The sequence below is a fragment of the Amia ocellicauda genome, chromosome 12 (assembly GCF_036373705.1).
Source record: "Amia ocellicauda isolate fAmiCal2 chromosome 12, fAmiCal2.hap1, whole genome shotgun sequence".
Taxonomy (NCBI): domain Eukaryota; kingdom Metazoa; phylum Chordata; class Actinopteri; order Amiiformes; family Amiidae; genus Amia; species Amia ocellicauda.
Window position 1 is genome coordinate 23780090 of NC_089861.1, and position 116771 is coordinate 23896860.

At 45.9% G+C, this 116771-nt stretch overlaps 6 protein-coding genes and 1 long non-coding RNA gene across 11 annotated transcripts; 6 read left to right on the plus strand and 1 right to left on the minus strand.

The window, feature by feature from the left end:
- Window positions 1–20338: 20338 nt before the first annotated feature.
- Window positions 20339–25460, plus strand: zdhhc24 (zDHHC palmitoyltransferase 24). The gene is made up of 3 exons (XM_066718819.1): window positions 20339–21632; window positions 22144–22421; window positions 23222–25460. The coding sequence occupies exons 1-3, from the start codon at window positions 21343–21345 to the stop codon at window positions 23524–23526; spliced, it is 873 nt and encodes a 290-aa protein (XP_066574916.1). The 5' UTR covers window positions 20339–21342; the 3' UTR covers window positions 23527–25460.
- Window positions 25461–35024: 9564 nt separating this feature from the next.
- On the minus strand, window positions 35025–44748 carry LOC136764616 (calpain-1 catalytic subunit-like). Its single transcript, XM_066718820.1, has 21 exons — window positions 44453–44748; window positions 44211–44280; window positions 41563–41681; window positions 40393–40526; window positions 40014–40182; window positions 39840–39923; window positions 39623–39708; window positions 39356–39430; window positions 39082–39242; window positions 38828–38988; window positions 38537–38548; window positions 38087–38298; window positions 37837–37876; window positions 37680–37745; window positions 37526–37583; window positions 37340–37404; window positions 37086–37154; window positions 36882–36960; window positions 36604–36720; window positions 36312–36370; window positions 35025–35878 (listed from the first exon to the last, which is right to left on the minus strand). Exons 1-21 carry the CDS (start codon window positions 44702–44704, stop codon window positions 35852–35854), a joined length of 2115 nt encoding a protein of 704 aa, XP_066574917.1. The 5' UTR covers window positions 44705–44748; the 3' UTR covers window positions 35025–35851.
- An 11689-nt stretch (window positions 44749–56437) lies between these two features.
- LOC136764114 (uncharacterized) lies at window positions 56438–58000 on the plus strand. 2 transcript variants are annotated; one of them, XR_010821140.1, is made up of 3 exons: window positions 56438–56569; window positions 57238–57332; window positions 57411–58000. It is a non-coding gene; the product is annotated as an uncharacterized LOC136764114 (long non-coding RNA). The 2 variants fall into 2 exon arrangements; XR_010821139.1 differs by lacking the exon at window positions 57238–57332.
- A 10249-nt stretch (window positions 58001–68249) lies between these two features.
- LOC136764617 (zona pellucida sperm-binding protein 4-like) lies at window positions 68250–70498 on the plus strand. Of its 2 annotated transcripts, XM_066718823.1 has the most exons (9): window positions 68259–68546; window positions 68625–68812; window positions 68923–69020; window positions 69221–69348; window positions 69439–69628; window positions 69715–69862; window positions 69950–70028; window positions 70134–70253; window positions 70341–70498. In XM_066718823.1, exons 1-9 carry the CDS (start codon window positions 68336–68338, stop codon window positions 70460–70462), a joined length of 1284 nt encoding a protein of 427 aa, XP_066574920.1. In that variant the 5' UTR covers window positions 68259–68335; the 3' UTR covers window positions 70463–70498. The 2 variants fall into 2 exon arrangements, with proteins under 2 accessions (XP_066574918.1, XP_066574920.1); XM_066718821.1 differs by having other exon boundaries at window positions 68250–68546; window positions 69221–69628.
- Window positions 70499–77353: 6855 nt separating this feature from the next.
- On the plus strand, window positions 77354–79603 carry LOC136764618 (zona pellucida sperm-binding protein 4-like). Of its 2 annotated transcripts, XM_066718825.1 has the most exons (9): window positions 77363–77651; window positions 77730–77917; window positions 78028–78125; window positions 78326–78453; window positions 78544–78733; window positions 78820–78967; window positions 79055–79133; window positions 79239–79358; window positions 79446–79603. In XM_066718825.1, exons 1-9 carry the CDS (start codon window positions 77441–77443, stop codon window positions 79565–79567), a joined length of 1284 nt encoding a protein of 427 aa, XP_066574922.1. In that variant the 5' UTR covers window positions 77363–77440; the 3' UTR covers window positions 79568–79603. The 2 variants fall into 2 exon arrangements, with proteins under 2 accessions (XP_066574921.1, XP_066574922.1); XM_066718824.1 differs by having other exon boundaries at window positions 77354–77651; window positions 78326–78733.
- A 6840-nt stretch (window positions 79604–86443) lies between these two features.
- LOC136764619 (zona pellucida sperm-binding protein 4) lies at window positions 86444–88692 on the plus strand. Of its 2 annotated transcripts, XM_066718827.1 has the most exons (9): window positions 86453–86740; window positions 86819–87006; window positions 87117–87214; window positions 87415–87542; window positions 87633–87822; window positions 87909–88056; window positions 88144–88222; window positions 88328–88447; window positions 88535–88692. In XM_066718827.1, exons 1-9 carry the CDS (start codon window positions 86530–86532, stop codon window positions 88654–88656), a joined length of 1284 nt encoding a protein of 427 aa, XP_066574924.1. In that variant the 5' UTR covers window positions 86453–86529; the 3' UTR covers window positions 88657–88692. The 2 variants fall into 2 exon arrangements, with proteins under 2 accessions (XP_066574923.1, XP_066574924.1); XM_066718826.1 differs by having other exon boundaries at window positions 86444–86740; window positions 87415–87822.
- A 5959-nt stretch (window positions 88693–94651) lies between these two features.
- Window positions 94652–107246, plus strand: taf6l (TAF6-like RNA polymerase II, p300/CBP-associated factor (PCAF)-associated factor). The gene is made up of 12 exons (XM_066718828.1): window positions 94652–94799; window positions 95711–95909; window positions 97307–97393; window positions 97547–97697; window positions 99846–99896; window positions 100234–100328; window positions 100476–100550; window positions 101970–102190; window positions 102709–102841; window positions 103009–103137; window positions 105078–105577; window positions 105887–107246. Exons 2-12 carry the CDS (start codon window positions 95763–95765, stop codon window positions 106248–106250), a joined length of 1953 nt encoding a protein of 650 aa, XP_066574925.1. The 5' UTR covers window positions 94652–94799; window positions 95711–95762; the 3' UTR covers window positions 106251–107246.
- Window positions 107247–116771: the final 9525 nt, after the last annotated feature.

The following is a 116771-nucleotide window of genomic DNA, read 5'->3' on the forward strand; positions in this document are numbered from 1 at the left end:
CAACATGCACACCTGCAAACATATGTGTGTGTGTTTTTATGTAAACACCCTATGTCCAGCTGATGCTAGGTTTATTGTGTTTATTGTGTTTTGGAAGAAAGGCATCATCCCATACCATACATCATGCCATACAGTTCTGGGGAGGTGAGTAAGGGTGATAGGGCTGAGGGAGTGAAGGGGGGCAGGGAAAGGTTGATGTGTAATGCTTGGGTGTGTAGGGGGGGGTGCAGGTGTGCAATGGTGTCGTCATGGGGTTTGTTGGAGGAGGGAGTGAGGGAAGGGGGACATTGTGAAGAGATGAAAGAAGAGACAATGTGACTTTATTTGCCAGTGGCTTATCTCGCTGTCCTGCAAGAACCACAGACGGGGCTGTCACTGAGCAAACACAGGTGAGCAAAGAGTTTATGGAGGGGAGAGAGAGGAGGAGGAGGATAAGGCAGGAATGGAGAGAGGGAGAGAGAGAGGGAGAGGGAAAGGGAGAGAGAGGGAGAGGGAGAGAGAATCCTTATGTTCTTAAAAAGGCAGCGAAGAGAGACTGAAAAAGGACCGGACACAGATTTTTACAAATGTGTGTGATCAGTCCCCTAAACACAGGGAGTGAATGTTCAGCACTAGGTGATGTACAAGGCCAGTTTATTAGTGCTGGCTTTGTTCTGTTCTGTTTTATGCTTGGTGTTGTCACATACATACCTCTTTGTACAGAGTACTTGTTTTAACATGGCAGGACTTGGTAACAATAAAAACATAATAAAACTAGAATGTTTTATGCAGATGGATCAGACTCCAAGGGAAATCCAAGTCTGCCATACTCTAAACAGTGTCTGCTTCCACAGAGATTATATCAAAGAACATGGAATTTAAACCTGGTGGTACGAATATATACTATGTGAATGTGTTTCCTTTTCTGTCTGTGTGTATATGTGTTTATGTGTGTGTTTAGCACTGCTTTGTTTTACAGAGTTTGGTCATGACCAAGTGCAGTCTGAGACCAACCCACATGACAATGGCAGAGGGATAACAATGCAGTCCCAATCCAACGTGCCCATCTTGACCAAAATCGTTAGGACTGTAATACCACTCTTGTAATTCAGTCTAAGCTGTTTAAATCGGTCACTTAAAGCACAATATTAAGCACAACTGAAACAGAGAGTGGGGCAGGCACCCCACAAAGGGCTAGCCCTGCTGTTTGGGCAGTGGACAGGTGAGTATGTGTGGATGGTGATCCAATTTGATGTAAATATGAAGCGGGAACCCAGCAAACCAACAGATACTGTGGCAATATTGTAATAAAAGTATGATCAACATGATCTCGTGGCAACACACATTTATAGATAACCAGGGATGTTGTCAAAAGATTTTATTGTATAAACCTAAACATATTGGCACATCCCAAATTATGGAGCATGAAAGTTGTATTTAAAGGCAATGAGAAATTACTAAAAAAATTATGCCTTATTTATGCATGCAAAAAAATAGAATTCTAGTTCCAGAGATGGGTCTAATGTTCAGACAACTTTACTGGGTGACACTTGGGGAACACTCACGACATCAGCTTTGTGGTTGGGGTTATAATCTGCAGTTTTTTCTGACGTTTGTATTTGTCGAGCCTGCAATGCAACCAAATTATAGCCCCCCACACAAGCCGCATAGAGTGAAATTAGTTGATGCGCTCCCCTACTCCAGAGTGTAATAGCAGATGTGATTTCTTCAAACTGTCAGGGTCATTGATAGAGTGTGCTTCAGTCTTACTGATGAGTGCCCCCACCCGAATGGAAAAACAGCCTGATTTGGGTTGAAACAAAGCAGCCCAAAGTCGGTACGGTATGAGAGGGGAGGTAACTATGAACTGTTGAAGCAGGATAGACACGAGTATTTGTTGCCTTATGAAAATGTAACGCCAAATTTGTTTTTTGAATCCAGCCTCCATTTTGCAGTCAGCCTGTGTTACTGTACGTCATTCTCATTGGATGGTTTCACAAGGCAGCCAGGAAAATGAACGGGAAGAGCATTGTAAAGATGAGGCGGGGGTGGGGTGGGGGGGAGTTTAGAGTCTGGGCCTGAGTGATGAGTGTTTGAACAGGTTGTTTGCTCTGGAGCGGCTTTGCACAGCCACCGCCACAGACAGGGCCTAATAAACAGCTCCCTGTGTCAACATGGCCTGCCCACCTGCTGCCATGGCAACCCCCCTCTCCCCCTCCGACTGACGGGTGTGGTGGGCATCTTGGGCCTTCAGTCAGAGCTCTTGCTCGGCGGTGGCCAGAGAGAGCGTCAACAAAGATGGCCTGAGACGGTGGATCCCACCCCGAGATTCAGGGTGCTTATGCAAAGTGCTGGACTTGTGTTTCTCAGCCCTGAATAGTTCATCAGAGCATTTCTGTGGCGCAGTGACCACACTGGACTGCCACCCTGCCGATACGACACCTATCTCTTTAATATGTGGTAGAAGGTTGTGATCCTTATGTTTTGCCACATGGCACAATGTATTGAATATTTATATGATATATGCAGCTCTGGAAAAAATTAAGAGACCACTGCAAAATTATCAGTTTCTCTGGTTTTACTATTTATAGGTATGTGTTTGGGTAAAATGAACATTTTTGTTTTATTCTATAAACTACTGACAACATTTCTCCCAAATTCCGAATACAAATATGAATGCAATGGAATGGCTGCCATACATGTAGACATGTTGATTTAAGAACAATTTGCAGTGGTCTCTTAATTTTTTCCAGAGCTGTAAGTGTTTAAAATATAATCCATATCTTTATTTTACCTTTTGAAGAGAGTAACCTCATTATATATTTCCACCCTATACAATACAAATCTTTATTACAAACAAGAATATATCTCAAATGGGGCGACACGGTAGCACAGTAGCACAGTGGTTAGCGCTGCTGCCTCACAGCTCCAGGGGTCCTGGGTTTGAATCTCGGCTCAGGGTGTCTCTCTGTGTGGAGTTTGCATATTCTCCCCGTGTCCGTGTGGGTTTCCTCCCACTGTCCAAAGACATGCATGTTAGGTTAATTGGCTATGCTAAATTACCCTGTGTGTATGTGCCCAGCAATGGACTGGTGTCCCATCCTGGGTGTATTCCTGCCTTGTGCCCTATGCCTGCCAGGCTTGGCTACAGAGTCCCCTGTGACCCACATGGATAAGTGGTTTTGAAGATGGATGGATATATCTCAAATAGATCACATTTATTTTAAAAAGGGGTCAATTTTGGCATAGGGAAAATATAAGGATCCCATATTTCTATCAGATATTGAAAATATATATTTATTCCGTATGGGTTATGGTTTTTATCTCCTGTACCTCCTGTATACATTGTCTGTATGAAGCACTTTGTGGCAATTCCTTTGCGAAGGGTCCTCTACTGAATAAACATTGATTGATTGACAGCCCAGGATTCAAAAAGTCATCTTGCAAGCCTCATTGATCAATTGAGTCTCCAAGCTGGAGGTGGGAGTGGTGGGCCAAAAATAAGGCTGTCACCCCCGACATATTTGCAGTTGTGACATTCATTGGCTGTACTTGCACTTTGTGTTATTCTATTTCTTCTTTTTTTTGGGGAGCCGAAGTTTTCAATCACTTCACCGCCTTGGACGTTATCTGTCTGATGTGTCCTGTTATTACGACACAGCGCTCCAAAAGACATGGTCTGTGTGGCAGTAGGGGGTGGGGTAGACAGACGAGACGGGCTGGGATACTATCAAATAGACAGGCGGGCAGAACAATCAGACGAGCAGACGTCAAAACGGGTGGACACACACATGTGGGGAGGCCGTGACTGACAGACGGACAGAGCGCGCAGACTACAAGACAAAGATAAGACACACACGCATGCAGAGACAGCAGCTCTCTCCCGTCCGCACTATGGACGCTCCGTGTGTCAGCCAGCCATCTCTCAGTCTGTCTCTGGGATTGAGGAATGTGTCATCATTGTTCTCATTCAGAAGGCCACAAAGACCCAGGGCCACACCACCGCGCTTCTTCAACAGCCCCCCACCCCACTCACAGCCACAGCTGGCTGATTGATGCTGCTGGCCAAGGATTCCTGCTTCCCTGCTGGCCGCTCCCTGGGATGCCACACACACACACACACACACACACAGTTTGTTTCACCCAGCAACACATTTCAGCCTCTGTCTATTGTAGGCTTTTGGGGACCTCTGCCTGCTCTGATTGGCTCTTCAGTGTAGTAAAAGCATGCATGCCACAAGCTAAGGCCCATAGGAATCGAGACCCTTTCAGAGACCCCTCAGTTTACAGGTCTCTCCTTATGAAATGTCTTCAGCAGCGAGGCTCAGTGGGATTAAATCTGGTCGGAATCGAGGTATTAATCCCTTTCTTTCTCCACACCAGGAAGAGGATGTGGGATTCTCAGCCTCTCTCCATGTTCTTTTACAAAGATGGAACCAGTTGCTGATAATTAGAAGAGACAAAGCCAGTCATGGCTGCATCCTTTTCTCCCCACACCTGCATCTCTTTGCGTAAAGCGGGGGTTTCCAGTTTTCAGTCCTGAGTCCACTTCACCTCTGTTCACATGTGTTTGTCTTATCCTATCCTGGTTTAGGGTATTTAGTTTTTGTTTTCATGTATATTTAAATACCCCCATTCTGGAGCTGCAACTCAGTTCCTCACTGCAACCCTCATGCTACCATGAAGACAACATACTTGTGCTTTAAAACAATATTTCACAACACTCACTGCAAGCCCACCACACAATGTGATAGAAGGGGTACTGTCATATGTTAGGTAAGGTGGCTATGGCTGGTTACAGTTTTAAACCCAGTGTTAATTAGTTTTAAATACAAAGGAACCTACACGTACATCGTACACATACACACACATACAGCCACATATATATATATATATATATATATATATATAAATACATACATAGACAAACAAGCAAGTCAAAATTCAATTCAATATTGAATCCAGGCAGAAGACAAACAAGGGCATAAATGGAGAAGTTACAAGGCTGTGGTTACAGCGGTGACAGGACCCACATGGGGGGGGCAGAAAGCCACATCTCAGCCCAAGATTCCCTTTATCTGCCCAAGCCAAATTGAGCTCCCTGTGTGATGTGTCAGGCCGCTGGGCCATTTCCTGAGATCCTGATAACAAAACAATATCTATAATTCTCAGCCCAGGGATCTAAATTGCTTCTTTCCACCCCTCCATGTCCCATTATAGAGCAGAGAGGTTTTTGCGGGGGCTAGGAGTAACCCCCGTCAAACCTCTTAAAGCAAACCAAGCAGTATTTATTATTTAATCAGTTATGCTTTTATGTATGTATTTATTTATATTGTATTATTATATTTCTTAGCAGACACTCTTATTCAGGGCAACTTACAATTGTTACACTATATCACATTATTTTTTACATACAATTACCATTTATACTGTGTTTTAACTGGAGCAATCTAGGTACAGTACCTTGCTCAAATGTGCAAAAGCAGTGTCCCCCACCTGGGATTGAACACACAACTCTCAACTCCAGAGTTTAGAGCCCTAACCTCTATTATGCCCTGCTGTATTTATTATTATGATCATTATTATTCTTCCTGTTCCCAAATTATATTCTCCCCTGAACTGGCAATCTGGCTGCCCATGCTTCACACAACGCACACTGCAATATCAAGGCAAAGACACCCTGCTCTACAACAGTCTAAGGCTGTCCTTGTCTCAGATAGTCCCAGAGGACACAGGCAGACTAGTGTCAGAGTCCTATGAGACAGAATATGGATGAAATGGGTATAAGAGCCTCCACTGGGAGAGATGGAAGAGCCCTGTAGCCCAAAGATAACTCCTGAAAACCTGCCCATATGGAAATTACATCTTCATAATGCAGGTTTATTATAAAAAGAAATACACAATTGCAGAAACACATTGTGATCAAACCACATATTTCGGATAAACAAATAATAACATCAGTGGGAGTGGTCATTAGTTTATAGATGAAGACAATATGAGCTTGGTGGGTCACCTGGGCAATTTGTGTGTATCAGAAATATGATTTGATCACAGAACATGTGTGACAGAACAAGCTTAGCTGCCTTATCACTCCCCTGGGCCCTCCCCCTCTTCTCCTCAGTCATAAAAATCATCAAAGTCGTCCTGATTCTTCGGATTGAGGGTGGTCTGTCCAGTGGGAGGCTCTGGTCCAGAATCACTGTCTGCAGAGTCCTTCCAGAGAGCTGCCACCAACACAGACAGGGAGATAACGTCAACCTCCATCACAACACAGGTCTCACATGACAGGCTGTGGAACTCCTTCAGTTGTAATTTGAAGAAAGTAAATAAATACATGCATACATAAAAAAGCTGAGCAGGACTTACCTTTGGTTTTGATGAGAACACCTTTCAGCTTTTCCTCCCTGAAAGAACAATACAAAAGTGGGTAATAGTAATAATAATAATGATGATAATGATGATCATAATAATAATAAAAAAACTATTTTGAGCCAGTTGTATATAGAAGCATCCACATCAATATCAAGTTCAGACCTGCAGAAAGTGATTGACATTCTCTATAGTTGCACAAGTTTTGGGTTTGAGAACAAGATACACTCCTGTGCAGTAGGGGTCCGATTGCAGTTAAGTAAAGAATAAGAGGGGAAACAATCTGGACATTTTGACGTGAAATAAGAAAAACATCCAAGATACTGTGCATTGGAATTTTGTTGATGTGAACTTCTTGAGGGAGTCATGTGGCAACCTTGAAGTCATTTCCTGATGAGAAAACAATTGGGTGTGGAAACCAAGCTGGACAGTTATTGTTTTATTACACTGTTTCAACAACTTACCATGCTTTAAACCATACAAACCCAGCATTGGGAAACTGAGATGAGGTGGGAGGTGAGGAGATATAGGAAGAAGTGTGTGTGTGGGGTGGGGGGCATGTTGTTTACATATCAGTGCTTTGAATTTCAGCCCCTTCTTCAGCTGAATGTTATTTTTCTCTCTGTCTCATCATAACTTGCCTTTTTGTTTTTGACGAATTGAGTCTGTCAGTTCTGCACTCTTGCGGCTGTCAAAGCACTGCCCTACTGTGCACTGCAACATCTCAGCCTCGGAAAAATCACAACAAGAGTTTGTCTTATTTATTCCCGTCTCCAACAGGTAAATTCCAGTAGCTCGGACAACCCCCTATAGAATCAGTAGTGAGGAAGTAGTGGAGGTTATTTGGCCTGATCTGGCCACTTTGCTGACAGAATGATTGCCTGGCCAATAGGACAAAGCCATCGGAACCCCGCCACCATGGTGGGTGGAGCCAAGGAGCTGCTGCCAGGGCAGAGACTGGGGAGGGGGAGGGATGTTGCTCTTAATGTTTGAAGCGAGAAGGACCGTGGTTGTGGTGCTGTGTGAAGCAAGCTACTGATGCAGAAGAAAGGAAGCTGGTTATATGGGATTTATAACTGTGTACATTCCTGAGTTTTGATTGGTTGGGCTTTGGGGCAAGGGGGTGCAAGACTGGGGGTTGTCCTCCTCCCAAACTTTACTATAAAATTCCATATGTCTTTAACTCTACACAAACAAATTTGGTGTTTCTAATTCTATGTGAGTTTATGAATGGCAGGTTAAAACTGCTGGGAGCTACAGGATTGCCCCAGTGTTAAACTCTGAGCAGCACAGACCTGCAGATGTGCATCATGCATTTCAATAAGCTGCTTGCAATTTTTGCATTGCTCTGAATAGTCTCCTCTGCTTTGTATTGTCATCTTCTAACACCTGTGCTAATGTTTGGGGTCTTCTCCTGTGGACACCTGTGGGACCATTGTGCCAAATGAGACACTGAACCTTCTCTAGCTCTGAAATGTTTTTTCTCTCATTCTTTGGAAGTGTCTTTAGGAGGCCATGCAAAGGTTAGCAGAATGGACAGTTTCCTTACTGTGTCCATGTGCTGTCAGTTTAAACTGGGAAGGAAAGAAGGGTTTTGTTTCCTCTATCAAGCTGCACGTGACAAATCGCACAAATATGGGGGATGGGGCAGGGCAAGGTGAGGTATGGGTGGTGGATGTATGCCAGCTCCTATGGCATTCACCCTACCCATACCTGCAGGTTTCTGGTACCTGAGTGTGCATCCCTCTGCAGTATCTGTGTGGGGCTCCTCCTCATCCAGGACACACGCAAGGACACCACGATTTTTGTCCTCATCTGCAGAAATGTCCTCAGCAGGGACGCCAGCAGACCTGCAAACACACGGTGCTGTACAATGACCTAGACTCAACTCCTCAGTGATGGAAGACCACCCATCTAACCCAATAACATTGCAGCCACATTACAGTAAAGTAAATTGGACAGGAAATGATGTGGTAGCAACAGGATTTTGCCACAATTTGCCAAAACCCTTCCTCTGAAGTGCTGTCAAAACATTGACCAGTAATGTTATGAAACTGTATTTATGAAGAAAAATAATAAAACACAATATTCGCAAAAAATTAAAACATGAATTGAAGTTAAGGAAAATTATTAGACAAAATATATTGCCTTTATGTATGCAAAATATAATTGTTCTTGATATGGATTGCCATGCCTAAGACAAGTCTATGAAATGTGCAGACACCATTGCTGTGCAGCAATCAGAGGACATGACCAACACTTATTGTCAGAGGTAATATTGTAACATTTATGATGTTTAAAAACACTAATACTAATAACAATGTATGGTTTAACAGAGCGAAATTATAAATGGAGAACCAGCGTGGTATGTTAAGAAGAGATGTTTCAGAGGGGAATGTTTTTAGGGTAGCACAGTTCCACCCCCAGTGGTGTAGTGCCTGTTGAGTGATCGTTTTGAGTCAGTGTTGATCAAGATCTATAGTGTTGGACCCTGAAATTAACTTGATCCTGTAAGGACATTTCTGAAGTGGACTTGTTTACATTGAACCCAGAGGAAGCTTACAATATGTTCCCGCACCATTTTTCTCATGCACTAGTACAACCATACACAAGGCTGTCAGAACGAGGTGATCTCAAACGTTCAAGAGGGAACTCATGTGTAAGTGACTGTCCAGCAAAATAGGCAAATCTTCTACGTAAGTTATGCTTGAGTTTTGCCTTACTCAGAGCAATACAGCAAGCCCAAATGAACAAATATGGAAATGTGTCTGTGTTTTAATTCAGCTTAGCCGATTTAATTTTTTTAGTATTTAGTTTTCCTATTTGTAACTTTCCTCTCCTGGGACCTGTCTGTCTGCTCTAAAACATGTACTCTGTAGCCACCGCTCTTCAACATGAAGGTAGGTAATAGGCTGGGAGGGTGAATGCATATGTTGAGCTCATTGCTGCTTTGTGAACAGAGCATACATTTGAATGCTCGCCTAGGGAAGCAGTTGTGGGAAGCCCCTTGCACTCTCATTTTCAAGGGAATGACAATTTTCTCCTTGAAAATTGAAAGCCCAGGATCAGCGCCTATAGTGTTTAAACAAAAAAAATCAAATGTTTTTGTTAATGTGGTCGGCAAGGCCAAAGACATTTGTGAGCCTTGATAACCCTGAATGGGTATACGTCTGTGTCTGTGTTTCGGAATGGTGTTGACATGATATCACCCAGCATAGATTTTCGTTTAGGTAGGTGTTTTAGATAAGAGCTTGGCTGGATTAGGGCCCCTTCAATGTAAATACATCACACACACGGGAATGATTTTCTCTACCCATCAGATGTCAATGGAATATTGCCATTAAGAGGTGTTTGGATCAACTCACTTCTGTCCTTCAGGGTTTCCTTGAGGTGCCAAAAGGGCTTCGATATCATCACTTTCTTCTTCTTTGTCATTATCCTCGTCTTCGTCCTCCTTATTGCTTTGTGCTTTGTCGTCGATGACTTGCTCATCCTCTTCCTCCTCCTCCTCCTCCTCCTCATCCTCCTCCTCCTCTTCTTTAATGCTCTTCATCTGGTACAGTGCTTCATTTGATTCAACCCCAAATCCTGGGAAAAAAGAAAAACAACTCAGTCCACCACAACACAGATATATTCTTCTCGCACCCGAGACAAGCTGAGTCAAGTTGGGGTTCGGCTCGTTTTACTCGGTTTACAGAACTAAGCCTTGAGACATTGGCCTCCCCAGCTGTTTGGTACTGGCTCGGTGCCGAAGGAGTTTGGGGGTGTGGCTAGGGCATAAATAAGGAAAAAACTAAAAAGTAAAGAACTGTGACCTCTGCCTCCATTCTGAAAGCCGAAGTTGCTGTTTTGGTCCTAAGCGTCAGGTGCAGCTTCTGTTTGAACCACAGTGTGAAAGGAACCGACATGCCCCGGGACCTCGTGAGGTTCTGGCTTGGCTTAGCTTGGCTCAGGTGTATCAGTGTGAGAAGACCATTGCTCTCAGGCTCTTTCCTCCTTATAGGTGAGGTACAATACTGGAGGTTACACTAACATTATAGATTTACAAACAAGCTTGTAACAGACCTCCAGCACTTCCGGTCTTCATAACTTTACTGCTCTTCTGGCCTGAACAGTGTGCTGCATTTCCCCTGTAACACAAGCAAACAACCCAATACACCGACAAACACACAAGTCCACAAGTTAGTACATTACTTTTTGCAGTATTTTTTTCTGATAACAAAAATCAATCTGACACAAGGTCTCACAATAAACAACAGATTTTCAGAATTTCAATACTACGTAATGTCATTTGGCCAAGGAAATTTCTGCACATCATCTATGAAATCTTTAGCTGACAGCTGTTTGCATCTGTTTCCCTGCAGTTTTGACTTTAGTGTTTATGGTTTCTAAGATGTTTTTCCTGTCAGCTTAAGCAACTGATGCCTACATTTCTCAGTATGTTTACCTGTCCAGGTGCGAACTGATGATTTCATCCTCAGAGTCTGTCCCCTCACTCCCCAGTGCTGGAGTTGTGTCTCCTCCCTTTGTCTCTTCCTCCTCCCCATCATTCTCAGAGTCACATCCCTCCTTCCCTTCTTTCCCTTCATTCACTTCATCAACTTCATCTCCTTCTCCTTCCCCTTCCCCTTCCCCTTCCTCTTCCTCTTCACTGTCCTCCTGCCCTCCTTCTATTACCCTCTCTTCCCTGTGCTCTCCCTCCGCCTGCACAGCCGCCCCCTCCCCTCTCCCGCCTCCTACTCCAGTCGGCTCATCTCCCACCTCCTGCCCTCCCTCTCTTTTTGTCTTGGCCTCTCCTCTTTTGCCCCTTGGTTCGTCCCCTTGGTCAGATTCCTGCTCCTCTAGAGACTGGGCAGATTGCTCTGTAGAGTCTCCCAGCTCCTCGTTCCCCACTGAATTCTGGGAGCCCTGGCTACTCTTGACCTTTGACTCTCCTTCACTCTCTCCTGAGCAAACAGTCTCGCCTTCCTTGTCTCGCTCCTCTTCTGATCTCACTGCTTCTCCCTGTCCCTCCCCCGCTCCCTGTCCTCCTCCCTCACCCACTCCCTCTTTTCCTCCCTCTCCTGCTCCTTCTGCTCCTCCCTCTTCCACTCCCTCTCCCTCTCCCGCTCTCTCCCCCTTTCCCACTCCCTCTCCCTCTCCCTCTTCCTCTCCCACTCCCTCTGCTCCTCCCTCTCCCACTCCCTCTTCCTCTCCGTCTCCCGCTCCCTCCTCCTCTCCCCCTTCCTCTGAAGTGCTATCCTTATCTGTTCCAGGCCAACTGCCAAGACCCTTCCTCTCGGTGCCTCCTCCCTCTGAAGACACTTCCACTGCCAGCTGGGTGTGTCTTTCTGTGCCGATCCCCGGCAGTTCCTCCGTTCCTGTAGGTGGCGCTGATCTGATCTTGCTCATAGAAGATGCTACGCTGCTCTCACTCTTGGCTGATCCAGCCCTGACAGGTGTCTCTCTCTGTTGGGGGCTCCTACGAGTCTGGTCCTCCTCTACACTGCATTCAGTCACCTGGGCTTCTCTGGATCTTACCATTGTGAGCATAAAAAGAAACAACAAACAAGTTTATAACAAAAATGTTTCAAGACGGCTTCAAAATTCCTAATATCAAAAGGGAGAGTATCCAAGAGGCAAAGACCCTAACAGGAGAAGACCTTATGACCCACAGCGCGTGGACTAGATTGGGGGACACACAGTAATCCAGCATCAAAAGACCTTGAGCAGCGAGTAGGGTGTAAGCAGTAAAGAGATATAGGGTGCAAGATGGAAACAGAGAATTATGTGTTTTAAATATCAGAAGCAAGATCTAAAAATCCACAAGTGTTTCTTAAAAACCCACCAAGCGTGGCATGACAATATCAAGTCTGAATATGGAGAGGTGTGGAGCGCACAGGGCATAACCAAGTGAAGACAAATAGAAGAAAAATAGCAATAGTGATGTCCTCACACAGTGAACCATGAACATGTCACTCTTAAGATGTCAGGTTGCGTTCATACAGGAAAGCCTAACTAACCAAATGCACTGTGCACAGCTTGTAATAAAAAATTACCACAGAAGCGTATAGCTTTGCCATAACACAAATTTGTCGGCTCTGGGGGGATACAGTCAAAACTTCTCTCATGAGTACACTCCAAGTATACTAAATAATACATCCTACTTCACTGTACTTCTTTTTCATAAGAGATTGTTCAATGCCAGGTTGGAGGTCAATTTAAAAAGTGGAATTGACCCCCAACCTGGCATTGTACAATCTCTTGAGTCAGTGTTGACTCAATCTAACCCTGGTACAATGAAAACAGAAAATACCTCATTTATAACGTCTGACCCTGTATTGAGCAGTCATTATTTGTCTGTACCCTTGTTCTTAGATAATAGTTAGGGGTTAGAGACTTACTCCTTAGTCTCTGGCTGCCATGCTTCCTCTCTCCTGCTCTTCCCTCTCTCCTTAGTCTTCCTTCTCCTCCTGCTCTGGACATGTTCACATCCCGTGTCGCTGAAGACTGAGCTGCTCTCGCTGACGTCCTCTCTCTCAGATGCCAGCCTGACTGCACACAAACACAGTGGTCCCCCTTCGGTTATTGTTCACTTTCCCTGCGTTTGGAGTGTATACATGTGTGGCCTAATCCTACCTGAGACATTGTCTTCGAGCCCAAGACAAGAGGTCCCTTCTCATCCTCTTTGGGCTGCATTTATTGGCCTGGGAGAGCTGCTATTGAGCCAACAACAGCCAATGAGGTTGAAAGGGTGGAGTTCCTATGCAAATGAACTGCCTTAACTGAAGTACTTTGGGCTGAATACAAAGGCAAATTTTTCAGGTGAGTTTCAGTTTTTGTTCTTCAGTTTAAAATGTTGATTTTAGTGGCCAATTAAAATGGACAAGGCTGAATTATAGCATACAGAAAAGCACTGGCCCTTTTTGTCCAGCAGAGGGGAAGTCTGACATCCTTAGATCAGTGCCTGCTTCTGCAATACTTATGTGTGAATACATGAAACATAAACATAATGATATTAATCTTTTTTCTTATTGTTTTTTTTTTTTTTTTTTTCTCTGTGTGTTTAGTGTGGCTTGGTTGTACATTGCTCAGTCATGCCTTTCGACATGGGCAACTTGAAGTGCATTGCAAGAGCAGCTCTGGCTCTTGAACCAGAGATGTTGGATAGCCACACCATTCCCTTAAAAATACAGCCTGTATGGATACAAAACTCAAAATACTGTGTGACAGCGTTGTTTTATGTCCACCTTACCTATTTAAATTGGTTGCTTAAAACTTGATATTTAGCACGACTGAAACTCACATAAAAACTCAGCCAATGAGGAGCACAATGGAACTTTGAATGAGTAGATTGAGTCACGTTATAGAAGCAGGGAGTTCAACAACTGACCTATCACTTACCTGGTTGGATGTCAAGCTCATAGGGATCACTGCCCCTCTTGCCCCTCTCCTGCCTCCCTGTTGAGTTGTGTGCTTTCTGCCGGGGGCGTCCCTGACTGCTGCTCGTGGCTTCGGAGGACTCTCTACTCCCTCTGCCAATTGTGGTGCCCACTGGCATCGCTGGTTCCTGCCCTGGCATTCCCCTGCTCCTGCTGCTCTTCCACATTTCCTCAGTGGGAGGATCTGTGCTGGTGACTGTGTTGGGGACTTGGGAGGGAGGAATGTGTTCCCTGGGCAGCCACCCGCTAAAAAAGTCTGGCCAAGCCTGGGAGTACTGCAGCAGAAGGTCTCTCGGAACTCGTGGCTGATGGAAAGACTGGGGTTCCCTTAAAGTGCTGTGGTGAGGGTGCGCAATCTCATGGAGGTCCTGGATGCCCACCCCCGCTGTGCCCAAAGCCCAAGGGGGGTTGTGCAGATGGCCAGGGTGGTAACTCCTGTCATAGAAAGGACTTGTTCCAGACAGGAAGTCTCTCTGCCATGGGGCATCAGGGGGATTCTGGGCTCCTGTGGCTCTGCTGTTTCTCACAACTGCTGGAATAGAGAGATCATAGTGACCCTTTTTTCAATCCTGCATGGTTGGTAACTCTACAAGAATGACACAATTTGGAAAAGGAGAAAGGGAGTCTGAATGGGCATCCTGTGATTAAACATGGATATTGGTCATCAAAGCATGGTGCTCTGCAATGAGAAGACATGGCCTGCAATTCTAGCCTGGCTTTGCTGCAGTTTGACTATGGTTATATAATGTTTTCGTATTGGTTCTACATGCCTTCATGGTGCTTTGCTATTCTAATACTATGATACACCATGATAAACATTGTTAAAACAAGATTAATGTGGTAGTCCATGTGAGTTTGGTTATGCACAGAAAAATACATATGAACCAGGTTTAAAAACAAGCTAAATCCAATGGTACATTTTACCAGGGTAAACTTGCAAAAGGTTAATCATATTCCCAATAATTCTCTAACTTGACAAAAGCGCAACCTTTTACCAAAAAGGCGATGAAGATACTCACTGGCTTCATCAGCTGGGTCAGTGTAGAACTGGGAGAGGGAGAATGGGCTGGCTGGGAATTGTGGGGGCACTACTCTGCTCCTGGGCATTTTGGGGGTTTCTCTCCATTTTCCTCTGGTGTCATCCTCAGGCTGTGACAGATACTGCCTCGAGTCCACCTCCTGCGGCTTTACAAGGGGGGCAAAACTGAACAGTTCTGAACTCAGCAACACCCTGTAATGGATGGTTATTGAAAATAGATGGATGTATGGATGGATGGATGGAGGATTCACTTGTATATCACATATGGGTTTGGAGTTATTGGATCTACTAGGTAGTCAGAACCAGATCAGCATATTACAGCCAATGGCCTCAGAGGTGCCCATCATTGGCTGGGATCAGTGACTCTCCTGTACTATGATAATACTCTTATAATACCTAAGGGAAGCTTACATCAACACTCATACTGTAATCAGGCACTTCACCACATCACCCCCTGTAAATAAGCTGCACACAGTGGTATATACAATTCATACTATGCAAACAAACTAAAATAAAAGACAATCACCAGCCAATTTTTGGTCACTTTACCAAAGCGGGTGGGAACCTCAGGTTAATTGAGTTAAATGCCTTATCTGTGATTAGGAGGAATCACCTGGATTAATAAGGGTGGGTGAACATAAGCTTCACAGTATTTTGAAGAGCAGGACAGATGCATGGGAGTCCAAGTCTGGCTTCACGGCAGAGTTCATACCTGCTTCCTGGGCCTCTGTTGCTTCTCTTTCAGCCTCTGCTGCCAGTGAGGGAAGAGCTGTTCCAGCTGCCTCTCGTACTCAACCTGCGAACGAGGAAGGGGGCTGGTCACCTGACAGGACTTGGTTGCCCTTAGGCTTCAAATATAGGGTTGTTGCCTCTTCCTGTGAGGTCATCCCTCTCTGGGTTTGGAAGAGCATTAAAATCCCCCACAACAGGGCCCAACAGGGTGACATCATCCCTTTCTGGGTTTGGTAGAGTGTTGAACCCCCTGCTCTTGTGTCAGGGGTCAGGAGTAGGTTTGCCACTCTGCTGGTGAGGTTGCGTGGATCACACAGGCGCTTGGAGGTTCATCCGAGAGGGTGGTCTGAATCTGAGGGCCAGGAGGGAGGGGGGATGACCGCTCACACAATGCCCAGAACCCTGACTTCCCCACTTCTGAAATAAGACCAAAGAGCTAGTGTATTTGTTTGCCCATTTTGTCACAGAATGTTTTTTTCCTGACAAAATGGCATTTGTAATACTCTATGGAACTTCTGTGGAACTTCAATCAATTTCTAGCACAACAGCATGCATATTTACAGTATATATTATCCATATTGTTCATTGAACATAACATTTTACTTTTCCCTCTGTATTTTGTTACCAGTGTATAGCGCTTGTCTTCAAGACATTTTTCTAAATTGAATTGTATAATGCTGTTTGGCAATGTTTCGACAGCATCACCCAGAGTCTACCTGTTTGTTTTGTTGATACAATGTCCTTATTGTTCTGTGTTCACTTTATTACAATGTTACCACAAAGTTATTTGGTTAGCTAGGGAGACCTTATAACACCCTCAATCAAAGTGCATTGCAATGCAGTGTTTTCCGAATTGCATTTGACCTCCTATTCATTAAGGTGAGCCCTTCTCATTGCTCTGCTGTCAGAATGCAGACACATCTTGAAAGTATGATAACTAACAAATCCACTTCATTACAATAATGCCACATTGGTATTTGGTTTGCTGTGTCACCACTTCCCCACCCTACGTCTTTGTTTTTCACATTGCACCTGTCTGTACACTGCCAGCTTGGTTGGGCCAGAGAATAAGAGCTCACAGATGTTAATCCAGGACTGCAGCTCCCCGAAAAATCGCCCGCCCCTGGAATGTTACCCGAATGGTTGCCATGGCAATGGTGCGTGCAGACAAGTCCCGCACGGTGTCCTCGGCTCTCTGGAAATCCCATAAAAGCTGCTGGTTGCGGAGTCGCGCTCTCCTCTCCCTCTCTGTCACCTCCCTGAGCTGCACCTGGAGCTCTGCCACCCGCTGCCTAGAGAGAGAGAGAGAGAGAGAGAGAGAGGAGAGAGACAAAGGAGAGAGAGAGACAGAGGGAGAGATCAATGACAGAGGACAGAGAAAGCTTTTGACCTCTCTATTTCAGTTCCCCTGAATTCCCCGCCTCTAATTCCGCTCAGAGTCTCAGAGTCACCTTTGACCCTGCTCTGTCCTTCTCCCAGCGCATCCCCACTCTGACACACACTTATAGATTCTTCCTGAGCAACATGCACAGAATCTGACCCTTCCTCACCAGCTGCCCGTCCAGAACCTGGGCCCCACCAGCCTGGATTTCGACACTCCTTCCTGCCTGGCCTGCATGCATCTCCTATGCGTCCACTCTGCTCTTCCAGCTCTCATAATATAGCTCTATGAGGTTTTCACTGGGATGTGTGCTGACTGTATTTTGCCCTGATTATATCTACTGCACTTTGTAATGCTTTGACAGTATTTCCTGTGAAAACTGTAAGTCACCCTGGGTAATGGCATCTACTGACAATTTAATAATAATAATAATAATAATAATAATAATAATAATAATAATAATAATAATAATAATACATAACGATCACAAACATTAACCCCACACTGACATACATATTGACCATACACTGACCACTCACAGGCGCTGTTCCCTCTGCAGCCTGCGGAGGGCACTGTGCAGATCCAGGCTCCTGCGCTGGCTGTGAGAGGGGAGGGCCGTGCTGAGGAAAACCAAGAGAAATGTCCATCACATCCTTGCAAATCCGCCACAGTCATTATTGAGAGTCAGTATCAGAGTCGAGAGAAACTCGACAATCTCCCCCACATCTCTTTTTCCCGATTGTTTTGGACTCTTCATGGCCCCTCCAGAGCCATAATCCAGCCAACAATTTAAATTCAGTTTCCTGTCTGGGCTGAATTAGTGTAAGCGATACACAAGTACAGTGGAATGCACAATATTTAATAGAAATACCCTCCAACATTAGTTTGACATCAAGGGTGTGAATACTTTAAACTAAAACAGTGTATCTCTATATATTTCTATTTTTCACATCTATATATTATATTTTGATAGATCTGCCCCTTTACATGTTACACGTCGGGGGAAAATACAGCTTTCAAAATGTTGTCTATTCCCAGATCTCAGAGGATTAAATGTGCATTTGAAGGGTATGCCCAGCACAACACTGCCATCGTGTGGATGGATAGTCTATCACGGGCCATTCTCATGTCGTACACTTGCCGGTTGCAGTGGGAAGATTGCTTTAGCATGGCCTAAGGACCGGATGCAGGGAAGCGGTTTATCGAGCACACATAATGTACAAACTCTTATCTCTGATTTCAGATGGAGCGCTAAGGACCAAGTGGGAAACATTTGTGAACCCACTTCAAAGTGAAAACAAGTCATATTAATTTGCACAACGTCTTCAATTCTTCAGTTGTACATGATTGTAGGTATGCAGAAAAAAGGTCACAATGAATTAGTGCAAAGAAACATGCAATTCAAAGAGTCCTGTTGGGAAAAAAGCAATACATTTATAATAATAATAATAATAATAATAATAATAATAATAATAATAATAATAATAATATATACATTTCAGACTTTTAATTAACTCGATAGACTTGCAGATTATCCAACTGAAAAGACATCAGGATATTAAGCGAGGCTTTTAGGACCAAAATCCAGCACTTCAAAGCACATTCTATCTTGCACGGCTTGCAGTGATCTACTTCCCAGCTTGGAGCTTCCTTCAATTACTCCTTAATTTTATTGACATATTTAGTCATATTTATCACTTCTTTTAATTACCTAACTGGAACTGCTTCTCTACGATTGGTCACTATGCATTCTCTAACCCCACTGCACACAGCACGAATGTAACTATTAATACACTTTCACATGAATTTGAATTAACCCCTCCACAGTACTGCATCACCTTCTGAAACCCCTGGGCTTCCCCCAGGTAGGAGAACAAGCAGGATTCAATGGATTCAGTGGATTAATGATACATGATAGACCATATTCAACTTGTCCAAAGAGTAAAGATGCAGAGAATATGAGCTTCCTCTGTGCCTGGGCTTTGTTGACTACGAGAAAGCACTTGATTCAATCCGTACATGTTCAGTCAGGAGGGCTCTATGACATCAAAACATTGTTGGAAACTGAGATGAATCTCATGACACGCGGCATCATACTTCTCTGAGACACAGACAAAAATTGAAATATGTAGATGAGTCTACAGGAGACACAGAAGTCTGGCAAGGCGTGATCTGGAAGAGAGACCCTGTGGATCAAGACCAAGTGGAAACATCTTGGGGAGGTCTTCAGCCAGCAGTGGATCAACAAATCAGATAATGATGATAAGGATGATGATGATAAAAACATAAACTTGGCTTTCCTTATCTATCCTAAAATCAACCTTGATCACTCGGTTCTGCTAGCCAGCCCAGCTCCTATCTGTTACGGCACTGTGCAGAACCAGTGCCAAGCGAGTCGTGGTGTCAGATGTGGGGTTGCAGAGTGGGAGGACTGACCTGTGCTCCAGTCCCCCGAACCCTCTGCCTCTGGGGGGCACAGGGATCTCCGCCTCACTCAGCCCGTCGAACCAAGCTGCCATTCTCCTCCTGCTGGAGTCTGCGATCGCACTGCCTTTCAGAGCAGAGACTCCCCCCTCAGATTACACAGGATTAGCCTGGATTACAGAGAGTGCCAGGGAGGGAGAGCTCAAAAAGCCCTAGAGGTCATATTCGCGAAAGCGTGTTCTACACTGTGTCAAAATGGGCAACAAATGTCCTTTCTCATATGACTGAATCAAACAATGCAAAAAGTGTTCACAGGAACTCTTCAGCTATATGATATCACAGGAGTATAATCTATGACAGAAGTGAGAAATGAACTGCCTCTAATAGAACCTGTGTTCAGAGGTGCCCGGCTGAATGTGCACAAATTATAGTTAGTTAAACATTATATGGCGTGTAAAAATGAAAACACCTTTATTTCTGGGGCATTGCGCATGTGCTTTCCCCGAGAATTGGTCTGAGTTGTGTACTTGGTTCAGAGACCAGCACCCTGGAAGCTGAGTAATACAATGAATACAATCTGTGACAGTTGAAATATTTTGGATTATGTAGATAGTGGGTGAGGGGAAGGGATCCCATCTCTGTAAAATTCATAGTACTGGATTCTTCTCAAGAGTGTCATTATACATTTATACACGTATACACTTCACATAAATTCATCACTTCTTTTTTTGTCAATGTAAATTGCTTCATGCTATTACCCTGTGTATATCTGTTTACCTGAACATCTATCTACCTTCCCATTATTTGTATTATTTGCTTGTCAAGACAAGTTTTCACTCATCCATATACTGCAGAACGTTTTATTGCCTTCCATCTGCTGTCGCACAATGACACTCTAGACCGGACGTAGCCACAGTTGTGTCATTTAGAGCCAAAATGGCGTCTCCCTCGCAGAGCGGACGTGACTCTTGCCTCGCCAACTTTGCCCCCCGCCCCTTATCACGTAGTGACGCCGGATTGCATTCAAACCACAGAAGTAAAGACAACACCAGACAACAGTATTTATTAAAACAGCGTTTATGATTGGAAAGTGTAGCTCTTTTATGTGCATGGCAATGCTCGATTGTGACTCGGAACTGCTACACCCATAGCTGCTGCCCTGCAACTCCAGCATTACTAGAATAACAGGAACCGCAGGTCCCGTGAGCCACTGCGTGTCACAAGGAAGATTTTGAAAGCATGCAGCGGGGTGTCGTTTTGCATCATATGATGCTTCGTAACAATTGCAAGCCGTGCTTTTCGTCGGCGGGCGGATTATTCCCGTAGACGCCGCTGCGGCTGCCGCTGGTTAGTGGAGACGTTGGCGCAGGTGTCGCCAGTGACGCGGAACCCGTGTGCGTTGGCTCGCTTTCCCGGGACGGGGGGCAGTGTTTACGGCGACACCTTGATTTTATTCATTCGTTACACACCGAGGGGATGCATCTATTATAAAAATTATTATTATTATTATTATTATTATTTGACATTAGCACAGTAACAGAAGCGTAGAGTGCGGGTGGGTGGGTGTGTAGTTTCATTCACCGATCGGAGTCCACTTTTACGGAACACGCAGGGTTTCCTATTACGCCTTCCGCCTTCGTTCATTCATTTTTGGGGTTAACCTATTTGACGAATTGTATTTTGAAATATTCTGTATTGACTATTCATTTGTACAGGAAAGTTATAGCTAGGTCTCTGTGGCCGAGTCTGTTGCGTTGACGTCACACACCCTTCGAATTCATAATTCCAAATATGAATTCATACTTTGAAATACATAGATTCAATTGAGTGTGAATTAAATTAGCATAGGCTACACTGTGATGACAGACCATTGTGTGTGACGACAAGCGTTGCTGAAGAGGGAAACACACTTTGCGCTTCAGTCCAGTAGTTCGTTTTCCCGGCGCGTATTGACTGCGGGCAGACCGCGCACACACCGGGACGGCCGCAGCAGCACGATGGGCTTCCTCGGCCGGGCAGAGAGGGTGTGTCGCTTCATGCCCATCGTGGTCAACACGGTGCTCGTCCTGTCCATCACGGCGGAGGTGAGCTACCTGGTGGTGGTGGAGGCGCCGCGGGAGCCGGGGCAGCAGCGGGGCGAGTGGAGCGCCGTGTGGAAGGCGGCGCACCTGGGCGCGCAGTACTTCATGCTGGGCAACATCGTGTGGAACGCGTCGCTCTTCCTCCGCACTAGCCCCAGCATCCGAGGGGTGTTCCTGGGCAGCGATGGGGTGGGGCAAGGCTGGAGGTAAGGCAAGACCCTCTGCCTCTGGCCCAGTCTACACCTTCTGCTCTTCTATCAAAGACTTGGGTCAGGGCAAAAGTATGCTTTATCCAGGGTGGCGCACACCATAAGAGCCTTACAAAAGTGCAATAATACAGTACACATCAAAACAATACAATTCAAAGTTCATAGGAAAATATACAGTTAATACAAAATAAAATCTCTAAGATGTTTCTGTGAAAAAGGTGTAGTTTGTGACAACTGTAAGTAGCAGTAGTCATAATAAAATACTCTGAAATTAGACTTTGTGTAAACACAGTAAAAACAGAATTACAACCCTTTCATATTGAGACCTTGTTTTGATTTGGTGGACAAATATTTTTCATTCAAAGAAACTCCAACGCCAACATAGCTTTTCTTACAATTGACTCTAACCCCCCCATGTAGTCGCCAAGTGGTGGCCTTGTCAGTCACAGTGGGATTACCTGCCACAGTGTGTGTAAATGTGTCTGTCTGCCTCCCCCCCCCCGGACAGGTACTGCTACAGCTGTGAGAGCCACACCCCCCCGCGCTGCTCGCACTGCTACGACTGCAAGGTGTGCGTCCTGCGGCGCGACCACCACTGCGTCTTCTTTGGCCAGTGCGTGGGCTTCCGCAATTACCGCTACTTCCTGAGCTGCCTGCTGTTCATGTGGGCGGGGCTGCTGTATGCCGTGGTGCTCAATGCCGAGGTCTTCTTGGTCATCCTGAAGGAGGGGGTCACTCTGCACAGCTTCATGCTGCTGCTCGTCCCCTGGATCATGCTAGTTTCTGGTCAGTATCCTAACCCCCCATTATTCCCATAAATCTGTCTGTAGTAATGGAGTTTTGTAACTAAAAGTCTGGAGGAGGACAACTCCATTCTCCCTCTTTGCACAGGTAGCAGGTAACAAACACCCTCTTCCTAGCATCCATGGCTTCTTAGTGTTTAATTATTGCCGCGTGTTCCTGTTGGGGTTATTCAAACTCCTGAATGTTCGCAGCGCTATATTTACTTCTTACTGATGCTGGACGTTTTTCAATCAGTACATTTTTATTCAGTATAGAGCCCTTTACAGAGTAGCCACAAAGCGCTTTATAGATTGAATTAAGTTTGTTTTGGTTGTTACCTGCAAATAAAATGATTGTTTCCTATTTATAGCTCAGGGCACATGATATTAACATTGTTGAATTCTTCTGGTTGGTTTGTTTTAACCTATTATTTTACTTAATTTTATTTAATTTTACCCCTCTCTCTCATTTCACCTTTTGATCGTTTGCTTCGTCTCCCCGTCCACTTTCTCTCTCCTTCCCCCTTGTCTCGTTTTCTCCCTCATTTCCTGCTCTGCTTTCTCTCTCTGCTCTTCCTCTCACACACTGCTGTTCTGTTCTCTGTCTCCTTCCCCCTCTATTTCTTGTAATTTGTAATTGTAAGAACTTGTAATTGTACTATGTTTGCACTTTTATAATGCTCTTATGTTTTGTAAGTCGCCCTTGATAAGGGTGCCTGCTAATAATTAATTTTTTTTTAATAATCTCTGCCCCCCCTCCTCCCTCTCTCTGCGCCACTCCCTCCCTCCCTCTCTGCCTCTCAGGCCAGGTGACAGCGAGGGCGTTTGCGTTCGCCTTCATCGCGGACACCTGCGTGGTGGGCTTCCTGCTAGTCGCGGCCTTCCTGTTCTTCCACGTGGTGCTGATGCTGCGTGGCCAGACCACCCGTGAATGGTACTCCACCCGCCGGCCCTACAGCCTGGGCTGGCGCCGCAACATCAGCGAATGCCTGGGCCAGCGCTGGTACCTGGCCTGGCTTTGCCCCCTCATCCCCTCTCCGCTGCCCGGGGACGGTATCCACTTCCAGGTCACCGGTCCCCTCGATCAGGCCAACCCAGCCGTCCGGTAAAAACACCCCAAGCCCCGCCCCCCCCCTAATTCAAAGATTTGATTTGTTCTGGGCTTCTGTCTGAACTTGAGCTGGGCAGGGGGGCGCTGTGGATGCCATCCCAGCTCTCTTTTCGGCCACCTGCCAGATGCGAGAGAAAACAGATGGAATGATTTGCGCTCACCTTGTTAAAAACAACAACAAAACAATCTTTGTGTTTGCATGCCTGTTGTCATGGTTTTTATTGGGACAGATTTTTTTTTTACCTCGTTTGAATCACTTTATTAACCTACCTACTGAATCAGAATGATTTCCTCTAAGACGTGCCTACCTCAATCCCAGTTTCAATGGTCAGACTATCACTGCATTATACCCTCTGCCAGACTTGCCGCCACCCTGTGTTTACCTTAATTGGCTGATGCAGTCCAGTCGTGCAGTCTTGGAGTAAACTGTGACTCTAGTTGGTATTGTGCCCACGTGTGGTCCAGTTGTGCCCATGTTGTGCTTTTACTGACAAACTGAAATGGGTAATGCTTAATTACAATCCTGGTGTTGCACAGATGAGACCTGAGCCCTTTTGTGCTTGCCATACTTGCTGCTGCTGGCAGCCACTCGAATCCAGCTTGTTCGTATGTAAGAGATGTCCTGAATTTCTGTATTGCAGCTCTTCTCTGTGAAGGGAATGTTTAAGGTCTGTTCTGAGACCCCAAGCCAGCCTTTGAGTAATTGAGCCACTAAACTGTTGTTCTCCAATTTAAGAGATCTGCTCATTCAACAAACTTGAGCATTGTTGCATTACACCCACAATAGCAGGAGTTTTTCCCAGACTCCTTTTCAACACGCTTCCAGTTTTTCCCCCCTCTCTCCTTTCTCCCCCCGACAGTTAGACTTTGCTGAGCTGATGCTAAACCAATTGCCTTTGACAACTGCAATGCCGGCCTGTTTGAATTGAATTTGAATTGATTGAAACCTGTTGTTTAAACCAGTCTGCACGACTTCCACAGATCTCCAGCACATTTCCTTCTTTTAAAACCGCCTTACCTGCAGCTCCTATGCAGACAAGTAGGCCTGTTTTGCTTTGCCTGTTTTCTGTTTCAACAGCTCTCATCTGAAGTGGGGGAGAACTATTTTTCATTGCTGCTGATGGGTTGCGTTGCTCTCCATTCGAAACCGAAATGTCTCTCAAGTGCAGCAGCTTGTGTTCGAACCGCCGCGTGCTTTATTGAGTGTGTGCCTGTGTGCCAGCCCTGGCCTCTGTTCTTCACCCTTGCCTTGACAGTCCTTTTCCTTGACCTAGCGAGGGAAAAACCTGCAGATACTTCCATTATCCCTACAGCTGGAGGAATGGGTATAAGAGGGCTGGAGGGGGACAGGGGGACAAGCAAACAAACTGAAAATCACACTAATTCCAGCTGGTAACAGAATGATCTAGACTGGACAGGGAATTTTCTTGTCCAATTAAATGTTGAAGCCAGTGGCATCACCATGTGAGTGACAAGCATCTGTATTGGCTGAACTGAGGATCATTTTGCAAAATGCGTGTTTTGTTTTGTTTTTCATTTCTTTTCAAGGGTGCAACTGGGGGGTGTTTGAGGATTTTTTATTTAAATAGGTTTAAGATCACATAATCTTGTGTATATGGTATAATAAGGATATTTCAGGTTTCTAGTGGGAATATGTGCTTGTCTTAAGAACTGAAACAATAAAATTTTAATTTCTGTGTCATTTCACTGAAGTCTTGGGCAGCAGTTTGACTCTTCATTATGGATCACTTTCTACTTTTCTGATATAATGCAGAATTAAAAAAAACTAAATGAAGAGCTTGTACCAGTTTCCACTTTGTGATTAAACACAGACAAGAATATGAATTGTACCAGCTTTATATCTGTTTGTAATGTTTGTTTGGCTGTTGATTTGTTAAAGTGATATTTAATAAAGGTTATTTGGTTTTTTAATCATGTTGTCTGGAGACTCACTGCTGAAGTCTGAGCCCGATGTACCCTTAGACCCCATTCACACTTACTAGGCCGGCACTGGGCCACCTCAAATGTAGTCCTGCATTTTTTCTGACCCCGTTCATATTTGAGGTTTTAGGAGGCCTAAGTGCATTCACATATGCAGCTGAAAAGAAGGCCTAACGGAAATGCATGCCGGGAATGAAACAAATCTGCTAAAACAACCAGTTACGTATGACATTAGGCAACAGGCCACTGCCAGTTAATCTCTGGAGGGTAACTGTAAGTAACAACATCACGGGCTATGTTTACATGCCAGTGTCAGTGGCTCCCAAACCCAGGGTCATGGGAAGGACTCTGGGGAAAAAATATCCGCTCCATCCACCACTGAGGTGTAGCACCCCACATTTTGGGGCCTGGAGCTTGGCAGAGGAGGTGGAGAAGTAAGGAGGGTAATGGGCTAATTGACCTGCAGGGGAATTTCTGTGAAGTAGGCTGGGTTGAGAGCCTGTTTGGGCTCTTGGGTCATGCGAGTGTTAATCAGACTTACTTCCTTCTGCATTGATCTTCACTGTCGTGCAGCTTCGTGTTACAATATATCCCATCATTTTTTACATTTGTATTGCGATATACCATGCTCTTGTCATGAGTGACAGAGAGAATGAAGTTAAGAATTAGGTTATACAACAAGGTATTCAAATTGCTGCTGCTTTCATTTTGTATTGGTGGGCAGAAAGAAACTGAATGTAATATCACTTATATGGGGGAAACAGTTTCCTCAACCCTTCTTAAAAGCCCATAGACACCAGGCTTTGTTTGTGAGAGGGATTTTTTCACCATACTGTGTATTTTATGCAAGAACAGTCTTCTTGGCCTGTCTTGAAAATTTTGTGTGTAAATAAACATAATTGTTAATTCTTACCCGTTCGTGTGGTGGTGTGTTGGGGGTCCTATCAAGCCTGTGGGGGTGGAGAGAGGGAGTGCAACGAGGTCCTCTCTCGTTACAAAAAGAGGTGGCATGGTTGTTTAGCATGTCGCACTAAAACCCAATAGGTGGTGATACTTACTTGGTCCGTGGACGTTTCACATTCAAGACACAATTGATAAAACTATAATGGAATTGTATATGTAGGTGCTAATAAAAAGGAGCACTATTGACTTTCTTGGACTATGGATGATTTAAAGATGCATGTATTATTATATATAGTTGTATAGTATTACATCAGTTTTTGTATAGTAGTATAGTTGTATAGTATTGTATAAGTATAAATATTGTACAGTATTAGAAGTCAATTTTTTTAGTATTGACTGACATAATATGTTTAACACAACTGAGAATCCACTCTGCTCTTCTGTTCCACTCCATAGAGATGTCCCTCGCAAGAAGAAGACGGCCTTGGACCAGATGTTCAGGGATTTCCTCACTGCGAGAGCACCGATGAAGACCATAAGCGAGAGAGCTAGGGAAGAAATGTTAAAGTACAGAGAGAGGGATTCTTTAGGTCTGAGTGGTGATGTGTTGCAGTGTTGGAAAAAACAAGTGGACCTTCCACTGCTTTCAGCCTTGGCAAAGAACTACCTGTCAATCCCTGCAACAAGTGTACCCTCTGAAAGAGTGTTTAGCACAGCTTACTTACAGCACAGCACAGTTTGCTTCATCCTGATCATGTGGATCAACTAATATTCCTGAAGAAAAACCTTAAAGTAGGACATATGAGTTAAATTTAGTGTGTGAGGTGTTATGACAGTGTTTACAGCAGCTTGTGATTGCCAATAATAGATTATCTTTTTTTACATTCAGAGAACACATACAACAGGAAAGAAGGACGGGTTTAAGGCAAGGTTCTGGGCTGGTTTTATTTTATTTTTTGTCAGAGACTTCATTTAATATGTGTATATCTCGCTGAATCGCATTGTGTCGAATCGCACTGCATCTCAATAGGGGTGAATCGTATCACATTAGTAGTTGCTTTTATGTATCTTTAATGTATCGCATGTATGGCAGTGCATTGAGATCTGTATCGCATTGTCCTCAATGATGGAGATGCACATCCCTAGACCAGACAGAAACAGCTCCTCTTGTGTGTGAGCCCCCTCGACCGGCTGCGGGTGTATTTCTACAGGTTGCATAATAATCGTGGTTAATCTCTATGGGCTGGTTACACTGTTACTGAGGGTTACTGGAGCCGGGCAAAATGAGCAAAGGGTTATAGAAAGTCTTTCTGAGACAAGAGCTGATGGAGGAAGGAAAGGAGCAAGTGACAGATGGATGGAAGGAGAAAGGCAGTGGGGGCTATAGAAATGGAGGGAGGGTGAAAGAGTGAGAGGATGAAGATAGTGCAGGTTATGATTAGAGATGTGAGACAAGGAGAGAGAGAGGGAGGGAGGGAGGGAAAGAGGCAGTGGGGACTTGTGATTAAAACTGTATGACTGGGAGAGAGAGATGTTCTGTGTGACAGTGTAATCCAACCCATTGTGTGATATAGAAGTGAGATATGGGATCCAGTCAGTCAACAGCATTACACCAAATTGCAAAGCCCACAGCAGAAGTTTTGAAAAAAAAAAAAATAATAATAATATATATATATATATATATATATATATATTCAACAATTAAAACTCAAAACACTAAACAATGGGTGTGGGGTTGATTTCAGATGTCACCCACTTCTATTGAACTCCCCAAAATAACTTTTAAAATTATTTTCCCATCTAAAACAACGGCCCAGCATCACTCCACCACAAGGCCCTGTGGACCCAAGAGCTCAGACTAGACAAAAGCCCCCTGGCCCAACTGGCGCTGAAACAGCCTTCAATGTCCCCCAGCGCACCCTGTCCTGCTCCAGACCAGCCAATCACTCAGAGCCAATCAGAAATGAGCACACTATGACTTCACAGAGAAAACTGTTGTTGGAGTGTTAATCAGTCCCGTCAGCCCAGCCAATCAGAGCTGACCACACTATGACCTCACAGAGAAAACTGTTGCTGCAGTGTTAATGAGTCCAGCCCAGCCTAGCCAATCAGAGCTGATCACACTATGACCTCACAGAGAAAACTCTGTTGCTACAGTCTTGCCCAGCTCCACATTGCAATGTTACAGACTGCAGATGCCGGAAGACACTGGGTGCAGAGGACTCAGAATTTCTGCATTGGAATAAGTTCTGAGCAGAATTTCTCCCAGACATTCTTACAGATGTGTTTCAGTTGTGCTCTTCTACACACACATGCCGAACACTGTGATAAAGCACCTCCTTTTGGGTGACAGCACCACAGGCAGTACCAAGCATACAGAACGGCATCTGTATGTTATCGTGTGTGTGTGTGTGTATGTGTATCGAGGGGGATAAGGAGTAAGAAGTGTTGTTAAGCCAGTGCAAAGTTCATAGACAGCAAACAGACTACTCCTCTCAAATCCAGAGTCATACCAATAGAGGTCTTCCAAATACCAGAAAACTATCTTCGCTCTCACCAATTCTACTTTTATTATTAAAATTAAATTCAAAGACATAGACTCCCAACCAAGCTCTATCCTTGCGCCTTCTTTCCAAGAAACTCACAATGGCAGAATGCAACTATGACATTGGCAACAGGGAACTTTTGGCAGTCAAATTGGCATTTGAGGAGTGGAGACATTGGCTAGAGGGAGCTAAACACCTGTTCATGGTTCTCATGGACCACAGAAACCTTGAATACATAAAATCAACTTAAAGACTCAATCCACGCCAGGCTCGATGGGCTCTCTTTTTCACCCGCTTCAAATTCATTATGACGTACCACCCCGGAAACCAAGAACATGAAGGCAGACACATTGTCACGAATGTTTGATGCCCACACCACACCGCTCTCTACGGCACCCATTCTACCACCCACCTGTGTCGTGGCACCCATCCGATGTGATGTCATGGAGCACATCCAGCAAGCCAGTACCACTGATTCAGCCCCTCCAGAGTGCCCTACATCACGTACTTATGTTCCCTTTTCGGTGTGTCCACAACTTATTCACTGGCTGCACATGTCCCCTGCTTCAGGGCACCCTGGGGTTTACCGTACGGTGTCACTCATTCGGCAAAAGTTTTGGTGGCCTTCCCTAGTCCCTGATGTCACCCATTTCGTCCAGGCATGTACCTCATGTGCCCAGTCCAAATCATCATGTCAACGTCCAGCTGGTCTCCTGGAACCACTCCCTATCCTACACCTGCCTTGGTCACCTATTGCAGTTGATTTTGTCACTGATCTGCCTAAGTATCAGGGATACACCACAGTGCTCATGGTGATTGATCACTTTTCCAAGGCGTGCCGTCTCATTCCTTTGAAATGCCTGCCCACTGCATTGGAAACAGCAGAGGCCCTATTTACATATGTGTTTAGGGTGTATAGGCTACCTGAGGATGTGGTTTCTGACGGGTCCACAATTCACCTCCCATGTCTGGTCGGCCTTCTTCAAACTCCTCAACATAAAATCCTCAGGCAGATCAACCTGGTTACCTATCGCCTTCAATTGCCTCCGCAGCACCATATATCTCGCTCCTTCCACATCTCCCTCCAGAAATTGCTGTTCTGACCTCTGATTCGCTGCCGCTTCCTCCTCCCCTGGACCTGCCGGTGGTCTGGCATACGCCGTTCGGTCCCTCCTCAGTTCCCACCACAGGGGTGGTCGACTGCAATACCTGATGGACTGGGAGGGTTATGGGCCGGACGAACGCTTTTAGTTACCAATTCAGATGCGTTGGATCCTTCCCTTTCTACGGACTTTCACAGGGATCATACGGTGGACCCGGCCCCCCGGCCACGTGGGAGGCCTCACTGCCATGGTGCTCTGGCTTCGGGAGCATGACGTGGGAGGGGGGGTACTGTCATGTATTCACCAATTTGCCACCAGAGGTCATCATCACCTGAGTACTAAACCCTGTCTCTCATGAAGAATCTCCTTTTTAATTGCTTTCAGAAATCAGACTGTAGAGTAGATTGAATCAAACAGAGTCTTTATTCAAGCTGCTTGGAGAAAAGTAATACACACAGACACGCAGGTCTCTGTCCTTACTTCCCTAAAATCATAGAGCTTACATGATGTTATATACATACTGCGATATCCTGGACAGGGTGAGTTTGAACCAATAAGGGGGAGACAACTCCCTATCTTATGATATCCTTTCTATCTTCCTGATTAAGCTTAAACACAATGTTTTCGATTTTATGCCCAAATATGGAGACGTATGTGACCATTTCGTTATTTATATTCTACGCGTATCTAACGCATGTCTAGTAAGGCAAAGAGGGTTGTGTGCCCGCTTCCCCATCTTCTTGTGGTTTTACTAGAACGTACGTTCTGTACTAAATTTGTATTGTGTGTCTGCAGAGAGATGCATCTGGTACAAACCGGTAGAAGCTGGTCTTATTATGTGCTCTTTGGTAACCTCATGTACGGGTGAGGAACTTGGGGCCTCTTCACTCACATTCCCCAGCACCATGATCAATCATCCTATTAACATTCCTCAACACCCATGTGCACTTGTTCCATTCTCCTCCTCTCATTGGTCTAGCACTCACAGCCTCTGTTACCTGCTTCCCCCTGCCCAGCATATATATATACACTCACCTAAAGGATTATTAGGAACACCTGTTCAATTTCTCATTAATGCAATTATCTAACCAACCAATCACATGGCAGTTGCTTCAATGCATTTAGGGGTGTGGTCCTGGTCAAGACAATCTCCTGAACTCCAAACTGAATGTCTGAATGGGAAAGAAAGGTGATTTAAGCAATTTTGAGCGTGGCATGGTTGTTGGTGCCAGACGGGCCGGTCTGAGTATTTCACAATCTGCTCAGTTACTGGGATTTTCACGCACAACCATTTCTAGGGTTTACAAAGAATGGTGTGAAAAGGGAAAAACAACCAGTATGCGGCAGTCCTGTGGGCGAAAATGCCTTGTTGATGCTAGAGGTCAGAGGAGAATGGGCCGACTGATACAAGCTGATAGAAGAGCAACTTTGACTGAAATAACCACTCGTTACAACCGAGGTATGCAGCAAAGCATTTGTGAAGCCACAACACGTACAACCTTGAGGCGGATGGGCTACAACAGCAGAAGACCCCACCGGGTACCACTCATCTCCACTACAAATAGGAAAAAGAGGCTACAGTTTGCACAAGCTCACCAAAATTGGACAGTTGAAGACTGGAAAAATGTTGCCTGGTCTGATGAGTCTCGATTTCTGTTGAGACATTCAGATGGTAGAGTCAGAATTTGGCGTAAACAGAATGAGAACATGGATCCATCATGCCTTGTTACCACTGTGCAGGCTGGTGGTGGTGGTGTAATGGTGTGAGAGATGTTTTCTTGGCACACTTTAGGCCCCTTAGTGCCAATTGGCCATCATTTAAATGCCACGGCCTACCTGAGTATTGTTTCTGACCATGTCCATCCCTTTATGACCACCATGTACCCATCCTCTGATGGCTACTTCCAGCAGGATAATGCACCATGTCACAAAGGTCGAATCATTTCAAATTGGTTTCTTGAACATGACAATGAGTTCACTGTACTAAACTGGCCCCCACAGTCACCAGATCTCAACCCAATAGAGCATCTTTGGGATGTGGTGGAACGGGAGCTTCGTGCCCTGGATGTGCATCCCACAAATCTCCATCAACTGCAAGATGCTATCCTATCAATATGGGCCAACATTTCTAAAGAATGCTTTCAGCACCTTGTTGAATCAATGCCACGTAGAATTAAGGCAGTTCTGAAGGCGAAAGGGGGTCAAACACAGTATTAGTATGGTGTTCCTAATAATCCTTTAGGTGAGTGTATATATATATATATATATATATATATATATATACCCCTTTGTTCCTCATACACTCTGTGAAGTCTTGTATTCTCTTTGAGCTGCATTACTTCGCGTTTCTATCCTGTTCCAGTGTATTCGTGTCTTGACCCTTGCCTCCCTGTTTGATCTGTCGTTTGGATTTCATGCCCTACTGTTTGTGTCCGTTAACTGACCTTTTGCTTGTGACCTTGACTACGTTTCCTGGATCCCCTTCTTGACTCTGTTTGCCGGCTCTTGACCCCTTGCCTGTCCCGACCACGCCTTCGTCCCTCTGTGCAGCCACACTTGGGTTCACTCCTCTAGTCCACGGTCAGGTGTTTTAAAACAGTGTGTTTTATTTATATGGGCCTATAATATTATCCATTTTGTGAAAGATAATTATTTTGAGTGGTGATTTTGACCTTTCAATAATTATTTTATTGTTTGAAATGTTTTTAGTTGCTCTTCAACGGGTGGATACACATATTACTGATAACATGAAACGACTATGAAAATATTAGCATGTTTTTCTGACAATCAATCTTACAATCAAAGTTTCACATTCAATTTAGTGTGAATAACAAAATAAAACCTTAAACATGTTTTATAATATTTCAAAACATATTTTAAAATCCAATCAGCTATATAAAAGTACATTTAAAAAACAAACACTAAAGTCAATCAAGCGTGTATGTGTGTAATCTATTTGTCATCTCCACTCCGCAATTCCACTGTTTGCCACCAGAGGTCGTCACCCCCCGAATTCTAACCCATCTTTCTCCTTCACCAGCATCAATTATCCACTTGTGATCAGCACCATGTGCACTTGCAACACTCAACCTCTCCCCTCATTGCACCTCAGCACCTCACATCCCTGTTCCCTGTTTCACTCTGCTTTCCATTTATGCCCCTTTTGTCCCTGCATTCAATGCTAAGTCTTGCTCTTCTGTGTGTTGACATTTCTAAGCATTCTTCCCAGTATTTTCCTCTGCCTCATCTACAACCTTTGCTTTCCTGCCCTGACTACCGCCTCTTGGATCCCCTCTACTGTTTTGTTTTTACCATTGCCCGACCTCCTGCCTGCCTCTTGACGACTCTTCGGCCTGTTCCCTCGGATCCTGTTTGCCTGCTCTTGACCCTCACCCGTTTCGACTCTTCTCTGCCTTTCCGCACCTGGGTTCTCTCATTCGGTGCCTAGTCCTCTGTAACACTATTCTTGACCTCGGAGGTTTTTGACGGCAAATGTAAGCTTCAGCTGTTTGTCTCATGCTACTGCACAACCTCTGGACAATGCTCTCTCCAAGGTTCTTCTTAACCTCTTCTCCTGGCTGTCTGCCTGAGTACACTATGCCATCAATGCATCTGCCCCAGAATGGCACAACCTGCTGTGACACAGGTGATGAACCTCCCTCTACAGTTTGCAAGGTCCTTGTGGAGGGATGATCACTCCAGTAAAACCCTTGATCACACCTTCACTCTCCTTAGAGTCCTCCCTCTCTGAAGGCTCATCCAGCAGAGCTGGGACATACTCTGTGTCATCAGCATTGAATACCTCAGATTTTGAGTCAGAGGCACCTTCTTCATCCAACATCTGTAATAGCATTTCAGACTTGTATATCTGGCAACATTCTCACAAGCGATTGACAAGAAAGCAAGACAATATTTTTATATGCACATCATTCAATTGAAAAGTTACTAAGACTTATTAAACATATTGTGGTCTTCCCTATGACTCCATTTAGATTAGCATTAACAGTACCTAAGTTCCAACCACCCCCCCAACACACACACACTCCGAGTTGTCCCCTGACCAGTCCCTGTCCAGATGATGAGCAAATTGGCATCCAAGTGTTGTGAAACGGTTTACTCCAGATGTGTCGTCTAGTGTTCCTAGACCAGTATCAAAAGGTTCCTACCAAATTCCATGGGAAATGTTTTTGACGAGGCATATGCAAAGTGATTATTGAACATTAAAAACAAGATATTTAATAAATACTTAATTGTTTTAGCAAAAAGAAAGGTCAGTTCCACCAGTGCATTGCATTCAATTCCATAGTGAATACATACAGGTCATTTGTGACCCTACCTATGACAACTTGAGGTAGTAATGCAAAATCTATTTTTCCTATAAAAATAAGAAATTAACAATAAAACTATGATTTTGGAACATCAAAAACACAATATTTAAGGAATTCCTGAAATATTAGATAATAGATAATGAAAAAGGTTTGATCAATACAAGAAAAAAAACAAAAAAAAAAAACATTCCGCCAGGTCATATGCATGTGCATAATGCTGCGTTCAGATTTGGTGGTTATGAATAATAAAATAAAACTATCCAAAACAAAGTGGCATTTGTGAGAGTGTCAGTCGGGGTGAAAGTGGTTATATAATTTTTTTAAAATAATTTTACAATCGTTTTGTTTTTGTGTTGTCAAATATTTAGGGAAAACACTTTTTTCTTTCTCTCGGTTTGGCGTCATTTGATTCTGCCTCACCCGCACCATTTACTTTCTGGGAGTGTACCCACTGTTTTGTTTTGGGAAAAAAAAAAGCTTAAGGTCTATAAAACAAAAAAAAAAAAAAAGCATTTTAATCTTCTCCCTGTGGAAAAGGCACTGGCCAACTGAAAAAACATTGCCCTGACAGACAGGAGTAACATGAGTAACAGTCAGGAGACCCGATGTAGTGCAGAGCTTAAATAAACAAATGATCCTGAGTAACACAACACACAATAAACCCACTCACATCGGTTCTGTTTAAAAATCACTTTATGTATTTTTTCCCTCCCCAGGTACAAATCATGATCATAAAAAAGGCAAAGAAAAAAACAATAACAAGAACTAAACCAAGAAGTGCAATAAAACCCTGCAGTATTGCTGTGTTCAGAGTTTGGCAGAAAAGCAGTTTGTATTTGGCATTGCATTTCCATGGGCACAGTGTGGCACTGGTCAACACAGTGAGGCAGGCTGTCCTACTGACCCGTCGTCTTCCCCGGCCAATCAGCAGTCAGTGCCAGCTGTCAATCAGAATGGAGTTGAACGCTCCATTTTTAAAAAAACAGGTCAGTAGCCATACGATCATAACCTGAAGATCTCATGCATAAGGATACACAAGGCGAGAGCACGTACAGAGCACTGTGGACAGGCACCGTGCCGGGCTGCGTTTGGCACAATGATTCAGAGGCAAAAGGAGACTCCCATGGTACAGCATTCAAAGCCGCTTTGCAGACCGGATTGGGAGCTGAAGATCCTGGCGTGGCCCGTGTCAGGTGACCACTCTCCAGCGCTCCCTCTAGCTGTCCCCACCGCGCTGCCGACTGGGCTGCTGCATCATTAGGCCTGCGCACATTTCTCAGTTTACATCCCCAGAAATCTAAAGAGGAAAACGCCCAAGAAAGGTGTGGGATGGGGGAATGGGGGTATACATGTGTGTGTGTGGGGGGGGCGGGGTGTAAGATTTATTAGGCACCCATCTGTCACCAAGAACACAAGAGGCACTTTTTTTTTTTTTAAACAGGTCAAAGGTGACAAAGTCACATGGTCAGGGGTCATGCAGTCCCATCCATCTGTCTGTCCATCTAAGCAAACATGGTGAGAGAGATCCACTGCAGGGAGAGAAAATGGTAGTTATTTATGCATCTCTTGTAATAGAGCATCTCACCCCAACCGAATAAAGTGGTTCTCAACCCTGTAGGACCCCCTCCCCTGCTGGTTTTTGTTCCAACCAAACTCAATTGGACCTTTATTTAATGAATTTCCTAATTCAGAGCCCTTAAATAATTTTAAACAGTAGGGGTTCTAAGTTGTGTTAATAAAGAATCAACTTTGTATCAGTTACAAAATGTAAAGTCAAATGTAACTAATTACTTCAATTAAGGGTTTAATTAAGTAATCAAGAGCTCCACTGTAATACAGCAGGGTAGGGGCCCTCCAGCACCAGGGTTGAGCAGCACTGCAATAAAGGGCACGGGAGTACAGAGAGCTAGCCAGCCAACAGCTGGGAATATAATCCTCATCATCAGAATACATATTGTGTACCTGGAAGAAGTTGAAGGAGACAATCCCATCAGCATCTGTGTCCAGATGTTTAAACGTCTCTGTGGAAGGACACACGCACAGACAGACCATTCAGTTAGACCCACTGACAACTGACCTCCTCTCTCCTCTCGTGGCCCCTCTTCTTCCCTCTTTCTCTCCCCACACCCCCCCTCCCCTCCAACTGAACTGTTTCTGCAGTAGTACAAAATCAGTGAAAATTACAAAAGTGCAGTAGTAAAAAACAAAATGACAATAAGTATACATCCCTCTACTTCCCCCCACCAGGACTCACTGTACATGGTCTCCAGTCGGATCAGACAGGTGACGAAGTTGTCGAAATCCACGGCCATGTCTGCCTCACTGTAGCGCAGGATGATCAGCTGGAAGAGGCTGTTGGTCAGCTTGAACCCTGAGAGGGGGATGGGGGGAGAGAGGGAGCAGGCGGGCCAGAGAGTGAGGGGAGGGGGGAGCAGAGAGGGGGAGACTTGTTAGTTTCAACCCTACAAAAAGAGAGGGAAAGGGTTGCAGAGAGAAGGGAGAACTATGGGGAGAGCGAGAGAGGGACGTTACCTGCAGACTCTAGGGCCATGCGCATCTCATAGGAGCTCATGGTGCCGGACTTGTCCAGATCAAACTTCCTAAAGACAGTCTGAGACAGTGAGGAAGGGATGGAGAGAAAGAAAAAAGGTCAGGGAGGCTCCTAGCAGACTGGCCCCGTCTTCCCCCCACACCGCAGCACAGACCCTGCTCTCCACCCCCTCAGCCCTCTCTCACCAGGTAGGTCTTGATCTTCTCCCACAGGACGTGGAACTCCGTCAGGCCCAGCTTCCCGTTGCCATCTTTCTGGGGACAGACGGTCAAGGAGGGACAGACCGAGCAAGATAGAGGGGAGAGAGGGAGAGGGGCACAGAGAGAGAGAGAGTGTGTATGCGTGTGTGAGAGAGAGAGAGAGAGAGAGAGAGACACTAACGGGTGAAGAGACAGAGATAGAATCAGATACAGACAGACACACAGATAGTGAGGGATACATCCATGAGGTTGATCATGCAGCGACAGGACTCCTTTTCAAATCCACTGGACTTCAAGTCCTTATCTAGAGAGAGAGAATTTGAGATTCAGAGCCAAATGAGAGAATTCACACTCAGATAAAGACAAGTCGTCCCCGTCCCCCCCCGTCCTTCCTCCCACTCTCCCTTCCTCCTCTTCAGACTCACGTTTTCCCATGATCCGATTGAGGATGGTCTGCAGCTCTGTAACACTAATCTCCAAGTCCTGACAGAGACAGACAGCAGTCAGAGGCAAATATTTCACTCCTTTCCAGCTACTCTTGATCCCTCCCCCTCTCCCCCTCCCTCCACAGGTTCTTACCGGTCCTGCAAGTTGTCTGAACAGATTCTTGAAGCCGGCATCAATCTGACTCTCATCCAAAGTCTCCTATACAGACACAGACAGACAGACTGAGATTGCTCCATACAGGAAGTCCATTCCTGATTTCAAGTGTGTCAGGCAGCCAGTCAAGTCTCACCTCCTCTGGCAGGTCAGCTGAAATCTCGTCATCCAGCTCCCTGTGGAGACAATCACAGTTACCATCTCTCCCTCTCTCAGTGTGACCTTCTCCTCCTATAGTCCTCCTCACACCCACAATCTCCCTCCCTCTCCTGTCCCCCTCCTTTCCCTTGCTCCCCACCCTCCTGACTCACCCCCTCCCTTCTCCTCCCCTCCCTCTCTCAAGGAGTTGACTTAATGGTCTCTGTCCCTCTCCCTCCCCCTCTTACTCGTGGTCGGCGGGCTTCTCCGAGAACACCCTCAGGACAAAGTCCCCATCGCAGTTGGGCTCGAAGGTGGATGGCACGATGATGTACTCGCCGGGCGGGAGGCTGAAGCGGGAACTGACCTCGCGCAGGTTGATGAACTGTTCGGAGCGTGCCTTCGAGCCGTGGGTCAGGAAGAACTCTCGCTTCAGGTGCACACCCGACTGGCCCAGAAACTGAGGGGAGATGAGAAGATGGAAGCAAGAGGGAGTGAGAGAAAAAGTTGCTAGTTTACTGAAGGAGGAGGTAAGTGCCTAGTCAGTACAGTCACTGTCCACCCCGCTCAACCTCTCACTCTCACAGTACCATCACACTACAAACAGAGCAGCACAACAGTCACACACACTGAGTCTGGAGTCGGTCCCAGAGTGCTCTGGCCTGAACACACTGAATATCAGGGGGTACAGCACACACCTCATTAGGAACCTGTGAGAGAGAGAGAGAGAAAACAGAGGGAAAGAAATGAGAAGTCGGAATTCTACATTAACCATTATCCATTCATTAACCTTCCTACATTAACCATTGTCGATAGCCAATCAGAATGACTAATAGCCTGTCCCACCTCTGCATCTCCCACACCCTACATCCCTCAACGTCAGTTGGCCACGCCTCCCCCCTCCCTCAGTCTAGCCCAGCCTCCTCCCCAAGCCACACCTCTCCCACATGTATAAACCCCTCCCATTCATGGTTAGCCCCGCCCCTCACATCATAGATCGCAAATCCGATCGTCTCCATGTCCTTCCCCTCCTTTCGTTGCTTGCGGCGGTCCTTCTGCATGAGAGCCACCAGGAAGCTGCAACCTGGGTCTTCATCAGAGTCGGAGTGCTTCAGGGCCACCTTGAACTGGGGGTTAATCCAAAATGTTGCTGGGGAAGTGACAAACCCACACCAAGGTTAATGTACAGATACCCACACACAGCTCACAGTATAGACACTGCTATTAGAGTACACACACACACCTGGGAAGTTCCTGCAGCCCCCGGCCGTGCTGCCCCGCCGCCACTCCCCTGTGTACAGCGCCGTGTTCCACTTCCTGATGTTGGGACACTTGAGCGTGTCAGGGGTCAGGTTGCAGATCTCCAGCCTTGTGAACTCCTGCAGGAAATCACTGAAGGACATCCTGGGGGGGAGGGGAGGGAAGAGGTTGAAAGAGCAGACAAAAAGAGGTAGAGATATAGAGACAGAGACAAACACAGAGACAAAGGACAGACAAAGACAGACAGATGGACCCACCAGAATTCCCCGTCATCGCTGCGCTTCAGCAGCTTGTCCCTGTCGGCGGCGTCTACACGGTTCCACTCCGACGAGCTACACAGACAGACACAGGGGGCGATTACACCTCCAATCACATGACCCACCAGGAACCGAAGCCCCTCCCACTTACAGCCGACACCTGTGTATTCCTGAAACGGGCTTATAGTGTGACAACAGCGGTCTCGATTATAACAATGACAACAACCACTCCCTTCAACGATGAGACACTTCCACCCTCTTTCTCACTTGTCACTCCAGGCTCCAGTCCATTCCACCTCTCCCCAGGGGTTCCTGATCCGAACCAGCTTCGTGGGCAAACCCCTATAAGCCACCTGAGACAGAGAGGATTCACACATATTGAGGCAGAGAGACCAAAGTGATGAACTAGCTCTGCTTAGTTTAGAATAGACCTAGCTGCCAATCAATCAAAGCAGAAGCCGAAAGGCGATTGGCCAAGACTCACCTCGTGCACCCCTGTCAAAGAGTAGGCGTGACCTTTCACCAGCTTCTTAAAGGTCACAGCCTCCATGTCCAGATTACTGCTGATCTGAAGGACAGACAGACAGACAGCTTCAGAATGCGTCCGAGTATCTCCGAGTTTGTCATCGTGTCCGAGTGTGTGTCAGAGGGTACTAACATCTATGGAGCAGCCCAGCAGGGACCCCCGCTCCACTGCCTTGCTGATGACGTTGTACAGGTCCGAGGGCGGCTTCCTCAGCTCGTACATTTCCGTCACCCCCCCTGTGAAATCCTCAAAGCCTTCCGACGTGCTCCCCCCTGACAGGGCCTCGTAGCACCCGTTCACCCTGAGAGGGGGGGGGAGAGAGAGAGAGATGGAGGAGAGGATTAATTTCACATTAAGGAGGACAGGAATGTATTCAGAGAGGCAGAAAGTGAAATACACACTATAAACGGTCACAGAGAGAGACACTAAGGTAGCACGCAGAGACACATGGACGCACACAGCTACCCAGACACACACATGGACATACGAACACACACCCCCACCCCCTCACTTGGCGTAGGCCTTCTCCAGCAGGGCGCTCCAGAACTCCCCGCCCTCGGCCGAGTGTACGAAGAGGAGCTTCCCATCCTTGACAGGCAGCCGGTCGTCCACCACCACATCCACCCACTCCCCGAACTGCCAGAACTACGGCAAGAGCACAGGGACACACAGCACTGCAGAGCCACCCGGGGACTACAAACATGGGTCCTACTGTCAATGGGGAGGGTGCAGAGACGCCACAAAAAACCCTGACACAGAGATATGAAGGCCTCGAGACTCCGGGGGGGTCAAATCAGCCAACACTGTCTGTCTGTCTGTCTGTAGCAGGACTGTTAGATTCAAATAATGGGTACCTGCAGGCCAGTAGTGGGATAAGCAAGATTAGGAGCCCCTAAATAACAGAGCAGGGAACCAATCTAGCACTCAGATTCTGGGATTACCGCAGTGACACAATGTGGCCACCAGAAGGATAAAAACATCAACAAAACTCCAATCCTAACACTCACACCACACTGTATATGCACTGTGGGGACTATAGTATAGTATAGGGGCCCAGACTGGAGCCAGCGCTGTGGGGACTATAGTATAGTATAGGGGCCAGACTGGAGCCAGTACTGTGGGGACTATAGTATAGTATAGGGTCCAGACTGGAGCCAGCGCTGTGGGGACTATAGTATAGTATAGGGGCCAGACTGGAGCCAGCGCTGTGGGGACTATAGTATAGTATAGGGGCCAGACTGGAGCCAGTACTGTGGGGACTATAGTATAGTATAGGGTCCAGACTGGAGCCAGCGCTGTGGGGACTATAGTATAGTATAGGGGCCAGACTGGAGCCAGTACTGTGGGGACTATAGTATAGTATAGTATAGGGGCCAGACTGGAGCCAGCGCTGTGGGGACTATAGTATAGTATAGGGTCCAGACTGGAGCCAGCGCTGTGGGGACTATAGTATAGCACAGTATAGTATAGTTGTTTCAGCACATTATACAGCTCTGTGTAGAAGTGATTGAAAGTGTCTGTGTTTGTAAATGTCTGAAAGTCTGTATTAATACTGAGGGTATATATAGCAGGTCGCATGCGAGGCGCTGGGGTCACTGTACAGTTAGAAGCTGAGGCAGCCACACCTTTGGAGCTGGGGGGGGGCCGGGGGGGTGAAGGGGTCAAGTGTCAGGGGTTTTACCTGGAAGTGGAAGATGCCAGCGTACTGGCTGTGAAAGCTCTGGCCATGTGGCACCACGCGATGCAGCACCGCGTCGTTCAGAGTGAGAGACGCGATCGCCGCCAGCAGCCAGCAGTCACCTAGAAGACAAACAGGGCCACAGGGTCAGGGGGATCAAGTAGGGGTGAGGCAGGGCTGCAATCTGAGCCCCACCCTGTTCAACATATACATCAACCAGCTGGCCACAGAGCTGCAGCAAGGCCCCGGCCCTGGCCTGACGCTGGACGACACCCAGATCAAATGCCTTCTGTATACAGACGACCTGGTGCTGCTGTCACCCACAGAGCAATGGCTCCAGCAGCAGCTGGACACACTGCAGCGCTACTGCAGAGCCTGGGCCCTGGAGGTCAACATGGACAAAACTAAAATCATGATCTTCCAGAAGAAAGCCAGGATCCAAAGCAGAAAATACAATTTCACTCTCAACAGCACCACAATAGAGCACACAGCCAGCTACACCTACCTGGGCCTACTAATAAACTCCTCAGGCAACTTCACCCTCGCTGTCAAGACCCTCGCTGACAAAGCACGCAGGGCGTACTACACCATCAGGAAGAAGATCAGCTCCCTGAACCCCTCGGTGCAGCTGTGGACAAAGCTCTTTGACAGCGTGATCCTGCCCATCCTGCTGTATGGCAGTGAGGTCTGGGGCCCGATTATCAACACCGACTTCAACAAATGGGAGAAGAGCCCCACAGAAGCCCTGCACGCAGAGTTCTGCAGGTACATATTGAAGCTCCACAGGAGTAGCCCCAACGATGGCTGCCGAGCCAAACTGGGGGGCCTGCCTCGGGGGTGTCCAGTGCAGAAGAGAGCCCTGAAATACTGGCTACACTTGAAACACAGCAGCCCAGAGACCCACCAGCACAGCGCCCTGAGGCAGCAGGAACGAACCCCCAACACAGACACCCTCGGCCAGCTGGCCCTGAGGCTCTGTGCCCAGAGCCACACCGACAGCACAGAGCTGCTGAGCAGCCGAGGCAGGAGACAGCCCCCCCAGCTCCAGCACATCACTGCGGCGCTGCACTGCAGCTACATCGAGCACTGGGCTGAACAAACCAAACAGTAGAACAAGCTGGAGTGCTACAGGGCCCTGGGCAGAGGATACAGCCCGGCAGAATACCCGACACTGGTCACAGACCCCCAGCAGAGATGGACTCTGACCAGGTACAGACTGAGCGACCACAGCCTGGAGGTGGAGACCGGACGACACAGGCAGACCTGGACCCCCAGAGACAGATGTCTGTGCAGACAGTGTGGGTCTGGGGAGGTAGAGACAGAGGCGCACTTCGCCCTGACCTTCTCCAGATACACACAGGTCAGAGACGCCTTCTTCCCCAGATTCGCCAGCAGAGTCCCTGACTTCCCCCAGCTCAGCACAGAGGCACGGCTCAGAGTGGTGCTGGGGGCACAGAGACTGCGCTGTGATCACAGCAGAGTACATCACAGCCTGCCACACAGCCAGAGAACCACAACCATGTCTCCAAACCAACAACACAGCACATTAACCATGTAAAACATATGTAAATAATTTTATTTTATATTTGTAAAGTTCTTAATGTTATTGTATATAATTTCAATGTACCCAATTGCTTTGGCAATATTTGTGTGAAAGCATATCATGCCAATAAAGCTTGTTTTGAATTTGAATTTGAGAGAGAGAGAGAGGGGAGAGGTGGAGAGAGAGGGCTGTTTGTGACTGGCTCTGACCACTGGGCTGCAGTACCACATTGCAACAACAGGTGGTGCACTGGGCTGGACCTCACTGGAAACGGGGCTGTGCTACTAACACCCCTCTCTCAACTGCTGTTGTAAAGCTCCACAGGATCGCAATATTGCCCCCCTTCCCCCTCTCTGTCTCAGTGCAGCATTGAAGTACTAAGTGTCCCGTCAGCATTTTCTGTATTACACCACCTCTCACTCACTGTGTGTGTGTGTTTAATACACCACTCAATGGCTCTTATCTCTCCCCAGTGACACAGCAGACCTGGGCAGCTGCACTGCCTCAGTTACAGACCAGCTATACAGTATAGAGTAATATACTGTACATTACTGCACTACACTGTACTATATAGTGATATACTGTACTGTACTGCAGTATAGTGTAATATACCATACTGCACCACACTATACTATACTGCACTAGAGTAATATACTGTACTATAGTGATATACTGTATTATACTGCATCACACTGCAGTATAGTTATACTCTACTATACTGCACCACACTGTACTATACTGCACTATAGAGTAATATACCTTACTACACTGCACCACACTATACTGCACTAGAGTAATATACTGTACTATACTGCACCACACTGCAGTATACTGTGCCACTATTTTACTGTACTATATTATACCATATTGAATATTAATATTGAACTGCAGTATATTATTAATGTATTTATTTCTTGGCAGATGCCCTCATCCAGGGCAACTTACAGGATATAAGAGCAAAACAAAAGTGTAGAAATACAATAAGATCACAAATCAGGCATAATACACTATGATAATGCCAAACTGTACTATGCTGTAGAATAGAAATCTGTACTACAGTATCCTCTGTGTGTTGTGCTGCATTGGCAGGCATGCCCAGGCCTCTTACCCAGTGCTCCCTGGCAGATGTCCGTGCGCGTGGCTCCATGCATTATGAACTCTGGGTTAGAGCAAATCTCCTGCAAACACAGAGACAGCAGCTTCAGTGCAGGGAACGCATTCACTCTCTCAAATTCAAATTTGCTTTACTGGCATGACATGGGATGCGTTGCCAAAGCCAATACATATATATTAATAACAATAATAGGAAATTAAAACAGAACCAGCATCACTACTCGCTCTCCCTCTCACCGTGGGCCGCTTCCAGTATACGCCCTGCGTCTTGGCGGTGCGCGGCCCCAGCTCCTTGAAGCCCAGAGAGGAGGGCAGGGCGGGGAAGGCGTCGTCACTGAAGAGGACTCCATTCTGCAGGCACTGGTTACGCAAGGCTTCATAGTCCTGGCCCAGGTACTTGATGGCTTTGTGGTTCTGGCCCAGTCCGTCATCCCTATTGCGCTGGTTCTGCAGCCTGGCGGCCACCCCTGATACAAACACCCGCTCCATTTTGCGCACCTGGGACCGATCAAGACGTGACACGGGGCAACAGGCAGCCAATCAGAGAGCAGGCGAGTTAAAACGAAGGAAAGGAAAACGAGAAGAAAGGGGCCCAGTCAATCCGAGACCTCTCAGAGTCGGAGGGAACCAATCAAGAGAGGAGAGGGTTTGTCGCAATGGAGATGGTGGCCGAGGTGAGGAGGGAGCCACTCAGACACCAGCCGTGGTCACAGCGAAGCAATCAGAGCAGACAAGGTTTGCAGAGAGCGAAAGGGAGACGGCGAGCACCAATCAGAGGCTGACACAGGCCCAGCGGGAGACCAATCCCAGCACGGCACCAGCAGGACCAAATCAAAAGTGGCACAGGTGCGGACGAAGGCCAGTCAGGGCAGGGCACCACGACGGCAGAGTCCAATCACAGCAGTTGGGGGGCGGGGGCTGGGATCAGTCAGGACAGCATCACCTGTGGCTGGAGAGAGAGGGGAACAGGGGTGCAAGGTCAGAGATCAGGCCGAGGAAACCAGACTGACCCTTTGCTGGACTGAGAATAGATAAAGCAGCAAATAAACCATGAATCATCATGCCATTGACACATGACACCTTTACTGTTGGAGTAGAGCAAGACCGAACACAACAGAGCCGGTCCTAATTAAACTCCAGGGAAGCGCGGACGAGAGCTGCAGAACAGGAAGATCCACAATTTTCACAGCTTGCGGGGAACGAGCTTCTGTAATTATTGTGTCAGACAGCTAGCCTTCATTAGAGAATCCCAGTGCGATCTGGAACATAGCAAACTCCTGCCCCGCCAGGGCCTTCCCGCCCTGCACCCACAGAGCAGAGTAACTCTTGCACTGCCGAGCCGAGCTCTGACACACACTCACACTCACTATGTTTCTGTCCACTCATTGAACACGCTTTGTGCAAAAATTCTTAAGATCGGATAAAAGGTATAGGCGCATTTTACAAACCAAGGTGCTTTTCCATGCTACCGACTTGTAGCAAACAAAATATGTAAAAATATTTAAATTGACATCTTTTCATGCAAAAGCACTTTGTTGTAGAACACATGACCACAAGCTTATTTGACACAGCAATAGTAATCAGTAAAACCCCTTTCCACTGGCATTTGATCAATGTATGACAAAGCCACCTCTGTCAAACGTAAAAACTTTTGGTTGATGTTTCCAAAATTCAATAGACGTGTGGTTTCCATCAAGTCTGTCATAAGTTTTTTTTATTTGACAGGACTTTTAATCGCAAGAAAAAAAACAGGCTTGATGGAAATCGGACTACTGTATGTACACACCAATAATAATGATACTAATAACGGTGAAAGTCTAGACACTCCCTCTCCCTCTCTCTCTCAGGGCTGGTGAAATGGCCCATCGTGACTCACACGGTGCACAGGGCTGTCCTGTTGACTTTATCGAGGTGTGCAGTGCAGTCTGGTGGCAGTTGCTTTGCCCCTTTGAAAGCAAATAGGGTAAATATTTAGAACAGTCAAAAGCTTTGTTTATTTATCGCTTCTCTTTCTCTCTCAATTTGGTTCCTTGTTCTTGCTCTCTCTCCCTCCCGAAGCCACTAATGTTCCCCAACCTCCCCCCCCCCCCCCCGACCCGACACAAAATTATTCAGTTATTCATTAATTCCTTCATTCACAGGGCAAATTAAAGCAGTTGTCACCAGAGACATTTTTCAGTTTTTACAGCAGCTAAAACAAGTAGCAAGCAGTAGAAAAAAAAAAAATCGCTTTCAATTGATGGATGAATAAGGCAGCTATCTAATCACATGGTGTAAGTGAGCAGATATATTTCAAAGACATTCTTCATACAGAACAAGGACAGAGGTATAAAGTGTCCAGCTGATCCCACACTCTTCCCTGGGAGACCGACCACGCGCAGCCAGGCTTGGATGGGGAGGCGAAGGGCGTCCTATTGAGCATGTTCGGCTCCTGCCCGTACCCCTCTCCCACACGTGCATTTAAAGAAGGGGGTCGGGAGTGAGGGAACGGATTAGGTCATAGCTCTCTCTCAATGACAATACCAATAATAATGATACTAATAATGGTGAAAGTTTAGACAAGAACTAGACACACACACATACACACACCTCTCTCTCTCACTGGCAGCACCTAGGCATAATTGCAGACCAAAGCACGAGAGAGAAAGAGTATTTATTGATTTCTATATTTCCTAATTACTTAAATAAAATAAAGTTAAAACAATGTTCCATTCTCCATTCTCAGGGTTGTAGCTGTACACTGTTGTTGTTGTTTTAACATCTTTGGCAAAATTGGAGCATTCCTGTCATGCAAATCAAGGAAATTTAGAATTTGAATTCACATTTGAATGGGGGGGTAGAGGTAAACAGAGGGAGAAAGAAATACACAAAGAGAGCGACAGGGAGAGGCAGGTAGATTGTGAGGAGAAAGTTATTTTTACTGTGCCAATCCCAGCAGGACATTTTTACTTCAAAGCTTCGAGAACACAGACTCCCCAGAGGGAACCTATCACCCCCTCTGAAATTACATCACCAACTGTATTGATCAAAGCTGGGCTACTGCAGCTGCACTGTCAAGCCATAAAACATCAACTCAGAGCTCCAGTCTGGGGCCTATACTATACTATACTATACTATAGTCCCCACAGCACTATACTATACTATACTATAGTCCTCACAGCGCTGGCTCCAGTCTGGCCCCTATACTATACTATAGTCCCCACAGCACTGGCTCCAGTCTGGCCCCTATACTATACTATAGTCCCCACAGCGCTGGCTCCAGTCTGGCCCCTATACTATACTATAGTCCCCACAGCGCTGGCTCCAGTCTGGCCCCTATACTATACTATAGTCCCCACAGCGCTGGCTCCAGTCTGGACCCTATACTATACTATAGTCCCCACAGCACTGGCTCCAGTCTGGGCCCCTATACTATACTATAGTCCCCACAGCGCTGGCTCCAGTCTGGCCCCTATACTATACTATAGTCCTCACAGCGCTGGCTCCAGTCTGGCCCCTATACTATACTATAGTCCCCACAGCGCTGGCTCCAGTCTGGCCCCTATACTATACTATAGTCCTCACAGCGCTGGCCCCAGTCTGGGCTCTATATACAGTACAGTACAACAGTGTAATCCTTACTTGTGTGATTTATAGTAAGTGAATGTCGTGTGAAGGGGGTCTCTTATTGCATAAGGGACGTCAGCCAGAAGTACTCAGCTTCACTTCCCAGTCCTCTCGCTCAAACTGCACGAGTTGACATCTTCTATACAATAAGAGACACCCTTCCCCCGGCCTCTTCATTTAATGACCTTTCGTACATCTTGATGTGGATTCAAGTGCAGTTCAGTTCGTATCTATATACGTGAAAGAAACCGCCACGCTGCACATTAAACCAAACGAACGAAGACCACTCGAAAGTGAACTCAGTAAATTAGCGACATTGCTCCCCCAATTTATTATTTAATTATCTTTGTAACGTGAAAGCAAACGCATTCGGGTTCCCATGGAATCGAACCAGGACACGCAGTGAACACTGTGGAAACTAGGCCTACTAGCCTACCCAACAATGCAGTACATGCCGTTTCTTCTGCGGTTATATAATAAAAACTCCAAATAAAGAAAGGGTTCAGTAAAACCGCACGCAAAATACTCTAAATGTATTATTACAGTATTAATACGAGCAGTAGTACAATTGTTAATAATAAAAGTATTATTGATATTAACAAAGTAATTCAAGTTCGATTACATTTTCCTGGTGTGAAACAAACCGCATCCAAACCAAACTGGAGTAGGTGTGGGAGGCCCTTACATGAGTGCAGTGCTGTTGTACCCCTGGTTCTTCACTTAGATTGCTCCAGTAAAATGACCAGCTGTATAAATGGGTATAAAGTTGCCCCGGATAAGAGCGTCAGCTAAATGACAAAAATAATAATAATAATAAAAGAAAGATGGCCCACTCCAGATTACCGAGTCAGAGCCTGTGCTCAAGCTCAATTAAGGGATTACTCCGGGTGAGGTAGTGGTGTCCGAAAGGTGTGGTGTGTCTTAAGCTACGAGGCATGTCTGTTAGAGGGATGAGTCACCAGCGCTGGAGACCCTGCTGTACCGGACTGTCTCTCCTGCTTTAGAGAGTGACATTATGATGGGTATTGGAATAGTTGTGCGTTTATTTTTGCTGCATGGGATGGGACAGGAAAGAAACTCACGGGAACTAATGAGACCTGGAATTTATATTAAAAACTAAAATCTCAGGAACAGTGGGAGCAGGATTTAAATTTACGGGAGCGGGCAGAAATGGTTACAATTTCCATTTTGGAATGTGAACCAATCATAAAAGACTATATAACATTAAACCAATGAAATGCAGTGTCATTATTTTTGTTTTTTACCAAGACAGACACTATATTTATCATGTCAATGACATGCATATTTAAATTGACACACTCTACCCCAATTGCTGATGTTTTGGCCCTCCCACAACTATAGCCGTCTCATTTTATTTGACAGTTTTGGTAGTTATGGCAGTTTTGGTAGTTATTGCACTGAGATTGTTATGTATAATGCAGTATAATTCAAAACTAAAACGGTCAAGAAATGGAAGGACTGAAAGATACCATTCAGAAGCTTATTATCCTTAAAGTGAAAGGGTCACATATAATACTATAAATGACAAAAGCACTGTATGGAACAGTGCAATGTTCTGCTAAAATTAAAGTCCACTACAGGAACAAGTGGACTTAAAAGACACACGTGCCAGTTTCTAGAATCATCACAGCAACAAATGCAAATTACATAATTCGCAAAAGTGGGGAAATGCGCTCTTCCAAAAACGGTCAAGTCTGATGTAGCAGACCTGATTTAAAAAATGTGAGCGAAAGATCTGAGACCATTTAACGTTGCAGATGGACATGGTCTCTTATGTCTGGTGCAGAATTTCATTGAACTTGGGGAAGTATGGAAAAGTGTCCACAGAAGACGTGATGCCATGCTCCAGGACAATTTCACAACATGCCAGCAAGGTTTATGAAGTTGTGAAAAACACTGTTAAAGACAAACTGCCACATGTCATTTGGATTGTGCTTGTGTCTTAATAACAAAACTTTCTTGTACAGCACACAATCTCAATCTAGTATTGAAAAATGCGTTTGAAACATTGGATGACAAAGATGTACTAAAGGATGTGAAAACATTGATCAAAGAAGCAAAGGATCTTGTGACACACTTCAAGAGAGCTTGCTAAAAACGACACAAACTATAACTAAACAAGTACAACTAATGATAAAACTAGCAATTATAATATAAAACAGTATGTGTATATACTTGTAAAAGGTGAATGGATTGCTGCAATAGACTGAAGACTTCTGGACAGGTACAAGGAGGCTCTAAACAACATGCGATTGGATAAAAACATAGCATGATCGTCGTCCCGGCTTTCAATTCCCATTCTAAAAGGATCAACACTGGCTTTGGGAATGACATGAAACGACATGGTACTGAGGGTTTTCATTTGACATGTGTGTACATCATGGTATTGAAGTGGTTAAATGCTCAGTCCTGTGTCCTCCATAGCGCCCAGAGAAGTCTACATCCCAAATTCTACACAGAATTTGACACGCCTGAAACATGCACTTAATCCATGTGTCCCCCATCGCGGTACACGTATGCGCAATATCCCTTAAACATGACTTTACACGTAAACCCGAGTCTAATTTTGGATATAGACTTTTGCATAGACTGGCATGAGAGAAAAGCTTTAATTTCATAATTAACACCACAGTTGCCCTATTATAGCAAACGTTGCAAAAACTTACCATGCGTTTCGTTTCAGCTATTTCTGATTTACACCGTCCACAAAGCGGTTATATCAATCTCTCTCATAAATACTCCCCCAGTTTCGATGCTTTCGCAGGAGCTTTGTTTCGCGCAGTAGGCTGGCTGCATACAGGTGGATGACACACCAAGTGATGCATTACTGCCACCTACTGCTGTTTGCAATGAATACATGCCGAAGATATTAGGCGAAAGTGCTCAGATCAAGGATATTAATAAGATAAGATAGAGGCAACGTGGCTAAAAGACTATTCCACGGCTGAAACACAAGTCGACGTATTTATTAAGTCGACTAATCGCTGCAGCCCTATAAGAGACGCAAGTCCCTGCAGCGATAAGGAGCAACAGCACTGCAATGTAATTCACCCACGACGGTCTAATAGTAATGATGATAATAATAATTATTATTATGTGCAATAGCTTTTTGGGACTCTGAATGTGAAGTACACATCTCGACATTGTTACATTACAGCTTTTGGGTGGATCCTGCTCTTGCACTTTAATGATCTCTCTCTCAGACACAAACCTCTCTGTTGATTTCCGTCTCTCTCTCTCTCTCTCTCTCTCTCTCTCTCTCTCTCATCACCCCATCTCCTCCACTCAAATATCCGTGTCCCGCCCCGCCCGGGCACACCTTCCCCCGGGGAGCTGCCACCCAACACGGAAGTCCCGCTTTCGACTTCACAAAAATGCAAAACTGCGCAAATAAACCCATCAGCGCAACAGAAACAGACACTCCGCGCCTCCACATGAGGATCCTTCACTGGATCCGGATCTCGGCCGAGTCCACTGCTGCTGTACTGAACTTCGCACAATCACTGTAACTTATGAATCCTAATGCTGTTATGAACACGATGCCTTGTTTTATTGCGGAAGCCGGACCGGCTCGCACGCAGCTCTGCACGGCGCACAATAATCCCGCTGCTGCAGCTCCACTGCGCAGACGCGTCTGTCAGCGCCAGCGTGCGGGGCTGAGCTGTAAAAGCGCCGCTATTAGGAGCTTTTAGGGTCTGTGGGGCCGGGCCGGGCCGGGCACCTGGGGGTCGCTCGCCTGCTCACCCTGTCTGAAGCTCACAGTGCAACACAAAGCGCTGCGGGCTTTTTCCCTTGTTGCGTTTCTGCTGCACACATATTGCACAAGCCGCTGAAAGCAGGACAGTAGTGGGGCTTTTTTATTTTAACTCCCATCTTCACGAGCACGGGAGGGGTGTTTTACGAAGCCTATCTGACAGCAAAAAAGTACATTAAAATGATACTTACTTGCAAGTTGCGGGCTGGTTGCGGACGCGGCTGTGCGCTGCGGGCTGCAGCTGTGCTGGTGCGCTTCGAGCCGCCGCCTGCGCAGATCTTCTCCATTAACTGTGAGCGGAGCCGCAGCCACGCCCTCTGCCCAGCGCAGTGCGCATGCGCGGAACCAGCGCGACTGCTTTGAGAAGCAAGAAAACTCTACAAACACAAACACGCCGAACAACTTTTGACTTGTATATACAACATATGCCTTAACTCACACCATATCACCATGCATTTACATCTATAGTAATAATACTCGTTATAATATTGCACTTTAGCGACTCTATTTCACAGTAAACCCATGCGAGCGAAGGGGAATAGTTTCGAGATTGTGTAAAACTCACACCGCAACCTGTGCTGGGATACTGGGATTTATGTCGTGTACGTGCATTTTCCGTGCAATGTGCTGCTGTGTATATAACTCGGTGTCGAGTGTCGCTCTGGGGAGTGTAGGTGTGGGCGAGCTGCTTAAGTTTGGGAGATTGGAGTGAATCCCAAAGCCACCACCCCCTTAAAAATGCATCACGTATCATTGCATGTGAGCCGTTGGAACAAATCTGCAAATATGGGCGCAAATCAAATCATTGTCTTATGGTTGTCGTTCAAACACAATGAAAATAAACACCAGCGGGCGCTGGGATGCTCTGCACTATAAGGGTCTAAATGAACATTTGCCTGAATGGCGAGGAAGTGTGGTTTTCATTCATGTGGGGGTCTACTGCTATACCTGCATCATCACTCCATATGCAGAGGCCAGTCTGAAGGGAAAGGCACTATATAGTGATTAAGCAGCAAGAACGCCCCGCCGGCGCTGCCTCCAGACAGACCGGTTCACACAGTGCTGTGCGGCCCTCTCGCTAATTTGCATTGTTTAACTTCGCCTCCCTGTGCTCCAGTGTAGGCTACGCATGTACTGTTAGCACTTATGTTGTGTTACTGCAATGGCTGCTATGCCTTCCCCTCCCTTGAGCACATACCAGCGACTAAACGGCATTGTCTGCCTGTATTAGCTCATTGAACTAGGATGTGTGCTCATTGTATTCTGTAATGATTGTGTAACTACACTCCTGTAGCCGTAAAATACTTCTCCTGTAGACTTTGGTTCGCCCTGGATACAGGCGCCCTCTAATAGATACATATTAATAACAATAACTGTGAAAAAATAGCACGACACTTATAATGCTCTTTCAGGGCTAATTTGTGCTGTAATTGCAATTGTAATTTAACGACTGGGGCGTGCTTGTGTGTTGCTTTGATTATTTAGGCCAGGGGTCTCCAACATGTCTTAGAGGCTCTCGCCGAACGAATTTGAAAATACACGCAAACATTTTTTGTTTTTTTTGTTTAACAAATTTAACTTTTTTTTCTTCTTCTGGTTTTAAAAAGAATTAAGCATTTTCCCCCACATGTATTACAATTACGATGTTTATATATAGTTTAAATGAATGCTAAATAATTTGAAAAATAAATGCTTGCTGTTTAGATCTGGGTATATACATATTTAGCCAATAAATAGATATGTAAATTAAATCTTACATCTGGAACTCACAAAATCAATATTTGGCTTTGGAATAATTATTGCAGTTATTTCTTAAATTTCAGACTCGCAAATTAAATTTAGCCTATAGCTTTGAATACATATTTAGCTTAGGAGCTAAATGCTGCGCAGTCTTCAAGTAAACAATCATCATCATCATATTATTATTATTATTATTTTTATTATTATTATTATCAATAATAACAATAATCATAATATATACAAATGAATGATAAAAGCTTAATTCACTGAAAGACCTGAGATCTTGTCAGAAATTTAAATACAATAAAAGAAATATCAGGTCTTCCTAAGTATTCGAATAAATATGTTTATATGTATATGTTTATTTGAATGGAATATGTAAATGATTGTGTTGTATAGGTCTGTCTGTCTGTCTCTCCCCAGCACACCCACTTTTCTGGTTCCAGGTGTAAAACACGTTGAACCACTCTCTCCTCTGCAGCCCTTTGCGCATCCCGGCCCCTCTGCCCAGCCCTCCTGTCACTGACGTCACTGACATTTGAACGTCCCAGCAAGCGGGAGACTCCAGGTTCAGCAGCAGCACAATCCCCCACGCAAAAGGCATGAAAACGAACCAAAACTAAAGAAAATATAATTATCAGAAAATATAGACAAACGAGACAGTGACTGGATATAATATAACGCAATGACAATGATCAGAAAATACAGACAAACCAGGGAGTGACTGGATATAATACATCTAATATAATCCTCTCTGTACAGTATTTTACATTTTGTCGCCCACAGTCAGTTCAAAAGCCAACGTCTGCTAGCTAATGTCGTTAGACAACTCAGCTCTTTACAATAAGCACATGGTAAAATAACAAATGTATTGAGTCTGGTTGGTTTCAATGTAAATATGCGTTATTGTATTACTGTAATTATTATTAAGCTATACTATTTATCTAGTCGTGTGTCTGTCAAAATCAAATCTGTACAGATCAGTTTTGACATCAGTTGTAATGAAATCTGTGTTCAGGCCAGTTTTCACATCTCTGTCTGACTTGGTGTGAAATCAGTTTAACCCTACTCCGGTACCATGAAAAAGTTACATTGACAGTACAATTATTATTCTTGTCATTTAGCTGACACTTTTATCCAGAGTGACTTACATTTGTATCCATTTATACAGTGGGACATTTTACTGGAGCAATCTTGCTCAAGGGTACAACAGTACTGCCCCACCCAGGATTTGAACCCACAACCTTCCAGTTATGAGTCCAGAGCCCTAACCAATACTTCACAGTGCTGCCTTTTTATTTTTATCAATTGGGGTGGGGTCACAGAGACCCCATGGTACCACAGCAGGGTTAAATCTGTTTGTATCACAACCTGAATTCAGTCCACTTTTTACACCACCTCATTTTATTAGGTCATGTTTTTGTAGTGGAATGTGGGTGATATTGTGATCAGTATGCCTACAGTGTCACGTTAGCAATCTAGTAATGTTTACAGATAATAAATCAATGTGCAACAGTATTGCATTTCAAAACTTTCAACTTAGACCAATTTAGTTAACCGGTATTTCTATCAACCTTGACTATTCTCGTTACTAATGAATAAAACATATTTTTCTTTCCACAGTATGTAGCAAAACTGCCGTAACAACATGGACATGGATTTCCTATAGGTTACATTATATTAAGCATAGAGACAACCCATGTGTTAGAGCAAGCACTGCAGGCATTTGCTGACAGGAATCCTTCATTCCATCCAAGGTGCATTTTTCACCAAAATAAGCATAATATTACTGCAGTTGCTGATTGTCCCTTTTAAATGTTTTAAATCGAGAGATCGATCAATATATTATTTCAGAGTATGATGCTTATGAAACCCCAGTGACTGCTTTCCAAGTTACTAATTATTGTAAAGAAGTAAAATAAGCAGAATAATGTATCATAATGTATCAATTCTTTCAGGGCCTTCATGTTGGATAAGGACCAGAAACTAATAAAATCAGTAAAATAAGTCTTCTTATTTTCAGAATCAAGCATTCTGCTCTGCTGGTTCCATGTAACACAGGTAATGCATAGTGTGACAAGTTTTGAGAGTTTGTTTGGAAAAGCACATCTCGTTTAAAACATCACATTTAAGGATAAGAGTGCCTGCATTGTGCCCAACATGTCTGGTGTTAAGGGGTTTGTTGTTCAGGCTGCCTGAAAACAGTTTTGAAATTCAAATGCTCTGAAGTTTTTTCAACTACAAGTAATGACATGCACTGTCCGTTTGTATCATAACTGTTTAGACAGTTCAGAGAAGAATAGAAGAAAGATTCAGAGATAAGTGGGCCGTGTTTGAAGGAGGAGCTGGATAAAGTAATGGCCGTATCAGTATCAGTTGAAGCACTGCACAACAGTAAGTTTGTACATGCTTTTGAACCAATATTTTTTACCAGCAGTAGACTACCACTAATTACATCCTAAAGTTGACATCCAACAATAATATGTTGTGTGAATGTTTATCCTAAAAGGTAATTGAATGAATGTGACAGGTGTTCAGTGATTTCCATTTTCCCTGCAGCAGTCACAGTTTCAGGAGGTTTTTTCCATCTCACTACAAGAATGTCCACCCTAAATCAGCCAATTACATGAAAGAAAATTGGATCGCATGTGGTCAGATGTGGTCATGTCACAGACGGTGACTCGGTGGAACCTAACACACTATTATTATTTTATTTCTTATTTGTTTGCACTTTTCTTTCACGTGTTTTTCTTTCACATTATTATTGTGTTCTTATTGTTATCTTTAATTTTGTAAAATATTATCACTTATGTTTGTAGTGGTGGCATTTAATTGTGTGGAGGATTATTGGGTTGTGCTGTTTGAGACACAAACCTGTCACTGATTGCCCCAGAATTGCTTCCCAGATTGCGCTCACCTGTTGCCTATTCTCTGTGGCAATATAAGCCGGGCCTTGTTCGTTGGAACAGGACAACAGGCAGAAAGGAGCAGAGGTAGAAAGGATCTTGTAGAGAGGAGAGGAGAGGAGAGGAGAGGAGAGGAGAGGAGAGGAGAGGAGAGGAGAGGAGAGGAGAGGAGAGGAGAGGAGAGGAGAGGAGAGGAGAGGAGAGGAGAGGAGAGGAGAGGAGAGGAGAGGAGACTTCCTTGGCGCAGCAGGACGCTGTTTGAGCCGAGCCTGCAGATGGGATTGATCGGAACTGAAGGGAGCCGCGGTGGTGTAGGGGTACCCTACGGTAAAGGGGCTGCAGGGATCGAGACTGTGACTAGATAAGTGAACTGCGTTTTGCTCTTTCTAGGATAAAGAGTTTTTGACTGTCGCCCTCCCCTGCTCTCACAATTTTTGCTGACCTACCCATTTGTCATTGTATAATTCGCACTCTGGAACCACTAATTTGTTCAGGAACACGTGCGAGATTGATAGCCCCAGATCTTGGTTTAAAAATACTATATTTTTTTAATTATATTGGGTTTTAGTTTGGTTCCACATTTTTATAAAGGCGGTTTTAGTTTGTGTTAATGACATTTATTACCTCGGACTTCTTGCCCTGAGGATAGTGTTATTTGCCTGTATCAAATTTTGTCCTGTCTGTATTGTAAAAATAAATGGAACCATACTTACCTGGTTGTCCTGTGTTGGTGTGCCAAGAACCGAGGGCTCTGTGCGGGGAGGGTGTGGCGAGTTCCTTGACTCTAACAAGGTGGCGTAGTCTCGTGTCACGGTTAATTCACCCTATAGCTTGTGACAGTCAAGGCGGTTCTTCCATGAGGACAGTGATTCAAATTTAGCTGAATGGTAAATGGTGAGAGCACTGCTGTCAGGACTTTTGGTTTGACATTTAATATTGCTAGTTGATTTGCAGCCTTACCTGATGGCTAGATGAATGTATACTTACTATTTCAGATTTTCTCATTGTGAAATCAGTTTCTGAATGGGTATGCCAACTGCCGACTGGATGATCTACTATTACTGTGCATACCTGTTATGGAGTATTACAGGTATGTTTAATGTGCAGTAAGATTAAGGCTAGTATATATAGAAATTTTCAAACAAGTGTTTTGTGTTGTGTATTGTAGATACCATGATGGGCTACAAGAGGCTGGACGTTTGGCCAACCCAAGGGCAGAGAAGGAGTACACCAGTCTGAGGCCAGCTGAGGAACTTGTACAAAAGGGCTGGATAGAACAATGTCACTGGGTGGATGACTACAGATGCCTTGTACTGTCAACCAGCAGAGAACTGTTGGTACACAGTGTGTTGCAGCTTCTAATGGATTTATTTATTTTTATCTGCATAGTATTGAAATGCATTAGGCTTATGAAATGTCCATGTGAATACAGCCTTGCATATTTATATATACAGTATGTATAATTTTATTCATTTTCATGTTGTACAAAAATGTAATTGTATTGTTTCTAGGTCTTTGCAAACCCCTCCACATTGCATTGGAAGCTGCAAAACAAAAGGGTCTTGATGTGGACTCTCTGCAGAAGAGACTTGTCCAGGAGCTGCTTCAGTGGGGAAAGACTTCCCAGTGTAAAGACCTTGGTTTAAATTTTTTCAAATGTGTTTAGCTGCATTGATTTTAAGAACAAGAAATGTTCCTGCATTGCAGCTAGCGATGGGAGATTGTGCCTCTGAATTAAAGTTTTTAATAGAATCTTAACGGATACTGATGTGGGGTCTGCTCTTCCAGGTCCTGTACATGACCTTGTAGAACTGGCCAGACCAGTGCCACACAGAAAATTATTGAAAGACTTTACTTATGGTCCAAAGGTACAGACTTTCATGAAACCAAACTAAAACAAACCTTGGTAAAAGCACAGCAAATTGCTTTTGGAAGTTGAGTCCAAATAGTCAAAAGGATCCATGCATTGCACCCATGCAAAACAAGTAAAATAGATTTGTAGTGAAATACCACAATTGTGTCCAAAAATACCACCAAAATTGACAACTCGGAACACTGACAGGAATTTTACCGTTAGCAGTCAAAAGGGGAAAAGGCAGACCTTAAATGTCTGTCAAAAAGCTATGTACTGAGGAGGAAAATATGACGTCTCCATATAGACATGAGGATTTGCGTGCTCTCCTTGTTTTGCACTTGTGTTGACTCATTCTCCCCAGCAGGCGGACACAGATGTAACGACCGAGCTCTGCCAAGTACTGGTTTACGTTGTTTACTTTATTTAAATGTATTTTTACTGCACCTATATTCGTAAGGGCAGCTACTGTTTGTTAGTTACTGTCTTAGCGCAGTTTGAACTATATATTGATGCAATTTCTGCATAAACTATTGTAGAGAGACTGTACAGTGTTGTGCGCTTAGCTTTGCCTTTTCTGCAATCAGAACGGGCAGTTACATAGAGTTTAACATTCCAAGCACTTAAGCTGATGCTGTACTAGGGTGTGACTTTGCTGGATCTGGACAGAGCAGTTTAATCCAATGCAAATTCAGGTGTGCTCTCCACTAATTAGTTATAGGTTGGCTATTTAACAGCCTCAGTGCCCCCCTTCCGAAGGGCTATGCTTACAAAGGGCAGGGACTCCAGCGAGGAGAAGACTGAGGAGATGCCGATTTGACCATCTCTCCAATTCTAGTCCTGCTCTTGCCTTCCTCTCCGCGTGCACCTGCACACCATTGCTTCCCTAATCCCAAAAACCATCTCCGTGCCTCCTCTCCTCTATTCCCCTCTCTGGAGGCCTGTGGAACTCCCACTCCGCTTGCAACAAGGCTGACTTCATCTCTGCTTTTGCCTCCCACCATTCTCTGGATTTCCTCGCTCTCACTGAGACTTGGATATCCCCAGAGAACTCAACCACCCCCGCTATCCTATCCTATGTCTTTGTCCTGTCCCACTCCCCTCGTCTTACCGGGCGGAGAGGAGGAACAGGGCTCCTGCTCTGCTCTTCTCTCCTCTTCTTTGTCATCCCCCCCCCTTCTCTCCTCTATCACGACTAACCGCTTTGAACTCACCTCTCCCTCTCATCTCTTCCTTCTAGTTCTCTACCGTCCTCCCGGTCTACTCTCCTCCTTCCTGGAGGAACTTGACTTTCTTCCTCACCTACCATCCACCTGGGAGACTTCAACATCCACCTCTCCAACTCTTCCCACTCTACCGGATTTCTTCCTCGCTCTCCTTTAACTTCTCTTTCTCTCTCTCTCTCCACGTCTCCCCCCCACTCACAGGGCAAGCTGCCAGCTATACCATCTTCTCTAGAGGGTGCTCCCCTTCAAAACTCTCTGTGACACCCATGAACATCTCGGACCACCACTTAATCTCCTTCTCCCTTTCTCTCCACTCCCTCTGTCAACTTCTGCCATAATCTCGGCTCCGTCTCCGTCTCCACCCTTGCTTCCACTGCTCTCACTCTTGCCTTCCATTGACTGTTCTTCCCATCTGTCTGTCAACTGTGCTACCTCCTCTTTGTTAATCTCCCTCACCTACTCCCTTGACTCTCTGTCCTCTTGCGTCTCGTCCTGTCTGTCCCTCCCCTCCTCAGCCTTGGATCTCTTCCGTTCTCCGCTCAACTCGATCCAGTCTGCATGCTGCTGAATAGAAGTGGAAGAGATCCATACTCCCAGCTGCCCTCGAGCTCTACCGCTCTCTACTGTCCACAATCTCCTCCTCACTCACCTCAGCCAAGAAGTCTTGCTTCCAATTCCTCTTTGAATCCACTGTCAACCCCCGCAAACTCTACTCCCCCTCCTCCTCCCTCGTCTCTCTCTGCAGATGATGTTGCTTCCTACTTATCCTCCAAGATGAGGCTGCTGTCATCCCACTCCTCAAGAAACCAACCCTTGACCCCACCTCCCCTCAGAACTACTGCCCTTTCTCCGTACTCCTCTTCCTCTCAAAGACTCTCAAGCGGGCGGTCCACCGTCAGCTCTCTGCATTTCTTTCCCATCACTCACTTGATCCTCTGCAATCCGGCTTCCACACAGCTCACTCCACTGAGACTGCTCCCCTAGCAGTCACTGATTCCTTCAGCTGTGCTTGGGTGGCCTCCCTCTACTCAATCCTCATCCTCCTTGATCTCTCCGCAGCATTTAACACTGTCGATCACTCCATCCTCCTCTCCTGCCTCGCTGACCTTGGAATCTCTGGGACTGCTTTCACCTGGTTCTCCTCCTACCTCAATGACCAGACCTATCAAGTGACATGGCGAGGTTTCTTATCCACCCCCCAGCCTCTCCTCACAGGTGTACCCCAAGGCTCTGTCCTAGGCCCCATCCTGTTCTCTCTCTCTACACTTGCTCCCTGGGCCCCTTCATCACATCCCATGGTTTCTCCTTACCACTTCTATGCAAATGATGGCCAGATCTTCCAGTCTTCCCTCTTCTGATACTCTCAACCCCCTCTCACATATCTTCCTGCTTGTCTGCTCTATCTACCTGGGTGCACTCGCACCACCTCAAGCTCAACCTCTCCAAATCGGATCTTCCTGAGCAACATACGCTGAATCTGTCCCTACCTCGCCAACTACTCGACTCGGCTGCTCGTCCAGTCACTGGTCCTCTCCCACTTGGACTACTGCAACTCCCTCCTGGCCGGCCTGCCTGCAACTACTACCCGCCTGCTCCAGCTCATCCAGAACTCTGTGGCTCGTCTGGTATTCTCTCTTCCCCGATTCATACACACTGCTCCAGTGGCTCCCGATACTGGCACGCATTCTGTTCAAGACATTGACCTTTACCTACCGCTGTCTTGACCACACTGCACCAAGCTACCTTCAGTCCCTCGTCTCCCCATACATCCCCCTACAGACCTCTGCGGTCTTCCGGTGCCAGAAGACTAACTCTACCACCTCTCCCCTTCCTCCAGAGCCGCTCCTTCTCATCCCTGGCCCCTAAGTGGTGGAACAACCTTCCCACTGAAGTCAAAACAGCAGAGTCCTTGACTGCCTTCCGGCACTTACTCAATAAACACCTTTTTAGTCCGTACTTGTAATTTAGTAATTTACTCTCCTGTAGGATAGCACTTTACAATGTTTTATCATACTACTTGCCTTGTATTACTAGTACTTGTATTGTTATTTTGATTTCCCCTTTGCTCCCTTTCCCTTGGCCCTTGCCTGTGTCCCAACACCTTGTCTGCAATCTGCTTTTACAATCCAGGATATAAGACCTCATATATTGTATATACTTGTTTAAATTGGAATTTGTAAAATGTATTATGTAAATTGGAAGCTTTAGTGTTTTTTTTTTTTTTTTTTGCCTTGAACTGCACTGTATTTTTTCCACTTTGTATTGCACATCTACTTTGTAAGTCGCCCTGGATAAGGGTGTCTACCAAGAAATAATTAATAAAGTGAGAAATCATTTTGAAGTGCCTGAAATATCTGAGAGTGACGTCAATTTGCTCCTATTCTTAAGACTAAAAGCCATTCAAAAAGATTCTTTAGAATTAAAAGCACTCCTACCTTGACCAATACTTAGAAGTATATGTCAATTATGTTGGGTTATACACTCACCTAAAGGATTATTAGGAACACCATACTAATACTGTGTTTGACCCCCTTTCGCCTTCAGAACTGCCTTAATTCTACGTGGCATTGATTCAACAAGGTGCTGAAAGCATTCTTTAGAAATGTTGGCCCATATTGATAGGATAGCATCTTGTAGTTGATGGAGATTTGTGGGATGCACATCCAGGGCATGAAGCTCCCGTTCCACCACATCCCAAAGATGCTCTATTGGGTTGAGATCTGGTGACTGTGGGGGCCAGTTTAGTACAGTGAACTCATTGTCATGTTCAAGAACCCAATTTGAAATGATTCGACCTTTGTGACATGGTGCATTATCCTGCTGGAAGTAGCCATCAGAGGATGGGTACATGGTGGTCATAAAGGGATGGACATGGTCAGAAACAATGCTCAGGTAGGCCGTGGCATTTAAACGATACCCAATTGGCACTAAGGGGCCTAAAGTGTGCCAAGAAAACATCCCCCACACCATTACACCACCACCACCAGCCTGCACAGTGGTAACAAGGCATGATGGATCCATGTTCTCATTCTGTTTACGCCAAATTCTGACTCTACCATCTGAATGTCTCAACAGAAATCGAGACTCATCAGACCAGGCAACATTTTTCCAGTCTTCAACTGTCCAATTTTGGTGAGCTTGTGCAAATTGTAGCCTCTTTTTCCTATTTGTAGTGGAGATGAGTGGTACCCGGTGGGGTCTTCTGCTGTTGTAGCCCATCCGCCTCAAGGTTGTACATGTTGTGGCTTCACAAATGCTTTGCTGCATACCTCGGTTGTAACGAGTGGTTATTTCAGTCAAAGTTGCTCTTCTATCAGCTTGAATCAGTCGGCCCATTCTCCTCTGACCTCTAGCATCAACAAGGCATTTTTGCCCACAGGACTGCCGCATACTGGATGTTTTTCCCTTTTCACACCATACTACTTGCCTTGTATTACTAGTACTTGTATTGTTATTTTGATTTCCCCTTTGCTCCCTTTCCCTTGGCCCTTGCCTGTGTCCCAACACCTTGTCTGCACTCTGCTTTTACAATCCAGGATATAAGACCTCATATATTGTATATACTTGTTTAAATTGGAATTTGTAAAATGTATTATGTAAATTGGAAGCTGTAGTGTTTTTTTTTTTTTTTGCCTTGAACTGCACTGTATTTTTTCCACTTTGTATTGCACATCTACTTTGTAAGTCGCCCTGGATAAGGGTGTCTACCAAGAAATAATTAATAAAGTGAGAAATCATTTTGAAGTGCCTGAAATATCTGAGAGTGACGTCAATTTGCTCCTATTCTTAAGACTAAAAGCCATTCAAAAAGATTCTTTAGAATTAAAAGCACTCCTACCTTGACCAATACTTAGAAGTATATGTAAATTATGTTGGGTTATACACTCACCTAAAGGATTATTAGGAACACCATACTAATACTGTGTTTGACCCCCTTTCGCCTTCAGAACTGCCTTAATTCTACGTGGCATTGATTCAACAAGGTGCTGAAAGCATTCTTTAGAAATGTTGGCCCATATTGATAGGATAGCATCTTGCAGTTGATGGAGATTTGTGGGATGCACATCCAGGGCACGAAGCTCCCGTTCCACCACATCCCAAAGATGCTCTATTGGGTTGAGATCTGGTGACTGTGGGGGCCAGTTTAGTACAGTGAACTCATTGTCATGTTCAAGAACCCAATTTGAAATGATTCGACCTTTGTGACATGGTGCATTATCCTGCTGGAAGTAGCCATCAGAGGATGGGTACATGGTGGTCATAAAGGGATGGACATGGTCAGAAACAATGCTCAGGTAGGCCGTGGCATTTAAACGATACCGAATTGGCACTAAGGGGCCTAAAGTGTGCCAAGAAAACATCCCCCACACCATTACACCACCACCACCAGCCTGCACAGTGGTAACAAGGCATGATGGATCCATGTTCTCATTCTGTTTACGCCAAATTCTGACTCTACCATCTGAATGTCTCAACAGAAATCGAGACTCATCAGACCAGGCAACATTTTTCCAGTCTTCAACTGTCCAATTTTGGTGAGCTTGTGCAAATTGTAGCCTCTTTTTCCTATTTGTAGTGGAGATGAGTGGTACCCGGTGGGGTCTTCTGCTGTTGTAGCCCATCCGCCTCAAGGTTGTACGTGTTGTGGCTTCACAAATGCTTTGCTGCATACTTCGGTTGTAACGAGTGGTTATTTCAGTCAAAGTTGCTCTTCTATCAGCTTGAATCAGTCTGACCATTCTCCTCTGACCTCTAGCATCAACAAGGCATTTTTGCCCACAGGACTGCCGCATACTGGATGTTTTTCCCTTTTCACACCATTCTTTGTAAACCCTAGAAATGGTTGTGCGTGAAAATCCCAGTAACTGAGCAGATTGTGAAATACTCAGACCGGCCCGTCTGGCACCAACAACCATTCTAAAGAATGCTTTCAGCACCTTGTTGAATCAATGCCACGTAGAATTAAGGCAGTTCTGAAGGCGAAAGGGGGTCAAACACAGTATTATTATGGTGTTACTAATAATCCTTTAGGTGAGTGTATATACACACTACTCAAGAAAATGAAGGGAACACTTAAATCACACCTCGGATCTCGATGAACGAAATATATTAAAGATCAAAATCGTTACATTGTGTAATTCGTTGAGAACAAAATGACGTAACGATGGTCAATGGAAACCAAAATCACCAATCGATTGAGGGCTGGATTCAAACTCACACCGAAAATCAAAGAAAACACTTGAAATCACAGGCTGTTCCAACTTGTGTGAATTTCATCACGGCAACTCATAATGTGACTCAGTAGTGTGTATGGCCCCCACGTGCCTGTATGCACTCCCGACAACGTCTGATGAGATGGCGGATGGTGTCCTGGGAGATCTCCTCCCAGACCTGGATCAGGGCATCAATGAGCTTCTGGGCAGTCTGTGGTGCTACTTGGCGGCGTCAGATGCACCGATACATAACGTCCCAAAGGTTCTCAATTGGATTCAGGTCTGGGGAACTCGAGGGCCAGTCAATGGCATCAATGCCTTCATTATCCAGGAACTGCCTACATACTCTGGCCACATAAGGCCGGGCATAGTCCTGCACCTGGAGGAACCCAGGGCCCACTGCACCAGCGTAAGGTCTGACGATGGGTCTGAGGATTTCATCCCGGTACCTAACAGCAGTCAGGGTACCGTTGGCTAGTACGTGGAGGTCTGTGCAACCCTCCAAGGATATGCCTCCCCAGACCATCACTGACCCACCGCCAAACTGGTCATGCTGGATGATGTTGCAGGCAGCATAACGTTCACCACGGCATCTCCAGACTCTTTCATGTCTGTCACATGTGCTCAGTGTGAACCTGCTCTCATCTGTGAAGAGAACGGGGCGCCAATGGCAGACCTGCCAATTCTGGTGTTCTCTGGCGAATGCCAATCGAGCTGCACGGTGCTGGGCTGTGAGCACAGGCCCCACTAGACGATGTCGGGACCTCATGCCACCCTCATGGAGTCTGTTTCTGACAGTTTGGTCAGAAACATGCACACCAGCAGCCCGCTGGAGGTCATTGTGTAGGGCTCTGGCAGTGCTCCTCCTGTTCCTCCTCAAAGGAGCAGATACTGGTCCTGCTTCTGTGTTGATGCCCTTCTATGACCCTGTCCAGCTCTCCTCGTGTAATGGCCAGTCTCTTGGTATCTCCTCCATGCTCTTGAGACTGTACTGGGAGACACAGCAAACCTTCTTGCGACGGCATGTATGGATGTGCCATCCTGGAGGAGCTGGACTACTTGTGCAATCTGAATGGGCTGCAGGTACCGCCTCATGCTACCAGTAGTGACAAAGACACTAGCAAAATGCAAAACTAGAGAAGAATCAGTCAGGAAGGATAAGGAGAGAGCAATTGTCTGTGGCCACCACCTGCAAAACCATTCCCTTTTTGGGGGTTGTCTTGCTGTTGCCTCTCCAGTGCACCTGTTGTCACTTTCATTTGCACCAAAACAGGTGTCATAGATTCACAATCGCTTAGGATTCCTAAGTGGACAGATTGATGTCCCTGAAGTTGAATTGACTTGGTGTTATACTGTGATGATTACGTGTTCCCTTAATTTTTTTGAGCAGTGTATGTATATCTATATCATTTAAACTTATTTGTGCGCAAACATATACTGCTAAAGCTAAATTGCATTTCCCATTGCATTTCATTTCCCCAAACGAAACCCAAACATTATCTACGTTAGAAACATTTCATACGTTAGTCTGAATTACTATCAAGAAAATAACGGGTATAATGCACAGGCGGAGGTTGGTACCCGACACCTCCAACACCGCAGTCCAATACCGCCCTGCTGTACAGAGCTGCGCTCCCGAGCTGGAGCTCTCAGCGCTGAACCAAAGCTTCGGATGACCGACTTCTGTGAGACTTAATCAGGTGATCTGATGTGCGTGCCAAGGAAGAAGATGGATATTGATTAGATTAACTGGTGTCAAGTTATCATGCGTCCGATTTACATTGAACGAAGTGTCGATAGGCGTGACTCCTGGAAGTAACGGAGTTGCGTGACAGGGTGAGAATTCATGGGAATGAGGCAAGTTGGTTTGAAATAATATCCTGATGGGTCCATTTTATTTGTTTAAAGGCAAAATGGGTCCTAGCAAGAATGTAGGAGTGGAGGAATAGAGGAGGACAAAGTGGCGAAAGGGCTGCCGAGGAAAACACGGAGACAGCGTGGCGGCGGCGCACAGCCTGGGGACACCGGTTGGAGGAAAGGTTTAGATGGGTCTGAAGAAAACGCACTGCTGGCTACGAAGAGGTCCCACACGACAGGGTTGCCTAGAAGATCACAGGAGACCGGTAGGCAGCAACGCACGGCAGAGGAACACCTGTTGGAGGAAAGGGTTAGATGGGTCTGCAGGAACGCACTGCCGGTTGCTCAGAGGCCCTGCAAGGGAAGCTGTAGAGATCGACATCTCAGAGGACGGGCAAGGAGGAGAAGGAGGGCAGCATGAAAACAAGTCTCATGTCACGCGATCACATGGGTCGAGACGACCAGAGCGGACATTATGCTGCTCAAGCACCTGCGAGGAGGGGGCTGTGGGGGTCGTTGGGGAACTGAAGAACTGAACAACGGTGCTGCCAGCGAGGAGAAGTGAGAGAGGGCCGCATGGGGGCCAACGGCAGTGTGGGTCATGGCTATGAGGGCCACGGGCAGGGAGGACCCTGAGGGCTGCTGCAGAAAAGGGGCCGCATGAGGGCTGAAGGCTACGACGGCCCCTGGCAATTAGTGCCGTTGGTGATGGGGCCGCACAAGGGCCCCTGGCAATAAGTGCTGCTGGCGATGGGGGGCCGCACGAAGGCTGCAGGCGATTGAGGGCCACATGAGGGCCGTGGCTGATGGCAGGTCCATGGAGGGCTGCAGGAGGGGAGGGAGACAGAGGATGCTATACGGGGCAGCAGGCGAGGGGAAGAAAGAGAGGGCCACATGGGGGCTAATGGCACAGTGGGTCATGGCTATGAGGGCCACGGCAGGGTGGGCCACGAGGGCCGCTGGTGATAAACGGCCGCACAAGGTGCTGAAGGCGACAATGGGCCCTGGCTATTAGTGCCGTTGCTGATGATACAAAATGGAAAGTACAATTTCATGCATTCTCTAAATCTCAAATAATAGGGCTGCAAGCGAGGCTATATCTAGCTGAATCATGTTGTTTAGATTTATTTATCATTGTTCCAGAGTAATTTGTGTTCATACATACACTGAGTTGTAGCCTAAATCACATTTACAGTGAATGTTCAAATTAATTACATGAATCCTACATACACCCAGCTGGTTGTGCCGCTCCTTATTTTGCTCTTGCTCCCCCCCCCCCCCCATCCTGTATGAATTCCTGGACATTCCGCTGTAACGATTTCCATGCCAATGTATTATTCAAATGGTGCTTGACACGATACATCATTATCATAAATGCAATTGATCAGGTAAAATGAGCACATTTTAAATATATGTTAAGATGAAAAACAACAAGCAGAAATATAAATTAAAATAATATAAAAGCTGCTAATAATCCCATTCTCCTGTAATGAGGGAAACAAGGGTGCAGGTGAAAACAATCAAGATTCAAGTCCAGGTAAGTCCATGTGGGAATGTTGATTGGTGGTGTGCAACAGACAAAGAAACAATAACCCAATCACCCAATTAAATAAAATATAATAATAAAAAAACACACACACACACACACACACACAACAAGCATAAGGGAAAGAACGTTTCTCTATAAATAAACAACCAGTGAGTCACAAGTGCACAAAATATAAAAGAAGACTAATGAAGTGAAGAAACAGCGAAATTAGATAATTAACTAATAAGTGCAAGTGTAACGCTAGTCTAACTTAAAGCGCTAACGTCACCAATGGTTGGAATGGTTGGAATCCACTGTTCCATCCCAGCCCTCAGCCAATCAGTCGTTGAGTAGTTTAGGTATTTAAGAAGCTGAGCGCAGCTTCTTACTAGTTTGTAGTGAAGTGCTGCAATAGACATGTCTGTGGTCAGTGTGTGGGGCTGGGTTCGTGTGTGTTTGCGTCTGGTGGTGATAGTGGTCGTCTCTTTAGCCCAGGATCAGAAATGCGTGGTTAGTGACAACGAGAAGATTGCGTGTGGTGACACGGCTATTAATAGCACAGCTTGTGCAGCGAATAACTGCTGCTTTGCTCAGGGGGGAAGACTGCCTTGTTATTACAGCAATGAGGGTGAGTGGTAAGTGCAGTATATGGTACAAACCGCTCCTGCGTGCATTGCTTTGCTAACGTTCTCCCCTCTTCCTCCAGTGACTGTGCAGTGCACTGAGGATGGTCAGTTTGTGGTTGTGGTACCCAGGAACGTCACCACGCCTCCACTGAGCCTTGGTACAGTCACCCTGCTGGAGGGTCAGAGCGCCCCCTGCAGCCCTGTTGGCACCACTGCTAGCTTTGCCTTGTTCCAGTTCCCAGTCAGTGCCTGTGGCAGCACTTTCAAGGTGAGAGGAGACTTCCCAGCTTTGCCGTCCGCATTGCAGCACTGCATGTGTAAATGGCTAACGTGATCATTGTCTTGGTTGTTAATGTGGGTGTCGGATTCCAATTGCAGACTGAGGGTGGAGATCTGGTGTATGAGAACCTGTTGTCCTCTGCATTTGAGGTTCAGAAGGCGCCTGATGGCTCCATCACCAGGGACAGCTACTATGAGTAAGTAGGGCTGCATCTGCTCCCCAGTGCCCTTTCTCCTTGTGACAGTTCCTGACCGCAGCAGGGCTGAGGAGGGCAGGATACCAAGAGGGCACTTCTTGAATCTGAGGGAAAAGGGCAGGGGCTCAAGCACCCCCAACTGCGGTCTGTCTGTGCATGTGCCTGGACTGCAGCCAATGACTACCTGCTTCTCCCTCCAGGCTGTCCTTCCAGTGCAAATATTCAGCCAGTGAGCTTGTTCCTGTGGGAATTATAGTTGAGCCTGTGGCCCAGTCTGCTTCAATCGTGGCCCTGGGACCTCTCAGTGTGGAGCTCAGGATTGCAACCGGTACTGTGACAAGCCTCTTGCATGGCAATGTAAAACAAATGGCTTCCAATGCATGCGGTCTTCCTAAAGCTACCCTCTGTTCCTCTGTAGAAGCTGTGTATGACTCCTACTACCTGGATGCGGACTACCCTGTGACCAAGGTCCTGCAGGATCCTGTGTACGTTGAGGTTCGCATCCTGAATCGGACAGACCCGAACATTGTCCTGACACTGGAAGACTGCTGGGCGACGTCCACACCCAGCCCTCTCAGCCAGCCCCAGTGGAGCCTGTTGGTTGATGGGTAACTGGAGCCCTTGATCTCCTCTTGGCCGGCTTGTATTGCTGTTTTAGGCAGAGCTCTTAACTGGAGTGTGCGTCTCCTTCCAGGTGTCCGTACAGAGATGACGACTACCAGACCACCTTGATTCCTGTGGGCAGCTCCTCAGGGCTGCCATACCCAACGCACTACAAGCGCTTTGTGATGCAGATGTTCACTTTTGTAGATGCTGGCTCCCAGCTCCCCCTGAACGAGACGGTAAGGGTCTGTTGGCAAAGGAGCTTGAGGGTCTTTACTGTCGACTCCAGTGTGGGTTTGTATTCCACTGCATCTCTTGCTCCCCAGGTGTTCATCCACTGTAGTGCAGCAGTGTGCCGACCTAATGTGACGGACAGCTGTGTTGCTCAGTGCAACCGTAGAATGAGTGAGTGGCTTGGTTTTGGTGTGCAATGGAATGGCATCTTTCCGTCAGGCTCTTCCAGTTGGTGGGTGGGAGGGTACTTCTGTGATGCTGCTCTTGTCCCTTCAGGGAGAGCTGTTGCCCCAGTGCCTAGGGCCTCCAGGGAGAGTGTAGTGGTGTCCAGTGGGGAAGTGGTCCTGACTGCCCCAGAGCGCTCTGCTGTGGACAGGAGGGTTTCCTCCAGTGAAGGTGAGAAAAGGAAGAGGGGTGCTCTACTCTCTGCTGGTGCTCAGTCCTGTGCCTTTGACCTGCCTGTTTCCCCTCTGCTCTCCACAGTGCCCCAGGCTTTCAGCTATGGTGTGCTGGGACTGACTGCCTCCAGTGTGCTTGTGCTCTGTGCTCTGGTGCTGGCAGCTGTGTGGAGAGCTAGGCCCCAGACACTGGAAACCCAGCTGTAAATGGAGCATGGTTTTGAATAAAATTTGCATGTGAAATCTCTGGTTTGTTCTGCTGTTCCTTATCGCCTTGCAAGGACCCTTGAGTGCAAACCCCACCTTGAATCCATTAGTTCCCCGAGTAACCCTTCCATTCAAGCAGCACATTCTGTAACGGTTCTACTTCATGCCGCTCTTTGAGATTTCATTGCACGCTTGATCTGTCACGTATTAGGATGCAGACCCAGGACTGAGTGGGTACTTCTGTGTTGTACTGGGAGATGTAGGATCCAAGTCTATAGGTTACTGATGAGGTAGAACAATGGCAGTGTTAGGCCAGGGGTGTGTACGGGTTCGGGTCCACATTTTAAATGGTCAGCCGGGTCCGGCTCGAGTCCCATTCTTGTACTTCGGGTCTGTTTAAGATTGTGTGTAATACCCGAGTGACACGATGACTTTACCAATTGACGATTGGCTCTTTTTTATTTTTATTTTAGAAGACGGGACTTATTCCGCCATATTGATGTTTGACAGAGGATGTAAACCAAAGTGTATTATTGGCATCCGCGCGATTTGAGATATTGTGGTAGGAGTGCGTTTGCTTTGTATATCTATAATCTATGGCAGACATGTCTTGCAGAGCACAGATAACCACAAATTAGTCACGCTATGGCACTGAACAAGCAATCGTTCTTATAGTTCAAAAGTTCAAACTGTGCAAGTTATATTATGTGAGATACAAGAAACTGCAAAGTTGCGTTTGTCATCTGCCACCGTGACCGCAAGTGGGCTTGTGAACTGAAGTAATGAGTGGATTATACACGCGCTTTCAATCGACAAGAGAGGGACAACATGGATGTTATTTTACCAACTTTCCTGCCTAGGAGGATGCATTGTATGCATAATGGTCAGGTATAGGAGAGAAGGCTACTAACATTAGGTGAGACACAAAGTTTTATTTTCACAACTTGTAAATTAACTTGTTAATAGCGATTAGCTGTGGGATCTGTGCTGATCAGGTTCAATCGGGTCTGTGTGTCACAGCCAGGTCTGGGTCCAGATTTCAAATAATAGACAGGTCCGAGTAGGTTCCAGGTAGTACATTTAAGGCATTTCTCGGTGCTGCATGGGTCCGTGTCCAAACTTTCAAGTAATAGACAGGTCTGGGTCGGTTCCGGATAGCACATTTCCGGGTCTCTTCGGGTTCGGGCACACATTTTTGAACCCGTGAAGACCGCTAGTCTGTGGTACTGTGACTGTAATAAGGGCTAAAACTCTGCAACACCAACAGAACTGAACTTTGCCTTCAATAATAATAATAATAATCGAAAAAAAGAGTTTAAACAGAACAAACTAATCACAATATAAGACCATAAAATATAACCATATGAAACCAAATACAAAGGAACAACGAACCAAATAGTGCAAACTAAAAAACAAAAACAATAATAGAAACAACCCAATAGTGAAAACAGTGATTGATGCTCCCTAGAATAAAAACACATGCAATTATTAGCAATTGAATACATTCAGATCTCAAATGCAACTGCTTAACACCACTATAAGAGAATAAAAACATTTACCTCGGCCAACCACAGCCAGGATGCGAAATGTGCCACCAAATCTTGCCCTATAAATAGACAACATTAGATACTAGTATATAGATGTGATTTAACAGAATATAATACAATACTTAGACGATGCAGCCAGGCTTACCAACAGCAGAAAGCAACACTGTAAGAATGGCCCCGTGTCTGTGAAATAGCGTCTCTAAATCACGGCTAAACTCTCCTTATAAACGGGGCATGCAGGTTTTAAACTCTGCTCCACAAACAGATATTCCCACTCACACCTTTCTTGAAACATTCTATCTTCCTTGTCGATTATTCTTTTCTTGGACATTTTGAGTTTAGTTTATTGCAGATGACTGAAAGAACAGGAGCGTGGACAGTAACTCACCCTACCTTGTGCCAATGACACTTGCAATGGCTGATGGGAATTGTAGTTCTCACATGCAATTTCCTCATTTACAAGCTGTCGCGGGCCTAATTACTTAATGATACACCACCTTTGGAAGCTGAGCAGTGCAACGGTACAGCAAATTATTAACCAAGCATTGCAACAACCAGGGGACAGAGGGGGTGGTAACATTTGAAAAATGCCAACACATTCCACAGAAAACATGAGCAAACATTAAGAAAATGCTTGGTGGAAACCACAGGGTCCTGTGGCAGAAAGAGATGCTCCAAGGTGCTTGGGTTGAATTCCATGCATGTGTTACACATTTAATGCCACAATGTCTATTTCATTTTGTGGTTGAAATGATGAAGGAGGGGTTTCATTTTGTGCACAAAAGTATGTACAGCCACGAGTATGCTGCATGTCCACAAAATGATGTAAGGTATGGTTCCTTACATCATTTTGTGGACATGCAGCATACTCGGCTGTTCATTCCTTCCACTGATGGCAAATCCAGCTAAAACAAAATGTTATAACATCGTTGCAGGAAGGCTGTAGGTTATTTGGGTCCAATGCAAAGTGCCACCATTGTGAAAAGGTCAGAACTATGAATTGGTCCTAATGAAATGGGGCAATGCTGTTAAAACAATTATTTTAAATGTAGTAGACACAATGGGTCAATTGCAACAAACTTGCAGAGTTATTATGGTGCTCTGTCTTAAGGTGCGTACGAGCTAGTACGGTACTTTCTTGGGATCATCCCCAGCTTTGTACTAAAGTTTACCTACTGCAATGAAAAAAGAGGCGGAGCAAAGTTTGAGACTAGCTGATCCCCAGCTTTAGTCTGGTACTAAGGATTAAATTTGTTGTTATGCTACCAAACAGGAAGTGAAGTCAGTGAAGAAGCCGGGCCTCGCCTCAACTAGCAAATCTGAGCAGAACGCCGGTGGTGACATATGCTAATGCTGCTACGCATTGGCAATGCTCATCACGTTAAAATTTGTTTTCGTAGCATAATTGATAATACAATTTCTTCAGAAATATTTGTTTGTGAATTTATATATATATACACACTACTCAAGAAAATGAAGGGATCACTTAAATCACACCTCGGATCTCGATGACCGAAATATATTAAAGATCAAAATCGTTACATTGTGTAATTCGTTGAGAACAAAATGATGTAACGATGGTCAATGGAAACCAAAATCACCAATCGATTGAGGGCTGGATTCAAACTCACACCGAAAATCAAAGAAAACACTTGAAATCACAGGCTGTTCCAACTTGTGTGAATTTCATCACGGCAACTCATAATGTGACTCAGTAGTGTGTATGGCCCCCACGTGCCTGTATGCACTCCCGACAACGTCTGATGAGATGGCGGATGGTGTCCTGGGAGATCTCCTCCCAGACCTGGATCAGGGCATCAATGAGCTCCTGGGCAGTCTGTGGTGCTACTTGGCGGCGTCAGATGTACCGATACATAACGTCCCAAAGGTTCTCAATTGGATTCAGGTCTGGGGAACTTGAGGGCCAGTCAATGGCATCAATGCCTTCATCATCCAGGAACTGCCTACATACTCTGGCCACATAAGGCCGGGCATAGTCCTGCACCTGGAGGAACCCAGGGCCCACTGCACCAGCGTAAGGTCTGACGATGGGTCTGAGGATTTCATCCCGGTACCTAACAGCAGTCAGGGTACCGTTGGCTAGTACGTGGAGGTCTGTGCGACCCTCCAAGGATATGCCTCCCCAGACCATCACTGACCCACCGCCAAACTGGTCATGCTGGATGATGTTGCAGGCAGCATAACGTTCACCACGGCATCTCCAGACTCTTTCATGTCTGTCACATGTGCTCAGTGTGAACCTGCTCTCATCTGTGAAGAGAACGGGGCGCCAATGGCAGACCTGCCAATTCTGGTGTTCTCTGGCGAATGCCAATCGAGCTGCACGGTGCTGGGCTGTGAGCACAGGCCCCACTAGACGATGTCGGGACCTCATGCCACCCTCATGGAGTCTGTTTCTGACAGTTTGGTCAGAAACATGCACACCAGCAGCCCGCTGGAGGTCATTGTGTAGGGCTCTGGCAGTGCTCCTCCTGTTCCTCCTCAAAGGAGCAGATACTGGTCCTGCTGCTGTGTTGATGCCCTTCTATGACCCTGTCCAGCTCTCCTCATGTAATGGCCCGTCTCTTGGTATCTCCTCCATGCTCTTGAGACTGTACTGGGAGACACAGCAAACCTTCTTGCGACGGCATGTATGGATGTGCCATCCTGGAGGAGCTGGACTACTTGTGCAATCTGAATGGGCTGCAGGTACCGCCTCATGCTACCAGTAGTGACAAAGACACTAGCAAAATGCAAAACTAGAGAAGAATCAGTCAGGAAGGATAAGGAGAGAGCAATTGTCTGTGGCCACCACCTGCAAAACCATTCCCTTTTTGGGGGTTGTCTTGCTGTTGCCTCTCCAGTGCACCTGTTGTCACTTTCATTTGCACCAAAACAGGTGTCATAGATTCACAATCGCTTAGGATTCCTAAGTGGACAGATTGATGTCCCTGAAGTTGAATTGACTTGGTGTTATACTGTGATGATTACGTGTTCCCTTAATTTTTTTGAGCAGTGTATGTATATCTATATCATTTAAACTTATTTGTGCGCAAACATATACTGCTAAAGCTAAATTGCATTTCCCATTGCATTTCATTTCCCCAAACGAAACCCAAACATTATCTACGTTAGAAACATTTCATACGTTAGTCTGAATTACTATCAAGAAAATAACGGGTATAATGCACAGGCGGAGGTTGGTACCCGACACCTCCAACACCGCAGTCCAATACCGCCCTGCTGTACAGAGCTGCGCTCCCGAGCTGGAGCTCTCAGCGCTGAACCAAAGCTTCGGATGACCGACTTCTGTGAGACTTAATCAGGTGATCTGATGTGCGTGCCAAGGAAGAAGATGGATATTGATTAGATTAACTGGTGTCAAGTTATCATGCGTCCGATTTACATTGAACGAAGTGTCGATAGGCGTGACTCCTGGAAGTAACGGAGTTGCGTGGCAGGGTGAGAATTCATGGGAATGAGGCAAGTTGGTTTGAAATAATATCCTGATGGGTCCATTTTATTTGTTTAAAGGCAAAATGGGTCCTAGCAAGAATGTAGGAGTGGAGGAATAGAGGAGGACAAAGTGGCGAAAGGGCTGCCGAGGAAAACACGGAGACAGCGTGGCGGCGGCGCACAGCCTGGGGACACCGGTTGGAGGAAAGGTTTAGATGGGTCTGAAGAAAACGCACTGCTGGCTACGAAGAGGTCCCACACGACAGGGTTGCCTAGAAGATCACAGGAGACCGGTAGGCAGCAACGCACGGCAGAGGAACACCTGTTGGAGGAAAGGGTTAGATGGGTCTGCAGGAACGCACTGCCGGTTGCTCAGAGGCCCTGCAAGGGAAGCTGTAGAGATCGACATCTCAGAGGACGGGCAAGGAGGAGAAGGAGGGCAGCATGAAAACAAGTCTCATGTCACGCGATCACATGGGTCGAGACGACCAGAGCGGACATTATGCTGCTCAAGCACCTGCGAGGAGGGGGCTGTGGGGGTCGTTGGGGAACTGAAGAACTGAACAACGGTGCTGCCAGCGAGGAGAAGTGAGAGAGGGCCGCATGGGGGCCAACGGCAGTGTGGGTCATGGCTATGAGGGCCACGGGCAGGGAGGACCCTGAGGGCTGCTGCAGAAAAGGGGCCGCATGAGGGCTGAAGGCTACGACGGCCCCTGGCAATTAGTGCCGTTGGTGATGGGGCCGCACAAGGGCCCCTGGCAATAAGTGCTGCTGGCGATGGGGGGCCGCACGAAGGCTGCAGGCGATTGAGGGCCACATGAGGGCCGTGGCTGATGGCAGGTCCATGGAGGGCTGCAGGAGGGGAGGGAGACAGAGGATGCTATACGGGGCAGCAGGCGAGGGGAAGAAAGAGAGGGCCACATGGGGGCCAATGGCACAGTGGGTCATGGCTATGAGGGCCACGGCAGGGTGGGCCACGAGGGCCGCTGGTGATAAACGGCCGCACAAGGTGCTGAAGGCGACAATGGGCCCTGGCTATTAGTGCCGTTGCTGATGATACAAAATGGAAAGTACAATTTCATGCATTCTCTAAATCTCAAATAATAGGGCTGCAAGCGAGGCTATATCTAGCTGAATCATGTTGTTTAGATTTATTTATCATTGTTCCAGAGTAATTTGTGTTCATACATACACTGAGTTGTAGCCTAAATCACATTTACAGTGAATGTTCAAATTAATTACATGAATCCTACATACACCCAGCTGGTTGTGCCGCTCCTTATTTTGCTCTTGCTCCCCCCCCCCCCCCATCCTGTATGAATTCCTGGACATTCCGCTGTAACGATTTCCATGCCAATGTATTATTCAAATGGTGCTTGACACGATACATCATTATCATAAATGCAATTGATCAGGTAAAATGAGCACATTTTAAATATATGTTAAGATGAAAAACAACAAGCAGAAATATAAATTAAAATAATATAAAAGCTGCTAATAATCCCATTCTCCTGTAATGAGGGAAACAAGGGTGCAGGTGAAAACAATCAAGATTCAAGTCCAGGTAAGTCCATGTGGGAATGTTGATTGGTGGTGTGCAACAGACAAAGAAACAATAACCCAATCACCCAATTAAATAAAATATAATAATAAAAAACACACACACACACACACACACACACACAACAAGCATAAGGGAAAGAACGTTTCTCTATAAATAAACAACCAGTGAGTCACAAGTGCACAAAATATAAAAGAAGACTAATGAAGTGAAGAAACAGCGAAATTAGATAATTAACTAATAAGTGCAAGTGTAACGCTAGTCTAACTTAAAGCGCTAACGTCACCAATGGTTGGAATGGTTGGAATCCACTGTTCCATCCCAGCCCTCAGCCAATCAGTCGTTGAGTAGTTTAGGTATTTAAGAAGCTGAGCGCAGCTTCTTACTAGTTTGTAGTGAAGTGCTGCAATAGACATGTCTGTGGTCAGTGTGTGGGGCTGGGTTCGTGTGTGTTTGCGTCTGGTGGTGATAGTGGTCGTCTCTTTAGCCCAGGATCAGAAATGCGTGGTTAGTGACAACGAGAAGATTGCGTGTGGTGACACGGCTATTAATAGCACAGCTTGTGCAGCGAATAACTGCTGCTTTGCTCAGGGGGGAAGACTGCCTTGTTATTACAGCAATGAGGGTGAGTGGTAAGTGCAGTATATGGTACAAACAGCTCCTGCGTGCATTGCTTTGCTAACGTTCTCCCCTCTTCCTCCAGTGACTGTGCAGTGCACTGAGGATGGTCAGTTTGTGGTTGTGGTACCCAGGAACGTCACCACGCCTCCACTGAGCCTTGGTACAGTCACCCTGCTGGAGGGTCAGAGCGCCCCCTGCAGCCCTGTTGGCACCACTGCTAGCTTTGCCTTGTTCCAGTTCCCAGTCAGTGCCTGTGGCAGCACTTTCAAGGTGAGAGGAGACTTCCCAGCTTTGCCGTCCGCATTGCAGCACTGCATGTGTAAATGGCTAACGTGATCATTGTCTTGGTTGTTAATGTGGGTGTCGGATTCCAATTGCAGACTGAGGGTGGAGATCTGGTGTATGAGAACCTGTTGTCCTCTGCATTTGAGGTTCAGAAGGCGCCTGATGGCTCCATCACCAGGGACAGCTACTATGAGTAAGTAGGGCTGCATCTGCTCCCCAGTGCCCTTTCTCCTTGTGACAGTTCCTGACCGCAGCAGGGCTGAGGAGGGCAGGATACCAAGAGGGCACTTCTTGAATCTGAGGGAAAAGGGCAGGGGCTCAAGCACCCCCAACTGCGGTCTGTCTGTGCATGTGCCTGGACTGCAGCCAATGACTACCTGCTTCTCCCTCCAGGCTGTCCTTCCAGTGCAAATATTCAGCCAGTGAGCTTGTTCCTGTGGGAATTATAGTTGAGCCTGTGGCCCAGTCTGCTTCAATCGTGGCCCTGGGACCTCTCATTGTGGAGCTCAGGATTGCAACCGGTACTGTGACAAGCCTCTTGCATGGCAATGTAAAACAAATGGCTTCCAATGCATGCGGTCTTCCTAAAGCTACCCTCTGTTCCTCTGTAGAAGCTGTGTATGACTCCTACTACCTGGATGCGGACTACCCTGTGACCAAGGTCCTGCAGGATCCTGTGTACGTTGAGGTTCGCATCCTGAATCGGACAGACCCGAACATTGTCCTGACACTGGAAGACTGCTGGGCGACGTCCACACCCAGCCCTCTCAGCCAGCCCCAGTGGAGCCTGTTGGTTGATGGGTAACTGGAGCCCTTGATCTCCTCTTGGCCGGCTTGTATTGCTGTTTTAGGCAGAGCTCTTAACTGGAGTGTGCGTCTCCTTCCAGGTGTCCGTACAGAGATGACGACTACCAGACCACCTTGATTCCTGTGGGCAGCTCCTCAGGGCTGCCATACCCAACGCACTACAAGCGCTTTGTGATGCAGATGTTCACTTTTGTAGATGCTGGCTCCCAGCTCCCCCTGAACGAGACGGTAAGGGTCTGTTGGCAAAGGAGCTTGAGGGTCTTTACTGTCGACTCCAGTGTGGGTTTGTATTCCACTGCATCTCTTGCTCCCCAGGTGTTCATCCACTGTAGTGCAGCAGTGTGCCGACCTAATGTGACGGACAGCTGTGTTGCTCAGTGCAACCGTAGAATGAGTGAGTGGCTTGGTTTTGGTGTGCAATGGAATGGCATCTTTCCATCAGGCTCTTCCAGTTGGTGGGTGGGAGGGTACTTCTGTGATGCTGCTCTTGTCCCTTCAGGGAGAGCTGTTGCCCCAGTGCCTAGGGCCTCCAGGGAGAGTGTAGTGGTGTCCAGTGGGGAAGTGGTCCTGACTGCCCCAGAGCGCTCTGCTGTGGACAGGAGGGTTTCCTCCAGTGAAGGTGAGAAAAGGAAGAGGGGTGCTCTACTCTCTGCTGGTGCTCAGTCCTGTGCCTTTGACCTGCCTGTTTCCCCTCTGCTCTCCACAGTGCCCCAGGCTTTCAGCTATGGTGTGCTGGGACTGACTGCCTCCAGTGTGCTTGTGCTCTGTGCTCTGGTGCTGGCAGCTGTGTGGAGAGCTAGGCCCCAGACACTGGAAACCCAGCTGTAAATGGAGCATGGTTTTGAATAAAATTTGCATGTGAAATCTCTGGTTTGTTCTGCTGTTCCTTATCGCCTTGCAAGGACCCTTGAGTGCAAACCCCACCTTGAATCCATTAGTTCCCCGAGTAACCCTTCCATTCAAGCAGCACATTCTGTAACGGTTCTACTTCATGCCGCTCTTTGAGATTTCATTGCACGCTTGATCTGTCACGTATTAGGATGCAGACCCAGGACTGAGTGGGTACTTCTGTGTTGTACTGGGAGATGTAGGATCCAAGTCTATAGGTTACTGATGAGGTAGAACAATGGCAGTGTTAGGCCAGGGGTGTGTACGGGTTCGGGTCCACATTTTAAATGGTCAGCCGGGTCCGGCTCGAGTCCCATTCTTGTACTTCGGGTCTGTTTAAGATTGTGTGTAATACCCGAGTGACACGATGACTTTACCAATTGACGATTGGCTCTTTTTTATTTTTATTTTAGAAGACGGGACTTATTCCGCCATATTGATGTTTGACAGAGGACGTAAACCAAAGTGTATTATTGGCATCCGCGCGATTTGAGATATTGTGGTAGGAGTGCGTTTGCTTTGTATATCTATAATCTATGGCAGACATGTCTTGCAGAGCACAGATAACCACAAATTAGTCACGCTATGGCACTGAACAAGCAATCGTTCTTATAGTTCAAAAGTTCAAACTGTGCAAGTTATATTATGTGAGATACAAGAAACTGCAAAGTTGCGTTTGTCATCTGCCACCGTGACCGCAAGTGGGCTTGTGAACTGAAGTAATGAGTGGATTATACACGCGCTTTCAATCGACAAGAGAGGGACAACATGGATGTTATTTTACCAACTTTCCTGCCTAGGAGGATGCATTGTATGCATAATGGTCAGGTATAGGAGAGAAGGCTACTAACATTAGGTGAGACACAAAGTTTTATTTTCACAACTTGTAAATTAACTTGTTAATAGCGATTAGCTGTGGGATCTGTGCTGATCAGGTTCAATCGGGTCTGTGTGTCCCAGCCAGGTCTGGGTCCAGATTTCAAATAATAGACAGGTCCGAGTAGGTTCCAGGTAGTACATTTAAGGCATTTCTCGGTGCTGCATGGGTCCGGGTCCAAACTTTCAAGTAATAGACAGGTCTGGGTCGGTTCCGGATAGCACATTTCCGGGTCTCTTCGGGTTCGGGCACACATTTTTGAACCCGTGAAGACCGCTAGTCTGTGGTACTGTGACTGTAATAAGGGCTAAAACTCTGCAACACCAACAGAACTGAACTTTGCCTTCAATAATAATAATAATAATCGAAAAAAAGAGTTTAAACAGAACAAACTAATCACAATATAAGACCATAAAATATAACCATATGAAACCAAATACAAAGGAACAACGAACCAAATAGTGCAAACTAAAAAACAAAAACAATAATAGAAACAACCCAATAGTGAAAACAGTGATTGATGCTCCCTAGAATAAAAACACATGCAATTATTAGCAATTGAATACATTCAGATCTCAAATGCAACTGCTTAACACCACTATAAGAGAATAAAAACATTTACCTCGGCCAACCACAGCCAGGATGCGAAATGTGCCACCAAATCTTGCCCTATAAATAGACAACATTAGATACTAGTATATAGATGTGATTTAACAGAATATAATACAATACTTAGACGATGCAGCCAGGCTTACCAACAGCAGAAAGCAACACTGTAAGAATGGCCCCGTGTCTGTGAAATAGCGTCTCTAAATCACGGCTAAACTCTCCTTATAAACGGGGCATGCAGGTTTTAAACTCTGCTCCACAAACAGATATTCCCACTCACACCTTTCTTGAAACATTCTATCTTCCTTGTCGATTATTCTTTTCTTGGACATTTTGAGTTTAGTTTATTGCAGATGACTGAAAGAACAGGAGCGTGGACAGTAACTCACCCTACCTTGTGCCAATGACACTTGCAATGGCTGATGGGAATTGTAGTTCTCACATGCAATTTCCTCATTTACAAGCTGTCGCGGGCCTAATTACTTAATGATACACCACCTTTGGAAGCTGAGCAGTGCAACGGTACAGCAAATTATTAACCAAGCATTGCAACAACCAGGGGACAGAGGGGGTGGTAACATTTGAAAAATGCCAACACATTCCACAGAAAACATGAGCAAACATTAAGAAAATGCTTGGTGGAAACCACAGGGTCCTGTGGCAGAAAGAGATGCTCCAAGGTGCTTGGGTTGAATTCCATGCATGTGTTACACATTTAATGCCACAATGTCTATTTCATTTTGTGGTTGAAATGATGAAGGAGGGGTTTCATTTTGTGCACAAAAGTATGTACAGCCACGAGTATGCTGCATGTCCACAAAATGATGTAAGGTATGGTTCCTTACATCATTTTGTGGACATGCAGCATACTCGGCTGTTCATTCCTTCCACTGATGGCAAATCCAGCTAAAACAAAATGTTATAACATCGTTGCAGGAAGGCTGTAGGTTATTTGGGTCCAATGCAAAGTGCCACCATTGTGAAAAGGTCAGAACTATGAATTGGTCCTAATGAAATGGGGCAATGCTGTTAAAACAATTATTTTAAATGTAGTAGACACAATGGGTCAATTGCAACAAACTTGCAGAGTTATTATGGTGCTCTGTCTTAAGGTGCGTACGAGCTAGTACGGTACTTTCTTGGGATCATCCCCAGCTTTGTACTAAAGTTTACCTACTGCAATGAAAAAAGAGGCGGAGCAAAGTTTGAGACTAGCTGATCCCCAGCTTTAGTCTGGTACTAAGGATTAAATTTGTTGTTATGCTACCAAACAGGAAGTGAAGTCAGTGAAGAAGCCGGGCCTCGCCTCAACTAGCAAATCTGAGCAGAACGCCGGTGGTGACATATGCTAATGCTGCTACGCATTGGCAATGCTCATCACGTTAAAATTTGTTTTCGTAGCATAATTGATAATACAATTTCTTCAGAAATATTTGTTTGTGAATTTATATATATATACACACTACTCAAGAAAATGAAGGGATCACTTAAATCACACCTCGGATCTCGATGACCGAAATATATTAAAGATCAAAATCGTTACATTGTGTAATTCGTTGAGAACAAAATGACGTAACGATGGTCAATGGAAACCAAAATCACCAATCGATTGAGGGCTGGATTCAAACTCACACCGAAAATCAAAGAAAACACTTGAAATCACAGGCTGTTCCAACTTGTGTGAATTTCATCACGGCAACTCATAATGTGACTCAGTAGTGTGTATGGCCCCCACGTGCCTGTATGCACTCCCGACAACGTCTGATGAGATGGCGGATGGTGTCCTGGGAGATCTCCTCCCAGACCTGGATCAGGGCATCAATGAGCACCTGGGCAGTCTGTGGTGCTACTTGGCGGCGTCAGATGCACCGATACATAACGTCCCAAAGGTTCTCAATTGGATTCAGGTCTAGGGAACTTGAGGGCCAGTCAATGGCATCAATGCCTTCATCATCCAGGAACTGCCTACATACTCTGGCCACATAAGGCCGGGCATAGTCCTGCACCTGGAGGAACCCAGGGCCCACTGCACCAGCGTAAGGTCTGACGATGGGTCTGAGGATTTCATCCCGGTACCTAACAGCAGTCAGGGTACCGTTGGCTAGTACGTGGAGGTCTGTGCGACCCTCCAAGGATATGCCTCCCCAGACCATCACTGACCCACCGCCAAACTGGTCATGCTGGATGATGTTGCAGGCAGCATAACGTTCACCACGGCATCTCCAGACTCTTTCATGTCTGTCACATGTGCTCAGTGTGAACCTGCTCTCATCTGTGAAGAGAACGGGGCGCCAATGGCAGACCTGCCAATTCTGGTGTTCTCTGGCGAATGCCAATCGAGCTGCACGGTGCTGGGCTGTGAGCACAGGCCCCACTAGACGATGTCGGGACCTCATGCCACCCTCATGGAATCTGTTTCTGACAGTTTGGTCAGAAACATGCACACCAGCAGCCCGCTGGAGGTCATTGTGTAGGGCTCTGGCAGTGCTCCTCCTGTTCCTCCTCAAAGGAGCAGATACTGGTCCTGCTGCTGTGTTGATGCCCTTCTATGACCCTGTCCAGCTCTCCTCGTGTAATGGCCCGTCTCTTGGTATCTCCTCCATGCTCTTGAGACTGTACTGGGAGACACAGCAAACCTTCTTGCGACGGCATGTATGGATGTGCCATCCTGGAGGAGCTGGACTACTTGTGCAATCTGAATGGGCTGCAGGTACCGCCTCATGCTACCAGTAGTGACAAAGACACTAGCAAAATGCAAAACTAGAGAAGAATCAGTCAGGAAGGATAAGGAGAGAGCAATTGTCTGTGGCCACCACCTGCAAAACCATTCCCTTTTTGGGGGTTGTCTTGCTGTTGCCTCTCCAGTGCACCTGTTGTCACTTTCATTTGCACCAAAACAGGTGTCATAGATTCACAATCGCTTAGGCTTCCTAAGTGGACAGATTGATGTCCCTGAAGTTGAATTGACTTGGTGTTATACTGTGATGATTACGTGTTCCCTTAATTTTTTTGAGCAGTGTATGTATATCTATATCATTTAAACTTATTTGTGCGCAAACATATACTGCTAAAGCTAAATTGCATTTCCCATTGCATTTCATTTCCCCAAACGAAACCCAAACATTATCTACGTTAGAAACATTTCATACGTTAGTCTGAATTACTATCAAGAAAATAACAGGTATAATGCACAGGCGGAGGTTGGTACCCGACACCTCCAACACCGCAGTCCAATACCGCCCTGCTGTACAGAGCTGCGCTCCCGAGCTGGAGCTCTCAGCGCTGAACCAAAGCTTCGGATGACCGACTTCTGTGAGACTTAATCAGGTGATCTGATGTGCGTGCCAAGGAAGAAGATGGATATTGATTAGATTAACTGGTGTCAAGTTATCATGCGTCCGATTTACATTGAACGAAGTGTCGATAGGCGTGACTCCTGGAAGTAACGGAGTTGTGTGACAGGGTGAGAATTCATGGGAATGAGGCAAGTTGGTTTGAAATAATATCCTGATGGGTCCATTTTATTTGTTTAAAGGCAAAATGGGTCCTAGCAAGAATGTAGGAGTGGAGGAATAGAGGAGGACAAAGTGGCGAAAGGGCTGCCGAGGAAAACACGGAGACAGCGTGGCGGCGGCGCACAGCCTGGGGACACCGGTTGGAGGAAAGGTTTAGATGGGTCTGAAGAAAACGCACTGCTGGCTACGAAGAGGTCCCACACGACAGGGTTGCCTAGAAGATCACAGGAGACCGGTAGGCAGCAACGCATGGCAGAGGAACACCTGTTGGAGGAAAGGGTTAGATGGGTCTGCAGGAACGCACTGCCGGTTGCTCAGAGGCCCTGCAAGGGAAGCTGTAGAGATCGACATCTCAGAGGACGGGCAAGGAGGAGAAGGAGGGCAGCATGAAAACAAGTCTCATGTCACGCGATCACATGGGTCGAGACGACCAGAGCGGACATTATGCTGCTCAAGCACCTGCGAGGAGGGGGCTGTGGGGGTCGTTGGGGAACTGAAGAACTGAACAACGGTGCTGCCAGCGAGGAGAAGTGAGAGAGGGCCGCATGGGGGCCAACGGCAGTGTGGGTCATGGCTATGAGGGCCACGGGCAGGGAGGACCCTGAGGGCTGCTGCAGAAAAGGGGCCGCATGAGGGCTGAAGGCTACGACGGCCCCTGGTAATTAGTGCCGTTGGTGATGGGGCCGCACAAGGGCCCCTGGCAATAAGTGCTGCTGGCGATGGGGGGCCGCACGAAGGCTGCAGGCGATTGAGGGCCACATGAGGGCCGTGGCTGATGGCAGGTCCATGGAGGGCTGCAGGAGGGGAGGGAGACAGAGGATGCTATACGGGGCAGCAGGCGAGGGGAAGAAAGAGAGGGCCACATGGGGGCCAATGGCACAGTGGGTCATGGCTATGAGGGCCACGGCAGGGTGGGCCACGAGGGCCGCTGGTGATAAACGGCCGCACAAGGTGCTGAAGGCGACAATGGGCCCTGGCTATTAGTGCCGTTGCTGATGATACAAAATGGAAAGTACAATTTCATGCATTCTCTAAATCTCAAATAATAGGGCTGCAAGCGAGGCTATATCTAGCTGAATCATGTTGTTTAGATTTATTTATCATTGTTCCAGAGTAATTTGTGTTCATACATACACTGAGTTGTAGCCTAAATCACATTTACAGTGAATGTTCAAATTAATTACATGAATCCTACATACACCCAGCTGGTTGTGCCGCTCCTTATTTTGCTCTTGCTCCCCCCCCCCCCCCATCCTGTATGAATTCCTGGACATTCCGCTGTAACGATTTCCATGCCAATGTATTATTCAAATGGTGCTTGACACGATACATCATTATCATAAATGCAATTGATCAGGTAAAATGAGCACATTTTAAATATATGTTAAGATGAAAAACAACAAGCAGAAATATAAATTAAAATAATATAAAAGCTGCTAATAATCCCATTCTCCTGTAATGAGGGAAACAAGGGTGCAGGTGAAAACAATCAAGATTCAAGTCCAGGTAAGTCCATGTGGGAATGTTGATTGGTGGTGTGCAACAGACAAAGAAACAATAACCCAATCACCCAATTAAATAAAATATAATAATAAAAAAAACACACACACAACAAGCATAAGGGAAAGAACGTTTCTCTATAAATAAACAACCAGTGAGTCACAAGTGCACAAAATATAAAAGAAGACTAATGAAGTGAAGAAACAGCGAAATTAGATAATTAACTAATAAGTGCAAGTGTAACGCTAGTCTAACTTAAAGCGCTAACGTCACCAATGGTTGGAATGGTTGGAATCCACTGTTCCATCCCAGCCCTCAGCCAATCAGTCGTTGAGTAGTTTAGGTATTTAAGAAGCTGAGCGCAGCTTCTTACTAGTTTGTAGTGAAGTGCTGCAATAGACATGTCTGTGGTCAGTGTGTGGGGCTGGGTTCGTGTGTGTTTGCGTCTGGTGGTGATAGTGGTCGTCTCTTTAGCCCAGGATCAGAAATGCGTGGTTAGTGACAACGAGAAGATTGCGTGTGGTGACACGGCTATTAATAGCACAGCTTGTGCAGCGAATAACTGCTGCTTTGCTCAGGGGGGAAGACTGCCTTGTTATTACAGCAATGAGGGTGAGTGGTAAGTGCAGTATATGGTACAAACCGCTCCTGCGTGCATTGCTTTGCTAACGTTCTCCCCTCTTCCTCCAGTGACTGTGCAGTGCACTGAGGATGGTCAGTTTGTGGTTGTGGTACCCAGGAACGTCACCACGCCTCCACTGAGCCTTGGTACAGTCACCCTGCTGGAGGGTCAGAGCGCCCCCTGCAGCCCTGTTGGCACCACTGCTAGCTTTGCCTTGTTCCAGTTCCCAGTCAGTGCCTGTGGCAGCACTTTCAAGGTGAGAGGAGACTTCCCAGCTTTGCCGTCCGCATTGCAGCACTGCATGTGTAAATGGCTAACGTGATCATTGTCTTGGTTGTTAATGTGGGTGTCGGATTCCAATTGCAGACTGAGGGTGGAGATCTGGTGTATGAGAACCTGTTGTCCTCTGCATTTGAGGTTCAGAAGGCGCCTGATGGCTCCATCACCAGGGACAGCTACTATGAGTAAGTAGGGCTGCATCTGCTCCCCAGTGCCCTTTCTCCTTGTGACAGTTCCTGACCGCAGCAGGGCTGAGGAGGGCAGGATACCAAGAGGGCACTTCTTGAATCTGAGGGAAAAGGGCAGGGGCTCAAGCACCCCCAACTGCGGTCTGTCTGTGCATGTGCCTGGACTGCAGCCAATGACTACCTGCTTCTCCCTCCAGGCTGTCCTTCCAGTGCAAATATTCAGCCAGTGAGCTTGTTCCTGTGGGAATTATAGTTGAGCCTGTGGCCCAGTCTGCTTCAATCGTGGCCCTGGGACCTCTCAGTGTGGAGCTCAGGATTGCAACCGGTACTGTGACAAGCCTCTTGCATGGCAATGTAAAACAAATGGCTTCCAATGCATGCGGTCTTCCTAAAGCTACCCTCTGTTCCTCTGTAGAAGCTGTGTATGACTCCTACTACCTGGATGCGGACTACCCTGTGACCAAGGTCCTGCAGGATCCTGTGTACGTTGAGGTTCGCATCCTGAATCGGACAGACCCGAACATTGTCCTGACACTGGAAGACTGCTGGGCGACGTCCACACCCAGCCCTCTCAGCCAGCCCCAGTGGAGCCTGTTGGTTGATGGGTAACTGGAGCCCTTGATCTCCTCTTGGCCGGCTTGTATTGCTGTTTTAGGCAGAGCTCTTAACTGGAGTGTGCGTCTCCTTCCAGGTGTCCGTACAGAGATGACGACTACCAGACCACCTTGATTCCTGTGGGCAGCTCCTCAGGGCTGCCATACCCAACGCACTACAAGCGCTTTGTGATGCAGATGTTCACTTTTGTAGATGCTGGCTCCCAGCTCCCCCTGAACGAGACGGTAAGGGTCTGTTGGCAAAGGAGCTTGAGGGTCTTTACTGTCGACTCCAGTGTGGGTTTGTATTCCACTGCATCTCTTGCTCCCCAGGTGTTCATCCACTGTAGTGCAGCAGTGTGCCGACCTAATGTGACGGACAGCTGTGTTGCTCAGTGCAACCGTAGAATGAGTGAGTGGCTTGGTTTTGGTGTGCAATGGAATGGCATCTTTCCGTCAGGCTCTTCCAGTTGGTGGGTGGGAGGGTACTTCTGTGATGCTGCTCTTGTCCCTTCAGGGAGAGCTGTTGCCCCAGTGCCTAGGGCCTCCAGGGAGAGTGTAGTGGTGTCCAGTGGGGAAGTGGTCCTGACTGCCCCAGAGCGCTCTGCTGTGGACAGGAGGGTTTCCTCCAGTGAAGGTGAGAAAAGGAAGAGGGGTGCTCTACTCTCTGCTGGTGCTCAGTCCTGTGCCTTTGACCTGCCTGTTTCCCCTCTGCTCTCCACAGTGCCCCAGGCTTTCAGCTATGGTGTGCTGGGACTGACTGCCTCCAGTGTGCTTGTGCTCTGTGCTCTGGTGCTGGCAGCTGTGTGGAGAGCTAGGCCCCAGACACTGGAAACCCAGCTGTAAATGGAGCATGGTTTTGAATAAAATTTGCATGTGAAATCTCTGGTTTGTTCTGCTGTTCCTTATCGCCTTGCAAGGACCCTTGAGTGCAAACCCCACCTTGAATCCATTAGTTCCCCGAGTAACCCTTCCATTCAAGCAGCACATTCTGTAACGGTTCTACTTCATGCCGCTCTTTGAGATTTCATTGCACGCTTGATCTGTCACGTATTAGGATGCAGACCCAGGACTGAGTGGGTACTTCTGTGTTGTACTGGGAGATGTAGGATCCAAGTCTATAGGTTACTGATGAGGTAGAACAATGGCAGTGTTAGGCCAGGGGTGTGTACGGGTTCGGGTCCACATTTTAAATGGTCAGCCGGGTCCGGCTCGAGTCCCATTCTTGTACTTCGGGTCTGTTTAAGATTGTGTGTAATACCCGAGTGACACGATGACTTTACCAATTGACGATTGGCTCTTTTTTATTTTTATTTTAGAAGACGGGACTTATTCCGCCATATTGATGTTTGACAGAGGACGTAAACCAAAGTGTATTATTGGCATCCGCGCGATTTGAGATATTGTGGTAGGAGTGCGTTTGCTTTGTATATCTATAATCTATGGCAGACATGTCTTGCAGAGCACAGATAACCACAAATTAGTCACGCTATGGCACTGAACAAGCAATCGTTCTTATAGTTCAAAAGTTCAAACTGTGCAAGTTATATTATGTGAGATACAAGAAACTGCAAAGTTGCGTTTGTCATCTGCCACCGTGACCGCAAGTGGGCTTGTGAACTGAAGTAATGAGTGGATTATACACGCGCTTTCAATCGACAAGAGAGGGACAACATGGATGTTATTTTACCAACTTTCCTGCCTAGGAGGATGCATTGTATGCATAATGGTCAGGTATAGGAGAGAAGGCTACTAACATTAGGTGAGACACAAAGTTTTATTTTCACAACTTGTAAATTAACTTGTTAATAGCGATTAGCTGTGGGATCTGTGCTGATCAGGTTCAATCGGGTCTGTGTGTCCCAGCCAGGTCTGGGTCCAGATTTCAAATAATAGACAGGTCCGAGTAGGTTCCAGGTAGTACATTTAAGGCATTTCTCGGTGCTGCATGGGTCCGGGTCCAAACTTTCAAGTAATAGACAGGTCTGGGTCGGTTCCGGATAGCACATTTCCGGGTCTCTTCGGGTTCGGGCACACATTTTTGAACCCGTGAAGACCGCTAGTCTGTGGTACTGTGACTGTAATAAGGGCTAAAACTCTGCAACACCAACAGAACTGAACTTTGCCTTCAATAATAATAATAATAATCGAAAAAAAGAGTTTAAACAGAACAAACTAATCACAATATAAGACCATAAAATATAACCATATGAAACCAAATACAAAGGAACAACGAACCAAATAGTGCAAACTAAAAAACAAAAACAATAATAGAAACAACCCAATAGTGAAAACAGTGATTGATGCTCCCTAGAATAAAAACACATGCAATTATTAGCAATTGAATACATTCAGATCTCAAATGCAACTGCTTAACACCACTATAAGAGAATAAAAACATTTACCTCGGCCAACCACAGCCAGGATGCGAAATGTGCCACCAAATCTTGCCCTATAAATAGACAACATTAGATACTAGTATATAGATGTGATTTAACAGAATATAATACAATACTTAGACGATGCAGCCAGGCTTACCAACAGCAGAAAGCAACACTGTAAGAATGGCCCCGTGACTGTGAAATAGCGCAATAACCGCAATAACTTGACAATTAGTCAGTTAGGACACAGGTTGCAATTAGGGAACAATGCATCAAACTGGTTAAGTAGAGTTTTACATCTGGACAATTGACTAAGTCGACTGAATACGAAAGTGTCAGTCATTTAAATAGCCATTTGAGTCTTAAGAAACTTGACCCTTGGAACAAACAGGGCCCTGCTTTCCTCAAAGACTTTGTCTTCAAGTAACTACGGTGGAAACCCTGCTTACAAAGAAGATTTTGTGCACAACCTTGGAGCCTTCAAACCAGTTGAAAATCTGTTTGGAAAAGACTCTGTTTTGCGAAACCCCAACTTCCAGGTGCATCGACTGAGTGGAAGTTCTTGAAATTGTGGTAACACGTAACGATAGGATCTTTCTTGGCACCTAAAGGTAAATGAGACTGATATATATATAACGAGAAGTTACCTGACATAAATACTAACCTGCGTAGTTATTTGATGTCCGACTAACAATACTAATGAGAGACTCACCTTCATCTTACTAACCGGTATTGTAGTCAATGTGTTTATAACTTTTTTTGTTTAACGATTTGTGTGTTATCATATGCGATCCCATGGTCTTTGATTTGGTCGTGGAAGTGATTTGTCTTTGATTTGTTGATCTAGAGTTGAAATTTAATTAGTTTTTCCCTTTTGTATAATTAGTGTAGTGCTACATTTAGTCTTTGTTTTTAATACATTTGACAATTTATATCTTTGGAATTGGTGTCTGCGTCCAATTATTACGGAAATTGAGTTCTACAAGATTCCAGGATTCGTGATAAGGTGATACTATAAATTCACTTCTTTAATTGAAATTTATAAGTGTACCTTACGCTACAACTTAAATTATATTTTCCATCAGAGTTACAAAATGACAAAATCATGTCAAAAAATTTCTGCCAAGGGGGCATCTTGAACAAGGGCCCACAATGTGGAAAGTCGAATGGGCCACCAGGTGTTCAGGCACAGGGGTCCCTGTGGACTCATAGGCCATGAGTAATAGTATCCACGATCCAATGCGTGAGGCGCTGTTTCAAAAGTGTCTGGCCCTGTGTACGCGCTCCATAAGACACAAACAGTTGGTTCGAGTGCCGAATGTCCTTAGTGCATTCCAAATAGCACCTGAGGGCCTGCACAGGGCAGAGCAGGTGAAGCTGTCTCTCCTGCTCCGAAGAGAAGGGAGGAGGATGGAAAGTCATAAACTCAATAGGCCTGTTAACATGGAATGTGGCCAGCACTTTTGGGAGGAACGAAAGGTTAGGCCATAGCATGACCCTGGAGCCATCTCCTGCAAAATGGACACACGATGGGTGTACAGACTAGAGGTCTTCACGGGTCCAAAAATGTGTGCCCGAACCCGAAGAGGCCCATAAAATGTGTTACCCGGAACTGACCCAAACCCGTCTATTATTTGAAAGTTTGGACCCGGACCCGTGCAGAACCGAGAATTGCCATAAATGTACTACCCGGAACCGACTCGGACCTCGACTCGTCTATTATTTGAAATCTGACTGGCCGGGACACACAGACCCGATTGAACCTGATCGGCACAGATCCCACAGTTAATCGCTATTAACAAGTTAATTTACAAGTTGTGAAAATAAAACTTTGTGTCTCACCTAATGTAACACTAGTAGCTTCTCTCCTGTACCTGACCATGATGCATACAGTCCATCCTCCTTGCCAGGAAAGTTGGTAAAATAACATCCATGTTGTTCCTCTCTTGCTGATTGAAAGCGCATGTATAATCCACTCATTATTTCAGTTCAAAAGCCCACTTGTTGTCACGGTGCAGTTTTTTTGTATCTCGCACAGGACTGAGTTCACCATCGGGTCCTGGCATAGACCTCTCCTGTCCATGCTAGGGCTGGGGCCATTACTGGATGGTCCGAAGTTGTTGGGAGTTCGTCCAGGAGGTCTGGAAGCAGAGGAAGAGTTCTTGAGGGACGCTGCGACCGCGGTGGGGCGGGATCAGAAGCCCAGGGGAGCAGGAGAGACTCCAAGGCCCTCTGAGTCACGGCCCAAAACTCCCGGTCCTGTCCTGTGGGAGCAGGGGAGTGTCCTTGCTCAATGGAGGGGGAGGGGTGATCGAGACCAGCTCCTCCTCCATGAGCTCCGCCTCCAGCTCTGAGCTCACGTGCAGGCTGAGAGACAGGCAGTCCTCCTCCATCCAGGCATGGAGCAGACGGACTCCCCTCCAACTCCAGCACAGCGGTGTGGGTCGGCGGTGGCGCGTCATAGTGTGGCGAGGGCGGGACTTGTTGTGCTGCTGCTACCTGTGCAGCCAGGAGAGCGCAGATTTGGTACATCCTGCTGTTCAAAGCAAGGATGGCCTTATTGCACTGCCTGTCCACAGAGCCGGACCTCCGACGCTGTGGCGGGGAGGGGGGCAGTGATGACACAGAGGGAGGGGAGGGGGGCCCGTGGGCGCCGCTCTCTCATTTGCCCTTGTCGGTCATGTGCACCCCCACGCATGCACAGGAACGATAAGGGCGAAAGAGAAAGTGGCACCCACGGGCCCCCCTCCCCTCCCTCAGTGTCATCACTGCCCCCCTCCCCACCGCAGCATCGGCGGGCCTGGAGGAGGAAACAGAGGGGCTCCGGAGCCCCTGCTGTCACTCACCGGAGTGGGGGTTTGCCAGATGCTGGACACGGTCCTCCGGGCACTCCATAGCATCATAGTGCCCAGACAGACAGGGCATAGGACCTTACCACTCCAGAGGGCAAGGTGCATTGGCTGCAAGCGGCACAGTGGCGGGGGCAGGAGGAGGAGGGGGTGTCTCTCCAACCTGCCAAGCGCACACGCACGTGAACCAACAAGCGTGCAGTGGTGGCACCAGTCAGTGTTTGCACCAGGTGGCACACAACAACTGGGACGCTGCCGCAACAAGTGGAGCACCTAGCAGTACTGGCCGCTGTAAGGGCGTCCCCACCCGGCAACGCTAGTGGACACGGGGGTACTGCATGTTGTTGCCGGACAAACACTGGGGTTTCCGGGGACACCGGGTGAAGCGGGGTCCGGAGTCCGAGGGTAGTAGGCCACCAGCAGAAGTGGGGCCTAAAACTGAGGCCTGCATACATGGACGAGGAGCGAAGCAGAGCTCAATCCCAGCAAGCTGAGAGAGCGAGATCTCCTACAGCCACAGTTGCGGTCTGTAGTGTGGGCGCAAGCTGGCAGAGGAGCCTCTCACATGGGTGAGATCTCTTACAACACACCGAGGCTTAGGCCAGGCAGTCAGGCCTCAGATTTTACTGCTGCTGCTAGCCCTCCTGCTGTGAAGGAAAAACCAACACAGCAAGAAGTTGGAATATATAAGGCACTATATAGACATGACTATTTATTTTTAAAAGCTCTATTTGTTTTCGAAACTGAAACCAAATGCATAGCCAGAGCCCTGGTATGTGAATGGAACAGAATTGGATAGCTATCAAATAACTAACACAAAACAAATAGACACAGTGATGAAGACGGTGGTGAACAACACAGTCGTGAACCCAGCCAACCGAATACAGAAAAGACAGGTAAGGTCTTATGCACAAACAAGATCCAGAGAGCTCGCGTTCTCAGGTCCACCGAAATGGTAAAAGAGGACGAACCTGCACAGACGTCATGTTTTATAGAACAGGAAGTGGGAAGGGTGCCATTCTGAGTGACGTGCGCAGGTGCCAATGGCAGAGAAGTTGAGTTTGTGCACCTTTGTACTATAATATTTACTATAGAACTACAACAAATACTGTGATATACTATATTCTATATTATATTGTAGTACCTTGCAATGTACTATAGTACATACTACGGTACTACAGCAAATACTGTAGTACCCATATACAACTCAGTACTCAAAAATACTTTCACATTCAGACAAAGTTTCTCCAGAAATTTTAGCATTCTAGTTTTTTACTGTTTTATTTCACTTTTGTATGGTGCTTATATGCTGTAAGTCGCCCTGGATAAGGGCGTCTGCTAATTAATAAATAAATACATACATAACTACATAATAATAATAATAATAATAATAATAATAATAATAATAATAATATTAATAATAATTAAGAACAATAATTATAATCGAATTATATATCATAATAAAAAGGATATTAACATCACAGTTATAATGTACCTCTTATTATTATTATTATTATTAAGAGCCAATTTTTCACTCTGACAAATGCATTATTTTTAAATATACGTCACTGCTTGAGTGAGAGATCGCTTGACCAATCCCGTGGCGGAGGGGGCGGGTGCTGTGAGCGTCCCGGAAGTTGTGTGTGCAGGAGAGTGGGTGTCGCTGAGGAAGACAGAGAGGGAAATGAACAGAAGAAAAGCAGGAAAGAATTGAGGAATCAAGTAGCCGGGCAAAACAACGGAGTCCTAACAACCGACGGTAGGGGCCTCGACATACGCAGTCCGGTTACCAGTGTAGAGAAGCAGGGGCTCGCAGGATTAAAGTAATATCTGTATCTATTGAATAGTGAACCAAGCGACCAGAGTACGCTTATAATGATACACTGCAGATATGAGTTGCATTCATTCAATTTGCATCGTTATGTTAAAGTCCTGGAAACCCACATTTTACATGCATGTAAAGATACGGCACGAAACAACGCAGCGCATATGGTGGTCGGACGGAGGCCGCTGTACAGATGGGGCTATGGCGCTTTTAATTCCTGCACAGTTAGTGCAAGAGGGTCATTTCGTGGGTCGGGGTCGGATATGGATTTGTAGAAAGTTATGCTCAGTGCTGCTGGGCTGTGTGTCTGCAGGCTGTCCGCATCCGTGGGAACAGGCAGCCTTGAGTTCGTGTCAAACCCTGTGGGCTCAAAGCAGGGCACTGTAATCTTGGTGCCGGAGAGTCCTAGTGTCTTCAGTCGGGGACTATAAGATCAGAGGCATAAATTCAGTTATGTTAGTAAAATGACAATGAAATGAGAACAGGGAGGTACTGGACTACGTCTTTCCAGAACCAGGGCTGGAGACCCTGCTGTACTGTACTGTAGTGTCCTGTACTGTAGTCCTCCTTAATCTCATTGTCTTGGAATGACTGAAAAGTTAGTATGTACTTCTTAACAAAATCTTGTCTTGTCTTTTGTACTTGCTTTTAGATGACTTTTAATTAGGACATTTGATTTTGTTGTTTTATTTATGTTATATGTCTAATATTTTGAGACTGTATATTTTGTGATGGCTTTCAGTCACCCTGGTCAAGGCAGTCTGTTGGAAAAATACATTTGAAGAATGATTATAGTAATAGCAGATATACACGTGTTGATTTCCATCTGGTCCTCTCCCTCCCAGCCGCAGTGTGGTGCCTGCTGTGCCTGGGGTATCCTGCGGGGGCACTGTGGCGATGGGGGACCGGGAGGAGAGGCGCTTTGCTGAGGTGCCACGTGACTCTGTGAGGCTCATGGCGGAGAGCGCTGGCGTGGAGCTGAGTGACGACATCGCCGCCCTGCTGGCCGAGGATGTGTGCTACCGCCTGAGAGAGGCCACACAGGTACTGAGAGATGGAGTGAATGTGTATAGTATAGGGGCCAGACTGGAGCCAGCGCTGTGAGGACTATAGTATAGTATAGGGGCCAGACTGGAGCCAGCGCTGTGGGGACTATAGTATAGTATAGGGGCCAGACTGGAGCCAGCGCTGTGTGGACTATAGTATAGTATAGGGGCCCAGACTGGAGTCAGCGCTGTGGGGACTATAGTATAGTATAGTGGCCCAGACTGGAGCCAGTGCTGTGGGGACTATAGTATAGTATAGGGGCCCAGACTGGAGCCAGCGCTGTGGGGACTATAGTATAGTATAGGGGCCCAGACTGGAGTCAGCGCTGTGGGGACTATAGTATAGTATAGGGTCCAGACTGGAGCCAGCACTGTGGGGACTATAGTATAGTATAGGGGCCAGACTGGAGCCAGCGCTCTGTGGACTATAGTATAGTATAGTGGCCCAGACTGGAGCCAGTGCTGTGGGGACTATAGTATAGTATAGGGGCCCAGACTGGAGCCAGCGCTGTGGGGACTATAGTATAGTATAGGGGCCCAGACTGGAGTCAGCGCTGTGGGGACTATAGTATAGTATAGGGTCCAGACTGGAGCCAGCACTGTGGGGACTATAGTATAGTATAGGGGCCAGACTGGAGCCAGCGCTCTGTGGACTATAGTATAGTATAGGGGCCAGACTGGAGCCAGTGCTGTGGGGACTATAGTATAGTATAGGGTCCCAGACTGGAGCCAGCAGTGTAGTAGTTTATTGCACTCAGTTGAGTTTATTGCACTAGTTGAGTCAATCAGGATCCCTGTACCGGCCAAACTGCTCTGTGAAACAGGCCAAGTCTATTAATCCAGTTAGTTGGATGAAATTCAAAGGAACACAATAGTGCCCTATTACTGTCCCTCTGTGTAACTGCATTCAGGGTATGTGTGGGTCAGGCTGTGTGTGTGTGTGTGGTGGGGTCTTTGGCTTACTGGTGTATGCATGTGTGTATGTATGTTCGTGGAGTGGTGCACACTGGTGCTGTCAATGGTGTGTGTGTGTATTTTTTGCCTTAATAGTGCATTTAAACATCTTTTGTTTATGTCTGCATTAACTCTTTAACCCCGTAATAAAAAATGTAAACAGTGCCACGTCTCTCTTTCCCTATGGACACTATCAGGTATACATATGTTTTGATACCCTACAAAACACACAAAAATACATTGGTTAACAACAGTTTCAGTCATCAGTATTTATCAAAAACATTATTGTATGTCTAATCAATGCAAAGTTTATTATTGTATTAGACACTATTTAGAGTAGGACTTACCTTAAGGATACAGGAAAAGGAACTGACATCAAATCACAGAACTCGTTGGATCTCTTACCAGTTATCCAATCTATGGGTGTGTGTGTCTCCACAGAGCAGCTCTCAGTTCATGCGACATGCCAAGCGCAGGAAACTGACTGTGGAGGACTTCAACAGGGCCCTGCGCTGGAGCAACGTGGAGGTGGGCACTCACACTGACGTTACTGTCATTATAGGCCCAGAATGGAGCCCGTGTGGACTAATATTTATTAATAATAATACAATTATTTCTTAAACCCATTGATCGCTCTGTTGACCTCTGTTGACCCCTGCTGACCTCCTCCCCTGCCCCCAGGCGGTGTGTGGGCACGGGGCCCCAGACGCTCTGCCCTTCCGGCCCATCAAGGAGGGGGAGCTGTACTTCGTGGAGGACCGTGAGATCAACCTGGTGGAGCTGGCCCTGGCCACCAACATCCCTAAGGGCTGTGCGGAGACCATGGTGCGAGGTACGGCACGGCACAGCGTATGGACTCTAACTCTGCCTCCACACACCTGCTACTTTTGCTTTAGTGAATTGGAGGGGGTGTTCATGAGGCAGAAGAACTCAAAACCATGAACAAGTTCTGCGAGCATAACATTTCCTAGATTAGATTCCTCATTGTCTATAACACCAGAAAATACATTAGGGCATTTGTTCCTATTATAGTACTCTATTTTTTATCATTGTGGGCTATTTTTGTTTTGTTTGAGAGCATTGAATGCTCTGAAATCACACGCATATCACACATTTCGAACAAACTATGCAACATGCATGTCCCCACCCCCTCGTGCACCCCTGTGGCATGCTCAACAAACTCAAACCCCCCCACCCTATCCCAGCTCAGGCTGACTGGTCTTTTTTTCAAGTGACAAATCTCATGCATTGAGGTTTTGAAAACTATGTGGCTTTAGTCATTCACTTCAGTCATTCTGCACAGAATCTGCAGAGAGTGAGCATTCATTGACAAAATGGTCAGACTCTGCAGATTCTGTGCAGAATGAGGAAAGTCTGCGCAACGTGAACAGCACCCCATGTAAGCAGCTGACAGAGTAATGCATGATAGTTCTATAGCTTCTATAGGAAGCCTGCTTAGTTTCAACATGTAGCTGGAGTTATCAATAAAAAGGGGTGAGATTAAGTTGAAAAGACTACTGTAGGGTTTAATTAAAGGCTGTTTTGCAATCATTGTAGGACATTAAGAAGTATTCAATATAAATTAAAGGGATCAGGTTTTATTTATGTAGCTACTGAATTGAATACTGAATGTTATTTATAATTTATTAATAGATCTATTGGGGTTTTATTTATGTAATTTGTACATGAATATGAACTGAATCTGTTATTTATGATTATAGCGCTATTTGTTTTTAGCACAGCATAAGTAGTGATTTCCAAAAAGAAAACTTTCATGACACTCTTTTGACGTTGACCTTATCGTTTGTGATTAAAAACTCATAATGAAAAGTGCATAACAAATTGACAGGTAACTTAGGCTCCACTTATACATTGTTTTTAAAACGAATAAAGAAACATTGCAACTCTGATGCGATCATTGTTAAAGCCAGACAGTCATGTTGGTATTTTTGGCATGGAACCTCCACATCACTGAAAGCACACATTTGTAACACTTAAAAACAACCACCACAACAACAACTTTAAAACCGATTCATTTACATACAGTTCTTTAAAATTTGCATTTAAATCTAAAAAGCCTACTTCAAATGCTCCTTTTAAAGTTGTGATTTTAAGTCATAACACTTTGCAATGTAATTTGCACATCTTTCTTTTAAACCTTTATTTTATTCAGTTTGTGTTTTAATTTTAATTTTGTATTTGTTTAGTAACTAGTTCTACTGTTTGATTGAATAATAAAACTGAAACAATAAAACACTCCTACTTTTTCAAAATAGCTGAACAAAGCATACCGATCACCACAGTGAATTCAACGATATATCGATAACAAAAATCTGTCACCGGCACAGCCCAATGAACAATTCACAGTGGTGCCCAGTATTACTGAGGGGTCGGAGTTGGGGAGGGGGGGGCGTTGTTTGGAAATGTTTTAAGATGTAGGAAGACTATTCAAATTCACTTTCTAATTCTGTTTTATTGTTCAATCAAAGTGTATCAAACGTGCTTTCAATTAGTTTGTGTGGAGGTTCCTGCCAAAAATAACAATGCATATTTACTTAGCTTGGCTTAACGATGATCGTATAAGAGTTGCAATGCTTTGCTATTCATTTTAAAAACAATTCTTAAATGGAGCCTAATACTATTATTTGTAATAGTTTGATCACATTATCAAATCTTTGGAGGCCAAGCATCCTTTCCTATCATAACAGTACTGAATAGTAAATGTAGCCTACAATGATTAAGATGAGATGAATATAATAGGAAAAAAAAATAGCCAAATGTATGTTCTTGTTTAATGGTTAACAGGAGTCGAAGTTAGGATCACACTTTATTCTCACTCACCTCAATTAGCCTGACAGAAAAAGCTTTAACCATATGGTGCTATACTGTTTACCGGCAGAGCCCTAGTCCTGACACAGTCCTGACACTTATGTGTGACGTGTGTACTGTGTGCTGATGGTGTCTTGTCTCTGTCTTGCAGTGCAGGTGTCCTATCTGGATGGGAAGGGGAACCTGGAGCCCCAGGGAACGGGTAAGAGCAACTGCACACATTCCCTCACAGCAACCCCCTGTGGCTCCCCTGGGTGCCTGCAGGGCCAGGTTTTATTTATTTTACCAGCACCAGTGAATTCCCCTAGCTGGTTTCAAGGCTGGGGCTGCAGGGAATTGTGGGTGGAGAAATTAGAGCGTCCAGGTGTGACCTCATACTGACTGACACACTGACTGACTGACAGACATTGTACCAGGTGAGTTGCTCTCTGAAGGGGTGTGATTGTAGTAAGTGGCTTTCTCAGCTCCTGAAGATGATTAAACCATACATTTACAGTGCGGGTGTGTTTGAGACCCCGGTGTGCCCTCTGTGCCCGCAGTGCCCAGCGCGGTGCAGACGCTCTCGGATGACCTCCACAAGTACTACCAGCAGGTGACCCGCGCCATCCTGGGCGATGACCAGCACCTCATGAAGGTCAGACTCCACACTGGGGTTCCCGTTATACACCCACCCCTCCCTTAGTCCCCGATATTAACATTAAACACTCCCCTCCCTCCTCAAACCATAAGCCAAACAAACAAAACCTCCCTCCCTCCCTCCTCCTCCCCCTCTTTGCTCCAGGTGGCCTTGCTGGATCTCCAGTCAAACTCCAAAATCGCTGCCCTCCTGCCCTACTTTGTGTATGTCATCAGTGGGGTGAGTTTCCCTGAAAATAAAGTGTGTGTGTGTCTGTGTAACCATGTGTCTGTATAACCACGGCTGCGTTCACAGGCTTAAAAGTCTGCACAGCTTCTCAAGAGGGACTGCGCTGGAGCAGCTGCAGTTTCACAACAATAAACGAGCGCTGTGTGACAAAGACGTGTGTCAACCAGAGACAGAGCTCACTGCGTGGGCCAGTGCCACCTAGTCAGGGGTGTGAATCACCCTTGAGTCATGTCATGAAGGATCATATGAATTTCATGCTAGATATGGCAAAGTACAACAGAAATATAATATTTTAAAGCTTGACAGTTCCACAATAAAATAATATGCATGTTTTAGTGGTGTACATTTACATTACAACCTCATTTCCACGTATGATGTGCATTTGTAAGTTGCACACCTGGCAAGGAAATACATACAAAATATTTTACATGTGTATTCAAATCACACATTTAATGTTGATTCGAATATAAATATAATGTAAATATAATATTGTACATACAATAAAACATTGGTAATTAATTTGATCAGTATGTGATTAACCTTTCAGTGTCCCAACAATGAGCAGGAATAAAAAAAAATCTACTAATGAAAGATAAAGAGTCGTAAAGCTACCTAATCTGATATAAACTGATGAAATTGACCCTTTTCTGATTACACTGTAAATTATGAAGCTGGTGGAGCACGAAGGGAACTTCAATCGTATCCACTTCCGTGATTAGGACTTCTCTCAACACCGACTCTGCTCAAAACTTTTGTTTTCCCCGGGCTTTAGTTCCTCTACCAGAGCTGTCCACGCTCCGTCTGCACAGACCGTGATGTAATGCGCAGACTCCTGTCTATAATGTAGCCAAAACAAAAGTGTTGTGAACGCAGCCCATGTGTCTGTATATACCTGAGTGTATATAACCGTGTGTGTCTATACCAGTGTGTGTATTTGTTTATATAACTATGTGTGTATATACCAGTGTATCCCTACACTAGAGTGTGTCTACAAATGTGTGTCTCTATCTCTACACCTGCATGTGTATGTCTATATAACAGTGTGTGTGTGTGTGTCTGTGTCTATATAACCATGTGTGTATAAACCAGTGTTTTTTTGTCTATATAACTACATGTATATATACCAGAGTGTGTGTCTACACCTGTGTGCCTCTATCTCTACACCTGTGTGTCTATATAACCATGTGTATGTCTGTATCTATATAATCATGTGTGTGTATATATCATGTGTCTCTCACAGGTGAAGTGTGTGTGTCTGAGTCTGTCTCTCTACACCAGTGTCTCTATACCAGCACATGTCTCTAGCAGGTCTCAAGTGTGTCGCAGGTGAAGTGAGTGTGTGCGCGAGCGAGTGAGTATGTGTGTGTGTGTGTCTACACCAGTGTCACTATATCGGTGTGTCTCTCACAGGTGAAGTCGGTGAGCCATGACCTGGAGCAGCTGAACCGGCTGCTGCACATGGTGAAGAGCCTGGTGCAGAACCGCTTCCTGTACCTGGGCTCATACGTGCGCAGCCTGGTGTCCAGCGTCATGTACTGCATCCTGGAGCCCCTGGCCGCCTCCATCAACCCCCTGAACGACCATTGGACACTGCGGGACTACGCCGCCCTGCTACTCAGCCACATCTTCTGGTACCCTTGCTCCCTCGTCATCCTCAGCAGTGGTTTTTCCCCAGGGCCGGCCTGCTGGCCACTGGTCCCGCACAGTGGTCTCCTGGCTTTTGAGATGTATCCCAGCATTGATTCCAGCCCAAGGCGTTGATTCAGTGATTGGGCTTTCTTTCCTCTCTCTCTCTCTCTCTCTGTCTCTCTCTTTTCCCTTCTCTATCTCTTTCTACCCTTTCCCCTCTCTCAAATTCAAAGCAAGCTTTATTGGCATGACAAGTTTGCACAAGTGTTGCCAAATCATTGACACACACACAGTAAATAGAATAAATGCAATAACAAAATAAAAGTAAAAAATGTACATGTATGTACAACTATTTTACACGTATGCACAGAGATTGACAGGGCTTGCGTGCTGTGTTGGTGGTCATGGTAAGGAGACGTGGTTGTGTTATTCTCTGGCCTTGTGGCCGGTTGTGATGTACTCTGCAGCGATCACAGTGCTCTCTCTCTCTCTCCCCGCCCCTGCCCCCACTCCTCTCCAGGACTCATGGTGACTTGGTGAGCGGCCTGTACCACCAGATCCTGCTGTCCCTGCAGAAGGTGCTGTCCGACCCGGTGCGCCCGCTCTGCTCGCACTACGGCGCCGTCGTGGGGCTGCACGCCCTGGGCTGGAAGGTGGGGCGGCTCCTTCTGTCTGTCTGTACTAGGAGACCCGTGTCTCATCCTGTCCTGTCCTGCGTGTCAGTCTCTGCTGTGTGTGCAGTACAGGACAATGTTCAGTATGAAGTTCAGGGCTGCAGTCCATGGCGCTGACCCCTGATCCCCCTCCCTCTCTGTGCCAGGCAGTGGAGCGCGTGCTGTACCCCCACCTCCCCGCCTACTGGTCCAACCTGCAGGCTGTGCTGGACGACTACTCGGTGTCCAATGCCCAGGTCAAGGCCGACGGACACAAGGTCTACGGAGCCATCCTGGTGAGATTGCAAAGAGATTATTTCAAGAATTTTTTGTAGATTTTATGAATGGGAGAAAGGAAATTAAGTAATAGAAATCGCAATAATAATGTTAACAATAATATAATGGTATAATAATAGTAGTAGTACTAATAATAATGATGACTGGTAATTCTTCTCTGTATGTCTGTGCATCTGTGCGTGTCTGTGTGTGTGTGTTGTTCCCTCAGGGTTCGTACAGGTGATTGAAATTCTTGAAAATGCTTGAATTGTAAGGTGGTATTTTCAAGATTGTGAAAGTGCTTGAATTTTGAATAAAGTGCTTGAAAGTGCTGGAATTTTGGCAATCTGATTAAATGAATTAACTTCGGGATATAACTACAGTGGTTGGAGAGCCAGTTGATTGCTTTATGCTGCGGCCAGTACGACTCCTGTTTGATCTGCTGGTGTGTTTGATGCGCTGCGAGTGTGAGCCGCTGACACAGCGCACATCAGCGCCCAGTGTGGCAAATGTGCAGGAATGCTGCCGCTTAAAAGAGAGGTGGCTCGATAAAGTTGAATATAAACTATGGTTAAAACAAGGTCCACATTTGCGGACAGCATTAAGGTTTGCAAGAATAAGATTCAAATTTCCACTGTGGGAGTCTGCGCTGTCGAGTTATGCCAAAGGTAAACGGCAGGGAATTTCCCATAATTTCTAGACGTGAATGGCCACTGTAGGCACGTGTTTGATGGTTTGCTGACAATTCCTCTTTCTGTGTGCAGTCATGTATGTGCACATCAGCGTCATGTGTGCACATGTGCAATGAGTTCCCCCCGCGCTGTAGAGTGAGTTTAGAGTTTAAGTTGCTTGACTTAAAAATAGTGTATAGGTTTTCTACAAGTATATAATATAATAATTGTGCTTGTGTATTTAAATAATCAATGTAAATTAGACAAAATAAACATATAAAAGTACTAGAATACGACAGAATAAGCCTTTATTTTTCAGACATGCACAGCAATAAGCACAACCGCAACCAAGAGACGTAATAATAAGAATAACTGTTGCATATGTGTATTCAATTGATCATTGTACACTAAATAGTCAATAAACATTGATTTAATTAGAATTAAATTACTAAAAAGATAGATCAATAGAATATGCTTTTTCAGACTAGCAAAGCAATAAGCATACCAGTAGAACAACTGCAACAAAACGAGAAAGAGACGCTGATACATTCGTGGGGAGGAGTGTCAGTCAGCACTGGCACAAGGTAAAAACAAACTAAAAAGTTTCTAAAATTAGGTAATCGCTTAACCCTATCAAAAACAAAATAATTTGTCCAGTACAAGGTATTTACAAATATATATATATTATTGCCGGTATGTGGACATGTTGATGGTTTAGTATTGGTATTCAATTATTATAATGTGTAATTCCATTTAAAAAAATAAAAAAGCGGAGACCAGCAGATACTAACGCAAAGAATTTGTAGCTGAGGGAGATTCTATAACATAAAGACCGTCACCGTTTACTAGGTTAAGGATATATGAACTTATACTTGGTTGTTTTGAAGAGAATAAACATGATGTTTTGACCATAAGTGAGCATACTGAATGGATTGACTCGTAGAACTTCATGTTATGCTCTATTTTACATTTGCTTGTTGAATATTGAACTTCCATGTACAAAGAAAAGTATTTATGTAGTTTTTTATATTTTGCATGTTTAAAACAATTGTCACTAAATCTTTAATTAAAACTGAAGTTACTGTGTACTGGTGTTCACTAATTTGACTGATTGTAAGATTGATTTATATTGATTTAATATCAACCTGATTTAAATATGAGAAGGTTTAGTTTACCAAGGCTGCGAGGTGCTGGAAAAACTTTGACCGTGCACCTAGAAAGTACTTGAAAAGTGCTTGAATTTGACTTTTGAAAAGCTGTATGAATCCTGTTCCCTGTCTGCCCTGCAGGTGGCAGTGGAGAGGCTGCTGAAGATGAAAGCCCAGTCTCTGTCTGCGCCGGCAGCGGTGGGCGGCGGTCATGAGGGGGGGGGCACACAGGGGGGCAGGGAGAGCTCTCCCGGTCTCAGCCCCCCCCCAGAGCCGCTGTCCGAGGCCGTCCTCGGCATCGCCAGCCACCTGCAGGCAGGGGGCGTGGGGGGTGCCGGTTGCCCCTGGGAGGGGGGGGTGCCCGTGCCGCTGCCCACTATGTATGGGGAGCTGTACTCCTTCTTCGGGGACAGCCTGGCCGTGCGCTTCAGCACTGGCCCCCCGCCGGGCAGCGCCCCCCCCACCACCCCGCTCCACCCTGCCGACGCCAAGAAAGACCCCCCTGGTGGCGCAACCAACATGGACACCAACGCCCGCAAGATGCCCCAGCTCACCGCCAACCTCAACATCAGCCCCCGCGACGAGGGCAGCCCCCGGCCCGACCCCACCCCACCCAGCCTGGCCTCCCCTGCCACCGGCAGGTAGGTGCTGGGTTGGTTGGTTGGTTGGTTGGCTTCCTTCTGTCTCCCTTTCCCCCTTCTCCCTCCCTCACTCTCCCCCTTTTTCTCCTTCTTCTCCTTCTTTCTCCCTCCCTCCCTCTCCCACTTTTTTCTCACTCTCTTCTTTGTTTCTCTCTCTCCCCCTCCTCTATTTAACCCCACCCCTGTGCTCTTGTACCAAGGGAGAGAGATCACAACAGGACACTGGGAGGAATTTGAATGGTTTTCATATATGGAATTTCTATCGTGGGTTTGAGTGCCTCTCTCCTCTCCCTCTCTCTCTCTCTCCAGGTCGATCTCTCGCTCTTCCTCCTCCTCTGTCCCTCGCTCCCGCTCCTCCTCTCGGGCAGGTCAGCGCTCGGGCGGTGGCGGCATCGGGGCCAGCAGTGGCGGCGCCCCACCCCGTGACATCTTCCCCAAGGCCCGCTTCCCACCCCCGCAGGCCAGCCCCCCCGGCTTCTCCTTCCTGATCGGGGGCCGGCAGATGGGCCGCCGTTGCCAGGGGAGACGGTTCCAGACCAGCTTCTCCCCCCCGGCCCCCCTCACCACCCTGCCCCCCCGCGGCTACGCACACAAGCTACCCGTCATCGGCCGGGTGGGGAAGCCGGTCCGGCGCTGGACCTGCTCCCACTATTCCCTGCACCTCCCGCTCTAGGGGCGCGGGGCTCGGACTGCTGACAGCATGGCATTGTGGGTAAAAGCTCTTGGAATTTAGTAGATTGACACACACACTGAGACTCACACACACACACACACACACACTGGTAGACTGACACAAATACTCCCCTTAAACAACATTAAAGTTTGCCCCGCCCCCAACTGCCTGCCAACTTGACCCCCAACTTGGCACAGCACTGGAGTCTGGCACATTGGGGCCTGGCACCACGACTCTGTCCTTACCAGAGCCTGGACTGAGCTCCTGGAGTTGGGCCTGTGGAGGAACCTTGTAATGGGAACTATGTACTGATACAGGAAGGGGAACTGGCACTTTTTTTAAGAAACTGTAAAATATTTGTCCATTAGAGTCAAGAGCAAGGGAATCCTACGCACCTAGAGAGATGAATTCGGATCAGCGGAACTGGATTTGTGCGATTGGTTGTTTGTGAGTTTGTTTGGACTCCTTGTGTGCCGGAGCATCCCGGGTTGGTTACCACTGATGGGTCGTGATGAGCTGACGAGGGTGCACGTTTTCAGTACAGCTTTTCACCTGGGCATCTTGTGGGCATGTAGCTGAAGGACTGGCAGGGGGAAAAGAATGCCCTGCTGGCGTGTGTGGTGTAGCGCCTGGTGAACTTCATCAGAACAGATAGTTTATTTTTTATTTTTTATTATTATATGACATTGGACATGCTGGAGTTTGAATTGAATGGCAAAAGGAATTACACACGGAATTGGAATGGGAAACACTGTCTGAACGGCGGGGGGGGAATATTGTGGAACAGCATGCACAGATTTGTCCGTCGCTTGGGATCAGGTCTAAAGACAACCATAGGGAATAAATGGGCAATCGACGTCTCCCACTCTGATCTGCAGCGGAGATAGCGCTCTCCATGGCCCAGCAGACTCGAGCAAGAGCGAGACCGAGGGGTGCTTGGGTTGCCCAGGGTCTGAAGCATTGATGTCAGGTGGTGAATAAAGCTTTTATCATTCATTTGTTTTTATTATTATTATGATTGTTTACTTGAAGACTGCGTAGCTGGAGATGAAAGCATTTAGCTCCTAAGCTAAATATTTATTCAAAGCTATAGGCTAAATTTAATTTGTGAGTCTGAGATATAAGAATTAACTGCAATAATTATTCAAAAACCAAATATTGATTATGTGAGTTCCAGATGTAAGATTTAAGTTAAATATTTATTTAATGGCTTTTTGTTAAATGCTTATCTAAACGGCAAGCATTTATTTTTCAAATTATTTAGCATTCATTTAAACTATAAACATTGTGATAGTACTACATGTGGGGGAAAATGCTTAATTATTTTTAAAATCAGAAACAAAGCAATTTTTAAATTTCTTTAAAAATAAAAATAGGTGGAAACAGTTTACATTTGGCACCACAAATGTGTGTCTGTGTAGTTGAAACAAACATATCAACTGTTATGGATAATAACAATTCTTGAGCAAAGTGATGCCACTCTTTGTTGAGGAGAAATGTACTACACGCTTCAACACCTTTTTATTATATTTCTCAGCAGACGCACTTATCCAGACTTACAGTACATTTTACAGACATTTAGCCTACCTGATTATACAGCTGGAGCAATTGAGGTACAGTGGCAGGGTCTCCTTGGACCCACAGCCCCAAACCCGGCCTGCCCTGTTCAAACGCTAATGCATTACACAGGCAGGGAATCATTAATAGACATACACAATTAATGAGTCAAATAAATTAAACCATGCGAGAGGGCCGAGCAGCCCGGGGCATGAGGCCGCCGCACAGCACTGTGTGAACCGGTCTGTCTGGAGGCAGCGCCGGCGGGGCGTTCTTGCTGCTTAATCACTATATAGTGCCTTTCCCTTCAGACTGGCCTCTGCATATGGAGTGATGATGCAGGTATAGCAGTAGACCCCCACATGAATGAAAACCACACTTCCTCGCCATTCAGGCAAATGTTCATTTAGACCCTTATAGTGCAGAGCATCCCAGCGCCCGCTGGTGTTTATTTTCATTGTGTTTGAACGACAACCATAAGACAATGATTTGATTTGCGCCCATATTTGCAGATTTGTTCCAACGGCTCACATGCAATGATACGTGATGCATTTTTAAGGGGGTGGTGGCTTTGGGATTCACTCCAATCTCCCAAACTTAAGCAGCTCGCCCACACCTACACTCCCCAGAGCGACACTCGACACCGAGTGATATACACAGCAGCACATTGCACGGAAAATGCACGTACACGACATAAATCACAGTATCGCACCACAGGTTGCGGTGTGAGTTTTACACAATCTCGAAACTATTCCCCTTCGCTCGCATGGGTTTACTGTGAAATAGAGTCGCTAAAGTGCAATATTATAACGAGTATTATTACTATAGATGTAAATGCATGGTGATATGGTGTGAGTTAAGGCATATGTTGTATATACAAGTCAAAAGTTGTTCGGCGTGTTTGTGTTTGTAGAGTTTTCTTGCTTCTCAAAGCAGTCGCGCTGGTTCCGCGCATGCGCACTGCGCTGGACAGAGGGCGTGGCTGCGGCTCCGCTCACAGTTAATGGAGAAGATCTGCGCAGGCGGCGGCTCGAAGCGCACCAGCACAGCTGCAGCCCGCAGCGCACAGCCGCGTCCGCAACCAGCCCGCAACTTGCAAGTAAGTATCATTTTAATGTACTTTTTTGCTGTCAGATAGGCTTCGTAAAACACCCCTCCCGTGCTCGTGAAGATGGGAGTTAAAATAAAAAAGCCCCACTACTGTCCTGCTTTCAGCGGCTTGTGCAATATGTGTGCAGCAGAAACGCAACAAGGGAAAAAGCCCGCAGCGCTTTGTGTTGCACTGTGAGCTTCAGACAGGGTGAGCAGGCGAGCGACCCCCAGGTGCCCGGCCCGGCCCGGCCCCACAGACCCTAAAAGCTCCTAATAGCGGCGCTTTTACAGCTCAGCCCCGCACGCTGGCGCTGACAGACGCGTCTGCGCAGTGGAGCTGCAGCAGCGGGATTATTGTGCGCCGTGCAGAGCTGCGTGCGAGCCGGTCCGGCTTCCGCAATAAAACAAGGCATCGTGTTCATAACAGCATTAGGATTCATAAGTTACAGTGATTGTGCGAAGTTCAGTACAGCAGCAGTGGACTCGGCCGAGATCCGGATCCAGTGAAGGATCCTCATGTGGAGGCGCGGAGTGTCTGTTTCTGTTGCGCTGATGGGTTTATTTGCGCAGTTTTGCATTTTTGTGAAGTCGAAAGCGGGACTTCCGTGTTGGGTGGCAGCTCCCCGGGGGAAGGTGTGCCCGGGCGGGGCGGGACACGGATATTTGAGTGGAGGAGATGGGGTGATGAGAGAGAGAGAGAGAGAGAGAGAGAGAGAGAGAGACGGAAATCAACAGAGAGGTTTGTGTCTGAGAGAGAGATCATTAAAGTGCAAGAGCAGGATCCACCCAAAAGCTGTTCAGTTATTTTAAACAATGTCGAGATGTGTCCCAAAAAGCTATTTCACTATTATAATAATAATAATAATTATTATTATTATTATTATCATCATTACTATTAGACCGTCGTGGGTGAATTACATTGCAGTGCTGTTGCTCCTTATCGCTGCAGGGACTTGCGTCTCTTATTTCATGTTTTGTAACAGTTACTGCTCGTTTGGTCTTTACTGAGAAGCATACTGGGTTACAGCTGGTTAATTACAGTTTACAGCAGCTTTAATCGCACAGTGTAGCACACAGAAACAGCCCTGAGTGTGTCTGGGTCGTGGAGCCTGTGTTTAACACGCCGGGTGGGTGAGGGGAGAGGAGTGACAGGCCCGCCTGGGCGGCAGAGGTCACGTTTCAATCAACACAAACTTTCGCTTCAGACAGAGATCTCGTCATTCGTCATCTTTCAGTATCTCCAAGGGTCTCCAGCCCTGGTCCTGGAGAGACACAGTCCTGTACAGCAGGGTCTCCAGCCCTGGTCCTGGAGAGACACAGTCCTGTACAGCAGGGTCTGCAGCCCTGGTCCTGGAGAGACACAGTCCTGTACAGCAGGGTCTCCAGCCCTGGTCCTGGAGAGACACAGTCCTGTACAGCAGGGTCTGCAGCCCTGGTCCTGGAGAGACACAGTCCTGTACAGCAGGGTCTCCAGCCCTGGTCCTGGAGAGACACAGTCCTGTACAGCAGGGTCTCCAGCCCTGGTCCTGGAGAGACACAGTCCTGTACAGCAGGGTCTCCAGCCCTGGTCCTGGAGAGACACAGTCCTGTACAGCAGGGTCTCCAGCCCTGGTCCTGGAGAGACACAGTCCTGTACAGCAGGGTCTGCAGCCCTGGTCCTGGAGAGACACAGTCCTGTACAGCAGGGTCTCCAGCCCTGGTCCTGGAGAGACACAGTCCTGTACAGCAGGGTCTGCAGCCCTGGTCCTGGAGAGACACAGTCCTGTACAGCAGGGTCTGCAGCCCTGGTCCTGGAGAGACACAGTCCTGTACAGCAGGGTCTGCAGCCCTGGTCCTGGAGAGACACAGTCCTGTACAGCAGGGTCTGCAGCCCTGGTCCTGGAGAGACACAGTCCTGTACAGCAGGGTCTGCAGCCCTGGTCCTGGAGAGAGACAGTCCTGTACAGCAGGCTAGAGAGTGACACAGGACTTATTCTTGAGTCCCGTCCCATTCTGATCCGTCAAAAAATGTCCCATACCCTGACATACATTCATTTTTAAATCCCGTCCCATTCTGTCCCATCAGAATTATTTCTGGACCATCCTGTCCTGTAGAGAAAAAAAGTCCAGTCACATCCCGTCCCATCCCATGATAAACAGAATTCATGTTAATTTTTGGAGTACAGTGTAATAAAAGGTTTCTTGTTGATTTACACATAGTAAAAATACAAAAACAACTTGTTTAAATAAAGTAAAGGCAATTGTGCTAACGTTTTTAGGGGTACAAATCATAAGGCGAGATTGTATGAAAGATGCAAAACAACAATAATTAATTCCAGATTAAAGTGCATATTATATTCACACCATTATTAACCTTAACAAAAATGTCCACTATAATTACCATCTTTCCGATGGTGTACTTCTAGCAGGAATAGCGAGTACTCGTTTGGCTACTACTGCAAGTTGTGGATAGCTAGCAGTTTGCTTTCCAAAAGTCAAGAAGAGAAACATCTTGACTGTCAATCTTAGATTTCAAATATTCCTGCACAATTCCTCTGCTGCTTTTCTCTGTATCCTCATCTGCCAGCAAAATCTGTCTGCCCTTCCTTCTTTTTCTGAAGACGCTTTTCGTTTCTTGTTCGCATGGCGTGTACCTGGAAAAAAAGTATTGAAAAAATGTAAAAAAAAAAAAAACAAGCAAACTTCAAACTATACAATTCTAGCAAAGGCAAAGGGGATTCTTATCTCCAACTATAAATGCTTGGCACAAAAAGGGTTTTTACAGAACCAGGGAGTATTATGTCTTTAAATTAAGTTTGTAAAATACTTACATACTGAAGTATACAATTACACATTGATAATCTTCAAATGTACACATTGTTAAGAATTGTAATGTATAATTAACTTCTTCATTCTTAATCTGGTCGTGCTTTGTGGCTTCTACCATCTGCACCAAGCAGCCCAACTCTTCAGTGTATTCCTGGGTGCCATTACCTGAAGGGACACTTTCTTCCAAAGATTGAGACATGTGGCCACTTTCTGAATATGATGAGCTGGATATTTCAGCTGAAACATCTCATTCAAATTCAGTTTATGCTTAAAGAAAATACAACAAATACAATAAGTGACTGCAGTGAACATACAGCATCAGGAATGCCCATAGCAGAAATTATTTCTAAGCACTGGGGAAAAAGACATCAGAAACAACAGTGCACTTTTTAAGGATTTAGTAAATAGATTTAGATTTTGAATAATTCTAAATGGTTTTATAAACTAAATCAATCCTTAACTTCTGTGGGGCTATTAAAAAACAAAACTCTAGTGTGCATCTACCAGAGAGATCATTATTGAGTTCTCCGGTCCAATCGTCAGTCCCTTCTCTAGTGTGACTTTAGTTGGAAACAGCAGCTGAATGGTTGGGCTATTATCTGCCGAGAGGTATTTGGATGCCTCCTCAAACGGTTTCAGAAGGTTGATATTATCTGTTAGCAAGTGCTCATCTATCTTGTATAGCTATCGAAGCTCATTCCTTTCACTGAGCATATCCTGGAGATTTCCAGATTGCAAGGCTTCCTGAATGACTGAAGCATATTAAGTTTACTGTTCCGGGGTGTATCAGTCTCTTGCTTAAGAGATTTGTTAAGGAATTTCTGAAGTTTGCAAATGAGAATATTACATTAATGAAAGCTTGATTATACCACCTTCAGATGTACAAAGCCTAATCAATTTGTAACTACAGTAAATGAGTGATAATAAAATGTAATGCATGATATTTATGCTTCCATGATATCAGCACAGAAATAATGTATACTAAGTACATTTTTATCTGGAAATGGAAAAAATCTTAAAATTAATTTAGAATACAGTGAAAGCTAAAAATAAAATGTACCCAGTTCTCTTGAAGTGTGTCACAAGAACCTTTGCTTCCTTGATCAATGTTTTCACATCATTTAGTACATCTTTGTCATCGAACTTTTCAAACACATTTTTCAATACGAGAAAGTCGTGTCTGGTTTCAGAAGGCAGCAACTACATTTGCACCATTATCTGTAACAAATGTTATCTTTCTTCCAAGCTCCAAACTCCTATGAATTTAAAGGAAATGATATTGCAAATTGTATGGTTTGGAACCCCCTAATAATTAACGAATGAAAGGGAAGATTATGACCTAGTGTTAACATAACACATTTTCTAGTTTTTGTATACAATATGCATTATGATTATACATATTCTTTAGTGCTCTAGATGCAAAATAATTAATGTAATTAGTGCGATATGAAAATTAGTTATGGTTTGTTATTAAGACACAAGCATGATCTAAATTACCTTTTGCAGTTTGTCTTTAACAGTGTTTTTCACAACTTCATAAACCTTGCTGGCATGTTGTGAAATTGTCCTGGAGCATGGCATCACGTCTTCTGTGGACACTTTTCCATACTTCCCCAAGTTCAATGAAATTCTGCACCAGACATAAGAGACCATGTCCATCTGCAACGTTAAATGGTCTCAGATCTTTCGCTCACATTTTTTAAATCAGGTCTGCTACATCAGACTTGACCGTTTTTGGAAGAGCGCATTTCCCCACTTTTGCGAATTATGTAATTTGCATTTGTTGCTGTGATGATTCTAGAAACTGGCACGTGTGTCTTTTAAGTCCACTTGTTCCTGTAGTGGACTTTAATTTTAGCAGAACATTGCACTGTTCAAATACAGTGCTTTTGTCATTTATAGTATTATATGTGACCCTTTCACTTTAAGGATAATAAGCTTCTGAATGGTATCTTTCAGTCCTTCCATTTCTTGACCGTTTTAGTTTTGAATTATACTGCATTATACATAACAATCTCAGTGCAATAACTGCCAAAACTGCCATAACTGCCAAAACTGTCAAATAAAATGAGACGGCTATAGTTGTGGGAGGGCCAAAACATCAGCAATTGGGGTAGAGTGTGTCAATTTAAATATGCATGTCATTGACATGATAAATATAGTGTCTGTCTTGGTAAAAAACAAAAATAATGACACTGCATTTCATTGGTTTAATGTTATATAGTCTTTTATGATTGGTTCACATTCCAAAATGGAAATTGTAACCATTTCTGCCCGCTCCCGTAAATTTAAATCCTGCTCCCACTGTTCCTGAGATTTTAGTTTTTAATATAAATTCCAGGTCTCATTAGTTCCCGTGAGTTTCTTTCCTGTCCCATCCCATGCAGCAAAAATAAACACGCAACTATTCCCATACTACGGGAATCCTGTGGGAGTCGCATCATAATGTCACTCTCTAAAGCAGGAGAGACAGTCCGGTACAGCAGGGTCTCCAGCGCTGGTGACTCATCCCTCTAACAGACATGCCTCGTAGCTTAAGACACACCACACCTTTCGGACTGCACTTGAATCCACATCAAGATGTACGAAAGGTCATTAAATGAAGAGGCCGGGGGAAGGGTGTCTCTTATTGTATAGAAGATGTCAACTCGTGCAGTTTGAGCGAGAGGACTGGGAAGTGAAGCTGAGTACTTCTGGCTGACGTCCCTTATGAAATAAGAGACCCCCTTCACACGACATTCACTTACTATAAATCACACAAGTAAGGATTACACTGTTGTACTGTACTGTACTGTACTGTATATAGAGCCCAGACTGGAGCCAGCGCTGTGGGGACTATAGTATAGTATAGGGGCCAGACTGGAGCCAGCGCTGTGGGGACTATAGTATAGTATAGGGTCCAGACTGGAGCCAGTGCTGTGGGGACTATAGTATAGTATAGTGCTGTGGGGACTATAGTATAGTATAGTATAGGCCCCAGACTGGAGCTCTGAGTTGATGTTTTATGCCTTGACAGTGCAGCTGCAGTAGCCCAGCTTTGATCAATACAGTTGGTGATGTAATTTCAGAGGGGGTGATAGGTTCCCTCTGGGGAGTCTGTTCTCGAAGCTTTGAAGTAAAAATGTCCTGCTGGGATTGGCACAGTAAAAATAACTTTCTCCTCACAATCTATTCTAAAAATTCTACATTTCCTTGATTTGCATGACAGGAAGGAATGCTCAAATTTTAACAAAGATGTTAAAACAACAACAGTGTACAGCTACAACCCTGAGAATGGAGAATGGAACATCGTTTTAATTTTATTTAAATAAAAGTAATTAGGAAATATAGAACTCAATACTCTCTCACTCACTCTCTCTCTCTCTCTCTCTCTTGTGCTCTGGTCTGCAGGCCTGAGGCCTGGGTGCTGCCAGTGAGAAAGGTGTGTGTGTGTGTGTCTAGTTCTTGTCTAGACTTTCACCATTATTAGTATCATTATTATTGGTATTGTCATTGAGAGAGAGCTATGACCTAATCCGTTCCCTAACTCCCGACCCCCTTCTTTAAATGCACGTGTGGGAGAGGGGTACGGGCAGGAGCCGAACATGCTCAATAGGACGCCCTTCGCCTCACCATCTAAGTCGTTCGTTTGTGCTATGTTTGTGCTGGTTTGTGCCGTTTAAACTAGTTTCAGCTATTCTAATATTAAAGATATTACAAAATTAAATTATAATTACATTATTTTTGTTGAAACTCCTTTTGCATATGAATAACAAACACAGTAGGCCACAGTCCTAGTACTAACAGGATCGGATCCGGGCTCACTAGATCCGGATCGTGAAGGCTTTGCGGGAAGCGGATGGAGATGCGGTGGCGCTGATGAGCGTGTGAGCCGGTGTCGAGCAGCGCTGTGGGCCTTAGTCTCCTGTGAAACCAGCGGCCTGACTGCTGTGTGTCGGAGCGGCTCTGCAGCTGCAGTGACAGAGTCAATAATAAAACTTTCACACAACTAACGGGATCCTGGCTCAGTTGGAACAAAAACCAGCAGCTCAGGGGGTACTCCAGGACTGGTGTGAAAACCACTGCTGTAGTGGGATCAACTGCGAAGCGCAGTGATCTTAACCACATCTGTGAAGCTGTGTTTAGTGCTGAGAAGTAGCCGGGGACATTATCGGTGTAGACAAGTCTGGTTAACCAGATAAACATCAGAAATGTGACCTTAAATAATTTTACAAAGATTTGCACTTTCAAAGAAACAGTTGAAGGTTGAGCAAGTGCATTCTGCTTGTGTGTTTTTATGGTGAGGTGCAGTTTGTGTGCGATTAGGTTTTTATTTGTAGCAATGATGTAAGTGTATTTCTCCAGCAGCCACTGCAGCTCCACACGGCAGATGACGGAGCTCCATTAGCAGCGCACCCCCGCGGCTGCACAGTGACTCCCACAGGCTGTGAAGCGGCCCTGTCCGCAGTTATAAGACTTCCTTAGGACTCGCCTTAAAAAAAGCTTTTAAGGATCTCTGTTAGTTGCAAGTTTTAAACAATACTTTTGTTGCTACTGCTTTTGCATGTTTTTACTCTGTTTAGCCTACATGACTTGTCGCTCTGGATATGAGAAGACAGGGTTATAAATAAAACTTATTATTATTATTATTATTATTATTATTGGAGTTGATGAGATACAGAAACCGTGACGTAGCTTGCGATATGCACAGAGTGCGAGAAAGGCTGTGTACTTTGTGCTGGGGCAGAAGCACTGATTAACATGTATTGGGAAATGGAGTGAACAATTAAGATTGTTTAATTAATAAACTGTACAGCAATTTAGCACAATATTGTTGTGTGAAAGTTGTATTATGGACTCTGTCACTGCAGCTGCAGAGCCGCTCCGACACACAGCAGTCAGGCCGCTGGTTTCACAGGAGACTCGGGCCCGCAGCGCTGCTCGACACCGGCTCACACGCTCATCAGCGCCACCGCATCTCCATCTGCTTCCCGCACAGCCTTTTCATGATCCGGATCTAGTGAGCCCGGATCCGATCCTGTTAGTACTAGGACTGTGGCCTACTGTGTTTGTTATTCATATGCA

Bases quoted from the DNA above. Each gene is read 5' to 3' on its own strand.
- zdhhc24 (XM_066718819.1), top strand. From the start codon at position 21,343: ATGGGCTTCCTCGGCCGGGCAGAGAGGGTGTGTCGCTTCATGCCCATC. The intron at 21,633-22,143 runs GTAAGGCAAGAC...CCCCCCGGACAG, and splicing joins GGGGTGGGGCAAGGCTGGAG to GTACTGCTACAGCTGTGAGA. The intron at 22,422-23,221 runs GTCAGTATCCTA...TCTGCCTCTCAG, and splicing joins CTGGATCATGCTAGTTTCTG to GCCAGGTGACAGCGAGGGCG.
- LOC136764616 (XM_066718820.1), bottom strand. From the start codon at position 44,704: ATGGAGCGGGTGTTTGTATCAGGGGTGGCCGCCAGGCTGCAGAACCAG. The intron at 40,183-40,392 runs GTGAGGGGGTGG...CCCCCCTCTCAG, and splicing joins CTGGAGAAGGCCTACGCCAA to GGTGAACGGGTGCTACGAGG. The intron at 39,243-39,355 runs GTGGGTCCATCT...CCTCCCCCCCAG, and splicing joins AGCGATGACGGGGAATTCTG to GATGTCCTTCAGTGATTTCC.
- LOC136764617 (XM_066718821.1), top strand. From the start codon at position 68,336: ATGTCTGTGGTCAGTGTGTGGGGCTGGGTTCGTGTGTGTTTGCGTCTG. The intron at 69,629-69,714 runs GTAACTGGAGCC...GTCTCCTTCCAG, and splicing joins TGGAGCCTGTTGGTTGATGG to GTGTCCGTACAGAGATGACG. The intron at 69,863-69,949 runs GTAAGGGTCTGT...CTTGCTCCCCAG, and splicing joins AGCTCCCCCTGAACGAGACG to GTGTTCATCCACTGTAGTGC.
- LOC136764618 (XM_066718824.1), top strand. From the start codon at position 77,441: ATGTCTGTGGTCAGTGTGTGGGGCTGGGTTCGTGTGTGTTTGCGTCTG. The intron at 77,652-77,729 runs GTGAGTGGTAAG...CTCTTCCTCCAG, and splicing joins TTGTTATTACAGCAATGAGG to TGACTGTGCAGTGCACTGAG. The intron at 78,126-78,325 runs GTAAGTAGGGCT...TTCTCCCTCCAG, and splicing joins ACCAGGGACAGCTACTATGA to GCTGTCCTTCCAGTGCAAAT.
- LOC136764619 (XM_066718826.1), top strand. From the start codon at position 86,530: ATGTCTGTGGTCAGTGTGTGGGGCTGGGTTCGTGTGTGTTTGCGTCTG. The intron at 87,007-87,116 runs GTGAGAGGAGAC...TTCCAATTGCAG, and splicing joins CCTGTGGCAGCACTTTCAAG to ACTGAGGGTGGAGATCTGGT. The intron at 88,223-88,327 runs GTGAGTGGCTTG...TTGTCCCTTCAG, and splicing joins TCAGTGCAACCGTAGAATGA to GGAGAGCTGTTGCCCCAGTG.
- taf6l (XM_066718828.1), top strand. From the start codon at position 95,763: ATGGGGGACCGGGAGGAGAGGCGCTTTGCTGAGGTGCCACGTGACTCT. The intron at 99,897-100,233 runs GTAAGAGCAACT...CTGTGCCCGCAG, and splicing joins CCTGGAGCCCCAGGGAACGG to TGCCCAGCGCGGTGCAGACG. The intron at 100,551-101,969 runs GTGAGTTTCCCT...TGTCTCTCACAG, and splicing joins TTGTGTATGTCATCAGTGGG to GTGAAGTCGGTGAGCCATGA.